This window comes from Delphinus delphis, chromosome 2 (assembly GCF_949987515.2).
Source record: "Delphinus delphis chromosome 2, mDelDel1.2, whole genome shotgun sequence".
NCBI lineage: Eukaryota > Metazoa > Chordata > Mammalia > Artiodactyla > Delphinidae > Delphinus > Delphinus delphis.
Window position 1 is genome coordinate 44057567 of NC_082684.1, and position 144179 is coordinate 44201745.

Here is a 144179-nt window from a genome sequence, read left to right on the forward strand (position 1 = left end):
TCTTTATTACAGGCTCTTAACTAGTCTTCTGGCCACCAGTTTTAACAAACCCCTGTCTATTCTGTCCTATTCCCACCCCTACTCTCACCCTGGCTAGAAGGTGCTTTGTCCTTCAGCAGCTCACTCCTGCTCTCTCTGCAGCCCCTTCTCTGGCCACACCCCTGCTCTGCAGCCACACTGAACAGCTTGCAGTTCCCTGAACCTGCCACTTTCTCTCCCTGCTCCAGGATTTAGCTCAAAGGCTGCTCACTTTGCCAAAAATGTCCCTTTTTCCTTCTTTCTTCGTGGCTAACTCCTGTTCATGATTTAAGGGGGGACTTGGGTGTTGCTGCTCCAGGCATCCTTTGGTGACAGTTTTCAACCTTGGCTCCTTGGTTGAGATCTTCCAGACATGCTCTTACGCCACTGTGGCATATGCGAGCAGAGGATTCGCTGCCCTGTGTTGTGAAAACAAATTTGTCTTTCTTCCCCATTAAGCTGCAAGTTCTCTGAGGGAAGAGATTGAGTCTTAGGCAAACTTGTATTCCATTTATCCTTAATAAACAGGATAATTTATCCTTAATAAACACCTATTGAAGAATAGATAAATGAGTGAATGCAGGGAAGATGCTCACTAATTCTAGTTCTTTGATTCTGTGGACCCATTCTCTTCTTGAACAATGATGGTTTTATGAAACATTGCTAGATCGTGTCACGTCTGAACCCTATATCCTCATTAAAATTTCTTTTGCCATCAAAGCTGGAAAAATAGTCAAATGTCTTTGTCTTTACAGATGAGGAAACTAAGGCACAGAGAGGTTGAATGACACTCAAGGGCACACAGCTAGGGTAGGATCCTGGGCTCCTCTGTCCTGACTCAGTGTTTTTTTTCCCAGCTACTAAGCTGCCTCCCTCAAGCACTTGTAATTTCAAATACTTTTGATCTTGTTTCTTTGAGGAATGTGTTGAGTGCTTCTAGCCTCAGGAAATAAACGCTCCTACCTGCAGACAGCTCCCGGGAGATATCTGACTCCTTTCTGAAATGATGTTACTCTGTATTTCAGGTAGGAGGGTTAAACAAAGTGTTTCCAATTCAGCTGCCCCTGGCCTCCTCCAAGCACTTCAAAAATTCTAAGGAAAGTCTGCTTCTTCTCTCTGACTGGAAACGTGAACATGGTCTCTGAGACAGGATCCACTTGGTTGTGTAATGCGCCCCCTGGTAGGTTTCTATAAAAACCATTTACAAGTTAGTCATGAAACTAAAGTATGTGGTGCTGGAGGTGGTGGGATGGGTGTTCAGAAAGTAAAGCAAAGCTGTGAGTTGTTTCTATGATTGCTTCCCACAGTAATTTAGGCTTCTATTCCAGCCAAGCCTAGTTTGAGTCCTTGCTTCTGTTTCCTTCTTTCTTCCATTCTATGACTCTGCCCCCATCTGTTAAAATGATCACTCCTGATTTTTCTTCAGCTTATTTCTCTGATCACTATACTTATTGCTTGTGACATTTAAACATGTTTTAGCTAGTCAGCTTGACGGAGGTTTCCTTTAGTTATGTAACATAAGCCAGTTTAAATATTTGATGTATTTGAATTGCTGAATTCAAAATACTGTTGGGCATTTCACATTAATTTTAAGAAGATGCTTTATAGATGACTAGTCTGTTTGTCAAATTATTGCCTTTTACCGTTTCTTAAAAGTTTTCATATTTCTTCTTGTAAGTGTTTATTAAGGATGGTTACTCACCCAAAGAATAATGGAAAAAAAAAAAGCCATAAACCTGAACAGGAAGGGCCAAGCGGATGGTGAAGACCTTCCATCTTACCCAGGCTTCTCTCGGTTCCACTTTGAACCTTAGATAACACGCTGTTTGTATATATGGGTGTGTGTATGTATGTTTATGTATACAGATGTATAAATTTAGCCACCATGCATACTTGTTGGGGTGTCAGATCAAAGCACCCTCCAAAACATTCTCTACTAAGGACAGGAACAATTTTGAGCACTGTGGGGGAAATTCCAAGGAAGCCTAATTAAAATCCTTGACAGAGCAGATACTGCTTTTTCATGTCAGGTATTTATCACAGAATTTTAGCTTTCTTTTAAAAAAGGGCACTCTAAATATTTACTAATAAAACATTCTGAATCAATTTCTTCCTCTTTAAAAATTCTAGGTGATGAACATGAGGACTGTGATTACGCAGTACTGGAGAAGAAATGATTTGGGGATTGATGCACATGAATTCCATGGCGGCTCCACCTGCCAGGTGGAGGTCTGAGCATCTTCACAAATCCATTCTCCCTACCCATCCTTCCTTGCAGCCTCCAAGAATGCCTGCCCAGGCAGCCTCAAGCTTCCGGTAGGGGTTGCTGTTGTCTAATACAAGGCCTATTGTTCTCAATAGAATTTGGTTATCGCTTCAAATCATTGCTAACCTTTGCCCTTTCCCAGGATTTAATCTGTTTAAATTAATATTGGTTATTTGCTCTTGAGTTTACTGTGAATTTAATCTTATATTACTGTTTAGTACATTAAAGTGCTACTTTGGTTGCTACCACTACACTGATTAGCATTAATTTTCCCCAGAATGTGTTCTGAATATCAGTGAACTTGTTCAGAAGGAATGATAATTTTATTATTTTTAAAACAGTGAAATATTTGATTACTTTATAAAATGCATGAAGTAAATTTTGATGAGATCGGTTCTAGAATCAAACTAAGACTTTCAGAAGAATTGAAACACTCGTCTTCACATACAAGTTTTGCCTTTAAAATTTTATTTTCCTGCTGGTAGAGATGCATTATATTTGCATTTTTGAGCCTGAATAATTTTAATTCCATTTTTATTATACAAACCCAAGAGGAACATTTACTTTGTTTTCACTGATTAGTTATACAATTATTCTTTTCAGATACTACATGAACCATGAACCATAATATTATATTCCCTGCTAATACACTTTGGCAAAAGTATTTACATGAAAACACAATACGTAAATGTAATGACTTTCTCAAATGAGCACACTGTTGCCATGAAGCAATCACCTTTAGTTTAATACAAGTAAAATTCATTAATTTTTCTCAGTTAGCAAGCCGACTTTTCTAAATGAACTAGTGAAGGAAAAACATTGCCTGTTTTATCCTAACCCAGCTGATTTGCCTTTTATTACCAGATGCCTATTTGGGGAGGAGAAAAAAAAAAAAGAAGTCTTTAATTTTAATAAACTTGATGCAATGCTGACTCCTACGGGATTAGGTATGGTTCTGATATACTTAGTTTCTTTTTGGTTAGTTTCAAAGTAAAAGTTAGATTCAAAGCAAAAGGCTTTGAAGCCAAGATACTACCTTCAAGACTCTCAAACGTTGAAAAGAACTTGGAGACCCAAATGAACAAATCCTTTGAATTGCAAAACTTAACTTACACAAAAGAATATTTTATTTTTTCCCTTTCATTAAAATGTTTAAATCCCATCATAAGTCTAATAACCAGATTATGTCATTTGACACAGACAGTTGAGTTGAGCCTTGTATCTGTAAATACAAATGTAGGTTTTTGGAAAAAAATACAGTTAACTTTGCATTCACATTTATATAGTATAGATTTCAGACTAAGTTAACTGCCCCTTTCTGAAGTAATTTTTTACTTGTAGTGTTGGTTATTCACTTTATGTGTAGAGTAAAAACATATTTTTTTCCACGTTAAGATAAGTTTAAAAAAATGACACTAGCTATGCACATACTGAATAACTCAGGGTATGGGATTTATAAAATCTGTTAGCTATTCCTAATAAAAATGCAAAGACTAAGAATGCTAACGATCTTATATATTTGTGAGGCTCCTGCTCTTAAAATACTTAATATCACTTAATCTAATTCTTGGAATACCTGTTTAGCATTCTTCAGATGGATTGTAAAATGTTAGTTAAATAATATTTCTAAGGGTACAAGGTGAAGACTGAAAATTCCAATTTCTAGTACTGTTTTTCCAAGATAAGGGACAACTAATACAGTCTTTGTCTTGTAGGAAGCTGGAGTCAGATGTTAAAATAAAGTTTACATTAATCCTGAGGAAAATTCACAGTATCTTTCTCTTTCCCTGATATTTCAAATAGCTCTTAAGTTGACAGGGGGGTGGAGTCATTAAAAAAAACAGAAGAATCACAGCAGTAAACTAGGGGTATGTGACATTCTCTAATAAAAGGAACCAGGCTCCTTGGAAAAATGGCTGATTATAGGACTGAGGCAGAGAATATGCAGCATGAATCTGGAGCATCCTGTAGTGCCAGAGAGTGAGGAAGTGCTCAAAACACAAAAAGAAACAAACAAACAAACAAAATGAGGCATGTCAAAGGGAAATAAAAAGCAACCTGAAAAAACTACGAACAGACAAACCTGGAACAATGTGGGCAACAAAATAAATAAGGTAGTATTGGATGTATGACCCATAGTATAAAATAAATAGCCATGAATCCATAATTGAACAAAAAATGAAATATAAAAAATGAAATACTAAAATATTAATATGAAATGGCCCAATTTAAAAGTTTTAAACATTAGCAAGTAGTTAAAACTCTTTTTAAAATACTGTTCAAAGAAAACATATTTGTGAACCAAACTGAGTTGCAGGTCTCCAATTTACAATCTAAGCCACAGTCTTCTATTTGCCCTGGGTTTATTTTTCAAGATTATATAGGGTCATTCATAATTTTCACAGCAAATGTAACCCTAAAGTTTGATGTTGATCTTTGGGGAATAGTAAGCTTGTTAAGATATGAAAAAGGAAATGTGAAAAAATGGGTCTAGAAATCCTTGCCAAGGAGCTACACAGTTTTCTCATATAGAGTTGACCCAACTCCTCAAAACCAACCTGCTTTTCCAAGGTCCTTCTGATCAAAATGGATCCTGTAATATTATCTAGCCTCATAAAGGAGTGGAGAAGCTCCCTCACCATTGATAGGAAAAGATTGATAAGATACATCGTTAGGTGAAAAGCCAAGGTGGAGAACAATATGTCTAATATAACACTTTTTGTGGTAAAGTAGAGGAAAATAGAGATATATTTTTATAGTTGCTTGTATAAACATGAAATAAATCCATAGGTTATGTAAAAATTTCATAACCACTGTGAACCTACGGGGTGGGAACTGGGCAGATGGGACAATCTGAAGAGGCGGCTTTTGTTATATACCTTTTCTTTAGTTATGTTATCACCTTTCTGAAAATTTAAATTTAAAAATATATTCCATTTTAATCACAAATCCATATTCAACTAACTTAAGTTTGAAAAATGTGTTTTGTTGGTTTATGTACTGGAAGAGTCCAGGGGCAGAGTAAGAGATGGCTGGATAAATCAGAACTTTCTTGTTTTTGTTCTCTAACTCTCAACTCTCAGCTCCTGGGTGTTGGCTGTATTCTCTCTTGCAGCAGATGGCTGACCCTCAAAGTTCAGGAAAAATGGCCACAAGATGCATGAGTCATAGGCTTATATTATCCTGAGACCTTGCCAAAGAGGAAGAGAAAACATCTTTCCTTCTCTGACAGTTAAGTCTAGACTATCTTGGGTCACATATCCTTCTTGACCCCTGAACCAATCATTGTGGTCAGGAGGTAGAATACTCTGATTGGCCAGACCTAGGGCATACGGGAATGGTGAGGATGCCCTCACTTGTACCACACAGAAAGGGGAGGAATATTCCCCCAAGGCTGGCATGATGGGCAGTGAACACATATCTACTATAGAGCCAAATGTACTTAAAACCAGAACAAATCCAAATCCCTAGGCATTTATATCTAGACTTACTGCAGAACTCAGGGATCCACAAGATGCTAGGGACCTGGAAAATGACCATTCATCATATAAAAGTTTGCTCTCCATTTATGTGGGCGTGAAGTTGACATCCTTCTCTAAGACCCTACCTGACTAACGTTGCTATAACAAACTGGAAAACACATCAAGCCCCTTCCCCTCACACACTGTTTATTCACTCCTGATATAAATAGTTTTAGAGTCTAAACTTAAATGATGAGACAAAGGAAGATGTTTGCCAAAAGAAAGAGTAATGCAAGAAGCTCTGATTTCAGAAATGCTGAATTAATCTTCATAACGCTGCCAAATTTTTAGAAAGTAAAAAACTCAGCTAAGCTCATTAAGAAATCGTCTAACATGATGATTGAAGACAAAAGGGTGGATATTCAGTTAGTGAGTTACCCAGCTCATGCATCTTGCAGCTTTTTCAGAACCTTGGGAGAACCCACCTGCTTCAAGAGAGAAAGCTGCTACACTCAAAAATATCTACACATTAAAAAAAAAAAAAAAAAAAATCTACACACTATGCGTTGTGAGAGGAAGCAGGGTGAACTAAGCCTCTCAAATCCCTTTAAACGCCAGTTTCCTCATCTGCAAAATGGAGATAAATTTGTTTTGCAAAGCTGTTGGGAGTTGTATTTGTGCCCTATTGCTGCTATAACAAATACTACAAACTTAGTGGCTTCAAACAACACAAACTTATCTATAGTTCTGGCAGTCAGAGTCCGAAATGGGTCAGCAGGGTTGTATTCTTTCTGGATTCTCTAGAGGGATAATCCTTTTTTTTTTTTTTTTTGCCTTTTCTAGGTTCTAGAGGCTACCCACATTCCTTAGCTCATGGCCACATCACTCCAACTTCTGCTTCTGTGGTCACATCTTCCTTTCCAATGCTGACCCTCCTGCCTCCCTCTTACAACGATCCTTGTGATTACACTGGCCCACCCAGATAATCCAGGGTAATCTTCCCATATCATGATCCTTAGCTCAGTCACATCTGTAAGGTCCTTTTTGCCATACAGGATAACATACTTATAGGATTCAGGGATTAGAACACAGACATCTTTGGAGGTCATTATTCTGCCTGCTACAGGAGTATAAAATGAAACAATATCTGTGACTATTCTTAGCAATGTGCTTGCCACATAGCAGACATTTGACCAATACCTCTTTGCAGTTTGTAAATGTTAGCAATTCAGATATTTGACTGTGCATCCTGTCCAGCATTAAATTCTTAGATGTTCAGTATCTTTGTGGGGGCAGAATACACAATGCTATGTTCTCATGGATGCCAACCTAATTTTATACATTTATGAGCTCTGTGTACTGACCTTAGAAGATACTTTCTGTCCAAAAGTAAAGGGCAGTCCTTGAATAGAACTATTTTAAATAGCAAATGGTAAACATGCAAGTTCTCTTCAGTTACTCTTTAACCGAAGACCAAATGCCGCACACAAACTGTGGAGAATTTTCAGAGAATACTCAATGTCCTGAAGAATGTTACATCTTGTAAAAGATAGTAAAAGGGTTATTTCATCAAAGTATGTTGTAAGAGGTCAAGATGTAACAATACAGATATTGGTGCCTCAGCAGATCTCCTAATTTGTATTTGGGTTAACAGGTTCCCGGGGCATCTCAGCCTCTCTTTTTTGGGGAGGGTCCTGCTGGCTGCAAACTGTACTCAGTGCAGCCCAGTGGCCCTGAATCAGGTTGGTGGATGCTAAATTGTGAGTTTTTCTCTAGGCCCATTATACTCCAAAGACTTCAGTGGCCAAACAAAACTCCCCATCACTTTGAAGAAGGTATGCAATGGCCTTCGAGAGGCTCCCCAAAAGACTCATGAAGCTTAGTTCACATATCTAAAGAAAGGTAAGATGAAGTCTCCACTAATTTTAGTGAAAAAACACCCATGATACCCAGAGGGGCCAATCTTTGCAGTAATGATGCAAGTATTTGGTATGCAAGTATCTGCAGTATTTGGTATGATGGGCCATCCCTAGTATGTGTTCTTTCTGGTTAACAATAGTCTTTGTTTAGTAGTCACTCTCCTATGAGGAAATGCTAATGTAATCCTCACAGTCTTCTGCTGCTGGCTGGGACCTATTATCAATAGGTCATAAATAAACGACTACCACATAGGAAAGACAGTATGATTATATATACTCCTACTACTTCCAATTACAGTTAGAGCAACTATTATAAGGTTGTACTCCTACAGCCACCCTACGGAGAAAATGAGAGGAAAATGTTCCATTAGCTTAATGAAGAGAGCACAGCAGGGGCACAAATTTTCTCACTATTAGCACCTATGGCGCTACATGAGGGAAGCTGGAGATGCAGGGTAACAATTAAACTTTCTGACAATTAGCCCCTACAAAGTGTGTTCCCTGAACCCAAAGGAGACATTTAAAGAATCACATTTACATTTTTCTCACCTCTTATCTATGAAATTTGAGTGAGTCATTTGCTTGTGGAAACAGAGGGAGTCAGGATGAAAGTTTATTTCAGAGTTGACTACAAAGTATTGTTGGCAGGCTTGCTGGAGAACACACATCAGCTGAATGGCGTGGTGTGTAAAAGGGAAGGTTAAGAGAGCTTAAAGCCAAGAAATGTTTACACCAACCTAATTAGAGAAAATATGGATTTGTTCAATGTGAGTAATGTAGCTTCCTTGTTACCTCTGCTAAGAAGATGACCACAGGAGGGGAAAAAACTGCTCCACTCAACGAAGCAGAACACTGACCTCGATCACACCGGTCCACTACTGCTATTGCTTCTTATTGCCCCACAGGGTCGCTGCTGAAGAATGTCCAACAGCCCCCATCCATGTTGCAAGGAGGCCTCTCTCAGCAGGACAAAACTGATCTTAGATGAAGGCTAACTCCTCTTCCTAGGAGCTAGCTTTGACCAGAGTATGCCTTTTTCTGTTTTATACCCCACGTCCTGGTCAGCCTCAGTAACTCTGGATCAGGACTGATTCAACCTAGAGCCCTCTCTCCCCACCCTTCCCTGAATTTGACACCTCCAGGAATTGGGCAACTTCTCAGTTTAAACCCTCGAAATACCCTCAGAGGGGTTTCCTGGATTACAAATTTCCAACCTCTGACTTCCAATAATAGTGACTGAGAGAAAGCTGAAAAGAAAAATGTTAAGTTGAATAGCAGACTATATCTTATTGAGAAATAGTATTGCCTAGGAGACAGTCTTTCAAGCATGATTATCCTTCATGTCTGTGGGGTTTGCCCGTGTTTCAGGAGATAGTCTGCGACTACAGTTAGTCTTTAGGTGTTTGGTGAAATAACCAGTTGTTTTAAAGTCATTAATTCGTAACAAGATACTGAGTTGGAGAAGTAGAGCACTTCCCAATTACACCGTCACCAGTCCTTGTGACAAGCGCGGTCACCTCCCTTTCCTGAATCGTGTGGTAGCTACTTTTCACAGCACTTGCTGCTCTCTCCCTGATTACCAGAAGGCTCACTCTTGCCCCCTGCCACCTCCACCCTCAGGTTCTGTGGCCATTGTGCATTATGTTGTAGAAATTACACCACCCTCTGGACCTCTGCATCTTTCTTCCTCCCCCCGCCCTCCTTTTTTAACTCCAGAGAATTTGTCACTACTGACATACTCCATATTTTACTTATTGTTGTGACTTTGTTAACATTTATTAAGTAGAGCCCTGGGGTGTTGGATGGTGAGCCACGAGGTGTTCAACGAAAACCACCAGGGAAAGTGAAATAGAGAAACTTATTACTCATAGGTCCTGGAGGAGGTACATGATACACTAAGAGGGGCCATGAGGAGAGGTCGAGTCAGGGTGCAGGCAGAGAGAGTGTGGCAGGACCCAGGGCACATGCCTTAATAGGGTCCTCGGGTGGAATGCTTTGGGATTCCCAGGTGAAGGCTGAATTGGTCAATTCAAACCCAAAAGAGTACAGTTTTGGTGTAATCTAAGGGGTGCACAAGGAGAGGCCCTGGGAGATGGGGGAGAGTGCTTATCACAATTGGGGGAGTCATATCAGGATCTTGTGATTCTGCGGGTATGGTGTCAGTTCAAGGCCCCTGCGGGCAGTGTGGCCACATAAAATGAATGCCAAGGCAGGAATATGTGTTATAGGGTCGTCTAAACTCTCAACACTTATTTATGTCTTTATTTCCTATCTCTCCTTAATATAGTATAAGCTCAATGAGGGCAGGGGTTTGTTTTATTCATTGCTGAATTCCCAGTGCCTAATATGCCTGAACATAGTAGATGCTCAATAAATAGTTGTTGAATTAAAGAAAAAACTGTAGGCAGAAATTTACCGAAGTCTTTGTATATGTGTGTGTGTTTGCGACCCAACCAAGAAAATTCTGCAAGGGAAAGATCTTTATAACTCCACAACTTGCCTTCCTAACTATGAGCCCTACCATCATTTTCATCACCATCACTCTTTCCTATTGCTAATAATTTGTGTCATCCAAATTATTTTCCCCAAATTACATGGCTACAAACGATAATATTTGGTTTACATAAAATGTGTCTTATATGCATAATAGAAGCATAGCAGGTGACAGAGACTTAGAGATCACCCAGTCATCTTGCCTTGCTCCCACATTTTTCAGATGAGGAAACAGATAGTAAATGATGTAGTCATGATTGCATAGCTACCAGCACTGCCTGGATCTGGGGGCTTTTGTTTTAGTTTTAGGATAGAAAAGTCATGTGACTTTACAAAGGGATTTGAAAACCTGTCCTCATCAGAATAGAAGATCCCCCGTTAAACTCGCAAGCCCTAATTCCCCGTTTGGGATCTGGAGGTAATGATTTATCAGGGTGGACCATGTGAACAGGATGAGTAGGGAATGGTTGACGTGGTGTAATTTGAGAGGTAGGATGGAGGCCCTATAACTCCAAATACAGAACACCCCCAAGGTCAGAAATTGCACCATTGGCCTTTGTGCCAAGCTTTACTCACTCTGCAGTCCTATTTGAAAAGCAAATCTTCTGAATGGTGGAACACACAGGTTCCTAATACTTCAGTGGGTACCGTACATCTCTGGATGTTTTCTGCAGTTGGTGTACGTGGCACAAAACAAAGCATGTTTTGCGGGTAGAGAGGAGTAGGCAGTGATGTATCGAGGGCAGGGTGGTCCTCTTCGCATGTACGCAAGAAGGGGATGCATTGTCTGTAGAGAAGCTAAACACAATAACAAAACTGATCAAAAGTTGGTCTGCTTTTTATTGCCATGTGCCAACAATTCTAAATAATGTTAGTGATGAAATAATCCTCCCCCAAACTCTTTTAGTCTAAATTCTAAACAATTGCTGTCGTTATTGTTGAGTTAAAATATATAAAATGAGCACATTTTGATAACTTATCCTTTAACAAACACTGTATCCTACATGTAGATTGATTTGGAGAATTCCCAATTATACTGTTTGCCCCACACGTGGACCCGGCTACACTCATTCCTTTCCAGAGTAATAACAATTGAAGATTGTTAAAGCTTGCTTTGAAAGCAGTTTCTCTCTCTAAACTTTGGGGCACTACATAGTCCTGTGTTTAAACAGCTTTTTTTTTTTCTTTTGAAATTAACAATTTAGCACAGTGATTGGAAAGATGAAGAAATAGAACTTGGGTTGCTTCAATTCGGTCTTTCTGGGCAGTTTTTATTATAATAGTGAAACAGTATACTAACTCTGAGGTATAATGTTTCTGTTTGGGAAGTGTAAATTTTGTTTCAAACAACAAATCTTTTACTCAATTAGAATAATACCTTCATCGTTAATCATTTGTTTTAAACTAAAAAATAACAAGAAAATAGAATGTTACATCAGTGGTATGTTTTAGTTGTCTAAATTGTACCTTTTGCATATGTTTTGGTTTTATTAAAACTCACTTATCAGTTACTGCAATGTTATTTTTTGTTACTGTAACAAACTGTTATGTAGGTATAAATTCATCCCCCTTTAAAAATACATCAATGTAATTTAAAAGTAAGTACATTTTAGTTTGCTCTGTGATATTTTATTTTGTATTTTTTACTGGCATGATTATTATATATATGGCATATATATACATATATGAGATACACACATATGTACATACATATTCAATAAAAGACAATTTTTATTATCTGCACCCCTTTTCTGGCCATCATTCTTGTTCCTTTCGTATGCTGAAAATAATTTTGTCATATGGAGGTGATAGGTGTTAAAAAATAATCCACTCCATATGTCAAATACCGCAGGTATGCCACCAATATCCACACTGACACTACACTGAGATCTTCTACCAGCATCTCTAGTAGCTAGTTGTAACTTTGCAAATAATACTTTGCATGTTGGTTGTTTTTTCTAGTGATTACTAAGCCAATGGTTTGTATAACAATTTGAGTTCCATTTTTAACTCCATCAAAAGATAAGGATTCTTACTATTGTAATTACTTTGTCTTTACCGGTTAAATTAACATTCAGCTCTTGGGGTTGCTGTGCAACATACGATATGATTTTACCTACTGTTTGTTCAAAGTAGTCTTGTCACAGTAACAGCATGCTAGCTTGAAAAGCCTTGTAACAAATAGGTAAATACACATCTTTCGTGAATTAAAGGGGGTAATTATGTCAGCCTTACTGCATTTGTGGGTGAATAACTAAAAATAATTGAAGTAAAAATGTCAGGAAATATTTAACATTAAATACAAGGAATCACAAGATTGTCATAAAAATGAGAATGACCTATAAAACACAATTTTTAGTTTCTCTTGAGAGAGTACCCACATTAGAATATGAAAACACATGCACAAATACTCTTTTATTTCCCCTTCATTTTAAGCAGTCCCACTCCTATATACTACAGGTACAATTGCTATAATTTTCCTGTCAAAATAGATCTTTGCTATAAAAGACCCCCAAATGATTATTTTAAAAATTTATCTTTATGCTTTATACAAACAGAACCCAAATAAATCTTGATATTGAAAATATTTTGGCTTGCTAGAAACATGTAGGATTATGCTATACGGGGTGTGCTTATTATTGAGATTCATTTAAAAACAAACACATCAGAATTTGCAACTGAGCTTCAAAGTAGTCTTTGGTTAACTACACACTTATTCCATGATTCTGTCTTTGTACCAAATCTTTCTGGGAATTCCTTTTTCTTTGTGAATAGCCTTTAAACCATGTGGCATATTCTTCCAAATATTTGATTTCTTAAATTTAAGCCCCATGACTATAAGATGGTTGATTAAGCTAGATAAAATGGTTTTTTATTTAATACAATGAGGCAATCATAAGATTCATTTTCCTTCTGCAGCTTCTAAATTAGCTTTGAAGGCTTTTGCAAAGAGAAGTCCCCGAAATATCTTTCTTGCTATGATAGCTTCACTAGAATCACCTCTAGAGGAGATTAATCTGAAAGACAACATGTATTTGAATACCTGGTGAATAACTGGTGGGGTTGTTGATGATGTGAGTCCCATTTCTAAAAGAGAGGCAAATGGATTCTAATGGTTTTTGATGTAAAGCAGTGATGGTGGCATAACTAAGTTAGCTGTGTTTGAACAAGAGTGAAATACTTCAAGTTAGAAGTCACCAGGAAACTGACATAATCAGTTTCACAATCATATTAAATCTTCTCTGATCTTTTTCTCTTAAATTTTGCCTAGAACATTATCAGTGGTGGATCAATGACACCCTTTTGCATATGTAATTATTCTCAACCTCATTCCAAAAATGATTTGAGGAAATTAAAAATAAAGGATATAATAGTATAATATTAATAAAGTTCAATATAATAGGATAGAGTAGTACAATAGGATACAGTAAGATAAAAAGATAGAGAAATTGAGGCAAAGGAAAGTAAAGTTAGAATAGTAAAATGATTCAATACAAAGACGACAAAAAATATATATGAAAAACTCTGCACATCTTTAATAAAGGTCAAAATTTCAGCTCTCAGCTTCCTTGTGACCAGAGAGGAAAATGATCTGTTACAAGAATATATATGTGTGTGAATGAGTTCATTCTCTTTCTCTTCTCTCTCCCCACCCTGTCCCCACCCCCCGTGTGGTGTGTGTGCGTGTTTAAGGAAAAGCAGTGGGGCTGGTTAGCTTAACTAGATGGAAATCTAAACCTAACTTTGCCATTAACACAAACTTTAAATTTGTCTGTCCTGCAGTAAATGTGGGGATTTAATATTTTGCTTTTCCCTATTTTGCTAGCACATTACAAAAAAGAAAATACTTGGGATGTAAATAATAGTGACCTACTTCCAGTTCGTAAGTCATTAATAGAAACAGCTATCATTATTTGAGGGCGAGTCAAGGGGAATGTGTGCCATCACCCGTGTACCATTCACTTTATATGTGCTGTGTCATTTCATTCATACACCAATCTTATGAAGATTCCTATTTTACAAATGAGGACGCTGGGTCCAAGGTTTCCTTAAACAGAGATGGCATTTGAACTGTGTCTGCCTAACCTGAAAGTCACACTATATTCTCCACTGACCACACTGCTTACTAACCCCTCCAAGGGCTTTACTGGAAAACTATGTTAAGTAGCACAATGAAGACTCATCCTGATTTCAGATTCCCTGAGCGTCAATCTTTCATTTTCAAAAAGGCTCAAGGTAACTTTTGTGTACCCATTTGAGCTTCAACTTTTCTGTTGCCAAATACTACCTGAACTATTATTTACTCTATATTTTGCCTTATATGTATTCATTTAAAATTTATCAATAGAGGAAAATTTATACTATTAAAAATGTACAACCAGCATGTTTGCTAGAAGTAGAAACATAAAGAGAAATAACTATTAATAGCTGTGAGTTTATGTGGCCTCTAGGAAGCTCTCAGGCACCATCAACTGGGCATCCCAAGGGAAGCCTCTGGTGCAGGACTGGGAAGTTAGGAAGCTCCTCCCTCCCTGGGTGTGGGGAGTGGTCCTCAACACGAGTTTCCTGAGGGTCACACACAGGCCTCGATGGTTTTATCATGCCATTCACTTTTCCACTTTCAGATATCAGACAGTCTTCGCGTTGTGGTAGGGACTCAGGCCTAGAGAAGATGAAGGAATATGTCCACTGCTATTAGAAATCTGTAGCTGCAGCCCAGAGTACTTTATTCAATAGAGCTAATTTGGGCAAAAGTGCTGGTAGAATAAAAAAACAAAATGTTCCTATTCTGTTAAAAGAGAACAAATTATTTTCAACTCTTTTTAGCATTACTAAGATTTAAGTGCCCTGATCCAAAACTTCAGATTTCTAGGAAGCTAAATTTGACGATTCAAATGTTTCATTAAATCAATAAATCAAGCAATCTGCGTTTTTTTTTTTTGCAGGGGGCGGGGATCGCGGGGTTCGCGGGCCTCTCACTGTTGTGGCCTCTCCCTTTGCGGAGCACAGGCTCCGGACGCGCAGGCTCAGCGGCCATGGCTCACGGGCCCAACCGCTCCACGGCATGTGGGATCTTCCCAGACCGGGGCACGAACCCATGTCCCCTGCATTGGCAGGCGGACTCTCAACCACTGCGCCACCAGGGAAGCCCAAGCAATCTGCCATTTAAAAAAATTATGTTGTCAATTAAATCACTTTTTTCTATTATTTTTAAGAAAAAAATTTCAAGAAAATTCAAGAGATAAGAGTTGGTACTTAAAGCATTTCTTTCTTTCAGATTGTAAATTCTGGGAAAGCAAGCACTTTGTTTAATCTTTACCTTTAATCTTTACCTTTTTTTCCCTAGAGTCTAGTACCATATATTACATAATAAATAATGTGTCAGAATATTCTGAATGTATTTATTTCCTTACCAGGTTTAATCAGTTGTTCATCTTATGAAGAAATGATTCCCACACGTAGCAATTAGTTATGAATGGTACAGACTTAATCTTGGACATTATAAAGAAAAGCCTTCCAGAAGTTAATTGAGCTCTGTTAATAGTTTGTGGGTTATTACTGCATTTGTTCAATGTTCCTGTGGATGAATTTTATTTTCGCTCAATCCCACTTTTGGCAGAATATGACTGTTAGGTCACCTTATAATATGTGAGTTTTGCGTAAATGTCTTTCCATGAATAATGATGAATTGTTAAACTTTAGCAAACTTTATATAAACACTTAAACCCACTCAGTTCTACGGCCATTTTATTAACTCCCAAAGACCCATTCAAGCAATGGAGTAGGCATTCCTGCAATACAATATACAGCTGAACATTCAAAACCAAGGCCAAATGGACAATTCATATAATTTTGATAGTCTGAAGGCATAACTGTCTAATAACTAGTTGCATGAAAAGGCCATTTTTAATCTTTGATGTAGAAGGGAATGAACACTAATCAAATACCTATGTACTTAGAACTTTGTTTCATTCAATGCTCACAATACCCTATGAAGCTTTGAGGAAAGAGAAGACCACAGACGTTAAGTAATTTATCCAAGACCACCCAGCTTGTAAATGGCAGAGCTGGGATTTGAAATCAGGCCTGTATGACTTCAAAGATTATATATTTCCTCTACATCATTCTGCCTTTATGATAAATGGAAATTTTCAAAATAATCACTTGGAATTCTTGGATACTGGCAACTCTACTTCATCAGTATATGGGACTCACCGAAAGCTGTGACTTTATGAGGTGAGGGGAGTCATAGCATACCAGGTCATATTATATTGAACAAAATGAGGATTGACTCTGGTGAATAGTGGGGAGCTCACAAAGCCATTGTAGAGTAAGTTCCAGAAGGGAATTTCTAAGATGAGAGTGACAAATGCTTTAGGGTTTACGGAAGCATAATTGCAAAGAATGTGTCCTATGATGGGTAACAACTGCAGGCCTCCACTGTTGCTAGTCTAACAGGTTGAGCCAAAACGCTGCACACTGTGTCTGAAGAGCAGTATCACAGACGGTGACAAACCCTCCAAATAGTGTTAGAGATGGCAATCACAGGGTAGAAACCACCTGTGCTGAATGTGAATGGAACTACTGTTTGCCCAATGGACTTTTTATACACACATGCAAAACCATAATCACTCGACATCATTGATTTGTCTCAGGTGGGAGGACAATCTGCTTTATTTCATATTTAACATTTCATTGTGTTAGTGAAGCAAGGCTAAGCTTCTGTTTCTAGTGGCACTGGGAATACAAAGATGCAAAGATGAATGTCATTGTCCTCAAGGAGTTCAAAATATTGGTGAGGAAGGTGGGGTAAAGTTTGCAAACTAATACATAAGAGCAGTGCTCTAGAGCTTGCATTTTTGTTTTACTTACACACATATGCACAGTCTTGTATATATGTATGTATATATATACTCAAATGAAACAAGGTTAAGAATGTATTCCACAGTTCTACTGGATGTGAACTAAAAAATTTAGTTTTTTAATTTATCTGTCCATTGACAGATGAATGGATAAAGAAGATGTGGCACATGGGCTTCCCTGGTGGCGCAGTGGTTGAGAGTCTGCCTGCCGATGCGGGGTACACGGATTCGTGCCCCGGTCCGGGAAGATTCCACATGCCGCAGAGCGGCTGGGCCCGTGGGCCATGGCCGCTGAGCCTGCGCGTCCAGAGCCTGTGCTCCGCAATGGGAGGCCACAGCCACAGCAGTGAGAGCCCCGCGTACCGCAAAAAAAAAAAAAAAAAAAAGAAGATGTGGCACATATATACAATGGAATATTACTCAGCCATAAAAAGAAATAGAATTGAGTTATTTGTAGTGAGGTGGATGGACCTAGAGTCTGTCATACAGGGTGAAGTAAGTCAGAAAGAAAAAACAAATTCTGTATGCTAACACATACACATGGAATCTAAAACAAAAAACAAAAAAACAACAGTACTGATGAACCTAGTGGCAGGGCAGGAATAAAGACGAAGACACAGATGGACTTGAGGACACGGCGGGAGGGGGAAGCTGGGGCGAAGTGACAGTAGCATCAAAATATATACACTACCAAATGTAAAACAGATAGCTAGTGGGAAGCAGCTGCATAGCACAGGGAGCTCAGCTCGGTGCTTTGCCAAGGACCTAGAGGGGTGGAATAAGGAGGGTGAAGGGAGGCTCAAGAGGGAGGGGATATGGGGATAATTGTATGCATATAGCTGATTCACTTTGTTGTACAACAGAAACTAACACAGTATTGTGAAGCAAGTATACTCCAATAAAGATCTATTAAAAAAATAAAAATGCTAAAAAGCTATGACTTTTTAGACCATGGCATTTTAGATTGGCATTAACTCTGCTTCATGACTTCTTGCATTATCCACTTGCAGTGGGTAATGACAAAAATACAGAAGTTATATTATAAATAAATATCTGGGTGTACCAAAAAAAAATTTAGTTTATCAACTGAGTACAACGTATATTAGCATATCAACAAATTATATAACAGCTCTTCACTTATATATTTTCTGTATAATCCTATTTATACATCATTACATTTTCTTCATTGATAATGCAGAGGTAAGTCTCATACGAGCACATGTGAACATTCATTCAAAATTAGCAAGGAAGGGAGGCAGAGAGGGGAGACAGAGTGTGTGAGTGTATATTTGAGTCTTTAGGAATGCGTTAGTATGTCTGTATATTAAGGTGGAAATTAAATATAGTAATTCCTTTAGAAGTTTATATTTATCTAAATATCAAACATCTGGAAGCAAAAAATATTCCCTTGCAATGTATATACTTACTATATTAGATGTTTCTGGGTTTCTGGGATTCTCTTTTTGGAGAGACAGACCTCCAGGGATATGACATTGTCCCTGGGATGCCCTTCTTTCCTTTGTCTGCCTGGTGAACTTCAACCATCACACCTCTTTGGACAATTTCTGTACAAACAATATATAGAAGTAGTCTTCCATATTACAGTGCTAACACATTGCAGGAGTTATTATGTACCATTCAAAATCAGGTACTATTTTTTGTCTAGTTCTGGAATGGTATATAATAGGAGCACAGTAAAAGTTTAATATTAATTATGAGTTTTTATTGACTAAACTAAGTTCTCAATTTCAACTGGATTACTCAGCAGTTTTTAAATCCAAATCATATGTTATGTTCAACTTTGTTTAGGCCTTTAACATTAAATTAAATGACTTACTATTTTAGTATGAGGGAAATACTTTAATTATGGGCCTGAAGCCACTTATATTCTCCTTAGTTAAAAAGTCCTCTTGCTGCTACCAGTTAACAAGCTGTAGGCATTATTAACCACTTCTCCCGGTGATTTCCTTAGCAAAAGTGGAGTTAGAAGCTTGGCATTTGCTTTATTTTAGATTCAAAAAAACTTTTTTAAGATTATGAACAAAGACTGAAGTTCCTTAGAAAAATGTTAAATAAGATATTCATTTTAAATATAAAATATCCAGGTTAATGCAAATGAAATATTTTTTATCAATTATTTCTATACTTTATATGATGCTCTGTAAATACTACAGAAATGGTAAATAATAAAATATGTGGCAAAGAGGTTCTCAAGAGCCTGTAGCATAGGCTAATAATCTTTGCTAAGTGTGATAGAAAGATTTTTAGGCTGAAATACAGAAGACTGACAACTGGTCATCTTGGTGAATCTAAGAAGACAATTCTTCAAAAATTACTTAATCCATAAGAGATTACAGAATACTGAATTGTATTCAGTAACACCTGCAAGGGACCAAGTAAAATATGGTATTTAAACCCCTATTAAACACTACACTTCTAAAATATAAAAGTGATTTAGATTGTTCATTTTCCACAGATGAAAGCTAAAATTCTGAATTTTTAATTATTGACTTTCCCCCAATTTTAGCAGTACATATAATACTTATTAAATTTTTAAATGTCAGATTGGTATGCCTGCTTCCAATTGCTGTCTTGTTTAATTCTCAACTTTTTCTTATGAAGTAGCTCAAGATAAATGTAGCTCAAAAAAGCTCTCATAATTATCAAGCTATTTTTCCAATGCACATATTATATATTCAATTACACACTCAAGTAATTTCACAATTGTTTTCATTTAAAAAATTATTTTCAGTTGATTATTTCTTATGCATTGTAGATTCTGGGAGGAAAGTTACATAAAGCATTTGAAAATAATTCAAAGGTGTATTCAAGTGAATGAGGTTTTTATTTTAATAGGATACTTTTCCTAGTGACAATAATCTTTAAAAGAGAAAGTATTAATACCTCAATATTTTGAAGTAAGATAGCTCAGAAACACAAGTTAAATGCTATTTATTTACTTTTCTAAAATGTACAAATGACTCATTTTTATTATCACTCATGCACTGTAATAGCTGGGAGAACAGCAGGTTGCTTGAAGATGTAACAAATATTCTTTGAACACTTCAATAAACAGAATGTAAACATTCACTTTAATAATGTTTCCTTTGTTAATGCAAAACTGAGTGCATTTTTTCCTTGTCTCTGGTTGAGTCATGACTAGCTGAGTAGCAACAGCAGAGCGCTGAAAGAATTTTTCAACAGCAATTTGCTTGTTCTAATTTACTTTTCAAGGTTGATGATCAGGATCATTATGTGGCTTGCAGAACTATTTCTATTAACTTGATCCAGTCATTCCTCTTGTTCTCATCATATTTAGTTTCCCTGGCAGCTTTAAGTGAATCAGAAGTGCCACTGGTGCTCCAGTTCTATAGTTTCATATACAAAATGAATTCCTATATCCTTTAGAAACAAATTTGTCATACTCATTGAGAAAGTATGGGTTCTTTGAAATGAGTGACTCAGATACGAAACCTTTGCCTTTTGTTCTTCAAATAGAAATACTCTTTCTGGTTAGTGGACCTATGCAACAATAATACCAAAGCATTATCTGTTCAACCTTAACTTTGTTTAAAGAAATTCTAAGTAGCCTCGTGTTTTGAGCTTGAACACAATCATCACTCATCAACAAGATTAAGAAATAAAACTCAGGTAATTTTTAAAATTTACATGATGCATACTGGAAAAGGCTTATTTTATTTCAATGTATAATATTCTAATAATGTAATGGGAAATAATCAAGTTATTCTCCACATTTTCAATAAATTTCAAAATCGCTGAATGTTTTCCCAATCTGCTTTCTGTGAGGGAATGTGTATTACTATAGTTCTAACATTTAAAGAGTGCCAGCTAAGTGATTTGGAAAATTCAATGGTATTACATTCTTCACACTAAACAAAACTATAAAACTGGCAAAGAAAAGAAACTCTTACTTCAATCACTGGCAAATTAACAAAGTTAACAATATAAGTAAAATGGATCACACTTACCAGGCTTTGCTTCTAAAAGGGAAAAATCACAGGGTTTAAAAATATAGTCATTAGTTATCTCTTTATATAACCTGCAGAGGGCACTAAAGTCCCTTGAAAGAAAAAGTAAAAAATTTAAGAGGGATAACAATAATTTTTCATTTTTATTTATTAGTAGTATGTTAACTAAATAACCTTTTTTTTTCACAGAAACTATCATTTAAAGAGAAGACATTTAAAGGAAACATAGTTTGATTTTAAATGTTTAATGGAGTATTAAGATATACAAATTTTCACGTCCTACTGGAAAAACAATTCAGCAGGTGGTTTCCACCCCAGGGCATCCGTCAATATGTAAATGCTGTGCATCATATATTAACACCACACTACCATCAATTACACAGATTGGCCAGGGCCTGAGAAAAGTCAACCTGGACCTCAAAGTAATCTGCTTACAAAGCAGTAAATTAGTAATACAGATAAGGCATTGCATTGCTCCAGGTTATATACAGACGATAATGTTATCATATCCATAAAACTGTTGTTGAAAAAAAACCTAGAAGCTAGCTGAAAAGCTTTCAACTCATAAGAGTTTTAACCATTTTATAAGAGTAACCTCAAGAGTTCTTTGGTAATATTCATTTTAGGCACCTCCTCATTACTACTGACTAACATTGTGTTTGCAGGGAGGACATTTGAATATTTAACTTTAAATATTCTTCTTCCTCTGACATAATGAAATATTTCATAGGGAAACCCACCAAGTTGTACACACTAACATAAAACATTATATAAATACCCACACACATACATCTATGCTTTACATAAATATATTTTCTCTGATAGCATATTTCAAGATATATTGCAACATTTTATTAACTAAAAATTTACTGCACAGAGTAAGTTAATTATTAAAAATACTAGTTTCTTAGCAACATGGCCAGGGGATCCTGCCTTCCATCTTATATTTTTTCTGATCCTCAATTTTACCATGGTTAAGTAACTTGCTATCAAAAGATATTTAGAAACATTTTGGTTACTAAATTCAAACTAGAGATGTTCATTTGGCATAAACATAAGTTAGATATGCATTTATTTGAGTCACTGTTTCAATTTAGAAATTGGATCACAAAAAGTTTGAGCCAAAAAAAAGGTATAAGAAAATTATCCAAATACATAACTTGCAAACTGATACTAGAATAATGAACAATTACAAAGCATTAAAAAATGCTGTCTATAATAATAAAACTAGTCAAGAAACACATCTTACAATTTTATTCTTCAAATATTGTGCAAAATTTCATAGAATGTTTCAAACTTTAAAGTTATGGAGGAAGGGTACCCAGTTAAATGAGAAAAAGGCAGAAAAAAATAGTAAACAGTACTGTCGAAATGGTTATTTTGATAACTTAAAATAATCAGTTTGAAGTATTTTTGTAATGGTACTTTCATGAAAAAAATCTTGATTCATCATGGGAACAAAACAAGCTCTTTTTCAAGAAAGGACAAAGTTAAATAAAGCTTTGAAATCACAAGTCTTATGAATAATTGTGTACTGCGACATGTTTTCCCAAATTGGATTTCTTTACCACATACCATGACATTTTTTAATGGAGGCGGATGGGGAGAAACTGTGCAGTTGAATAAAATAGAAGCATTTTCTCAGCGTAAGTTGTAGCTTTGATTTTTGGGTTATCTCAGGGCCAATAAATATACACTCTAGTATATGAAACAAAACTAGAAGATATACTTAAACTGTAGTCTTTGTTTCTTCAAAGCCTATGTTTTCTAAAATCATTGTTAGGCAAAGTAAAAAGAAATGTTTGTTCTATTACATAAGAACTAAACTTCATTTGGTATTCAATTGACTTTCTAACTTAGCAGACAGGACTTTTACATCTTCAAATACTGAAAATAAATTGCATTCTTGGCCCTTGCTTTAAAAGGTTATAGAGAATAAACGCACACCCTGGTAGTGTTCTAGTGATCTCCCTAATCTCAGTTGCACTTTGTCAGAACGAGGTAACTGGTAGTTAAGTGAAATACCCTAGATCAAAGGGGGATTAATCACCAACTGAATCCTTGCTGAATAAACCTGTCATTCAAGAAAATTATTTCCACTGAACTTAGCAGAGGATTGAAGGTATTTGCATAACAGGGACCTACGTACTTCAGCCAGGTTAAAAGGTTCAGAATTCATCCCATGTTTAGCTTTTTGCCTCCTTTTCCTTTCAGCAGCCTGGTACAATGGTTTCTAATCTGATAATACAGCTAACTATCTAAATGATGTCAGAACAGGAAAGTATTGCAAAGTTTGGATGAGGGATGGATCAATTTCACTTTCAGTAACTCCTAAATCTGATTTGTTGGAATTTAAGATGTAATCCTAAAAAAGTCCCTTAAACCTGAGAACTGTTTATTAACATCCCTTTTCTGACCTTTGTCTTAGAAACAACCATTCTGCTGTGGCAGCGGTCCCTGCAGAGACTCTGGATGATAACTCGACCTACCTTCCTCCCAGGGGTGGTGCAGGAGTCCATGAATATCTATAAAGGATTCTGAAATACTATAATAAAAACTAGAAGAAAAATACTAGTAGTTGTTCTATGTATTAAATTGTGCTTTGAAATATCTTAAATCATACAATGTATATATAAAACCACAATTTTAACTCACTGAAAATATTGAGTTGGTGTGAAAAAATTAATTTTGTAAGACTAATGCTTAATTAAAAATTTTTAAAAAAATTTAAGAATTCCTGATAAGGCTATTTACTTCAAACCTGACATTTGAATCAATTATTTAAAAAGTAAAAGGTAAAAAATGCCCACCACTGTAAGGGGATTGTCTTACACTGTTAAGGGTACAGCTGACTTTAAAAAGTTTGAGTACATTTTCAGAAATGTAACACTTTTTGTACATTTTGGATCTACTGAAGAATAATTACCCATATGATAGACATCAGATTTCATAATCATATTTTGGCACTAAAGGGAATTTAGCAATTTTGCATCCAGCGGTCTGACACCATCCAAACCTTTAACTGGAAGTAGGTGCTCATATTCAGTGCAAACACACAGCATCTTTCAAGTTAAAAAATGCAAAGAATAGTTATCAAAGAAAATGAATAAAATCCATAGCGAGATAATATTTTAGAAAATGATTGAAGTTTTAACCCAAGAAAGGACTCTTAGAGTGTCTTATAGCTTAGAATAAGAACATGTCAATCACGATTAAGCTTCTGGAATCGGAATCCCTTTGAAATGCAGCTGTTTCTTCTTTAATTGTGGCAGCGGACTCTGAAGAAAAGAAAGGTCCAGCCTTAAAGATGAGTAAGGAATACAAAATAGCTCAGGATTAGTTGTGGAGTTCAAAGGTCGCTAATTACACTAAGGAGTTCCCAGACACAGAGAAAACATTAAACAGGTCACCTACCAAACGGGAAACAGACTTTGTCTTCAGAAATTATCCTGAAGTGACAGGTTTCTAGACAAAATCAAAGCATCACAGTGTGCCCAGCTGATCTCAACAGGATGAAAACATGAGTTAGTTTTAGTTCTGTAGCGTTATGTTAGAATGCAATGGCAACAGATGGCATCAGGTTCCCCATTGTCCCTACACTTTTCCAGTACTCCTTAGATTTTCCTCAGGTTTCTATAAATGTCAGATCAAAGATTCATTGGTTTTTACGACTGCTTATAAAGTTTTGCCTAGGGGATTATTATACTGAATCTCAGCCTACTCACTAGATAAATGCCTCTTCCCTATTTTAGTATACTTTGCTAAACACTTATACAATCAAGATGTACAAATGGCTCCGTTAATATAAGTGAAATGTTAAGCTTTCCTTGAGTTTAAGAGAGATCAAAAAACTTAAAGGGAATGATTTTTTTCTTTTTTCAAAAGGAACGTTTTTACTACTGATTATCTATGATTAACCTAGAATAACAAGCTGAAGTCCTGGTCTGGAAGTTACTCTGTTTTCTTCATTACTTGGGATAATTTTGAACATAGAACATTATGCCATGATAATGTCTTGCAGAAAATGAGTTTATGAGTAGGATTGACCTTAATTTTAAAAACTTACATTTCAAATCCTAAATTTCTATGCAATCTCCTTTCAAACTACCATAGCTCTCTTTCAAGAAGTTAGCAGCTTTTTCTAAGCTTTTCCTTAAGAGACTCATAAAAAAAAGAAACCAAGATATAATTTAATTGAATATTAATCTGTAATGCGTATTTTTTTTATATAACTCTTCTAATTCTGTTCTGTAAAAAGAAACTTGACATGGAATAGGTTTTGAGGTTCTTGAGATTTCATCTTTTCTTGAATGGTCATTTAAAGTCCAACTTGACAATGAACTACTTTGAAAACAGAATGTGACAAATAATTGTAAAGACAGGTAGACTGTATGACTGGATGGTTCCTGAAGAAACCCAGAGCATGCCAATAAGGAAGCAAGGGTGACAAATTTAAAGAAAATGTGCTACATGAAACTGAAATAAGATTTAAGTGATACTCTCTACCCATAAAATAGCTTTTGATTTTTACCTGAATTCATTCATTAATGAATTATAATAAAACAGGAAAAGACCGATATTATATCTAAATTTATATTTAAAAATTTGGCTGCAGATATTCAGTAATCACAAAACACTATGCTCATCTTCTGAAGGTATCCCACTCCTCTTAATATGCTTACTAAACAAAATGTTATTGTGGCAGATTAATAAGCTTGCCTGAAAAGTAACTCCAGAACAGAGATAAACAAAATAGAATTATGCAGATTCTTTATTAGTCAGTAGGATAGTTCTGATTAAAAACAGGTTACTATTTAAAAAAAAAAAAAAAAACAGGTTACTATTTAAACAATTTTCTTTCATTTTCATCAGCTGTTTTCTCAAGAGATTTACAAAGTTGTTTCTAATGTGGTCTCTGGTATTCTGTAACAACACATCGTACTAGCACTTAGCACTTAGGTTTGGAAGAGCAAATAGTTTTTTATCTTGCACGTCATCTACAATCTATTGGGAGTAGCTGCCTGCAGCTCTGCACTGAGGAGCCTAAGCCCATATCCAGGAAGGCTCAGTGGAGAAAGAGGACTGTGACTGATTAGCCAGGTCTGCCACAGGGGCAGGAAGAAACATGTATGGCAGGGAAACCCAAGACTAGTCTACAATAAGCTGAAAGTGAATCACTACATTTTATGCTCTGAAATCATACTTGAGTAAAATCAAAGGGTAATGAAATTGGATACATTAGTCTTTAAAATGTTCTTTCAAACTAGATCAGACTAAAAACATTGAACAAGAGCATTTTGTAATTAAATCAATGATTTTCACTCATAGGTTATATGCATACACCTTAAAAATAAAAGACTGTGATTTAATTTATGTTACTATTGTATAAATCCCATTTAAACATGAGACAATTACAGTAATAATGATCCATATGTTACTGGAGCAGGAGCTTTAGAATTCCAGATGTAATAGTCAGAAGAAATTAGTTTCCGGTCTAAAAAAAAAAAATGATAAGATTATATTATCTTAAAAATTCAATGAGAAAGCAAAGTCATGATATTTAAAATTGTGGAACACAATTATTTCAAGGAAGGCAATACTTTGAGATATCCATTTCAATTCCATTTTTATCAAGGCATTATTATAACTTTCACCACTTTAAAAATATGGCTTCATTAAATACATGAATAATCCACCTTTTAGCTTATACATGCCAAAATCCCTCATGCCAAATCTGCTAATTTTTTTCTCACATCTTCCCTAAATTCTTTTTATTATAGACCATTACTTCAGCTACAAAAACATTAAAAATAGTTTTATTGTTACCCTTCTGTAACCTCTTCACTACAGTTCTGATTCTGATCTTGCTATTCTTTATGCATTCAAAGTTTCAGAGATGGAAATACACACCCAACTTTCTAGTAACGTTTTAAAAAGGTTGCTTCAGTGGTTTCTTATTGTTCTGATCAAATTTAAGGTTTCTGTTTTAAGAGCTTTGGACAAATGAAAACCTCTTTAAAGTTTTCTGATATGTAAAACTGAGATGATAATGCTCATTTGGAGCTAGACATGTGTAAGTTCTTATTCCATACATCTCTATGTATCCAATTCTGCCTTTTATACCTTCTTCATAATGAAAAGGATAGAGGTAGGATGTATTACTGCATTGCCTTTTTTTTGTTGTTTGTTCAGTTTGAGAACCTAGTAACATTGAGAGGCAACATAGCATATTGGTTAAGACATTGAGAGGCAACATAGCATACTGGTTAAGTGGTCAGGGTCTAGAGACAGACTGCTTGGCTTTGAGTCCAGTTCTGCCATTTACTAGCTATGTGACCCTATTCTCTCTGTTCCGTCAACATCCTCATCTGTAAAATGGAGATAACAACACTTACATAGGGTGCTGTAAGGATTAATGAGTTAGCACACATTACATACTCAGAACTGTGCCTGGCACATAGTAAGCAATAAACATCAGCTATTATTATTTAAATTAAGATTATTAGCATTATTAAACTATTTTCAGAACTAAGTTGTATATTATGAATATAGATTTTATTGTCAAGATGATGGCAAAATAAAGGTTTTTACATAGTTGCACGAAGTGATAGTTATGCTCTGAAACTAATAGAAGAAGGAAATAAAAGATTGGTCATAATTATGCATTTAAAGTGACCTCTTTCATTCATATATTAAGAAGCAGGTGAATTACTGAAACATCCCATTCTGTATTATAATCCCTGAAAATTACTACAATATGTTTAGTTAATATTAATAAGATACAATATTTTAAACATTATCTAAAGAGACAACATATTTCCCATAGACAACCTAAAATACTGGTCTGTTTGCATTTAGACAAAACTGCTGGTTTGTCCAAACTAACAACTGTATTGTGCCTTCATTTAAAAAAAAAAAAAAAAAAAAAAAAGCATTATGAAGACTCTTCCATATACATGAATTTCTCTAAAAAGCAATGAAAAAATGATGTAGGAGAAAGCACAGGGGTGTATGGAGGTAAAGAATGTGGCTTATTCTGGTTATATTACATAGAATATATTATTGCCATTCACAGGTAATTCCTTAGAATTCAGTAGTTCTGAGTTCTGTAATTCTTTAGAAACTTTCAAGTACAAAGTCTTGTCTTATCCTTCCTAGGGACCCTAACCCTTAGTTTAAGAAATACTTACCTAAATAGCTTTATTCCCCTTAATATATGAGGCAAAAATGTTGCTGCTTACGTTTATCTAACTCTACCTCATTCTAGCTACTTTTTTGTTCTATGCCACATATCTATATTTGATCTGAATTAAATAATTTTGAATTCATCTACAAATTGCTCTGTTTCCCCTCCCTATATTTCCATTTGTATACACACACACACACATTTCTCTTACCCTCCTTTTGGTAAAACAGAGTACTAAATAATGCTCATTGACTACAACATTTGCTAAAAATATTTAAAATTTTAAGTAATAATCATACTTAACATTTATTGAATCCATCCCACATGCTAAGCATTAATGCTAAGTGCATGGTTGATATGATTTTATTTAAACCTCCTAACAACCCTGAGGTAAATACTACTACTAATTCCGTTTTATATATGAGGAAACTAAATAAGAAGTTCACTAACTTGCCCAGAAGTAAATTATAAGCAGAGCAAAGCAAATCCAACTTTAGACTAGAGCCCACCTCTATGTCAATCCTTGCTCATCCAGACCACTTTACAAATAGGAGAAGGCAGAGGGCAATGTACATAAACTGTTACACAGGATGGATTAGGCCAGAATTTTTATAAATCGGTATTATTCTCTGATCTTTTTCTGTCATATTTTAATTTTATCTTAGTTAATAATAACATAACACCACTTTAGTTACCTTAAGTTAGTTTGAATCTGTACAACTTACATGTACTTATTTTTGGTTTTCCTGATGCAAAAACTTGAACTGAATGCTGATCCGCATAACACCCAGTGAGTGTGTAATCTAAGATCCTAAAATGAAGCTAGAACAAGAAGAGAAATGTACCAAATTAAGGTGATTATTTGGTAAAAATGATGGTCACATTTTTTTCCCTTGACACAAGTTTAGGAATTTATTTCACAGAGTTCACAAAATAAAAATCACAAATAATACTGTGTGTGTTTGCGTGCGAGTGCACATGTTCACACATATATACTCACCTTTCCCTTCTGCATTAGGGTCGTTTCTTTGTAAGGCTGCCATTATGAAGTGCTTAACACATACCAGGCCCTTCACTAATATAAACTCTAATCTGCACTGCAAGGTATCCCTATTTTACACATGAGGGAACTGAGGTTCAGAGATGGAGACACTTAGCGTCCCAGTAGGTAAGTAGTAGAGCTGGCATTTGAACTCAGACCTGCCTGACTACAAAAGCTGGTGCTCCTCCCCCTATGGTGTTTGGTGTTCTGTATGTTCTCTCCTATCTCTAAGGCTATGTGGCTGTGATAGATTTCAGATCATAATTCTTTTATACACCTTTTAGCAGAACACAATAAAATAATTACTAAAACAGAAACACCAGTTTATCTGGTGTTTGGAGGGAATGAAACGCTCTGCTTAATTTTTCAGAAAACTAAAATTTAACTTTTACATAACTAACCTTTCTAAAATGTAATGAATGTAATGAATGAATGTAAGTTCCTGGATTTAATTGATAATGTGGTGATATCAGTATAAATGCCAATTAATATATTGGGCTATAATAGAGAGGGCCATTAGTACCTTCTCTGAAGGCATAGTGTTGGGCTGTCTCTGAGCCACAATGATATTCACATGAACCATGAAAGGTCTATTCTTACAGAACTCCTGCCTCCTTTTGCTGTGATTCTCATCTTTGCTGCTAAAAGCTTTTGATTTGGCAATATCCTGATAGCTTTTCTATACTTTTTTTCTTCCTTCTCCCTTCCCTGCAAATTTCTCTCTTTTCCTATCTTTCTCCTTTTGATTGCCAAACTAACTGATCACAGGCATAGATGTAATTTTCAGATCTTCTCAGCAATTTCTTCCCTATTGCAACTCAAATTATCTAATAGTAAAGGGCTTTTGCTTGCTTGTTTGGTATAATTCTGGATGCTGGAAGTTATGACAAGGTTGATTTCCACACAACTAGATATTATAAAAATAAATCTATTCATTGAACACAAATACGTACACGCTTTTGATGCGGCTATAACTGGTTAGGTGATGAAAATGAATAAAAGAGTCATAATCCCTACCTTTGAAAAACATATAGTATAGTAACATCTCACTTTTTTTTCTGAAAAACATCTGGAAGAGGGAATTTCTATAATAATCATTGAAACAAAGCTCATGGACATAGTTGAAGCCAATACAGAAGAAATGAATATCACTAGTGTACTTCTGACTTCACTACCATTTCCCCTAGTTGCTTTTACATATAGATTTCAATCTCTCTTTGATTTCTTTGATACTACTCTATTTAGGTTTTCCTGCTACCTTTCTGATCGCATTTTCACTTTCCCTCACTGATTCTTTTGAACCTTCCTCCTATTTTCTCTTATCTTTTTCTGACCTTATTCATTTCTACTGCCTCAACTATTTCTTCTCCATGGATAACTCCTAGATCCTAAGAACAGTTGAGCTTTCTCTTGAGAATCAAGCTTTGGGTTTTAAGCCACCTACTGGACACCTATACTGGGGTAAATTGCTATTACCAGCAACATATGTGATATGAAGCCCACTCCCTCCCAAATTTCTCCACATTTCTTCTAAGATACAGAACTTTCTTCTAAGTATGTACACCCATTCATCAAATATTTATGCGCTAGGTACTGAACTAGATGTTGGGAATAAAACAATGAATGAATGAGATTCACACAGTCTTTGCCCTCCTGGAGCTTCAAGTCTGGTCTAAGTCACAATTTTTTAATGACATCATCTTTGACTTAAAACTATTTCTTATCTTTCTACTTAATTACTGAGATTAAAGGCTATACCTTTATCACAGCTCTATTCCTTTTTCTCCCTTCCTTTCTCTTTCTGTGACACTACACTAGTTCAGCATTATTAACTTACTACCTTTCAGATGGAATACTAATATAGCTAAAAAATAGTTTCTTTGTCTCTAGTTTTTTTCTTCACTCACCTTCCTCACATCCATTTCAGATTGATCCTCATAAAGTATCGCTTTCTGGAGCACCACTCCCGTACTCAAAGAAAGTATAACATTTTCTAACAAAGCAATGAAAGCCAGATTCAAATTCTCTACAATCCAGACCTAAATCACTTATTCAGACTTCTGTGTGACTACTGTTTCTAGCATTGGTTCCTAAACATGCCTTGTTATCCTTCATTCCTGTGATTAAGTCATTTCTTCACCTATACAAATGAGAGTTAATATTCAAGGCTTCATATCGATGCTTACCTGAGCCTCAGAGTTTTGCCTAAACTCCATCTCTACTACAAAGCTTTCCTTGATCACTTTGGTTGGAAGTGCTCAGTCTTTTTTTTGAAAGACCAAAAGCAGTCAGTCCTGATCAGTTACTGACATGCATCATTGAAAAATCCCTAGAGGGCAAAGACTACATCTTACATTCTTTTTATACAAATCTCAAATGTGATATCTAAGAGCTGTGTAGAACTAGGTTAAGTTGAGGTATTTAGGTTTTACATAATTCTTTCACCTTAAAAATTTTAAAGTATTAAGTGAAATAGAAAGTGATTACTAAACAAAAAGAATCTTACTAAAATCTAACAGAGGACTTAGACAAAAAGAACAGAACTCCAAAAACAAAAAAATGTTAGGAAACATTAAAAATCAATTATATGCAATTTGGAACAAAAGGAAAGGTTTCTAATGTAGTGAGCCATATAAATACATTTACCTTTAAATACGCTGTGCCTCCAATGCAAATCTGGTCAAATGGCTGCTTTTCATGGCTCTTGGCTCCAAAAGTTACAGTTCCAGAAAGACTAATTTCCATTGATTTTGGGAACTTCTGTCCTAAAAACAGAAATACATCAATCAACTATTATAAATTAAATAGATTCTACAGCAAATGAATGAAAAAAAAAATAAACAAAACCTAGTTTACCAATATTCCAGATCAATAAGCTTTTCTCTCGAAATACTTCAAGCTGGCCAAAACTAACTTTGTATTCCACATGTGTGACTGGACCTCTTTAAAAAAGAAATGGACAAAATGGAAAGAAAAAAATAATCATAGATATAACAGTTTAAAGAGATTTAAGTCAAATCTTGCTACTGTTACTTAATACAAGGACAACATAAAAGCAGATCTGTATTCAAGTTTGCAGAATAGAGTAGAATAAATAATGAATATTATATCTCAGAAAACACAGAAACACTATAAACATTTTTTTGGTGATGCTATACATTTCATTATTAATTCTAAAGATAACTACAAAGTCATGCAGAATGTATTAATACAGGCACATAGATTGACGTAACATTAAAACTGTGATTTTACTATATATTTATGTATCCTTTGAAAAGAACTATTCTGTAGGACAAACTTAAAAGTAGAACTGATAAGGAAGTAATCTTATGATATTAATTCACCAGGTTTTCTAGTTGGGCTTGATCTGTATGTTGAGTACAGAAAATTGTTAGAAATAAAGCCAGTAGTAAAATAAACCCTGAAGAAGCTACACTGGCTGAAGTTTATAATTTACTAGCAAGTAGTTTAACGAGAAAAATGACGATATTTAAAAATAAAGAGATTATTTTTATGACAATGTTTTGGTTAAGAATCAGCATACATTTGAATAACATAAAATTTTTAGATCTTAAAAATAAGGTAAAAACCAAGACAATTTATTATAGGGCAGTGGGAATGTACTAAAGAAGGCAGAGATCATGGCATTATGTTACTTTATTCCTACCTGTTGTAAAAAGGTATACGAGCTTCACAGAATTCAAAACTATTTTTCACACTTTCATGAAGTTTTAAATTAACTGTTATTTTTAGTTGTACTTCTTCCTCTTTTACTTGATAAAAACCCAAAATTGGTGGCACAGGGACCTGGAAACAAACATAAACACATTTTTATATAATTCTCAGGTTAATGGGTCTAAAATATCAGTGGTGATGGAGAAAAAAGGCTTGCAGTAATATAGTCATTATATACAGATATGACTTTAATGACTAATGGGTTACTCCAAGTTATTTTGATAATAGATGATGAAGCTACATTCCTTCTAAGGTCAGGGATTCTTGCATCTCTTTCTATTTCCAGAGGTGAGAAAGGTGCCTTACAGAGGTATGTGATACATTCTTTTTCCTACTCCTGCTTGTTCAGATTCCCTTCCTCCAGGGTCTCTATAACCTGCAACACAGAACGTGCACTAGACATACTGATCACTGACACTCACCCACAGTTTCTGCTGCCCTGCTTGTAGCTTGACTCCCCAACCCTCCCAAATCAGCAGTAGTTTAATGGGTCATCAATAACTGATTGAAGTGAAACAATCTGAATCTTCTGGTAAATAACTCATGAAAAGTTCTTGTTTGGACCAAAAGTATGGATGATTTGCTTACAACAGAATTCATAAATATGAAGATTAGCAAAGTCCCAACTTCTCCAAGGTTGTTTACCTGAGAAGTGTAGTAGCATAAGTTGAATGACTCTAAAGGTGGAGTGAGTGGAAATTTGTAAGGCCCACTAAATGCAGAATCATCTGCTGCATCAATGCTACTAGAAGTCAGAATGGCAGAGTCGAGAGATGTCACACAAGGATGAACCAGAATATCCTGAAGTGGAGATCCATTGGTGGGGAGACTCAAGCTGATGGTAACATTTGGCATACTTCCTTCTAAATCACACTGCAACACAAACAAACAGATATTACCAAGATCTTTGAAGCATACAGCTTTTGAATGAGGCCTTTCTTAATTTATCTGAGTCACTTTCCACAACTTAATTCACTTTTCTCTCAAGGTATTATTCTCATTGCTTTCTGTGTTCTGGTTAAAGATTCTATCATGCTCTCAGACACCCAAGCCAGAGACCAGGAGAGCCTTCCTAGAGCCCTCTGCTTACATTTAAAACCCTTAAAAAGCAACTTTTCTTCATTCCTGTTACACTGGTACAGGCCCTTACAATTTCTGTCATAGCCCTCTAAGTGTATCTAGACTCACTTTCCCCTAATCAATCCATCCTTCATCAATGCTAGAGCTATCTTGAGCTATCTTAATAAAACATAATTCTAATTATATTGTATCCATGTCAAAACCTCTCAATAGTTCCCCCTCAGTTTTGTATTACTTTTAAAGCCTTTTGCTGTTTGGTTCCCATCTACCTCTTTAATCATTTTCTACCCTGCAAGTAATGCTGGAGACACATTGGGGACTGTCAGAGGATCAGAGACTTATTCTCCCAGCTCCTCTTATCCGTGAGTAAGCCCTCATTCCTATACTAAACACCTTTACTCCCATAAATCTGTAGTGGCTCTTTTTCTCACCCAGCCAGATTGATATACCTTACTTGGGTGTGTGCTGGGGGCCGGGGGCGGGGGGCGGTGGGCGGTCAGGCTCTTCCTTTATAACTCAAACTTGACACTTACCTCTATTAAAGCACCCAATTACAACTGTCCAATTGAGGCATATAAGGCTTACTGATAACTTTTGTTCGGCTAGACTTGTACAATATTTTAAGAGTTGGTGGAACTCAGTAGGTATAATGCTTAGCTCCAAGTGCAAGCAGCTAGTTCCACTATCATATACATAGTCTGCATTATGCATTAACTGCCCGCTCTCTAGAGGTGAGATCAAATGTCTGTGCCCCTGTTTGTTTCCTTCTTTAAGCTTTAAGTTTTTGAAAGCAAGAATTATTATATTTTTCTTTGTATCTCTAGTGCCCAGTACATTGCTAAGTATAAGAGATACTCCAGGGACTTCCCTTGTGGTGAAGTGGTTAAGAATCCGCCTGCCAATGCAGGGGACATGAGTTCGAGCCCTGGTCTGGGAAGGTCCCACATGCCGCGGAGCAACTAAGCCCGTGTGGCACAACTACTGAGCCTGCACTCTAGAGCTCGTGAGACACAACTACTGAAGCCCACAAGCCATGACTACTGAAGCCCGCGTGCTACAACTACTGAAGCCTGCACGCCTAGAGCTCGTGCTCCACAACAACAGAAGCCACCGTGAGGAGAAGCCCACGCACCGCAACGAAGAGTAGGTCCCGCCCTCTGCAACAAGAGAAAGCCCATGTGCAGCAACAAAGACCCAACGCAGCCAGAGATACTCCAATAATGTTTGCTGAATGGATATCTTTTTATAATTATGAACCGTACCTTTGGTTCCCAATTTTAATAGGAAATGTTTTATATTTTTATCTACCACTTGACATATGTGTGAATTCATGAATATATCTGCTGTATAATGCAAGCATTTAGAGAGCAGGCAGGCATTATGAACAGTACCATGTATAATTAGTGACTTATAAAGGTCTTTCAGTGATAGTTAGAATAACGTCAATCCCATTTGATAATAAAAATGCCAAATAACTACTATGAAACTTAAGAACATTTTAGTATTTTCAACTTTAAATCATCTGCTACTTCACTCTCTATATGTGGATAGCAAGAATTAAAGAAAAAAGTTTTATTTTTTGGCAGATATTTATGGAGATAATATATGAACAAATATTAGTAGCAAATAGTATCAACATTTTAAAATATTCGGTTTATACTTATTATCCTCTAACACTCTAACATAATTAAAGGAATCAGAGAAACAGCAACCATTATGGAAATAACCAAGAAATTATCTGCTGTCTAGGCATCTGAAATACCAGAGCACTAGCCATTCACTACGGGATGAGGACATCCATTCTAGAAGAAATCTGTATACTACCTTTTAAACCAATCTGGCATATGTAGATCTGGACTTTTAATTAGGAATTATACAAACAGAAGCAACCTAGGTCCTTATCTAATTTTAAAAATGAGAAAAGAGGGCTTCCCTGGTGGCGCAGTGGTTGAGAGTCCGCCTGCTGATGCAGGGGACAGGGGTTCGTGCCCCGGTCTGGGAAGATCCCACATGCCGTGGAGTGGCTAGGCCCATGAGCCATGGCCGCTGAGCCTGCGCGTCCGGAGCCTGTGCTCCGCAAAGGGAGAGGCCACAACAGTGAGAGGCCCGCGTACTGCAAAAAAAAAAAAAAAAAAAAAAAAAAAAGAGAGAAAAGATTGAAAAATTTGTGTAAGTCTTCCAAAGAGACAGAGAAATTAGTGGTGGAATGAGGATTAGAACTTCAGTCCACTGGCTTTTGGTTCACCAGGTTTCCTACTAGGATTGAGATAAAATGAAGATAATTATTTCCATTTACAATAGGCTTCATAATAAAACTCCTTTAAATACTTTAAAAATGGTTTGGCTAACAGTTATACTATTTACATACAACCCTAAAGAAACATTTAGTTCATGAGTTTCAGTATACCCTCACTATTTTTATTTTTAGAAAAAAGTTTTTTAAAGATGAAAGTTTCCCATAATGATCATTTGTATTAGACCAAGAATAGGAGCCAATCTAAAATTCCCAGAAGCAATAAACTAGGGTCAGCCTATCAATGAGCTGAGATATTTAAATAGCATAATATTAATTAGTATTAAATTATATATAACATATTCCCTGTTCATTACTACAGAATGAAAAACAGAGACAGTGAATTTTCCTACTTGTATTTTACAGAACTTACAAGAAACGTAGATTCAACTGCTTTAAGAGGTATGAATGACATAATCTGTAAACACCTTAATTTTGGAGACATTTATGATAATTATTTCTATTAAAATTAATAACTGGAATGTATTTTTTTCTTTTTTCGGTACGCAGGCCTCTCACTGTTGTGGCCTCTCCCGTTGCGGAGCACAGGCTCTGGATGCGCAGGCTAGCGGCCATGGCTCACGGGCCCAGCCGCTCCGCGGCATGTGGGATCTTCCCGGACCGGGGCACGAACCCGTGTCCCCTGCATCGGCAGGCGGACTCTCAACCACTGTGTCACCAAGGAAGCCCTGGAATGTATTTTTGATCGTAATAGAAGTGAGTTTAAAACAGGCACATAAATTTTTAGGTCACTTTAAGGTTAAAAAGGAAAAAAAAAGACCCAATTTGTCTGCCAGGACTCTTCTCATTCTCTGTTCTTGAAATCTACTTTTATCTATTGGATTTGCACTTAACTACTCAACATTGATATGATATATAAAAAGTTTATATTAATAAGTGCAGAAAATAAAGGAAGATAACAGAAAAACAGACACCTGAGAATATTAATATGTACTTGTAGACATTCTCTTGGAGGGGCTCTATTTTTGATCATTATTGAATGTGGCACTGATCACTGCTAACTGTATTGTTATTTTCATTGCTTTTTCCTATTACCTAACCTTAAACCACAGAACCCTATATTAACCTAGTGACTTGTTTAAATAAAACGTGAGCCCTTGAAAATGGCTTCAGATATTAAGTCAGAGATTTGTCAATTTCACCCCCTCTAGGAAAAATGGAAAGTAGGTATGGTGACTTTAAAATATTTTCACAAATTCTCTGACCCTACTCTTTTCAAAAGATGGAGCCTCATCCCACTCCCCTTGAACGTGGACCAGACAAAGTGACCTGCTTCTGATGAACAGAAAGTGGCAGAAGTGATACTATGTGACCTTTCAGCCTAGGTAATAAAAAGAATAGCTTTCACTTGTGCCTCATGTGGCTGGCTGTCTGTATGATCATTTGATCAAAGGGAAGGCAGTCACCAAGTTGTGAGAATATTCTTAAGCAGCCTGTTGAGAAGTCCACATGGAAAGAAACTGAGGTCTCCTACCAATAATCAGCACCAACTTGCCAGCCATGTGACTGAGTCACCTTGCAAGTAGAACTTCCAGCTGCAGTCATACCTTCAGGTGACTATAGCCCCAGCTGAACTCTTGACTGTGACAGACTTCCACACTAGAAGTTCCCAGCTAAGTTGCTCTTGAAGTCCTGACCTACAGAAACTACGAGTATAATAAATGTTTATTGGTTGTGGTAACAGGTCAATTCATTACACAGCAATGCAGTCGACCCTTGAACAATGCGAGGGTTAGGGGCACTGACCCTCTGTTCAGTCAAAATCCATGTATAAACTTTACAGTCAGCACTCTGTGTCCGAGGTTCCGCATCTGTGGATTTAGCCAACTGTAGATTCAGCCAACTGCAGATACTATAGTACCGAATGCAGTATGTATTTAGTGAAAAAAAGCCACGTAGAAGTAGACCCACGCAGTTCAAATCTGTATTGTTCAAGGGTCAAATGCATATAGCCAGTATAATTAGTAAGAAATGCAAAAAGATAACATTATAAAATTTCACGTGAACATAACATTTAATGACTGCTGTTTATAAGAATCAAGAATGTCACATTATGATGTAAAATAAGGTCGGCAAATTTTACTTTTCTCCATAAATGTTAAGTGCTATGATAAAACAAGTACCAGAGAAAATCTCACCTTGCAAGTGACAACTCCAATGACTTGCCATGTATCTGCTATATCCTGTTTATCATATTGCATGGATTTTACCTTTTCAGTGATAGAAATAGAAACCTGTGGTTTTCCTTTGTATGTTCCAGCTTTCCAGGTCGGCTGTTTTTGTGGATGAGTAACAGAAGCAAAATTAATACTATCCAATGAATTCTGTAAGTTGGCATCTAACAAAGTGCCAAAGGGACAAGCCTGTAGAAGCAAGTCAGGCAACTGGCTCAATTTTGTATTTAGCTCACTGTCATTTTTTTGACCTGAGTAAAGAAAACCCTGTACCCCAAAAAGAAGTTCAAAGCCTTGTGAAATTCCACTAATGCTAATTAATGGTGGACGAGGGGATAAAGTTTGTTCAACCAGTGGAACACAAGCGTATATCATGCCATTCTTCATGAAAGCAACAACTGGCCAGAGTTCTTCACCTCCTATCGGGAGTGCATAAATGGATGTTTTATTGATGTGTGAACAGCTATCACGACTCTCCGAAAAGTCCTTATCATCACGCAATAATCTCAGTTCGAAAAGCAGTGCTTTAAGGAAGGGACCATCTTCAGGAACAGGCACATAACTTGCTCCATTGAAGACTTTGGCTCTTTTTTCAACAGTTGGATACCGTCTGTATTAATGGAAACAAAACCATAATTAATTCCTGCAAGTAAAATAAAACTGCAAGTTCAAAACCTAAAAACAAACACAAAACATAAGGCAAACACTAATAACAACAAAACACACAATAACAAATACACACACCAACAAACAAAAACCACAACCAAAAAAATATTATATTACATGTTAAATTCTTACTAAAACAATTACCTGTTGTGTACTTGATATATCTCAAATGATAAAGTATCATTATCTATTATCTAAAAAAATTCAATTTAGTTAATTTTTTCAATAGGTAGAATAGAGTACCTGGTTCTAATTCAAAATCCTAGTCTTTGGCCGCTCAGATTTGCACTTAAGCAAGGTGTGTATACCTGTATACATTTTAGGCATCTATAAGGACTTTTTTTTCTTTCTTATCTTTTTTAAAAAAATTTATTTTATTTCCTCCTTTCCTTTGTTTTTTAATCACAAGGAACATCTTTCTCCCCACTCAATCCTACCTCCAGGAGTAACCACTGCCAAGGGTTTACTGTTTCATCCTTCTAGAGGGTTTTCAATGCTTTTAAAGCATAAACATAAACACACTGTCATTTTAAAAAAACAGAATGATACATTTTGCAGTGAAACTTACTTTTTACACTTTCCAAGTTAGGTCACGTAAAGCTACAGCTGCACAGTATTCCATTGGGTTAAGGACCTGCAATCTATCTGCACCCCCATTGGTAGAAACATCACTTCTTTTGTTGTTACAGATAAGGCTGCAAAGAAGATTTTCTTGTCTTGTCTTTCCTTTCCCCTTCCTCCCTCTCCTCCCACCCCCACTTTCTAATTGAGGTATAATTTAGATATAACATTATATCATTAGGTTGGTCAAAAAGTTCATTTGTTTTTTTCCATAAGGTGGCTCTAGTAGTGCTTAGTTGTCTTTAACTTCAGTGTTCATTTAAAAAAAAAATCAAAATTGGAGAATTTCTGTGTGGCCATTTTAATATTGAAAAAGAAAGAAAAAGCAACATTTTTAGCATATTATGCTTTATTATTTCAAGAAAGGTAAAAACACAATTAAAACGCAAAAAACAAGATTTGTGCAGTGTATGGAGAAGGTGCTGTGACTGATAGAACGTGTCAAAAATGGTTTGCAAAGTTTCATGCTAGAGATTTCCTGCTGGACGATGCTCCACCATTGGGTAGACCAGTTGAAGTGGATAGCAATCAAATCGAGACATTAACGGAGAACAGTCAATGTTATAGCACACTGGAGACAGCCGACATACTCAAAATATCCAAATCAAGTCTTGAACATCATTTGTACCAGCTTGGTAATGTTAATCGCTTTGGTATTTGGGTTCCACGTAATTTAAGTGAAACAAACCTTCTTGACCGTATTTCCGCATGCGATTCTCTACTGAAACATATCAAAAACGTTCTGTATTTGAAACAAATTGTGATGGGTGATGAAAAGTTGATACTGTACAATAGTGTGGAATGGAAGAGATCGTGGGGCAACTGAAATGAACCACCACCAACCACACCAAAGGCCGGTCTTCATGCAAAGAAGGTGATGTTATATATAGTGGGACTGGAAGGGAGTCCTCTATTATGAGCTCCTTCTGGAAAACCAAACAATTAATTCCAACAAGTACTGTTCCCAATTAGACCAACTGAAAGCAGCACTCCACAAAAAGCATCCAGAATTAGTCAACAGAAAACGCATAATCTTCCATCAGGATAACGCAAGACCGCGTGTTTCTTTGATGACCAGGAAAAAACTGTTATAGCTTGGCTGGGAAGTTCCGATTCATCCGCCGTATTCACCAGACATTTCCAGGATTTCCATTTATTTCTGTCTTTACAAAATTCTCTTAATGGAAAAAATTTAAATTCCCTGGAAGACTGTAAAAGGCTCCTGGAACAGTTCTTTGCTCAAAAAGATAAAAAGTTTTGGGAAGATGGAATTATGAAGCTGCTTGAAAAATGGCAGAAGGTAGTGGAACAAAACAGTGAATACCTTGTTCAATAAAGTTCTTGGTGAAAATGAAAAATGTGTCTTTTATTTTTACTTAAAAACCTAAGGAACTTTTTGGCCAACCCAATAGTTTCAGGTATGTAACATAATGATTTGATATTTGTATACCTTGCAAAATGATCACCACAGTAAGTCTAGTTAATATCTATCACCTTACATAGTTACAAAATTTTTTTTTTTTTGTGATGAAAACTTTTAAGACTTCCTGTTGGGGCTTCCTTGGTGGTGCAGTGGTTAAGAACCTGCCTGCTAATACAGGGGACACAGATTTGAACCCGGTCTGGGAAGATCCCACATGCCGCAGAGCAACTAAGCCCGTGTGCCAGAACTACTGAGCCTGCGCTCTAGAGCCCGGGAGCCAGAACTACTGAGCCTACGCACCACAACTACTGAAGCCCGCGCGCTTACAGCCCGTGCTCCACAACAAGGGAAGCCACCACAACGAGAAGCCCGTGCACCGCAATGAAGAGTAGCCGCAATGAAGTGCGCGCAGCAACGAAGACCCAACACAGCCAAAAATAAATAAATTAAATAAATTAAAAAAAAAAGACTTCCTGTCTTAGCAACTTCCAAATATGCAATACAGTATAATTCATCTATAGTCACCATGCTGTATATTACATCCCTATGACTTATTTATTTTATAACTGAAAGAGTATACCTTTTGACCCTCTTCATAAATTTCTCCCACCCCACCACAGGACTTTTTTTTCTGATTCCATCTTAGTAGAGTATGATGGAAAAAAGTGGTTCAATTTAATCCTCCACATTGTGGATTCACTAGTATCCTGAGTACACTTGGTACCCTGAGTCTTCTTGCCAACCCCTACAAAAACATGTAAGAGCATCTTAGTAATAGTGGTTTATCCCTATGGCCCTGGAAGATACTATGAGGTAACAAAAAGAATAAAATGAATAATCTTTTATGGTTTGCATGCTCTATCCTGAACAGTAAGTTACTAATTCATCCTTTTTTTGGGGAAACAGAAATTTACAAAAATGTTAGATCACATCTTCTTAATTAAAAAAGTACTTTCCCAATTCCTTATCTCTCCACTCCAAAGTCCACAACAAAGTCATTTATTTGCTATTAACTTCTGTGTAAATTGCCTAACTTCCCTAAGTCTGTCTTCTTATTTGTAAAATAAGGGAGTGGCTAAAGAACATATAAGCAATTCTCATCAAGAATCAAGAACAGACCTAGCCAAATAATGTTTTTCTACTAATTCACTAATACTACTAATAATTCTAAAAAAGAAAAATAAGAATGTATTCAAAGTTATCCATGTATTAGTGAACCTCACTCATTTACATTCTGATGCATTTTCTTGATTGAGGAAAGGGAAGAATTAGCTAGCCCTCCAGTAATGGCCTAGCAGGTGAATGCCACTTCTTCCTCTTAGTCTTTGGATAAGGATAGTTAAAAACTCTGGACTGAACTCTAGCCCAGACTATTATCCTCTAGAGGATAATTCAAGTTCTCTTAAGTGTAAGAATTTCATGATTGAAATTGCAAAAATAAGTTTGTCTGGGATCTTATTACAGAATGTCTCAATATATGTTCAATAAATACTTTGCCGGATGACTCAACCTGTCATTTCAGAGTTATTCTAGGCCTTTTCTAAAACAGGACTTGAACTTTAAATGGCCCTGCAACTATAGGGAACAATACCAACCTAAGCTAGACTTAAGCTGGTACTGTTACTATCTATCCAGACAGCAAATCTCTAAACCAGAATCTAAATCAAGTTCTGTTGTGGGGAAAAAGTAGCTAGATAGAGGAAAGATCATTTGCATTCTTAAATCTTAAGTGATGGCCATCACCCTTTGGCAAATATGTGGATAAAAGGCCAGTGCATATCTGTTTAGCTCTAACTCTGGCCCCAGGAGGTCAGAAAACAGAAAAAAAAAATAAAACCTAACTAATTCGTTCAATGATACAGGATTAAATAAGTGGCAGATGAATTATCTGAACCCAAGTTGCTGCCTTCATAGAGATGTTGAAAAGTCCACCCAAACAAAAAGAATTTTTCTTTTGAAATATTCTGAGCACAGTGGGAAAGAACTCTGAAAACAAGCACAACTTCTTCAAGAAACTTATTATTGTACACAATACAAAAATCTTACCTCTACGAAATATTAAAATAAGCTACAAAGCCACAGATATAAATACACTATGGTACTGGCAAAGAACAAAGTAATAGAACTGAGACAGACCAATGTTTATATGGGAGACATAATAAACTACTATCAACAGGCCCAGAAATCAATGAAAAAAATACAAACTGTTTGGAAGATGATGTCAGGAAAACTGCCCCACAGCATAGAGAAAAACAAAATGAGAATACTACTTAACACCACATCCAGAGATGGACTACAGACGGATTAAAGGCCTAAATATAATAGAGAAAATGATAAAGTCAAGAGGAAATAATGTAGTAAGATATCTTCGGGAAATAAAGGTAGGAAAAGACTTCAACAAATTCCCCCAAAGGGCTAACTACTTTGACTGCAACAAAACTAGGGATTTCTGTTTAACCGAGGGTAATGAAAAGTTAATTGACAATGACAATAAGTTAAGATAAAATATCTATAATAGCTAAAAATGACATAGGACTAATATCAAGATTACGCAATGAACTCCTACAAGTTAATAGGAAAAAACCAGCAACTCTTGCAGAAAAAAACAGACAACTGATATATACAGGCAATTCACATAAGAGGAAAACCAAAGGCCATTGCTACACAGAGAAATGCAAATGAAAGTAAGGTATTCTTTACACCAGTACTGGCAAATAGTGGAGTAAGTGTTAGGAAAGAATAGATACTGCTGATGAGAGTCTAGACTGGTCAAAGAATTCTGAGGAGCTAATTATTGGTAATATTTAGTCAAAATCAGTATAGATATGCCCCCATGTAACTGTCTGAGGTTATCTACTGCAGCACCGTTTTGATAGCTGAGTCGGGGGCAATCTGGGAGATCATCACCAGGGGAAGGGGAGATGTAAAATGTGACAGATGTAAACCATGGAGTACTACAGAGCAAGTAGATTCAATGGCCTAGATCTGCACTATCCAGTATAGTAGCTGCTAGCCATACATGGCTATTTAAACTTAAAATGAAACACAATTAAAAACTGAGTTCCTCAGTTACAATAACCACATTTCAAAAACTCAACAGCTACATGTGGCCAGTAGCTGCAATATTAGACAGTATAGATTTAGAACATCTCCCATTTCCATCACTGAAGAAAATTCTACTGGACAGTGCTGCCCTAGATGAACACAAAGTAAACTGGATGTTTCCTAAAAATAGTGCTGAGAAATCTGACAAGCGTAAGAAAAGGGAATGACATCTATAGCACACTTAATTGTATAATTTGAAAAATACATACACAAACACACAAACAAAAGGATAAAGATACCAAAGGGAATATATAAGTAAAGCAGGAGTACCTAGGATGGATGGACCAATAAGGCTGATGAACCATATTGAAGATTATTAACCTCCTGAGGTACAACAAGAAGAACAACAAATGTAAGTCAGGTATCCCAGAGAAAATGGTAAACTCCAAGGCTGGATGCCTTCAGTAACAAAAATTGTTAAGGTAGGAAAGAGGGAATTTTTCATATCCACATTGCCTACCACTTTTCCTTAAAATTACACTCATCTTTGTCAGCCTCAATCTGGATTCAGAACTAGCTACTTCACTATAGAGCTTTTCTCAGGGAAGAATGAATGTTTGCAAGAAAGAGCTGTCCACCACTGAGAACAAAAGGTGAAACAGATCACTCAATTGCCACCCATATTTTACAGTGAGTTACTGTATATTCTCTTCACAGAGCTAGTTTGATAAAACGCGGCAAATTCTAAAAGTGGAACCAGATCAGCTCACACCATTTTAAAAAAGTGAATTCAGTTTAATTTTTTGTACTTTTTCAATTTTCTTCAACAATTAGGAACTTTAAAGTAAACTATCTGAGAATTTCTGGGAATGAAAAATAATTATAAGCTGAAAGTAACAGCCTGATACTGCTCAGCAAGAACTTTCCATAAATATGAGTTAAAATGTCCTTGAATGATTTTTATTAAAGTAGAAAAATGTGAAACATGTTTATTGCTCAGGAAGTTTCCTTTCCTTTCGTCATCTCTACATCAATCTTACGTAGGTGGAGTTACGATACAGTAACATTAATATGAGAAAATACATAATACTTAAAATGTGCCAGGCATCAACTCATTTAATTCTCACAACACTATGAGGCAGTATTATTACAATCTCCACTTAACAGATGAAACAAATGTTAAGTAACTTGTCCAGGTGTCGGACCAGGGATACACAGCATCACAAAACTACGCTACACCATCCATCTGTCCGATCCATCACGCCTGAGGATTTAGATTTGCGTTTACCTGGAGAATCTGACGGTGCCACAAAGTGGACTTCCCGGTTCGTGGCTTATGAGCCACACTGCCCGCTGGGCCATGATAAGCCACTAAGGCATCAGCTCTTCGCTAAGGTGGCCACCGAAGAAGAGCGCAGACCAGCTTTCTCAGGCGTTTTCTTTTACCAGAAGCCCCGAGGCTCACGCAACTAGAGCCACATTCTGCCCCACCACAGACAGGTCGGGCTCAGCAGAGAAGCTAACTCCTTCAGGTGAAGTCACTAAAACCTCTGAGTCCGCGCTGGACAACACACGCCACAAAAAGTTCTGTGAATCCGCCCTTAAAACCTCCGGAAATCTATTTATCCCCACCAACCCTGCTACTTTCTTCCTTTCGAGTCCACTTCCGGGACGGTAGCCCGCAAGGATCATGATGCCTCACTCGCCCGCGCGGGGAGGCTCTTCGCGGTTCGCCTGCTGCTCTCCCCCTTGCCGGCCCCTCCCAACAGCCACCCGGGCGCGCGCAGCTCCACTTCCGGCGTACGAGGCGGTGACAATGGGAGCGGCGCGGGCGGCGCCGGGAGGCAGCTGACAGGCGTCTGCGGCTTCGCTTCATGGCCGCTTTCCCGCCCCGCCTGGGCTCTGCGGGGAGCGGGGCGGCCCGCGGCGGCCGGGAGCCGGAGCTGGCGAGCCGAGCAGAGACCTGTGCGCGGCGCCGCTGAGGCGCAGCATGTGAAGAAGAGACGGCATCCAGTACGAAGCGAGCCTCTCAGCCGGCCGGGATGGCCACGACGGCCGAGCTGTTCGAGGTGGGTCTCCGCAGCTCTTCAGGGAGTGGCGGGCCCGGGGTGCGAGCAGCGAGGTGGGCGGGCAGAGGAGCGGGCGTTCGCGGCTGCGGGAGCAGCCCTGGGGAAGGAAGGTGAGAAGGGGAAGGGGTGGGGTGGTGGCTCCCGTGTCGGCGCGGGCGGAGCGTGAAAGGGGGGAGGGGTGGCTTGGGGACCGGGGTGGGGAGGTGGGCAGGGGAGCAATCCCGGAGTCCCAGCGGAGGAGCATTGGTTTTGTCCGCACGGCTGGAAGGGAGCCTCGGGGTTTGGGCGTTGGAAGATGAACTCGGGATGAGAGTGGGAAGGGCTGACTTGGGGCGCGGAAAGAGGAGCCTGATCCAGGTCTGGCGAGCCCCGTCTTGTCGCGTGGATCCCCGCGTGATATTCTAGGGCCCCCCCCCCCCCACCTTGAGATTGGGACGACTAGGCGCTTTTGGTGGTTGAGTAATGACTACGTTAGCCAGTGTTGGAAGCGGCGCTCACTTGCCTACGAGTTTACCCTTCCATTTGAAAAGGCTGTAGTATTTTTTACGACGATAAAGGCCTACTAAGCCCTTTCCGACTGAAGGAAGTCAAAACTAAAATTAACATTTGTGTTCGGGTCTTGAGGAATTGAAGTGTATTATAACCCCCCTCAGCTCGGTGCTTTGTGACGACCTAGAGGGGTGGGATAGGGAGGGTGGGAGGGAGACGCAAGAGGGAGGGGATATGGGGATGTATGTATATGTATAGCTGATTCACTTTATTATACAACAGCAACTAACACACTGTTGTAAAGCAATTACACTCCAATAAAGATGTAAAAAAAAAAAAGAATCCTTAACGCGTGAGACAGTGAGATTCTAATGTGTTTCTTGGACCGTTTTCAGTCTCTAAAACTTAAAATTCAGTTTAGGGGAATCCTGTGTGAGAAGCTGTGATGCTTGAGATAATAGAATAGGAAAATTTTAATTAGACCACCTAACAACGTGTAGGGGATCTTCTTTTGTGACAGAAATGAAAACTGAGATGTGAAGGAAGGGGAAGGAAGAACCTTTTTGATGTGTGCTTGTGTTTCATATTGAATAATAAAAGTGTAAGAAATAATTAAGAAGACTGCAGTTGACAATAGATAATTTCTCCATAAGTGAAAATTGGATCCTTTTTTCTGCGTGAGATTCAGCAGGTTTTGTTTGGGTTTTTTTGGCTTAAAATTTGAATGCCACAGTTTCTATAACAACTGGGAACTTTTCATTTGTTAGCTAACTATATTTTGGGTTTCTGTCAGCTTTTGGATAGATAATGCATTTATTGAGGAATAGTATATGCCATTTTTATAATAAGTTGTAATAAGATAGTAATTTATGAGTGAAGAAATATAATTGTAAGAAAGAATTGGGAAATATTAATTACATTTCCTCGGATTTAAGTGTAGGGATATACTTTACATTAATTTCTCTAACTCCAAAATTGTGCCATCTGTTTATTGATTGACACAGGAGCAGGGAGACATTCTTTTTGCTACAAGCTTTTACTGTGTGTTCCTGAGCAAGATACTAAGTAATTCTGTAGTTCCTTGTTTTATTTTCACATTTTTGTAAAGGTAGAAAACAGTTTATGAACTTGAAGCCTTTAATATAATGAAATATGGGACGAGCCAGCTACTAATAGAAAACTGTTATTTTGTCATACAGTTCAGAAGGCATTAACCTTTGGGCTTATGGATCCTGCTTGACATTCCCAGTTGTCTTTTTTTTCTTTGAATGTTTGATCCCATGAGTCCACATATACTTCCTTGAAAATATATTTGATTTCTGTTCCCCCTGCCCCCACCATGGGGGAAGGAGAGGAGGTAGAGAAATATCTGTAGTATATTTAGCTTTCTAGGGTCTTGCCATTTAGTAAAGTAGTTAAACTAAATTAGGGTTTAAGTTAACTCAGTGACTCCAGTTATGATAGCAGGTAATATTCCCTTACCAGTGATGATAGAGACAGACTAGTCCTGTGTCCACAGCGTTCATAGAACGACCTTGAACATGCTTATGGATCTTAACTCATGTGACTTTCTCTTTCCTGACCGTATGTAGTATGTTGTTTCATCAAAATTAAAAGTGTACTATCTTAGGGACTTCCCTGGTGGTGCAGTGGTTGAGAATCTGCCTGCCAATGCAGGGGACACGGGTTCAAGCCCTGGTCCGGGAAGATCCCACATGCTGTGGAGCAACTAAGCCCGTGCGCCGCAACTACTGAGCCTGCGCATCTGGAGCCGGTCCTCCGCAACAAGAGAAGCCACCGCAGTGAGAAGCCCTTGCACTGCAACGAAGAGTAGCCCCCGCTCGCCGCAGCTAGAGAAAGCCCGCGTGCAGCAACGAAGACCCAAGGCAGCCAAAAATAAATAAATAAATAAATAGAATTTTTTAAAAAGCATATTACTTTAATAGTTACAATTAAAGGTAAATAGTCATGATTAAGAAGTGTATTTATCTTTTCATCCCTACAGTGGATTCTACTCTTGAATAAGTTTTCATCCCTAAGTGAAAAGTTGGTCTCTTGCTTTAGAGGGAGAAGGAAAAAAAGAAAACAAAAACCAAACTTCGTTTGTCACCTCCATTTCCTGTTGCTTTTGCCTTAGGACCTAGGTTGTAGGAAAGTCAGGAGTTCTTTTTCTCTTGCTTCCCTTTCTTAGTCACAGCTGGAGAACTGTGGAAAACAGAGGTCAGGATGTAGTCAAGGATATTTAGTTTTTGCATCCTGGCTTTAATGCACCAATAAACTGAGTTGTGTTTTAATTTTTTCACATTGAAAAACAAGTTAAATCAATACAAAATTATGTTTTGAATCCATGAAATTTCATAAGTGTTAATCCTATTTCTTTTAAAATCTTCTTATTGGTCCTGTGAGACTTCCTTTTTAACATAAACACCTTCATACAACAAAATCAAACTACCGGATATTTCCTCAATTGACAGAAATAGTTTAAAAGTTTTGTCTGCAGTGTTTCTAAATGATCACCTCAGGTTGGACATTCTAAACAGGAATTCCTATGTGGTTTGGATTATGTCCTCTTTATAAAAAGTGGCAGGGATAGTAAATTTTTTCTTTGTTGTCATAAGTATTCCTCTCTTTTCACTGCACTACTGAGAACATTGTACTCCCTTCTCACTTGCTATTTTTCTCTCCTGTCATTCTTCTGGAGACAATGACTATTCTTCTGCTTGGGCAAGCTACCTTTATGGGAAAGTTCTTTGTTAAGTAGGGTCCGTTACCCATTCATTCAACAAATATTTGTTGAGTACCTACTAAGTTAATGAGGCTGCATGTCTCAAAGGGTGTGCTGTATACATATTAATCCTATGAGATGTGCTGCAAAAAACCCAAATGGTTCAGAGCCCAAGGAAGTTTGGGGTATGGGCATGCTTTGTTTCATTAGAGATTTACAATATACCTTAGTATGTTAAATATTCTAAGAAGTTCATTTCCCAAACTTCTTTGACCATGAGCCTGTTTTACTTTCTACAGTTAGTTTTGTGAATTCTATGGAACATACTTTGGAAAATGTTGAATTATATATAGAACTCACCCTTACTGTTAAATAAGGGAAGAGAAGATAGATATATAACTATATATATATGTATAAAGCAGACAAGACGATAAAAGTCCAGATATAAAGGGAGGTAACTGTAGACCCCAGAGACAAGGGAAGAGTTCATTTTAGCTGAAATATATAGCATGCATGAAGAAGAAGAGTGCTATGTAAGGTAATCGGGGTTTAATTGTAGAGGTCCTAAATGCCAGGATTAGGAATTTGATTTTTTTTTTCTTTCTTGTAAACGTAGATGCCTTGATAATAGTGTTTGAGGTCATGTAATTTGACTGTGGTGACAATGGCTATTTGACTTCCAGATTAGAATTTGAATAGCTAACAACACGTTTGTGTAAAAACATATTTATGTCTCTTAGATTTACAAACTAAGTAACAAAAGCTATTTAAACAGACTTATTGAAAAAGACTTATTCTCTTGTTCAATTAACTATTTAAATATGTTTAATGAACATGAGATATACAAGTAAGGACCACTCCTTTACCTTCAGGGTGCTGAAATGCTACTTGTTTTAGACATATTAGCTATTAAACAAGTGTTTGTGGAACCTTGCCACCAATTACAGTATCATGTATATGAGAAAATGTATTCATTCAGTAAACATTTAGCTTACCTTACCTTACCTACCCTAGGCCAGAAATCCTTCCAGGTACTGGAGTTAAAGATGGTTTGAGTTAAAAATCTAGTTGGGGGAATCAAAGAAAAAAAAAAGAACTCTTTCTTCTCTCAACATTCTACCACTACTCTCAGTATTACTTCATTTCTGATACCAGATGTGTGGGGATTTTCTTCCACAACAATTCAGTTCAGTCTTCCAATAGACACTGACTGGGTGTCCTACAATTCACTCTAATTCTGATACTGTTTACCTGGAGTTAGCATCAGATCCCACAAGTTAAGGGCTCAGTCCCACAAAAATGCCCCCAGTTCAGATACCAATTGCAGTCCAGGTTGTCACCTGTGTTTCTGACTGACAGCTATAAATTGGAGGGTCTCATGACCCCCTCTTAGAGATTCAGTAATTTGCTAGAACGGCTCACAGAACTCAGGAAAACAGTTTGCTAACTAGATTACTGGTTTATTATAAAAAGCTAAAACGCAGGAACAACCAGATGGAAGAGGTACATAAGACAAGATATGGGGAAGGAGTGCAGCACTTCCCTTCTCTTGGGTGCTGCCACCCTTCCAGCACCTTGATGTGTTCAGCAACCTGGAAGCTCTCTGAACCCCACACTTTAGGGATTTTTATGGAGGTCTCATCATGTAGGGATAATCATTAACTCAATCTCTAGCCCTTCTCCCCTTCCCAGAGTATAAGGGGTGAGGCTGAAAGTTCCAGGCTTCTAATCATGCTTATCTTTCTGGTGACCAGTCCCCATACAGGAGCCCACCAAGAGTTGCTTTGGTAGGACAAAAGATGCTCCTATTACCCAGGAGATTCCAAGGGATTTAGGAGTTCTGTGTAAACCACTCCTATCACCTTTGTCACTCCGGAAATTACAAGAGTTTTAGGAGGTCTGTGTGAGGAGCCAGGGTTGAAGACCACTGGAACAAAAGATGCTCCTAGTACGCTTATCACTTAGTCCCTTAGTTGTCTTGTGTGTGCTTTCTTTCTACCTTTCCATGGGTAGGATGAATCCCATTTTGCTAGTCTGAAACGAAACGAAACGTTTGTAGTGCTTTTCAAAAGAATCAATGTTCAATAAATGTAATTCATTTAAATCCACCATGAAACACATAGTCTCATGAAAATCAAATCAAATGTGGTTAAAAGGAGAGCGAAATGTGATAAAATTCATTTAGTTCCAGTGCCAGAATTGCATAAAGTTCATATTTGGTTTCTGGTAGAATCTTGGATTTATAACACCATAGAATGCCTATTTTTTTATTTCTGGAGTGGAGGGTGGTGGTCCTGCCTTTTTGGTTTTGGATCTATGAAGCAAGTTTTGATTTTCAAGATCCTGTGCAGGGGATTTGGCCATGGCCCCGATAACAAGTGGTTTGATTTATTGTGCATCTATGGTGTGTTCAACATTGTTCTATTGACCACAACTGGAAAGCAAGAGAAGTGTATGACAAATCCTGACTTTGCTTTCAATTTAATTGTGGAGAAGAGAAAAACTTACAAATGTTACTATAAAACAATAAATGACAAAATGGCAGTAATATATTGTTTTGTGTTGGCATTTGAATTTTTAAGCCTCATAGGGGTTAAGAGTAAAGAAATCAGTGGAGATCATCTAGGGAAAGAACCCTTTCCCCATAAGTATCCTTGTAGGTTGAGTTACCTGGTCACAGGTAAGGAAGCAGAAGTAGCATGGGTTTGAAAAGAAGACTAGAGGAGGCTGCTGGTAGTGTACCTGTTCATTTTGGGGTGCAAAGAAATTTGGTTAGGTAGTGTAATATAAGAACTTCAAGGGCAGACTTAAGAGTGTAAACGTCATAGTTTAGGAATTGCATAGGGAAGTTTCTGACTAAAAGGGAATATAGTGTTTTAAAGATTAGTTTGGCAGTGGTCTGCACAATGAATTTAAGAAAAGCACCTTATATAGGAAGTACTTGAACCCACCTGTTAGTTGGTTTAATAGGACACAGAAATACTTCTCTCTGAAATCCTCTGAGCCTTATTTTTATTTTTATGCGGTACGCAGGCCTCTCACTGTTGTGGCCTCTCCCGTTGCGGAGAACAGGCTCCTGACGCGCAGGCTCAGCGGCTATGGCTCACGGACCCAGCCGCTCTGCGGCATGTGGGATCCTCCCGGACCGGGGCACGAACCCATGTCCCCTGCATCAGCAGGCGGACTGTCAACCACTGCGCCACCAGGGAAGCCCTGAGCCTTATTTTTTAATCCAAGCAAGCGAAAATATTATATGTTCTTTGAGTTTGTGGGTGGCTGTAACATATTTTATTGGATCTATTTTTGGGAAAGCTACTATAAGAAAATATAAACAGTTGGATTTTCTCAAGGAAACAATGTTAAATTAGGGATTTATGTTCCTGTCCAAGGGCTTGAGGTCTTACTTTTTAATAGAAATGACCACAAACTCCAAGTTTTTATTACAATTGGTAGTATTTGTAAAGAATAGGAAATCAGCTTAATAGATCAACACAGTAATCAATTATGTAAAGTTGAATTTAATATGATAGTATCTTTGTAGTACACACTTAGATTTTTGTTTTTGTTTTGGCTGTTTGCTTTTAATTACTACAGAAAAATAGAGATTAAGATATACCTTTGTCAGGTTCACGAAATTCTAAAAGATTTTTGGGGTAATAGTTTACAGGTATCTTTGAGAATCCTCTTAGGAGGACTTGGTCATTTGGAGGTCTTGGAGAATTTGTTAATTTGACTATCTTTTTCTCATTGTAAATGCCTTTGCAGCAATGCTAAGTATTGGAAAGTAAATTATTGGGATTTATTTGGCTTTATAAGCAGCAAAGGTTTTGTTTTGTTTTTTGCTTTTTTGGAACTTCCATTCCATTGGAATCAGTAGTTGATTTATCTTAAACCCTTGTTGATAATTTGATCGCTTCTGCAGATGAAACCTGAACTTTGCTTCCAGGATGCTGTTGTCTCCTAAGTTTTCCTCCTGCTTTACTGGTCCCCCTTACTTTGTCTTTTGTTGGATCCCTTTCCTCCTCCTATCTCCACATGTTGGCATGCCCTTCTTCTTCCTAGATGATCTCATCCTGTTCTGAGGTTTTAAGTAACTCTAAGATTATGTCTAATGCCAGTTTCTTCCCTGTAATACAAACTTATTTTTCTGACTCTGTCTTCTGCATATTCACTTGTATATCTAATTGGCATCTTCAACATATCATATGCAGAATAGAACTCTTACATCCCTACTCCCTTTTCCATCTCTTTCCCCAGTCTCACTAAATGGCACCATTTACCATTCATACAGTTGTTCAGGCTGCAGACGTCTATGAGTAATCATGATTCCTTTTTAAAATTTCTCCCACATCCAATTCATCAGCACTTTGTATGAGTACAGTCTTCAAAATGTCGTGAACCGGGCCACATCACAGTACCCCCTCTACTGCCACTTTCATCTGAGTCATTAGCATCTCTTGACTAGACTAGTACAGTGTTGCAGGTTTTCCCAGAGAAGCAGACTTTGAGACAGAGTTTAGTGTGCAGAATATTTATTAGAAAGTACGCTTGGGGTAAACACATGTGAAGGGACAGGGTAAAGAAGCAAGATTGGGCCTTAGGAGAAGTAGCAGTACAATGCTGGCCCAGTGATAATGGTGATGATCCCTGTGGGAAGATCTGGAACTAAAATTACGTATCAGAGTTGTCCTGCTTTTTACCAAAGTGGTCAGGCCTTTATATCCCCATCTTATTTAGTCATTGGATATAGACCACATTGAGAAAAATATGACATTGAGTGAAGTGGCTCTCTGCAGCTGAGTGGATCCCTGAAAATACTGCCAGGTGAAGGTTCTGTGCTGACAGCACTGCTAGCAGTTAGAGCAAGACTCTTCTTGAAGGGAGATCTGGATGACACGTGTCCACTGCAGACCACCCCTGTGCCACTAGACTCTATGTCTTCACATACATTTGGGGGGTACCTCCTCTAGACTCCAGTTGGGGTTCTTATCCTGGAGGAAAATTAGAAGGTGGTTAGTGAGATGAACTATGGCCCCTACTGTTGCATGTGGTCTCAGGTTGCAACTTGATATCACTTTCCATTTTTTACTCTCCATTCTAACTCCCTCTCACCTTCAGCTAGTATGTCTGCTGCTTTAGGTGGCTTAACTGGTTACCATACTCTTCTTAGGCCGGGGCTGCGCACATGTCCATGTACTTTCAGAATTGGTCAAGGGAGTATCACAAGATCCTTACAAGGAGATCTGTGTGTCAAACATATTGTTCCCTGCCCCCTCTGTATAGTAGCCACCCTGCCTCCCTCTGATGATGTCAGTTGCCCTGCCAAAGATGGTCACTCCTCTTCTTGTTTTTTATTCGCTGGATAAAAGCAGCCAAATGCCCGGGCAGCACTTGCAGTTATAGTTTATTGGGACTCTTAATTATGTTCCCATACAAAAGTATTCCCCCTTTGGAGATTAAGACCTCTAACCCTGTAGACCTTAGAATTGCAGGAATAGCAAGAACAAATTGGGAGTCATGATGAGCAGGGCCACTTCTGATTTTATTCCTTGTTCCCAGGCTCATGTGTTTTTTCTGTTGGGGACACAGCATCATATAAAGGTTTTCAATTCAGAATGTATACTGCATTTTGGCGGATAGTGCTCCATCTTTATAGAGTATTGTCTCTGAACTGGTAGTTCAGTTATACCTTCAGCAGGCTCTTTCAGTGCTCTATCAGACTGGCAGCTTCTGGGTGGTATGGTTTATGATATGACCAGTTGATTCCATGGTCACCTCCTTTGCTGTTAAATGGGTCCCATGGTCTGATATGTGAGATCCTATGCCAGGAGAACAAACACTTCCTCTGAGGATAGGCAAACTCAATTTGGAATGTTTCTATTCCTGTTAGAATGAATGACTCTTCCAGCATGGAAAAAGCCCAGTGTAGTCAACTTGCTACCACATGGCTGATTAGCCTACTTGAAGGATGGGGCTGTTTTAGGAGCTCAGAGTTGGTCTCTGTCACTCTTAAGCTAGATCTTTGGCTTTGACACTAGATGGATCAGCCTTGCTTGTGGCACACAGGCTTCAGTAGTTGTGGCTCGCGGGCTCTAGATGCGGGCTTCAGTAGTTGTGGCTCACGGGCTCTAGAGCACAGGCTCAGTAGTTGTGGCGCACGGGCTTAGTTGTTCTGTGGCATATGGGATCTTCCCCGACCAGGGCTCAAACCTGTGTGCCCTGCATTGGCAGCCGGACTCTTAACCACGGCGCCACCAGGGAAGTCCTATCCTGCTTTTTTAATATCAGATATTATACATGAGCATTTTTTTCTCATTTCATTAAATTTTTTTACAACATGATTTTAATAGGAAAATAATTGTTTTATCCTGTAAGTTTACTATAATTTTTCAGTAATGATTTTGTTGAATATTTGTGTAATAATTTTTCAGAGTTATATATGATACAAAAATTTTGTGTTCATATCTGCTTTTTCCCTTAGAATTTTAAAAGTAGAATTACTGGGGTTAAAGGGTATGAGCATTTGTAGTACTTTGATGTTACCAAAATGTTACCTACTGTCCTCCAAAAATACTGTACCTTTTAACATTTCTAACAATAATGAGAGTGAATTTTAGCTTACCTGCTCTTTTATGCATATGATAATTAAGGAAAAAGAAAAACTTTGTCAGTTTGTGAGGCAAAAAGAAGAAAAAAAAAGTGATAACTTGACCTTATTTGATTACTAGTGAAGCTGTATATATTTCATGTTTCTTGGCCATTTGTATTTCTTCTATAAATTGTTTGTGTCCCTTGCTCATTTTTCCTTTGGTATGTTCCTGCTCATAATACTCTTTAATATTTTAATATACTAATTTTCATTAAGTAATTTGTTTATTGAAGATTTTTTAAATTGAAAAAGCCTGTACATTTTAATAATACAGATATATTTAATTAGTAATTTAATTTTAAGTTCTCACATGGTACACACTGTTTCATTTTTGTAAGTAGTATTAAGTCATGGCCTGTGAAACTTTTTAAAGGAACATTTATTTTGTAAACTAGGAGCCTTTTGTGGCAGATGAGTATATTGAACGTCTTGTATGGAGAACCCCAGGAGGAGGCTCTAGAGGGGGACCTGAAGCTTTTGATCCTAAAAGGTGAAGTAAAAAATTTTTTTTCATAGACCCAATCTAGTACAAATTTGTATCTGGAATAGAGGTGACTGTTGGAATTCCTTTCAACATTCATGTAAAGGGAGTTAACAACTGGCCAATAAAAGGAAGAAGCATTAGAAGTTCGAGATTTATTTTTTTCCTTTTATGTTTCTTTTATTTTAGAGAAGGACTTTAAGTGATAGGAGGGAAGGGATTTTATTGCATTATGAGAATTTAATATTCTCTCCAATTAGTAATAAATTAGAAATGGCTGGCTATACCTCTAAAATAAAACATGTTGAATATGTTGTTTTAAGTGTCGTAAATTGAGGGAACAAAAATTCACCATACCCTGGAATGCACAGTATTATTTTTATATAGTACGATTTACCTTTTTAACTATTTCTATAAAATTGGTTTCAATTCTGGGGGTTAATGGAGATTCCATATGAGGTTTTCATTTATGTCAGAGATAATCCCTAACAGGATGCTGAAGAGAAAATTAACATGTTCATCCTTACCTCAAGGAATGCTCACTAATACTTTATTTACAATTTTAAGTGAACTGGTCACTTCCTAGTGATCAGTTATAGATGGATTGATACATATTCTAATTTTCCTTTGTTAGATTATTAGAAGAATTTGTAAATCATATTCAAGAACTCCAGATAATGGATGAAAGGATTCAAAGGAAAGTAGAGAAACTAGAGCAACAGTGTCAGAAAGAAGCTAAGGAATTTGCCAGGAAGGTACAAGATCTCCAGAAAAGCAATCAGGTAAACAGTTAGTTAAATAATGAGTAGTTTATGCAGGCTTTAATATCTTTATTTCCTTTCAGTTTTCAGTTTTTTAAAAAAATCTAATGCAACAGAATTGTTGAGGTTTCTTTATACTGCTCCCATCTCATGGGATAAAATGTTAATGAATTGTTATCAGGCACTCTTGGTGCACTTGCTTGCCTACTGAGTGTTGGTTTGGGATCACAGTACTCCCTTAGGATGGGGTGGTATCCATTACAGTGTGGTCCTTGCTTTCTCTTTAACAGTGCAAACTTTTAAGAATGATAATTCAGTAGACCTGTATTTTTAGGGGATCATGATTAGCTTGGATATTTAGGTATTTATTTGCATTCTCATTTAATCATAAAGCAAAATAATAATACCAGACCAACTATTGCCTGGATGAAGTTTTTCCCTAGAGGAAACCTGGTCTGGGAAGCTTCACAAAAGTCATGAGGTATATACCCTAATGAGAATGCTGGTGTAACTGGGAAAAGCATGTGCAGAACTCTTCCTCAGACCATTTGGGAGTAAAACTAGATCTCTAGACTGACTCTGGGGTAAGTAGGCCAAGCTTCTTAGCCATTCTTAGGCCCTAAACTTAATCTGGAACCTCTGAACCTCTTTCACAGCCTGGACCTGATGTGGAACTTGATTGCCCTTTGTAAATGTAGTTAGAAGAGCATGTTTAGCATTGCTGCCTCCCAGGGGCTCTTTGTTCTTTAGTGTTAGGGGTTAGAAAGCTGATTTCTGCTCAGATTTCATATATTTAGATTCCTTCACTTAAGCATGTATAACTGTTAGAAAATAATAAAGTCAGTAATTTACATAAGATAATGTGTTTTTAAGTAGTTAAGGTGATAGATTCCAAATACTTCTAATGCAGATTCCCCTTGGTAATAATGATAGTATTTGTAGTTAATCTGGGTTCTCTGATTGTATTTTATGCTTGTTCACATTTTTCCTAGGTTGCCTTCCAACATTTCCAGGAACTAGATGAGCACATCAGCTATGTAGCAACCAAGGTCTGTCACCTTGGAGACCAGTTGGAGGGGGTAAACACACCCAGACAACGGGCAGTAGAGGCTCAGAAATTGATGAAATACTTTAATGAGTTTCTAGATGGAGAATTGAAATCTGATGTTTTTACAAATTCTGAAAAGGTGAGCACTGTCAGAAGGATAAAAGCAAATTATAGCATTAATAACAATGCCCTAATTATGAACTGCAGTTATTACTTTCCAGAGTCAGACTTCAAATCACTGAGTAGGTGACTTATTAAAAGTCTTTATTCTGAAATGTACACTTATCTACAGATTACTGATCAACTATATATATTCAGATTTTTAGTTGGATTGCCTGGCATTTTTGTTTATGAAATTTGTATCGTTTAGAAATGTTGAGGTAACTATTTTAATAAATATTTCTTTCTCATAATTTACTTTTAATATTAACAGAATTTGATAGGCACATTCCATTGGGTGAGGGGATGGGCTGACCTAAATCATTGACAAGCTGAAGTATCTTTCTGTGCAAGGAATTCAGAGCTTCTAGTTTTTGTTACTTGAATAAAGATCTTTTACAAAGAATTAAAGCATACTTTGGATCAAAGAGAATAGAAAAATCTGAATTAATTGTTCATGTTAATCTTTTTTATAGCACTAGTCACTTAATCCTGGTCTAAGGTTGCATGGTGTTGGCTGCTGTACAATCTTGGAAGAGGTTATTTAGCTCACTTTCTTCCCCTCGGGGGAAAAAATCAAAATGCATGAAAAAATAGACATTCTTATGGATGGTATATGCACATAGTGACATTGTCCACTAATACGTTGAATACAGTCTTCCAGAATTTTTCTGAGTGTACTCCATGGGATAGCTCAGATAGTGAAATTTTAAAAACTAAGTAGTACTGAAGTTCACTTTGAATTAAGCAACACATTTTTTTGTGAGTAGGAACTATAGGGGTATAGAATTTATAAGTTTTAGAGATCTTTAAAAGGAATGGTTACATATGTAGAGGTAACTCCTCTAAAGAAAAGGCAGTATTTTAAATAATGAGTTTCAGGAATTACATTTGTAATATAAAGTAGAACTGATAAGATTAACATCAAGAACATTATCATACTTAAACACTTGTAAAATACTGGCAATATCTAGCTTTTATATATTCACGTGATTTTTATGTATAATAGTGTATACACACACACACACACACACACACGACTTGAACACTGAACTGTTTTTCAGGATACCTTATGGAATGCTTTTATTTTATGTTTCCTAAATATAAACATACATATTTCTAATGTATTATAAAAGTACATATTTATACATATAAAAATTTATATATATATAAAATGGTATATAATTCAAGTCTTATACCTTGGGTTACCTTGGATTATACCTGTTGGACTGTAGCGTATATTTATGTTTTGTTATAAAGAAAATGCCGATATTTTACCCAGTGTGAGTTGGTCTGTTTATTTGATGCAGCTCAAGGCAACCATTTAGAATCTAGAGAAAATAAATATTTTAAAATTGAATGATTACACATATTTTTATCCTGATTTGTATTGCTTGTAATGTTTTGCATAATGAAATTATGTTTTTTACACTTTTCTTTAAACATTTTAATTATCAAGTAATTGTGTAGTTCATGGTATTACTATTGTCTCTTAATTTTTAAGATTTTGATTGAAAGAAGAAGAAGAAATCTTCATATTCTTGCTACTTCATTCACTTGGTCATTAGCTGTCTGTAATTTTTGAAGAGCAAGTAGAGCTAACAGTGCTTAAGCTACTTCCTCTTATTTTCTCTCCTTTGCTTCACTCTCTACCATATCCCATTTTCTTTCATCTTGTTCCTTTTTTCTTATACTCTAGTCCTCTTTTCCCAATTGTCTTGTTTTTCTCTCATATCTCCCATAAGTTTTGGGTTACTGTTGAATCATTATTTTTGGCCTGGTACTATCACAGTTAACTACACTTAGGAACATCATATATGGTATTAGATTGCTAATTATTAGATAAACTTCTAAGTATCTCAATTTCTGCACTGTGTGCCAGCCACCTTCCCAATGGAAAGAAAAGGAAAATCACCCATGTAGTTAGGGAGGTGTGTGATTTTGGAAGGAATTAGAATGCCAAAAGATAACAACCATCTTTTTCCTTTTTCTTCCTGCTCCAAAGTCATTTTTGCTTTTTTTAAATCTTTGCTTCTCAGAATCTTCTAATTTTCTTCTCTGGGAAAAAAAACCCATTTTATGACCATAGTATATATTCCCTCTTACCTCTGTCATTACAGAGTATGTTAGTTGTTTCTCTTCCTAGCATCACAACTTAATGTTCTTCATGTAGATAATGCCTTATGGCCCTGATTATCTTTAACCTGTTAGCATGGGTGGTCTCTCACCTTACCCTAACATCAGTAGCAGATATAAGCAAGTTATTAGATTGTGGTTTTGAAAGCTTCTGTACTTTTATAGTATATTTCAACTGATGGATGACCTTAAGAGCTACTTGTGCTTGAAACAATTTTTATAAAATAATTACCTATGGGAATTCCATAAAATCAAGTGTTATTTACTCTGCTGTACTTCTTACTATATTAAGTGAAGTTTGCAAACACTTCCATCTCTTGAAACAACAAGAACAAACTCCTGATAGGAACATAAAACATGTATGTAGGTCCTTTCTGAAGGGAGTATCGGTGAGGAGAAAAGGGTGGACATTGCTAGTACAACCAAATGGCATGGTGAAAAGAGATAATGCAGTGGTATCTGTGCCCATGTTCAGTAGAATAGAGTGAACATCTGGTAACTGAAAATGACAGTGACATGCTGACTAGGAGAGAAGAGATAACTGAAGCAGAAATGCTATCTGTATTCACTATTGTTGGGCAAAACAACAATATCGTTTGGTCCTGCTTTTGTTTTCCTTAGTTGCTTGCCAGACTTCACATGAGTACTCGGTTAGAAAGATCTTTGTTAATGTTCTCAGCTCTTCCTTCACGTTTGTATGAGTCTCTCTCTTCTTTTTTTTTTTAGTGTAAAAGAAAGTGAATGATCATAAAATCACTTACTTAAAGGTGTGCCAAAATAAAACTCAATACTTATGTGAAATTTGTTTTTAAAAGTAAACATTATATAACTCCCCTATACATTTAGTGTGAATAAGCACAAATGTCTGCATTTTAAGAATTTTGGACCCCTTGCCTAAATCCTTCAGTTCCACAACTTGAATAAGTACAAACATTTCTTTACCATATTCCATTCTAGAAACTTCATATTAAACGTAATCTTTGCTTTTATAACAAGTTTTATAACTTGATATGTTCATTAAATGACAGGCATTTTGTTGTTATTTTCTTCACTTAAATGGGATTTATACAGCAGTATGATCTGAATTTTTATAAATCTTGTTTATCATTTCACAAACTCAAAAGATACTTAAACTTGCTTTCAGCAGTCAATGATTTGAATTTATTCGGAGTAAACTTGAACTGCAGGTTTCATTGGGAAGGGATTGTTGCATTATAAAATCACAAGATTTCAGTACAATAATGACAAATATTTATGTTTTATTGATTCATTATTGGTGATACCCCAGATGTATTCCTGTTGCTCATAAGATTTTATTTGTTGTGTTTTTTAAAGAAAATTGTTTGGGTGAGGGTCTGTGGGCATACATAGAAGAATATTACTGTTTTTAAATATAAAATTATTTTTTGATATGTATAAAGGTTTTGTAAAATTATTGCTTTTGTTTTTTAATAGATAAAGGAGGCAGCAGACATCATTCAGAAGTTGCACCTAATTGCCCAAGAGTTACCTTTTGATAGGCAAGTTTATTTCTCAAGAGCTAATTTGGGTATATGGTGTAGTGTATAGAATAAAATTGTACTTTTTCCTGTATGATTTTGCTCATTAATTCAACAAGAACTTATTGAGGACTGCCTTTGTACAGGTACAGTATGTAATAGCTGATTGAAAAAAATGTGGTATCTTAACAACTAAATTTAATGATATATCTTGAAATAATTTCAATCTTATGTTTTTCTTTTGAAAAAAATTGATGGAGAATTTTGAAATTAGAGTAAGATTTTGAATTTTCTTTTTTTTTTGGACTTTGATCAACAGACTAGAAGGGGACAGAGAAAGCTTAAACATGGGGCTCTTGAGCTCCTTTTTCTTCTGTCTACATGAGAATTCTTAAGCTTTTAGGGGTCTTGGACACCTTTGAAAAGCTGGTGAAAGCTATGAAATTTCCTTAAAAAAATCAGATACACAGGCCGTTGTATACAATTTCATGGAGTTTTAGACCCTTTAGCCTATCTGTAGGCTCCTTCCTAGGGACTTCAGGTTAAGAAGTCCTGTTTTAGATGCAAGGCCCTGGGGCCATTGCTAAGTTAGGTATTAATGGTTTCATCCTAAAAGAACTTCACTGAGAAGGAAATTCTTTCATGATTTCCTTTAGTTCATGGAATGTCAGACTCTGTAATAAAATCTTGTTAGCGGTGGTTCTCCCATTTAAATATCTGGAAAAAATGTCTTCCCTTTTAACAGATAATATACGTATTTTATTCTTTTGGTAATACTTGAAAATCCTGAGGTACAGGTAGAATGTAAATGTATTGCTATACTTAAAGCTTGTCCATTATGTCCCAAACATAGAGTGAAAGTGAATTCCCTACCCCCAAATATATCTTATTTTACTCTGAACTTTGTATCATCATAAAGGATTAGCAGTAATCATCATCTATCATTTAGCTATTATTAATAATTTCATACTTGTCCAGCATTATGAGCAATGATTTTTAAATGCTCACAAAAAACCTCTCTTTAACTTTATTTCAGAGTTAAACCATTTTCTTAAATGGGTAAAATATGTGGCTCACAATAACTGCATCATAATTGTTGGCTTCATCTGTCTCCCACCCCTACAAACACAGAGGCATATACTCATCTTCTCCTGCTTCTCAATTACATGCTTCTCTTACAGTTTTGTTTTAGCCTATCAGGCCTTAGAATTGAATATATAGCCTAATCAAGTTTAATTATTTCACAAAGATCAGTATGGCCTATCATACTTTGTGATCCACTGTGACTTTGATATCAATTTTATATAAATCTTTAAATTATTAGCTTCTTCATCTGTCTTTGGCATCTCTTTTGCCAGCCACTGTCCTGTCTCTTCAAACTAATCGCATAAGATCTCTCAACATTAATTTTCCATGTTGTGCATTCCCCCTGGATACTTATGATTTGAAAAAAGTTCTAGTGTATGGTAGTGTATGATATTTTAGTTTTTGAATTTGCAGAGGTTGAATGCTAGGCACATTGCTGGGTCCTTTTTATGGCTTCTATTTTATTTTTCTAGTTTTAAAATAACTCATTTGTATATGCTTATTTTATAGTTGTTTTTCTTTAAGTAACAATAGTGGAACGTCATATGAGGAAATCCCAGCTGAGGGGAAAATAGACAAATATCAAGTGAATTTAAAATGCCAGTGAATATGAGTAGGGACAGTAACCCAGTTGTTGGGGCTTTCTGGGTTGTTAATGCCTCATACAGAATTCCTCCCTTTAAAAGGGAATTGGTGGGACTTCCCTGGTAGTCCAGTGGTTAAGACTTCGCCTTCTAATGCAGGGGGTGCAGGTTTGATCCCTGGTTGGAGCTAAAGATCCCACATGGCTCTGGGCCAAAAAACCAAAACATAAAAGCAATATTATAGCAAGTTCAATAAAGACTTTAAAAACAAATGGTCCACATCAAAAAATAAATTAAAAAATTTAAAAAACGGGGTGGGGGAATTGGTTGTTCAATGTGAATTTCCTCAGTGAGAACCAGAGACCCCATCTGGATTGCCCAAATTCAGTTTTGTTACATGGCATGCTTCCTACTATCAGTACTCTCTCACCTCTGGCTTTGTCTTTCCCTCCCCTCCCTCCCTCCCCCTGCTTCCTTCCTTTTTTTTCTGACAATATTTAGTATAGAGGGTTCCTATGTACCCCCCAAACCAGTTTCCCCTTTTATTAACATCTTAAATTACTATGGTACATTTGTCACAAATAATGAACCTCATCATTGGTTTTTATCTTTCAGATTTTCAGAAGTTAAATCCAAAATTGCAAGTAAGTGGGGTTCTATTTATTTAACTGTTTTGGATAGGTAATCAAACTACTTGTATAAAAAAACAGAAAATAGTAAAAGAAGAGAGTGGGAACAATGTCATCCTCCTACCCCATCCCTGAGTTTGATTCCTCTTCCTTGAAACAATTGTTATCAATTTCTTGAGTATTCTTCCAGAATATTCTATGGATATACAAGCATAAGACATAGATCATGTATATAATGTGTAGAATTTAGTTCTGCTGTCCGCATTTATTTTAAAATAATTGGTGGCATGCTATACAAATAGCTTCCATACCTTGTGTTCTTGGCATACTATACAAATAGCTTCCATACCTTGTGTTTTTAATTTAACAATGTATCTTGGGGATTGTTTTTGTATTCATACATACAGACCTAATGTAGGTCCTCTTTTTTTAAAGCTAGCTCGTAATGACCATTTCGGTACCTATTTAACTTCTTACATGATAGCTTGATTCTTGATCTTTGGATTGTATTTTAAGCAGATCATTCTGAATTTCTTTAAAAGCTGCTATATTTACAGGCTCCCATGGTAGTCTAAGTCACTGTTTTGGGAAGTCATTGAAGTTCAGAGACCACCTGTTTTCCCAAAAGTGTACCGTAATAGCCTCAAGAATGTAGTGAATCAAATACCACATGTTGTCTTAAGGTGTACCTTGGTATTGAATCTGCCATTGTTTGTAATAAAGGCATCTGAACTCTCGTAAAGTGTTTTATAATTCTGCTCACCCTTTCCATAAATTCAGGTTTAAGATTTTTCCTGTCTCTTGCTATCACAAATGACATCCAGAAGGCTTTTCCCAGGGAGCTGCTTTTTTTTTTTTTAACATCTTTATTGGAGTATAATTGCTTTACAATGGTGTGTTAAGTTTCTGCTTTATAACAAAGTGAATCAGCTCTACATATACACATATCCCCATATCTCTTGCCTATTGCGTCTCCTTCCCACCCTCCCTATCCCACCCCTCTAGGTGGTCACAGAGGACTGAACTTATCTCCCTGTGCTATGCAGCTGCTTCCCACTAGCTATCTGTTTTACATTTGGTACTGTATATATGTCAGTGTTACTCTCTCACTTCATCCCAGCTTAACCTTGCCCCTCCCCATGTCCTCAAGTCCATTCTCTATGCCTGTGTCTTTATTCCTGTCCTGCCCCTAGGTTCATCAGAACCATTTTTTTTTTTTTTTAGATTCCACAGATACGTGTTACTATACAGTATTTGTTTTTCTCTTTCAGACTTAATTCACTCTGTATGACTGACTCTAGGTCCATCCACCTCACTACAAATAACTCAATTTTGTTTCTTTTTATGGCTGAGTAATATTCCATTGTATATATGTGCCACATCTTTATCCACTCATCTCTTGATGGACACTTAGGTTGCTTCCATGTCCTGGCTATTGTAAACAGAGCTGCAATGAACACTGTGGTACATGACTCTTTGAATTATGGTTTTCTCAGGGTATATGCCCAGTAGTAGGATTGCTGGGTAGTATGGTAGTTCTATTTTTAGTTTTTTAAGGAACCTCCATATTGTTCTCCATAGTGGCTGTACCAATTCACATTCCCACCAGCAGTGCAAGAGGGTTCCCTTTTTTCCACACCCTCTCCAGCATTTATTGTTCGTAGATTTTTTGATGATGGCCATTCTGACTGGTGTGAGGTGATACCTCATTGTAGTTTTGATTTGCATTTCTCTAATGATTAGTGATGTTGAGCATCCTTTCATGTGTTTGTTGGCAATCTGTATATCCTCTTTGGAGAAATGTCTATTTAGGTCTTCTACCCATTTTGGGATTGGGTTGTTTGTTTTTTTGATATTGAGCTGCTTGTAAATTTTGGAGATGAATCCTTTGTCAGTTGCTTCATTTGCAAATATTTTCTCCCATTCTGAGGGTTGTCTTTTTGTCTTGTTTATGGTTTCCTTTGTTGTGCAAAAGCTTTTAAGTTTCATTAGGTCCCATTTGTTTATTTTTGTTTTTATTTCCATTTCTCTAGGAGGTGGGTCAAAAAGGATCTTGCTGTGATTTATGTCATAGAGTGTTCTGCCTATGTTTTCCTGTAAGAGTTTTATAGTGTCTGGCCTTACATTTAGGTGTTTAGTCCAGTTTGAGTTTATTTTTGTGTATGGTGTTAGGGAGTGTTCTAATTTCATTCTTTTACATGTAGCTGTCCAGTTTTCCCAGCACCACTTATTGAAGAGGCTGTCTTTTCTCCACTGTATATTCTTGTCTTCTTTATCAAAAATATGGTGACCATATGTGCGTGGGTTTATCTCTGGGCTGTCTATCCTGTTCCATTGATCTATATTTCTGTTTTTGTGCCAGTACCATACCGCCTTGATTACTGTAGCTTTGTAGCATAGTCTGAAGCCTGGGAGCCTGATTCCTCCAGCTCTGTTTTTCTTTCTCAAGATTGCTTTTGCTATTCGGGGTCTTTTGTGTTTCCATACAAATTGTGAAATTTTTTGTTCTAGTTCTGTGAAAAATGCCATTGGTAGTTTGATAGGGATTGCATTGAATCTGTAGATTGCTTTGGGTAGTAGAGTCATTTTCACATTGTTGATTCTTCCAATCCAAGAACATGGTATATCTCTCCAGTTGTTTGTATCATCTTTAATTTCTTTCATCAGTGTCTTATAGTTCTCTGCATACAGGTCTTTTGTCTCCCTAGGTAGGTTTATTCCTAGGTATTTTATTCTTTTTGTTGCATTGGTAAATGGATATGTTTCCTTAATTTCTCTTTTAGATTTTTCATCATTAGTGTATAGGAATGCGAGAGATTTCTGTGCATTAATTTTGTATCCTGCTACTTTACCAAATTCATTGATTAGCTCTAGTAGTTTTCTGGTAACATCTTTAGGATTCTCTATGTATAGTATCATGTCATCTGCAAACAGTGACAGCTTTACTTCTTCTTTTCTGATTTGGAATCCTTTTATTTCTTTTTCTTCTCTGATTGCTCTGGCTAAAACTTCCAAAACTATGTTGAATAATAGTGGTGGGTGTGGACAACCTTGTCTTGTTCCTGATCTTAGAGGAAATGGTTTCAGTTTTTCACCATTGAGAACGATATTGCCAGCCAGCTGCTTTTTTACATAGCAGTGATAAATGGCAGTCACACTGTAGGAGCTCACCTGTTTTACCAGTGGGAAGATTTTTTGGTTTAAAATACATATTTATATACCACAGTATATTGTCGGGTTTTGATCCACTACCTATAATCTCATATAGTTTTTGCAATTCTTTTAAAAGAAAGCTAGATTCCTAGTCATTATCTTTATAAAGAAACCATATACTCATAAATAACTTGGATACTTTGTCTCATTGTAGCTGAATGACTTTCTATTTTTAGGTAAATACCATGACTTAGAATGCCAACTGATACAGGAGTTTACTGGTGCTCAAAGAAGAGGTGAAATCTCCAGAATGAGAGAAGTAGCAGCTGTTTTACTCCATTTTAAGGTAAATAGTAAAAGTTTAAAATGCAGATTAGTCTTAAAGAGTACAGAGGTTATATGAATTCTATATATTATAGTCTCTGTTTTTCCCCAGTTGTATGAGTCACTGATAATTTTCATTATTTGGAATAATTTGAATGTACATTTGTATCTTTCTCCAGAAATGATATTAAATTTTAGGTAATATTATTTAAATAAGGATCTTATATTCAATAAGATTAATATTTTATCACTGAATTTTTGTGTAGTTTGACATAGAAAATCATATTGTCTGCCTTCTGGGTATTTAATGTATTTTTTTTTTTCAGTCAAACATTTGATGAAATAATTCAAAAGCAAGAAGGATTGACCTTAAGTTTGGAATATAGGAACCAGAGAGTAGCTATTACCGTTGGCCATTTATTGAGGCATAGACATAGCTTTATTACATATAATACCTCTTTTATTGACATTGTTGTTATTATTGTTATAATTGAACCAAAAGAGTGATATGTATTTCTTTCTTTTTCCTAGGGTTATTCCCATTGTGTTGATGTTTATATAAAGCAGTGCCAGGAGGTAACAGTATACTTTATTGTATTTTATTTTATGCTAATTTGTATTTTTAAAAAGCATTTTAAAATTATATATTCAATGTAAATTTCCTCTGCTGTTTAGGGTGCTTACTTGAGAAATGATATATTTGAAGACGCAGCAATACTCTGTCAACGGGTGAACAAACAAGTTGGAGATATCTTTAGTAATCCAGAAACAGTACTGGCTAAACTTATTCAGAATGTATTTGAAATCAAACTACAGGTAATTTTAAACAATGACTAAGTACTTAAGGCAATATGTGATTTTTTTCCTCTATGTTTTAAAAGTTTTTAAAATTTAGTTTGTATAATATCCTTAGGCATAGTAATCCACTTATTAAGTGTAGGAGAAAGGAATGACAGTGTCATGCTTTAAAAAAAAAATGTTTACTAAGAAAAAAGGTGGTAATCACTCAGTGTCAGCAGAGGATGTGTTTGAAATTACATATGTATCAGGTTGTGTGGTAGGTTAGCCAAAGTTTTAATTTTTATTGGTTTCTTACCTTAACCAATAGATGGCATTTTGAAATTGAACAGGAATTACAAGCTCAATCTGTAGAATTTTTTATAATATGGTACTAAGATGAAAAGAAAACAGGAATTTCATTTACAACCTTGACTTCCATAGCTCTGTACTTTAAGGCAACATTTCCTAAACTATGTTTACCAATGGATTGAGCAACATTAAATAAGTGTTGTCTTTACAACACAATTCAGGACTTTTAATAGCCTTTAAAGATACTAATATGTATTGTGATTCTCTAGAAGTGGAGATGTAATGTACAGCATTTCCCAATTTTACAGTAGTGTCTCAAAGGACACTAGTGTTACTTAGACTACAGTTTGGGAAAAGCTGCTTTAAGGAATTGACCATATTGATATAGCTTCAGGTTTTGTTTTTTGGGATTTTTTTTTTTTTTCCCCAATGTACCCATGAGGCAGGATAGGCAGATTTCAAAAGACAAGGTATTTGAGATTCTTAATGCTTATTCCCAACACTGATAAGATGTATGAGTAAATATGAGAAGCAGTAAAAATTAAAAACCTATTTTTTTTATATTGGTCTCTTTTCTATGCACTGCCTTTTCCACTGGATTTTAAGTTAGAACAGTTGAAGAATGTGGAGTAATTCTAGAGAAAAAAATATTGACTATATAATTTAATATTTACTTAATTGACAGAATGTTGACTTTTTGTTTTAGAGCTTTGTGAAAGACCAGTTAGAAGAATGTAGGAAGTCCGATGCAGAGCAGTATCTCAAAAGTCTCTACGATTTATATACAAGGTATATTTTTAATTATTAGAAAATAGTAATATCTCACATTTTCTTTTTTTCAAATAGAAAATGGGGAAGTATTCAGGTATTTTTGAGTAACAGTTTGTCAGATAGCAATATACCTTTTAGCATTAAATACTCGGCTGTATAGACTAGTATTGTACAAGAGCAGCATTCTTAGCATGTTAACTTAAGGAATTGGATATTATGCTTTATATTAATGTACTTTAATGAAATATAAAAACCTTGTTTAAGACTTGAGAATTTTGTTTCTGATTTTAATTGTAAGCTAGTTCATTATTCTTTAATTCTTTTCTTTAAGAACTAGTATTATTACATTTATCTGCAGTTAAAACTTTAAAAGTTGAGAAAGGGAGTGACAAACTCTCTTTTAAATTTTTTTATTTTATTTTTATTTCTTTTTGGCTGTGTTGGGTCTTTGTTGCTGCGTGCAGGCTTTCTCTAGTTGCGGCGAACGGCGGCTGTTCTTTGTTGTGGTGCCCGGGCTTCTTATTGCAGTGGCTTCTCTTGTTGTGGAGCACGGGCTCTAGAGCGCAGGCTCAGTAGTTGTGGTGCATGGGCTTATTTGCTTTGCGGCATGTGGGATCTTTCTGGACCAGGGCTCAAACGCGTGTCCCCTGCATTGGCAGGCGGATTCTTAACCACTGCGCCACCAGGGAAGCCCCCAGAGTGACAAACTCTTATATGACAATTTCAGACTTAAGTCTGATGTGAAAATTTGTCTTGTGCTTTTGTAAATGGCAGTGTTATACTTTGTAGAAGCTTCATGTGGAGTTTTTTTTCCAACTCTATTGCTTTTCTTTATTGTCATCGCTTTGAGAAGAGGGTTTTCAAAAGTAACTATAATCAGGAAGTCCATCTCAGCAACAGCACTATTGTGAGCCTATCTTCAACGGTGAGAAACAGAAAATTAGAGGAAAGTCCAGGGACAAAGACTAAAGAGAATGAACAGCGCATAGACTTCTCAATATTTTGACTTGGGTACCATGTCATGAATGTGGCATACTTGAAGCCATTCTGCCACTGTTGCCATTTCTAGTCTGGTTGGTTGCCTTAGTTTCCTCTCCTGAGTCATCTCTAGGAGTTTATGGTAGTTTTCAAAACCATGATGTTGTTTGTAATATTCATTCTACTTAATATATATAACCCTGTACAGTCGCCGTCTGCATCCTGAGTAACTTCCCAGGGTTTAAGAAATGATGGTGTAACATAAGTTATTAAAAAGTCACGTTATAAAAATATGTATTTCTTAAATATTGTTACTATACCTACAATATACATTAATCTTTTTTCTCCCTTTTGCATGAAAAGAACCACAAATCTTTCCAGCAAGTTGATGGAGTTTAACTTAGGTACTGATAAACAGACTTTCTTGTCTAAGCTTATCAAGTCCATTTTCATTTCCTATTTGGAGAACTATATTGAAGTGGAGACTGGATATTTGAAAAGCAGAAGTGCTATGATCCTACAGCGCTATTATGATTCAAAAAACCATCAAAAGAGATCGATTGGCACAGGAGGGTAAGTGTTTTTGTTAAATGTTATAGTTAAAACTAAAGATATTAAAAGCTATTATATTTGGACAAACTTGTGAAATATTGATAGTCATTAGAATTTTCTGTGAAGAATTTTTTTAATTCAGTTTGTTTACACCATTCATCAAATCCTGTCCTTCAAGCCACATGTTGAAATGTTCCTACATAACATTATTAAAATGTAAAGCAGAATACTAGTACCGTAAAGAGTTCCTCCCTCGCGCCCTTCCTGCCTGCCTTCCTTCCTTCCTTTTTTTAGACTGAGTAAATTATTCCAGGTTATTGACTAGGAAGCACATTGTTTTATTGCTGCTATTGCAGGTGTGGTTAAAAAAAAAATGCAGATCACAATTTTGTACCCTGAGCTTTTTCATGACTTGGGCATAAAATTATTTAAGTAATACATTAAAGCGTGAATGTACTTACCTACTAGAATAAAATTAAATGATTTGCTGTAAGAATTGGTGGCAACTCAGTTATCTAGATCTCAACTATCTGGAATTGAGTTGATTTTTGGATGAATCAGAATGACTTCTGTGGAGCCATATAATCAGAGTTGACAGTTCACATAATGCACACCCAAATCATTTTCTTGTTTCCCAGTCTGTCATATATTAAATAATGATCATGGAGAGATTATAATTAGGAATAAGAAGTGACATCTCAAAGGCAGTAGCAAGTAAAAGAGAAAACCTAAAAAACAATCATGAGAATTTTTTGAAAAATTAGTTCACAGTCTGGAGCTATGTATTCTAGGACCAAAAAATAAAGTAATTTTCTAAAGATACTATCATGTAATAAAAGTTCTTAATGACCCTCAGTCATTGAGAAAAGCTAAATTATGTTTAATAATAATGAAATGTACAATATGTTTAAAGGATTAATATGTTTAAAAATCTTTAAAATTTTAAAGTTTGTTTTAAGCAGGACCATTTAGTTATTTGGAATATTAACTTATTTGGAAAAGCCCACTTCCCAAGGAAACCAGACAAGGAGTTTTGGGCTACTGAGTCAGAATTGTAGAGTTGAAAGAGACTTTAGAGATAATAACTCCAAATCTACTCATTTTTCAGACGAACATCTTCTGTTTAGAGATTAATGCTTGCTTCACTTTACAGAACTACTTACTGAAATTAGAAGTTTTAGGTTTCCTGGCTGTTGGTCTATTTTTCTTTCTTCTTTCTTTTTCTTAGTTCATGTATACTAAGTTTGAGAGTATTTGAAATTGAAATCTATGTATAGTAGTGTTCTTTTTTCATTTGTTGGTATTATGCACTAGTATTCAAGATTTGAAAGAGAGAATTAGACAGCGTACCAACTTACCACTGGGACCAAGTATCGATACTCATGGAGAGACTTTCCTATCCCAAGAAGTGGTGGTTAATCTTTTACAAGAAACCAAGCAAGCCTTTGAAAGATGTCATAGGGTAAGAGTAATTGTAAATTTATTTTATTTGTATATAGTTGTGTATTTTAATTTTTCTCTGGTTAGGAACAATTGTTTATTGTAATAAAAAAATAGGATTTTTGCTTGGGGAACAAAATTATTTTTAAGTTATTTAGAAGTATATTTTAACATAATTTTAAAGTTGAGCGTGTCAGATTTTCTTTAGTGAGATATTAAATCAAGATATGAAAGGGAAAGTTAGACCTATCTTATAAAGAAATAGAGCATTAGGGAGAGAAGGACGTTTAAGAACACAGATATCAAAGGAAAGGAAAAGTTGACTCCATTAAAATTTAGAATTTCTGGGCTTCCCTGGTGGCGCAGTGGTTGAGAGTCCGCCTGCTGATGCAGGGGACACGGGTTCGTGTCCCAGTCCGGGAAGATCCCACATGCCGCGGAGCGGCTGGGCCTGTGAGCCATGGCCGCTGAGCCTGCGCGTCCGGAGCCTGTGCTCCGCAATGGGAGAGGCCACAACAGCGAGAGGCCCACTTACCGCAAAAAAAAAAAAAAATAGAATTTTTTCCACAAACATACTTTAACAAAGTAACAAATAAGTCACAGCCTCTGAGAAGGTATTTGCAACCAATATGACTAGCAGAAGATTTTTTTTTTTTTAAATGTTGAGCCTTCTTTTAATTTTTATTTTTGGCTGTGTTGGGTCTTCGTTTCTGTGCGAGGGCTTACTCTAGTTGTGGCAAGCGGGGGCCACTCTTCATCGCTGTACACAGGCCTCTCACTGTCGTGGCCTCTCTTGTTGCAGAGCACAGGCTCCAGACGTGCAGGCTAAGTAGTTGTGGCTCACGGGCCTAGTTGCTCCGCGGCATGTGGGATTCTCCCAGACCAGGGCAGGAACCCGTGTACCCTGCATTAGCAGGCAGATTCTCAACCACTGCACCACCAGGGAAGCCCACTAGCAGAAGATTTATAAAACAAATATTAGTGGTTAATAATTGTATACCACATACTATGTTCCAGGCACTATTCCAAGCAGTTTAGGTATGTTATTAACTCATTTAATCATTGTAACATTTCTGTGAGGTTATTATTCCTGTTTTACAGAGGAAGAAACTGAGGTACTTACTTCTTAAGTATGAAGTTGAGAGTTGAGACAGTCTTAATTTTTTATTTGTACTGATGTATATTGTCTATATACTTATATTGATAGGTAGTAAATCAATATAAATTATACATGTAAATATAAATCAATAGAAAACAAGTCAAAGGCTACACATAAATACAGAAAATATAAATTATCAATAAGATATTCAGTCTCACTAGTGGGGAAATGAAACTTAAAACAGGGAAAATACTGTCATTCTCAATAGGTTGGCAAAAATTAAGAAGTCTGTTGATACTAAGTATTGGTAAGGGTGTGGAGCAATAGAAGTTCTCATACACTGCCAATGGAAGTAAAAATTGGTATACTTTGGAGAGTAATTTGTTAATTCCTTAGAGAAATTTGTAGGTGCACATGACATGTCTGACATCATAAGCTATGTTGTTTGTTGTGAAAAATTAGAAACAAAGTGTGCTGTAAAGAGGATTGATAAACTAACATTGTTCATATACTAGAAAACTATATACCAATTTAAATGACTAAACTAGAGTTACATGTATCATCAGCATGAATAAATCTCAAAAATGCAATGTTTAGTGAAAAGAGCAAAATGGGGAAAAGATATATTCAGTATACCACAACATAAAATTTTAAAAAGTAAAACAATACATTATTCAGGAGCATACATAAGCATGGGTGTGATAAACAACTTCAGAGTAGTGGTTGCCTTGGGAGGAATACCCAAGGGACGTTATCTATATGTATAATGTTGGACAACTCCTGCCCCCCAAAAGGAAGAAAATCTGAAGTACATTTGGAGAAATGTTAAGATATGACATATCTGGGTAGGCGATGGGTATATTTGGTACAGTAATATCTGTACTTTTCTGAATACTGGAAATATATTAAAATGTTTCTAAAGCATCGGATCATCAAACATGAAGCCTTTAACATATTTATTTGAATCACAGCAACTAGGTCTAAATCATGACCTTCTGTCTGGAAAGCCATGAGATTGAAAATCAGTTTAATTCATTGCAGTCTGATCCAACAAACATTATTTTGTGTTTACTTTGTACCATCTGCCATGTTAGGCATTGAGGTTATAAATACAAGACATTTACATTACTTTTGAATAGTGTGGAGAAAAGAGGTAGACATATAAAGAATTAGTGCAAGGTAGGTAAACACTGCTGGGACCAAAGAGGAAACAACCAGCTCTGCCTGGTTAAGGAATTGAGAAAGAGTATCAGGAAAGATTTTAAAACGGAGGAGACATTTGAGGTCTGGATCTTGAAAGCTAAATAGGATATCTTCAAGAGGATGATTCTGGCAGGCTGTTTCAGGAATAGAGAAAATTACGTACACAGAGACATACAGATATCAATCACGCAGTATGAAATGCTTGAACTAAAAAAGGATATGGGGAGAGTAATAAGTCAGGAGGTTGAAAATGTAGACAAAAACTCTTTGTATGCCATACTTAGAAATTTGGACTTGACCTTGTTAGGTGATGATGGAAACTTTAAAGGATATTAAAAAGAGCAGTGTAATGAGCAGATTGGTGTTTTTTTCCTTTCTTTTTAAAAAACTTAGTAACTTTGAGATATAATTGACATTCAATAAGCTGCATGTATTTGAACTGTACAATTTGATAACTTTGGTAAATTATGTGTACTTTTGTGAAACTGTGACGCAGTCAAGATAATGAACAGATCCATCACCTCCAAAAGTTTCCTTCTGCCCTTTTTAAAATCTCCCTTTCGCCTCTATTTCTGTCCTTGGGCAACTGCTGATCTGATTCACTGTAGATTAGTTTTCAAAAAGAAGGGGATGCTTCAGTACTGAGTCTTGAAAGCTAAATAGGATTTTTCAAGAAATTGATTAATTTTCTAGAATTTTTAATAAATGGGGTTATAGTATATTATAGTGTATACATGTGTTTCTGGATTCTTTAACTCAGCATAAATATTTTGAAATTCATTCGTGTGTATTAATTAGTATGTTCTTCTATTGCTGAGTAGTATTTTATTTAATGAATATGCCACAATTTGTTTATCCATTTACCTATTGATGGCAGTTTAGATTGGCTCCAGTGTTTGACTATTACAAATGAAGTTGCTGTGAATATTCATGCATATGTCTTTATGCAGACATATGCTTTCATTTCTCCTGAGTAGCTATATGATGTGATACGGTAATTCTTTTTACGAAACTGCCAAACTGTTTTTCAAAGTTGTTTCGTTTGACGTTCTTACCAGCAGTATATGAGAGAGTTGCATTTGTTCCACATGATTTCCAACATTTGGTATGATCAGTCTTTATTTTAGAGTCTAATAAGGTATGTAATGATACCTTATTATGGTTTTAGTTGGCATTTTCCTAATGACTAAAGATGAGCATCTTTTCTTGCATTTATTTACCATTCATGTATATTATTTGGTGTATTTTGCATGCGTTTTTTAAAATTGGGTTGTCTGTTTTCTTATTTTTTGACAGTTGTATATCTGGTTAAAATTCATTTATTCGATATATGATTTACAAATGTTTTCTTTCAGTCTGTGGCTTGTCTTTTTCATATCTAAAGAGTATTTCAAAGAATGGAAGTTATTAATTTTGATGATACCCAATTTAACACTTTTCTGTTATGGGAGGTATTTTTGGTATCATATTTAAGGAATCTTTGCCTAACCTAAGGTCACAAAGATTTCCTTTTATATTTTCTTTCTTTTGTTTATTTCCTTAAGTTTTCTTTCTTTTTTAAAAAAATACATATTTTTAAAAGTTTTCAACATTTTGAAAGGTTACTTTCCATTTACAGTTATTAGAAAATATTGGCTATATTCCCCACATTGTCAATACCTTGAGCCTATCTTACCCCAGTGGTTTCTGCCTGCCACTCCCCAACCCTTACATTGCCCCCTGCGCCCCTGCTCTGTAACCACTAGTTTGTTCTCTGCATCTGTGAGTCTGCTTCTTTTTTGTTGTATCATTAGTCCGTTGCATTTTTTTAGATTCCACATATAAGTGATATCATACAGTATTTGTCTTTTTCTGTATGACTTATTTCACTTAGCATAATGCCCTCTGAGTCCATCCATGTTGCTGCAAATGGCAAAATTTCATTTTTTTTAATGGCTGAGTAGTATTCCCTTGTATATATATATACCACATCTTCTTTATTCATTCATCTGCTGATGGACACGTAGGTTGCTTCTGTATCTTGGCAGTTGTAAATAATGCTGCTCTGACTATTGGGGTGCATGTATCTTTTGGAATTAGTGTTTTTGTTTTTTTCGGATATATACCCAGGTATGGAATTGCTGGGTCATATGGTAGTTCTATTTTCAGTTTTTTGAGGAACCTCCATACTGTTTTTCATAGTGGCTGTGCCAGTAGGAATGTTTACATTCCTACTAACATTGTACAGGGTTCTTTTTCTTCACATCCTTGCCAACATTTGTTGTTTGTAGACTTGATAGCCATTCTGTATGAGGTGTGACATGGTATCTCATTGTGATTTTGATTTGCATTTCTCTGATGATCAGTGATGTTGAGCATCTTTTCATCTGCCTGTTGGCCATCTGTTTGTCTCCTTTGGAAAAATGTCTGTTCAGATTCTCTGCCCATTTTTTAATCAGGTTTTTTTTTGGATATTGAGTTGTATGAGTTTTTTTATATACTTTGGATATTAACCCCTTATCTTGCATATCATTTGCAAATATCTTTTCCCATTCAATATGTTGCCTTTTTGTTTTGTTGATGGTTTCCTTCGTTGTGCAAAAGCTTTTAAGTTTGATTGTGTCCCGTTTGTTTATTTTTGCTTTTGTTTCCCTTTCCTGAGGAGACAGATCCAAAAAAATATCGCTAAGACCTATGTACTGCCTATGTTTTCTTCTGGAAGTTTAATACTACACTGTTTTGATCACTGTAACTATAAATCTTGAATAAGGTAGTGTGAGTCCTCTAAAGTGTTTTCATATAAGTCTGATAATCAATTTTTCATTTTCTGGGGGAAAAAAAGTTTGGGATTTTGACTGGAATTGCTTTGAATCTATAGTTCTGTTTGTGGAGAATTGACGTCTTAGCAATATTGAGTTCTCAAATACAGTTGATTTTTATATGTTGATTTTGTACCTGCAACCTGACTAAACTCGCTTATTCTAATAGCATTTTTTGTAGATTCCACAGGATTTTCTGTATAGAATATCATGTTTTCTGCCAATAAAGTCAGTTTTACTTATTCCTTTCAATATAGATGCCTGTTGTTTTGTCTCTTGCCTTATTGCCCTGGTGAGAACCTCCAATACAATGCTGACTATAAGTGGCGAGAACATACACCTTGCATTATTCTTTTTGTTTGTTTGTTTTTTAATCTTTTTTTTAAACATCTTTATTGGAGTATAATTGCTTTACACTGGTGTGTTAGTTTCTGCCGTATAACAAAGTGAATCAGCTATACGTATACATATATCCACATAGCCCCTCCCTCTTGCTTCTCCCTCCCACCCTCCCTATACCCTGCATTATTCTTGTCTTTATCATTAATATGATGCTAACTGTAGGTTTTTCTTTTTTAAAATTTTTTTTATTGACGTATAGGTTTTTTAAATTAATTAATTTATTTATTTATTTATTTTTGGTTGTGTTGGGTCTTCGTTGCTGTGCACGGGCTTTCTCTAGTTGTGGCGAGCAGGGGCTACTCTTCGTTGAGGTGCACAGCCTTCTCATTGTGGTGGCTTCTCTTGTTGCGGAGCGTGGGCTCTAGGCGCGCGGGCTTCAGTAGTTGTGGCTCGAGGGCTCTAGAGCCCAGGCTCAGTAGTTGTGGTGCGTGGGCTTAGTTGCTCCGTGGCATGTGGGATCTTCCCAGACCAGGGCTTGAACCCTGTCCCTTGCACTGGCAGGCAGATTCTTGACCACTGCACCACCATGGAAGCCCCTATTGACATATAGTTGATTTACAATATCGTGTAACTTTCAGGTGTACAGCACAGCGATATGTATACATATAAATATGTAACCTTATAGGTTATTACTTAATATTGAATATAGTTCCCTGTGCTATACAGTAGGTCCTTGTTGGTTATCTGTTGTTTTTTTGTGTGTGTGGTACGCGGACCTCTCACTGTTGTGGCCTCTTCCGTTGCGGAGCACAGGCTCCGGACGCACAGGCTCAGCAGCCATGGCTCACAGGCCTAGCTGCTCCACAGCATGTGGGATCTTCCCGAACCGGGGCACGAACCCATGTCCCATGCATCGGCAGGCAGACTCTCAACCACTGCGCCACCAGGGAAGCCCAGGTTATCTGTTTTATACATAGTAGTGTGTATATGTTAATCCCAGCCTCCTAATTTATCCCTCTCGCATCCCGCTTTCCCCTTCGGTAACCATAAGCTTGTTTTCTGTGTCTGTGAGTCTCTTTCTGTTTTGGAAATAAGTTCGTTTGTGTCGTTTCTTTTTCTTTTAGATTCCACATATAAGGTATATCATATGAGATTTGTCTTTCTCTGTCTGGCTTACTTCACTTACTATGATAGTCTCTAGATCCATACATGTTGCAAATGGCATTATTTCCTTCTTTTTTATGGCTAAGTAGTATTCCATTGTGTATATATATATATATATATATATATATATATATATATATATATATATAAATTTATACACACACCACATCTTTATCCATTTATCTGTCAATAGACATTTAGGTTGTTTCCATGTCTTGCTATTGTAAATAGTGCTGCTATGTACATAGGGGTGCATGTAACTTTTTGAATTATAGTTTTATCTGGATATATGCCCAATAGTGGGATTGCTGGATCATATGGTAATTCTATTTTTAGTTTTTTAAGGAACCTCCATACTGTTCTCCATAGTGGCTGCAATTTACATTTACCAATTTACATTCCCACCAACAGTGTAGGAGGGTTTCCTTTTCTCCATACCCTCTCCAGCATTTATTATGTATAGACTTTTTGATGATGGCCATTCTGACTGGTATGAGGTGATACCTCATGGTAGTTTTGATTTGCCTTTCTCTAATAATTAACGATGTCGAGCATCTTTTCATGTGCCTCTTGGCCATCTGTATGTCTTCTTTGGAGAAATGTCTATTTAGGTCATCTGCCCATGTTTTGATTAGGTTGTTGGTTTTTTTGTTATTGAGCTTTATGAGCTGTTTGTATATTTTGGAAATTAATCCCTTGTTAGTCGCATCATTTGTAAATGTTTTCTCCCATTCTGTAGGTTGTCTTTTAGTTTTGTTTATGGTTTCCTTTGCTGTGCAAAATCTTTTAAGTTTAATTAGATCCCATTTGTTTTTCATAGATGCTGTTTATCAAATTGATGAAGTTCTTTTATTCCTAGTTTTCTGGGTGTTTTTATAAGGATTAGATGTTAGACTTTGTCAAATGCTTTTTTTGTTGTTGTTCTGTTAATGTGGTTGGATTACATTGATTTCCAAATGTTAACCTTGCATTCCTTTGATAAACCCCATTGGTCATCACGTATTATCCTATTTATGTATGGTTGGATGAGGTTTGCTAAACTTTTGTTAAGAATTTTTGTGTTTGCCTTCAAGAGGGATAGTGATGTGTACATATTTTTTTCTCGCAATGTCTTTGTGTAGTTTTGGTATCAGGGTAATGTTTGCCTCATAGAATAAGTTGGAAAGTGTTCCTTCCTCATCAATATTCTGGAAGAGTTTATGTAAAATTGGTGTTATATTTTCCTTAAATATTTGGTAGAACTCACCAGTGAAGTCATTTGGGCCTGCAGTTTTTAACTTTGTGAGGGTTTTAAACTACAAATTAACTTCTCTAGTAGATATGGAGCTATTTTAGTTACCTGTTTCTTTTTAAGTGAGTTTTGGTAGTTTGTGTCTTTTAAGATTTGTGTATTTCACACAAATTGTTGAATTTATTGGGATTAAGATGTTCATGGTATTGCCTTATTATCTTTTTTTTATGGTCAATTGATTTTGTGTGTGTGTGTGTGATTTTTAATTGAAGTATAATTTGTTTACAGTGTTAAGTTTCTGGTGTATAGCAAAGTGATTCAGTTATATATACATAATATATATAATATATATATTCTTTTTCAATATAGGTTATTACAAGATATTGAATATAGTTCCCTCTGCTTTACAGTAGGACCTTGTTGTTTATTTTATGTATAGTAGCTTATTATCTTTTTAACGTTTGTAGAATCTTTAGCGATGTCTCTTATTCATTTTTGATGATTGGTATTTTTGTGTGTGTGATCATTCTGGCTGGAGGTTTATCAGTTTTATTGGTTTCCCCAGAGAATCAGCTTTTGGTATCATTGACTTTTCTGTTTTCTGTTTTGTATTTCATTGATTTCCACTCTTTATTACGTCTTTTCTTTCTGCTTACTTGGGTTTCATTTCCCCTTCTTTTTCTAGTTTTTTAAGGTGGAGGTGAGACATTGATTAGAGACCTTTCTTATTTTCTAATATAGGCATTTAGTCTTATAAATTTCCCTTTAAGGTACTGCTTTAGCTGCATACCACAAATTTTAATTTGTTGTATTTATTTTCATTCAGTTCAAAATACTTTTAAATTTCCCTTTTGATTTCTTTTGGCCCAAGAGTGGCTTAGAAGTGTGTTATTTCATTTCCACATATTAGGGGATTTTTTAGATGTCTTTCTGTTATTGATTTAAATTTGATTCCGTTGTGGTTAGAGGACATACTTTGTGTGATATGAATCCATTTTAAATTTATCAAGACTTGTTTTTTAGCCCAGAATATGATCCATCTTGGTAAGTGTTTTATGAATACTTAAAGAAAATGTATATCCTGATGTTGTTGGATAGCGTATTCTATGAATGTCAGTTAGGTCCAGTTGATTAACAGTGTTGTTTATGTCTTTTATATCCTTACACATATTCAGTCTACCTCTTCAATGAGTTATGCATGAATGTACGGATGTAGAGAGGAGGAATGTGAAAAATTAAATTTATTCTTTGTGGCTTGCTAAGGGCATTTGTTAAGCATCAGTGAGCAAAGAAGGAAGGTGAGGGTTGTGGTAGAGAGACTGATGAAGGGTAAAGGTTAGGATTGTATTAAGAAGACCAGGAAGGGAATTGAGTAATACCAAATTAGTATTTATAATCAGTAGAGATTTAGGGAATTTAAAGTGGGTTATGCACTTCAGTGCCCATTACTCTGAGAGTGGATCACAAATGGAGACTACAAGTAGGCAACAATCAATTGATAAATAATATAGGAAGCAGTTATAAGAAGTTGAGAGGTAATTTTCTAACTTTTAAAGAGGGATTTAATTTTCTCAGCATAATTACTAATAATTCCTTTACTAAGTAGTTAATCAGCAGCAGCAACATCAACATCAAAATGAAAATTTATTATTGTGAACCTATTATATGCCAAACACTGAGCGAAAAATACCTTACATGCATTTTCATACTTTATTTTCACCTCAAGGCTAGGATATAAATACTATTAATATTATTCCTACCTTACAGATGAAGAAATTGAGGCTTGGTGGGGTTAAATAACATCTCAAGGGTTCACTCAACCAGGAAGTGATGAAAGTGGGATTTGAGCCTATCGTATTTTATAGTGTGTCTGTTATTGATTTCCCATCCCCACCCTCCAATAAAATAAAGAATCCTTTTTGTTCTGAGTTTTACTAGAATAGCATTTGTTCATTTGGTGTCTCTCAAAATTCTTTTACTGTGACTCACAATAAAAAAGGCACTTTACCTGGCAGTTGAGTGTACATTTATTATATGTATTTATGTGTGTGTGTGTTATGTTTATATGTGTTTATTTCATTAAAACATATTTGGTTTTAATGTGTACTTTAGACATTATTTTCTATTGGTTCTCTCTTCTTTTCTCTCTTTCTTTCTTGTCACAGTCCACTAATGGGTTACAATCCAGGTCAGAAAAACATTGATCTAGTCTAAGCCAGGAGAGTTGTAGACAGACACGGAGCATTGTAACTGTATGTATATGAGAAAGGCATTTTGGGTGGGCAGGAAGAGTTTTAAGTTATCATTTTGATACCTGAATACTGACTATGTCTTATACAAAGTTGATTGCTAAAAAAAAAAAAGAAGTATTGCCTTTTTTTAAAGGTAAACTTGAGGAATGATCTATTTGGTTTTTGTTTTTAAAGCTCTCTGATCCTTCTGATTTACCAAGGAATGCCTTTAGAATTTTTACCATTCTTGTGGAATTTTTATGTATTGAACATATAGATTATGCCTTGGAAACAGGACTTGCTGGTAAGTATATTTATTTGTGTTATACTTCGTGTTAAATTCCTTTGATCCTATTTGGTTAAACTATGCATAATGTTGTTTTATATATATTCAACTCTATCTGTCAAAAGCAGTTCAGTGCAACAAAATGCTTTTTGAGCTTCTGTAACAAGGATTTGTCATATGCTAGAAGCTATAGAAAGACACAGTTCTCATATTGCTTACATTGACCAGGGCTACATGAGTCACTACAGTGAATGGAAGAATGTAATACAATGCTGTAAGCTATGAAATGCCAAAGGAGCAGAAATGGAAGTGACAGCAATTCTGGTTGAGACAGTTGAGTAAAGTAAGATTTAGAAAGGAAAGTAAGCCTTTTCAAAATAAACCTGGAGAGGAATAGATTCATATAAAATTTTTTCTTTTATTTTTGGTCTCCTGGGTTTACTGGTATTAATAGGATAATAATGACTTCTTCCCTAAATTCCAGTCCCATTAATTCAGTTGCCTCCTTGACCTCTCTCACCTGTTCTGTGTGCATCTCAAATTTAATATATCCCAAATGAAACTCTTTATCTTCCACCTAAACTTCCTTTCCCCTTCTTTTCCATGTCTTTAAAAGGCATTACTATTTACTGTTTGCTCAAGGCCCAAACCCCGGAGTTATCATAATTCTTCTTTTCATCAAACCTGATAGCCAGTCTATCAGCAAATCCTGTCTGTATACTGCGAAACATAACTCAAATTCGTCTACTTTTCTCCATTTTTGCTGATGCCACCCTGATTTAAAGATCATCATCTCTATCCATTCCTAACTGGTCTCTTTGTGTACATTCTTACCTTTCCAAATAACTGACTCCATGTAACAGTTATGTTATAAATTCAAGGGTCTTAAAATTTCTTGCTTAAGACCCTTTAGTGGTTTCCTGTTACTGTTGGGGAAAAACAACAAAAAACTCTTTATGAAAGTATAGCTTTTTATCTGGCCTCCTCTTATATATTCATCTTCATCTCATATTGCATTTCCCCTCACTACCCCAGCCCCTTTGGCCTTCATTCATTTTCCTCACTCAGGTTCTTTGCACTTGGTATCTCCCTACCCCCCAATCCTTTTCCTTCAGCTCTTCTCATGTCTGGCTTTTCACCCTTCTGATCTTAGCTAAGGGGCTACCTTCTTAGAGAGGCCTTTGCTGATCGACCTAGCTAAAGTGACACCCCTTTCCCAGCCTAGTTAGTTACGCGTTATTTCATCATTGAATTAACTTTTTTCATAGCACTTGTTACAATGAAATTTTCACTTGTTAATATCTGCCTCACTCACCAGAATTCATTCATTGAACACATGCTTATTAAGTCCTTAACCTTGTACTCATGCAGCTTACATTCTTGTGGAAAAGATAGACAAATGACTAGTAAGTGCAATGAATAAAAATAAAATTGAGTAAGGAATAGAGAATAGTAATGGGAGGTAGGATGGAGAATTCAGGGGCAGAGAGAGGGCTTTTTTAGAAAGGCTGGTCAGAAAAGGCCTCTCTGAGGAGACATGAACTGGAGAGCTGAATGAAGTGAAGGAGTAAATTGAATATTTGGAGAAAGAGTATTTTAAGTAGAGAGACCAGCATGTAAGTTCTCTTGAATAGTGAACTTCACGGGAATCTTACCTGTCTTAAGAATCTTATCTGTCTTAATTGCCATTATAGGCTAGCACCTAGAAAGCACATAGCACATGCTCAAAAATGTTTGTATATAACTTCATTCCATAAAGTTTCTAAGGTTGAAGCAGAATTACCCATAATTCAGTAACCTTGTGGTTTATTCTTACCCTTTTTTTTTTTTTTTAACCTGCAGGACATAGATAAGCATTTGTAGCCTGCTTCCCCCCTACTCCACCCAATACAGCAGAAACTTGACATCAAGTATTTAACATTTGCCATTTACAAATAAGCTAATGTGGTTATTTGTATTGGGATAATAATATCCACCTCAAAGATGTGAAGATTAAAGAAGATAATAAAAAAGTAACATGAATTTGATTCTATATGGTATGAAGGAGTTGTTCTTTACCTAGTATGGAAGCCTAGCTTATTCATTTTAATAGCAGTATTCATAATTTGGAAGGGCTTAAAAAATTTCCTGGTAGGATGAGAATGTCCCTTATACTCATAAACATTTTCCATGCAGCTATTTAGTTAGTACATACTGCTGTTATTTCTAATGATTTTATAAAATTCTGCCGTGCATATATATTATAAAGTTAACCACCCCCTATTATTAGACATCTTGGATCTTTTCAGCAATTTAGTAGTATAAATAATGCTACAGTGAACAATTGTAGAGCTTAAAGTGTTTTCCTTATTTTGAATTATTTTCTTTGGATAAAATTCTGGAAGTGAAATTACCAGATCAAAGTGTATTGCAAATTAAAAAAATTTTTATACGTATAAACGATTTTCCTAAGGGGTTTTTCCCCACTAATCTATACTGCTGCTGGCATGTATGATTATTCCAGCTTTTCTGCACACCACTGAATATTCTTTAAAAACTTTAATAATTTAGTGGTTAAAAATGTACATCACTATTGCCTTTTCATGTCTTTCATTAATAGCAAGGATTAGTATTTTCTACATGTGTATTGACTTTATTTTTTTCTCTTGTAAATTTGTGTTGGAGCCTTTAATTTTCTTATCAGTTGGTGATTTTGTCGTTTATGGGAAAATAAAACACCTTTATTTTCCATTTTTAAAACTTTGAAAAAAAATCCTCCTCCTGTAAAGAACTCTAGGTATTAAACTTTTGTTTTCTCATTTTCTGTGAGTATTTTTCCTAGCCCCTTATGTCTTTGAACTTTAGCTAGAAACATAAATGTCTGTGGTTAGTAGGGACCTTAGAGTTTAACTATTACTCTCTTACAAGAGAGGAAACAAATCTGGAGAGACCAGCTGTCTGTTTTGGGGTCAGAATGTGAAGTGGCTTGAATACAGTGCTGAAAATCTGGAATTTATTATTTTGACAGTGAGGAGACTTTGACTTATTTTTGAGGAAATAGTAGAGAACATGGTGAGTGAAATATGTTAAATACATTATTATGGCAACAATATATAGCATAAAAGATGAGATTTGAACCAGGATACTAATAAGAAAATTATTTTAACTGTTATCAGAGGTAAAGAGGCCTGGTTATAAGAAAAATGGTTATAAGAAAAATGATAGAAGTGTATTCATGGCTCATGAATCATTGCGCATAAGAGGGCAGAAAAGGGAAGGAGAAGGTATAGTCCAAGATGATTCATTTATTGATTGATTTATTTTTTATTTATCTCCACAAATAATGAAGACGAGTAGATAGTGAAAATTTGGATGTAAAAACTTTGGATGAATTTTATTAAATTATTAACAAGCTTAATTTTACTCTTCTGTCCACAAAAATTATTGCTGATTTAATGAAACAGCAGTTACTTTTATGCATGTTGTATATATAAAACCACATTCTTTTTTCTGTTGCTTACATGAATTTCTTTAATATGATTCTAACATATACATGCCTTCCAACTTTAGGAATTCCTTCTTCAGATTCTAGGAATGCAAATCTCTATTTTTTGGATGTTGTGCACCAGGCCAATACTATTTTTCATCTTTTTGACAAGCAGTTTAATGATCACCTTATGCCACTAATAAGGTTAGTCAAATTGTCTGATTTTCATTGGTGTTTCAATGAATATTATAGTATTCTACTTCTTGTTAAAATTTAAAAATAATAGATGTTTGTTAAAACATAAACAGGAACAGGAGGGTGTGAAATAAGTAAAAGCCCTTTTCCTCTTCCTTGCCTTCCTGTTTTCCTTCTGTGGTATTAATTTTGGTTTACTGAATGTGTCATAAACCTAAATCTGATATGAAAGACAACTTCTAGCTTGTTCCCACTTATTATAATAAAAAGATGTACAATAACAATTTTATGAGATTAATAGGACAGGTTTTGATGAGGCATTAAATGGGGTTTGGTTTATATCTTCCTATCAATTTATGTGAACTTTTAAAGCATGTGAGGATTAAATAAGGTAGTATATATGTGAACGTGATTTTTAAAATTGTATGTGTAGTACTATAATTAAAGAGGAAGAATATTCATATAGAAGATAAAATTCTAGACATTTTGTATAAGCGTTGATATGCCAAGAAATAATTAGTCTAGAAATGATCTCAAAGATAAAGATTACTTGTGATCCCTGAATCACATTTTGAAAGGAAATTTACTTTTTAAAGAGCTCTAATGTCACATAACAAAGAATTCACGTAATTATTAGGGTTGCATATTCTTTAATATTTTGGGTGTTTTTTGACATTTAGGTAATATTATTCAGAAGGTAAATATGGCTACCAAGTTGGTTTTGTTTTTCGTTTTTTTTAATATAGGAAAGCTAAATACAATTGAATTGGGTGTTAGTCTGCAAATTTTAATTAGTATAATTTGCTATATTCTCAAGACTTTGTGATTTTTCTTACTGAAATACCAGAAATTTAATTAAAAAGGAAACCAAATAATTTCAGAATATCAAAATCACATATTTATATTCTAAAGGGATGTCTCCTCACAGATGAAAGTAATAAATCTAAATCCTCCTCTTCCTTCTCTTTTAACGGGTTAATTTTTCCTAGCATGACTATTGTAATGAATTGGGCATAGTGAATACTAAATAATTACTTTACTATTTATATGCTTCTTGGATTGGGGAGCAAATTATAATTGTGTGTGTGTGTGTGTGTGTGTGTGTGTGTGTGTGTGTGTGTGTGTGTGTGTGTGTGTGTGTGTGTGTGTAGGTATATAGCTATACACATATGCCTATGAAAAACTGTTAGAATTGTAAGGCTACTAATGTGATCTTTTTCCCCCTTTAAACATTCAATAGCTCTTCTCCTAAGTTATCTGAATGCCTTCAGAAGAAAAAAGAAATAATTGAACAGATGGAGATGAAATTAGATACTGGCATTGACAGGCAAGTTGTTAGTTTTACTATTTCTCTTGCATTTTTGTTGTTGTGTTTATTTTTTTATTTAAAAAATTTTTTAACCTCTTTATTGGAGTATAATTGCTTTACAATGTTGTGTTAGTTTCTACTGTATAACAGAGTAAATCAGTTATATGTATACGTATATCCCAATATCCTCTCCCTCTTGTACCTCCCTCCCACCCTCCCTATCCCACCCCTCTAGGTGGTCACAAAAAGCACCAAGCTGATCTCCCTGTGCTCTCTCTTGCATTTTTTTTAAATTGTAAAAACACCATGAAAATGATTTTCAGAGAAGAAGAAAGTCTATTTTAATTCCACCATCCTGCTATAACGTTTGATTTTATTTTTACATATTGCTTTCATCTTTATTAGAATGTTGTTTTTATTGCCTTCCAGGTTTATTTATGGAAGTCAGTATGTTTAGACTTACTTTTAAAGCAGATTCTATTTAATATATTTTTTTGTAGATGCCCCCTCCTACACATACACACACACACCCTCTCGCTCTCCCTCTCTCCAAGCTCCTTAAAAATGGTATGTAACATAGAAGATTTTATTTTCAGTTAGAACTGTCAGGCTAATATCTGAAATGCTTTAAATAAATTTACTGATTTTCTAAAAGTAACTTCCATTAAGTGAATGCAGACTCTATATTCAAAAAAATTTTTGTAATGTTTATTGTAGTTAATTACCTGTTCATAATATGGAGCAGTGAATCTCTGTCTTTTGAGATGATAGTGGGCATTTATATATTGATGATGATAATAGCTACTATTTGGTTTGGCCAGAAAGTTTGTTTGGTTTTTGTAACATGAAAAACCCGAACGAACTTTTTGGCCAACTCAATATTTATCAAGAATTTGCGGACTTCCCTGGTGGCACAGTGGTTAAGAATCTGCCTGCCAACTCAGGGGACACAGGTTTGAGCCCTGGTCCGGTAAGATCCCACATGCCGCGGAGCAATGAAGCTTGTGCGCCACAACTACTGAGCCCGCGTGCCACAACTACTGAAGCCCGCGCGCCTAGATCCCGTGCTCCACAACAAGAGAAGCCACCGCAATGAGAAGCCCATGCACCACAATGAAGAGTAGCCCCTGCTCACCGCAACTAAAGAAAGCCCATGCACAGCAATGAAGACCCAATGCAGCCAAAAATAAATAAATGAATAGATAAATAAATAAATTTATTAAAAAAAGAAAAGAATTTGCTATGTGCCGGGCACAGTACAAGGATCTTTACCTGTATAATTTCATTTATTAAGTAGGAAATACTATTCCCATTTTACAGGTGAGGAAATGAAAGCTAAAGAAATGAGGTAGTTTGCTCAAGATCATAATGCTGGATATTTGGGACTCAAATTCTAAAGCCCACGCTACTAGGTTTGGGCATATTTTTATTTATTGTAATTCTCCTCCTTTCTCTTCTATTCAAGAAAACATATTTGAATATAAGTTAGTTACAGGAACTCTAGCCCTTAATATCTTTGTCTTTTGCCTATCTATTATCCTTTCCCAGCTTTATTTTATTCATTGTTGTGCTTAGATAGCTTGGTCCATCTCTTTAATTACTCCCTCGTAATTACCCTAAAATTTATTTCCTTTAACCGTAATTATCTTACAGATCCTAAAATCTGGATTAATGCAGACTCTTTTATTCCCATAACCGGATGGCTGATTGCTGTTGGAGAGTGCCACATAACTCAAACATTATTCGTGCCATTACAAACACATACTCTCATTTCTCAACTGGGTCTTCAGTACCACTTGTTCAGCCTCCTGCTTGTCCTTAGACTGTGAAACTCGGGTTCTTCTCACCTGTTCTTCTAAACTTTGGCCATTCCTCATAAGCCCCTCTATCTTACTGCCTTCCTAAGCATTCTCCAAATATAGTTGTTAAGGAAACAAATTAGTGACAGTCTTCTAAGATCTTTAAGATTTCCTTAAATAGAGTAATGGGCAAATGAATCTTTGCCCTGTGTTTTGAGCAGGAAGCTAATAAAACTAAGAGGTCTTTGATGTCAAGACCTAGAATTTACTTTTTTGAAATCTAAAGTATACCCATAGTAAAATAGTATCATGGTGACATGAAATGAAATAATTTAAATTTAATTTATTATAAATAATATAAATAAAAGTAAATATAAAGTAAATTAAATGGATCAAATACATGGTGTTCTCAATTCTCTAGGACATTAAATTGTATGATTGGACAAATGAAGCATATCTTGGCTGCAGAACAAAAGAAAACAGATTTTAAGCCAGAAGATGAAAACAATGTTTTGATTCAGTATACTAATGTGAGTAAAATGATTCAGTATGCTACTAAGAATATCTGCTTTGTTTGTACTTTTGTTAACATTTCATTGATGTATCTTATTATGCTCCACGTTTTTTTATTTTATACTTAAAGATTAATGAGAAACTATATGTATTTTCTCCTTAGCTAAGCTGATACACATTTCTATGTAATAAGTATAGAAAAAATTTTTACAGGCCTGTGTTAAAGTCTGTGCTTATGTAAGAAAACAAGTGGAGAAGATTAAAAATTCCATGGATGGGAAGAATGTGGATACAGTTTTGATGGAACTTGGAGTACGTTTTCATCGACTTATTTATGAGCATCTTCAACAATATTCCTATAGTTGTATGGGTGGCATGTTAGCAATTTGTGATGTTGCTGAATATAGGAAGTGTGCCAAAGACTTCAAGGTATGTATTCACAAATATCAAACTTGTAAATAGGTTCAAGAACATAAGTCAGATCATAAAAAATGTGCACTGACTTATAATCATCAGTGAAAAATTTATAACTTTTGTTGACATTGTAGTGAAACAGATCTAACATTTCCTAACTGAAAAACTATTGTTGCAGTCATATTTTCAATATTAACACATTTTTGCTTTGAGCTTTATTTTAGACAAGGCCATATTTCAGTTCCATAGTCCAAATGACCTTATTAAATAACGCCCATGACTAATGCTGCATATATCAGATATCAGGAAGATATGTTCTTTCTTCATGTACATCTCTCTGAAATCAGTTTCCCTTAATGTTTAAATTATTTAAGAAACCTGCTAAATCAATGATAACTAATTCTAGTTTACAAAAGTATAAATGATTATTACTATTTAAGAAAATTGGCATAATATGAATCTTTTCAAAAAGATTATAGTGAGTTTTATAATGTCTGAAATATTTGAGTTTTAACGCTTCAGGAACTTTAAAAAATTCTAACATTGAACTCTCCATCATTAGTTAAGTCCTGAATAACAGTACGTAAGTGAGAAGAATTTACAAACTGATTGTAAAACTAAACATTATCTTGTTTCAATGTTATTTTTTTCCTTCCCTTATCTCAATTCAGATTCCTCTGGTATTACAGCTTTTTGATACTCTGCATGCACTTTGCAATCTTCTGGTAGTAAACCCAGATAATTTAAAGCAAGTCTGCTCAGGAGAACAACTTGCTAATCTGGACAAGAACATTCTTCACTCCTTCGTACAACTTCGTGCTGACTATAGATCTGCCCGCCTTGCTCGACATTTCAGCTGAGGTTGAATTTACAAGGGCAGTGTGTTGTACTTCAGCAGGCCTTGGTTGATAGAAAGCACAGGCGGTTTCTTATGACACAGCCAACATTTTATTGATAAATGACTGTTTAGAAAAACAGCAGCCATACTTACCCTTGAGATTTTATTTGAAATTTGGACACTACTAAGCATATTTTGCTCTTTTCCCTTAAGTTGGATTTTAATTCCGTTTTTGAACTTATAAATTTCAAACTCTGTAAAGCTATATGTCATTGTTTTCATCCTGGAAAATGTTAGTGTCAGAAGGCAAATGAGATGTTACCAGTGTTCTGGTTCATGTTCTTTAACATAGTCCATTGGGAAATTTCACCATCCTGTTTTGCACTAAAGATGGGTAAACTCCAGCAAAACTACATTTATTATTTATCAATTTTCAATGACCTTTTCAGCACTGGTAATTGTGAATCAGGTTATTTTAGGTTTTCCTAGAGAACTTTTTTGCTTCTTTCAGAAGGTTAATTAACAATTGGGCATAATTTTTGTAGTTGGTTGATTGGATTTTTCTGAGGTACAACAATAATACTATTCCAAGAAAAATGTTATAAACAAAACTAAAATGATGAAATGTTTTATGTAGGTATTAGCAGTGGATCAGAATACATCTGCTTTCTGGGAAAAAAAAAAACTTAAATGTTTACAATTTCTTATTTGGTAAACAGATTTTTAAGCCAATGCCAGCAAGAAATTAATAAAATTACCTTATTTTATATTTTGCTTAAGATAAGGTGGAGGATCTTAATTAAAGGACCATATTTATTCATTATTTTAATATTACAAGGGAAGTAAAAAAATGAGGTGTGGTCTAAATGGTGCGTATGAGAAGTATTGACAGTGTTTAGCAACAATGCAGTCCTTTAAGATTTCTACCTTTATGCAAAACTGGAATAAGATGGAATGGCTAAACATGCAGGTAGTCTTCTATTTTAAGAGGAATTGGGAATTGATAGTTAGCATTATATTCTAAGTCTTGAGATAAACTTTGCAAGGACTAGTTGCTTTTTAAATCTATAGTTTCTGTCATTACCTTTTTCAGGGCATTTCTGAAGCGATTCCTACTGAATGTAGTTAATTGAATTGGCTTAATATGGTGGCATAATAAATCACTTATAAAATTTTAAACATCAAGCAGAAATTTAGAAATATCTTTACTCTAAAAACTATAAACTTGCTCTGTGAGAATGCATTCTTAGCTATATGTAGTGTTTCAGCTTTCATTGTGTTTTTCATAGTCTTCAGGAACAGATAAACTTTAATGTTCAACTCATTCTTGACTTTTCTTTTTCCTTTAATGTAGGCTTTTTGGCCTAATTTTGGAAAACTAATTTTAAGAATATGTTTCTGGGGCTTCCCTGGTGGCGCAGTGGTTGAGAGTCCGCCTGCCGATGCAGGGGACATGGGTTCGTGCCCCGGTCTGGGAAGATCCCACATGCCACGGAAGCGGCTGGGCCCGTGAGCCATGGCTGCTGAGCCTGCGTGTCTGGAGCCTGTGCTCCGCAACGGGAGAGGCCACAACAGTGAGAGGCCCGCGTACCGCAAAAAAAAAAAAAAAAAGAAAAAGAAAAAGAAATATGTTTCTGAATGTTCATCAGCTTTACCCAAACTTCCAGGTCCAAAGCGAGCTAGCTACTGTATAAGTTACTATTGACTGAATTTTCTTCATTTTCTATTTAGCCCAGTGTTATCAGGGTAAGCAAGAGAAATGAAGTATGCCAACTTTTGTCAAAGCATTTTAGGAAATTGTGGCAGCTTTAGAAGGCTGTCTAATTTTCTATTCCTTAGCCAAAGGAAAGCCAGAACAGGTTTTGGATACTAGAGAAAGTCATATGCTTGTACTATTGCCATTTTAGAAAGCTCTGATGTGAATTCAAATTATACCTCTGTTACTTAAAGCCAACAATTTTAAAGCAGTAGTTTTACTGGCCACTTGAACTCTTTGTACACAGTGTCAATTTGTAAAAAAATAAAAAAGGGAAAAAAATATCAAATAAAACATGAGAGAACACTTTAAGACTTCCAAATCAGAAAAGTGCTTCAAATTATTTTGTTTGGATTAATTTTTTAAATGTAAAACATATATTTGTTGCTTAGATATTTTGTTAATTATTATTTCCATGTTTGAGTTCTGTGCAATATTTTCCATTATGTCCATTGACAGGACAGTAACAAAGAAAACTCATAAGTGACTACTTAATTTAGAAGTGTTAACATTAATGCTCAATAAACAAATTCCCTGCAATTGTTTTTTTTTTATTTCACTCCATTTTTACATTTTGAGGACATCCATACTGAATTTTATAAATTATTTTTTATTTAAATTTTTAAGATGTTTCTTATTTTTCATAGCATAGGTCTTCCTTTTTAAGCAGAAAAATACTTGACTATATAATCAAAATTAGAAACAGATTGTCTTTCTCTAAGAAAAAAAAATTTGTTATATAAAGCAGTATGCATTCTTTGCGTTCATTGTATTTCATTTTGAAAGTATTTTTCATATTAATGGATACTACAAAATTCTCAAAATATATGGCTCAATAGAGATGGTCAATAAGTAAAATGTTTTTCATATGCACATGGTAAAATTTTAGGTAGCGATAATGGAACTTTGTATATCAGTAACTTTAGTCAACATTTGAATAAGGAAAATCTTTATAATTTTCCGTAGTTTCACATGAGCTAACATGCAATGTTTAGATAATGTTTTGAAATTGAAAATAGACTCTTAAACACTGTGTTTTTAGAAAATGCAGAAACACTCGATAAAAAGCTTGAGTGTATTATGTTTTCATAACACAGAAAGTGAAATACAGAACACAGGTTTAAGAAGGAAGTCTAACTTCTATAAGTTATGATATTGAAAATGACAGCTAACCAAAGTAGCTGAATACTTCTTATGAGGAATTGTTAAATAATGGCTGGTTGCATCTTTAGACAGTTGGTTATCTGACTATTTCAAGATAGTTATTAGTAGCCTCATTTTGAATATCCCCATGTTTGCAAGTCCCTAGCACCTTTCTTGTTTTAAAAAGAGCTTCTAAGTAAGTTAATTCATGGTATATTTTAGACCATCCCTTTCCTTTCACTTTAAATATATCACTCTGAATATCAGCCTTCTCACTCACCATAAAATAATTTAATTAGCCAGTAGATCGACTCAAAGTGGAGAATTTACTGCTTCCTTAAAATGCCTTTTTCTCATCTATGATGGTGAAATATTTACATCTATCTAGATAAAGAGATTTTTGTTCTTGAAATGCCACAAAACCCATTAAGGTGGTCATGTTTGTGAAGTAGTGCTTAAGGCATGCTTGAACTGCACGTGAGAGTAAGTAAGGTTCCCTGGGTGCATAATTTGTTAGTGACTTTAAAAGCTCAGATCTGGGAGTTTAATTTTTTTTTAATACAAAAATATTCTATGTATTACCGTTTATTGCCCATTGACTCAGAAGTATGACATATTTTCTAGAAGCATAGTGATTTCTAGTGGAGAATTTGACATATGAAGCATTCTGAGCTTTCATCCAATTAGTTTAACTATATTCAGTCCCTGTAGTACTTCTCTCTGCTTGAAGAAGTCTGTCCTGAAATACGTTGTATACTTTGGAGGAAAAGACCAGTCCATATTGTTACTGTAAATAATTCTACATAAAGTAAAAATAGCATTTAAAAATTTTTGACGCATAATAAAGTATAGCTATATTTATTGACTTTAGTCCCATGCACTGTGCTAAGCCCTTTACATATATTATCTCATTTGGTTTCAAAGGAGCCCTAGGAGTAGGGTACTGTTATCTCCATTTGACAGACTCCGTGCACAGAAAGTTTTAAGTAGATCTGCTCAAGGTCTACAGCTAAGTAAAAGACTCAGATAGAAACCTGAATGTTTCTCACACTTTATCTTCTATACACTGTTCTCCTTATGCAACATAAAATATTGTTTGATAGGCTCATTAGTTTTGCTTAGTCTAATTTTCTTTTCATCCAATGTTTGGTTCTCGTTGTAGTGTTTAGATTATGAAGTTGAGATACAGGGCTAATATCTGATTTACTGTTAGACTTTTTCGTAATGTGTCCGGTGTGTGGTCATACTTTTATAAAGTTTGGTTTTTAAAATTTTATAAGTGGTCATGAAATTTTAATTGAACATTAAGTGTGTACCTACTAGAAGTCTTTTCATCAAAAAGTTCTTTAGTGAGTTATTTTGCATAATCATAATACTGTTTGAGTAATTTTTGCAACAGAAAGACTTCAGGTATTTTGTACCATATTTTGTAACATGGGAGTGAATGACAGCTCTACCTTGAAACATATGAAGAAATCAGTATTTCTACCTTCAAAAACAGACTATTTTAATGTCACAAGTTTGCCAATTCTGTTGTTTATTTAGTGCATTGGTAGTTTTAAATGGCTAATGCTGGAGTGAAAACATGGAGAAAAATGTACTCAATGTATTAGCAATAGGGGTCATTTTTATGTAATCAAATATTGCATATTTAATCTTTTTAAAATTGCCTTAACTCTTAACTTTTATTCTTACCACTGATCAATCTTTCTCTTTCCAAATTTAGGGGAGAAACAATCCTCAAGTGTATATAGGAGAGAAACCTGACACATTAGAGAGTAAGAATTTCAATTGGTGATTTGAAGCAGCTGGGTGATAACCCTGGGCTTAACAAGACTGATATTTTTAAACTAGGCCCTGTATACTTTAACATTGTTATCTGGGAGGTAACACTAAACTTCAGTTCTTGTGATTAATAACACTTTTGTGGGGGAGAGACAGGTAATTAACTATACTTGCTCATTTTCTAAGTGGTTTAGAAGGTTGCAGTCTGCCTCACCATACAAAGCTAATTTAAATATGAATATATAACAGTCATACTCCAAACAGCAAACAAGCTCAGAGGAAAGTCATTTATTCAGAAGGCATAGATTTGCACTAGACAGCAGTGATGCATTACAAATATATAATTATTTTTACTAATATTTGAGCAGGTGGAATGGATTAGAACATGGTCAACATTATGCTGCTGCTAACATGTATTTTCCTATATTAATATGTACTGTGCAACATGTATTAAAATTGTCAATAATTCATTTTAGCCAAGACACTATATTACTGTGTTGAAGAGACAGTATCCAACTGAGCCACTTTTAATTTAAAAGTCTGAAACTGGAATTACGTTTACTTTCAAAAACCACTTAAATTACTTTATAATCACTGGAAGGTCAATAAAACATAGAATTATCAGTGACTGGTCACTTAATAGGAAGAAGTATGGAGGGGTAAGAATAGGGATAAGAATCTGGAATGAGTTAATTTATACTCAGATGAGTGACTTCTTTTGTTTTCACCATTGGCAATCTTAAATGAAGGAAAATGTCTTTCTTCCAGAGTATCTTCATATTAATAAACTAAGTTTGAAGATTGGATGGAACCAACTACAAGGAATTAATCTCCAATGGTGGACTTTCAGATTTTTTAGATTAAACTTTGAGAGGTAGGAATCCTTCTTGATGCCCCTGTAATCTTAAATAGGCAGGTGCCTTGGAATGGGGCCATCCCTTTTTACCTGCCTGTCATTTTAATCTTTATACTGTGGGTAAATTTGGTTTCTTTGAACTCTGGCATTTTGTTGTGGCAGTCTATCAAACCTGCAGCTTTTTGCTATAGAGAATATTATCCAAATAGAATCTGGACAATGCTGAACTAAAGCAAACTGTGAAACTACCTCTTAAATATATTGTTTGCAAATGCTGTGTGCTAGAGGATTCACATAAAATTATATGAAAATACTTTATAACGAATAATACTAAGTGCCTCTATATTAGGATTCTTCAGAATGTATTTTCAATTTTTGCCACAAGGGGGAGAAGTTATTTTTATAGTAATACTTACAAACATTTTTGTTTGATAAAAATAGAACTCACATAGCTTCCCTCTACTGAACAGCACCTATGAACATGTCATTATCCTAACTAACAGGAAGAGTGTGTGAGTATGTGTGTGTGTTTTAAGATTCTGAAAGTCATGTGTGAGAAGAATTTCTGGGTGAATTAATGACACAAAACTAAAACAGTTTTGAAGAACATATATGTGCACAGTGGACCCAGGAACTGGACAGACTTCGTCATTAAAATTGTTTTTTTAATCATTGAATTCCTTTATCAGCTCTTTAAGAATAATAAGAATCTATTGATTCATTTTTTTGCTTTCTGCTTTTTAAAGAAAAATTTTCGAAACAATCTCTAACTTACAGAAAGGTTGTAAATATGGTACAAATAAAATTTTTCCACTTTGAGAGTAAGTTGCTGTCATGATGCCCCATCACCCTGCAATACTTTTGTATTTCCAAAGAGAAGAAATTCTCCTATATAGCCACAATACAACCATCAAAATCAGGAAATTAACATTGATATATTACTCCCATCTAATCCTAAGACCCCATTCAGGTTTCACCAGTTGTCCCAATAATGTTTTATAAGGATCCACTTCAAAATCATGTGTTGTCTTAGGTTGTAGTGTCTCTAGTTTCTTTCACTCTGGAATGGTTCCTCAGTCTTTCCTTGACTTTTACTACCCTTGGCACTTTTGTAGATTATAAGCCAGTTATTATGTAAAATGTCCCTAAATTTGGTTTATCTGTTTCCTCGTGAATAGATTCCAGTTGCTTTTTTGGCAGGGGTATTACAAAAGCAATTCTGTGTTCTCATTGCATCCTATGAGGTAGTGCACAATTTCAGTGCACTATTTCTGATGATACTCATTTTGATCACTTGCTTAAGGTACTACCTATCAGGCTTCTTCACTGTAAAGTTACTTCCTCCCTTTGTAAGTATTTTGTGAGGAGGTAGTTTGAAGCTATGTATATATCCTGCTCCTAATCAAAATTTCAGGTTATTAATATCTATGAATTCACAGTTTTCTAGTCAATGGATTATAATCTGTTATTTATTTTGAATCTCAAATCATCCCCCATTTGGTCAATGGGAGCCCTTTCAAGTTGGCTCCTCTGTCCTTTGACAAGTTGCCATCATTTTTTAAGTACTTTCTTACATTTGGGCACACAGGTTTCTCCAAACTTACCTTGTACTTGCCTGCCCCATCTTTGGAATCAGCTGTTTCTCTGCCTTTTAGTGGAAATTGGTATTTAGAAACTACAATTTGTGCATGAGATGTGCTTATAATTGAGATATCGGTGCCACACTCCTTCTCGGTGGATGGTGCTCTAGGGCTTTATGTGTGTATATACGTGTATATGTTTTAAATTTACATACACATACACTTCACTGTGTGACACCCTTTTCACCTCATTTGAGCTCCAGTACCCCATATTGTATTTCTCTCTTACCCCATGCAGGAGGGGGACTTCCTCACTCCACTCAGCGTCTGAGGCTTTGGCTTTAGGACAGGTTGGGGGAATGAAAACAGTCATTACAGAAAACATGTAAAGATTTAAAAAATCTAAATAAAAATTACTCATAATTTCATCATTCAGAAACAACTTTTTTTTTTGGTGTATTTTCTTTTATTGTAGTGATCAAATTAATAAAGCTGAATTGAGAAGGGTAAAGTGTTTATGCCAAAAACACGAGGCTTATATTTTAAGGAATTAAATTTGAAATCATATGTTTTTCTATAATACGTGGCCTTGCTACTATGAGTAGTTGTTAATTAATGATAAAGTACATCAGAGAAACTGATTCTGAGAAAGGAAATCTGACCATTAAGGACTAAATACCAATAGGATATTGGTACTCTATTGCTAATAAAATTCAAAGAAAAAATGATCATAAAATTGTTTTGTAGGCCAGCAAATAAAAATATATTTAAGTAAGATCAGCTTTATATGAGAAAGGAGTCTGTATCTAGACTGGATTTAATACATCTTAAACTTCGTTTGAAATAGGAGTCTATATATGGGCAAAGTACTTAATCCTCAGTTTCCTTGTTAGTGCTCTGTGATCACTGCTAAGGCTAAAATTCTGTAATTCCAAATGCAGGCATTTTGTTGAGAATGTATAGTGATGTCAGAAATGGATTAGCTTAAGAAGTCATGTCTGAGCCCACTGAGAGTATCTGAGAGCTAGATCCTCCTCCAGTGCTGCCAGCTTTCAGTGACCGTATACCACTTTGATTAAGAGCTAAGGCTCTTGAATCAGACAAATGGCAGATGTGCATCTTGGCTTTGTCACTTGCTAATTATGTGACCTTGTGCGAGTGTCGTAAAGTGGGGAGAAAAGACATTTGTGGTTTTCATCCTCACCACTCCTATCAGCTTTTTGAAGGTATTTCCAGTCCTATATGGGATCACCTCATTGGCTCATTTTTCATCTGACCAACATTTATTGAAATGTCCTTTGTCCGGTACTGTATTAGAAGTTAGGGATATTAAGATTAAGTAATAAGATCCTGCCCTCAAGAGTGTAGCCTAGTGAGAAAGTTAATGTATGCAACCAATGATAGTATTCTATAAGTGCTATAACACTAGCATGGAACCAAGTACTGTGAGAATCCACAGGGAGCTGTTACTAAATTGTGGGCTGGTGGGGAGGGTAGATAATTAAAACTATTAAAGTTACCTTTTATTAAACACCTATTATGTGTCAGACACCTTGCTAATAATACATTTGTTATTGTGCTTAATACAGTGGGAGGTAGGTACTGTTTTTATCCCCATTTTACATATGAGGGAACTGAGGCACAGAGAAGTTAGATAACTTGACAGAGGTTAAATATCTAAGAAATAATAGAGTCAGAATTCACACTATAACCACAGGCTTCCAGAGCCAGTGATTTAACCACTTTGTTCTGTTATCTCCAAGATTTCACACTAGACTTTTAAAAGTCAAGGAGCATTTCAGGAAATAGAACAGGTAGAGGGGCATTCCAGGTAGATGTGACTCACACTTGCAAAGGTGTGGTGCATGAGTCACTGGTGTATTCACTGAATGTGAGTAGAGCTTAGGGTATGTGGTCTGTCAGAAAGGCAAGTAAAGCCTGGAATATTTGGGTCAGGGTTAGTTTATTAAGAGTTTTAAATGCTATGCTAATTGTTTAGGCTTTATCATAAAAATAATAGAGAACCAACCATTAATGATTAAGTAGGTGAATGACATGAACAACTCTTTAAAAAGGTGGCTGATAGGAATGTGTGCCGTGGGTGAGAGGGCAGAAGAGAGCAGAAGCTAGGCTACTGCATTAATCTGGATGCTGAGGGCCTGAACTGGGGGAGTAGCACAGGAATGAAGAGGAAGTGATGGACTCAGGAAACACTTGGAAGATTAAACCAATGGGACTTATCTATTGTTGATTATTGGATGTGGAGGGCAAGGAAGAGAGGGAATCAAATATGATTCCAAGATTCTTAGCTTACATATCTTGTTGAATACCAACATTACTTACTTACATTATATACATTAGCAAAAGTACGTTTAGGGGGAATGTCAGTGAGTGCTGGAAGAACATCTATTTTCTCACCAAGAGAACTTGGTTAAGGTCATGTAAAACTTTTAAACTTTTTAATCATCATCTTTTCAGAAATACTAGAAATGGTGGGAGAAGAAAAACATCCCTTCTTTATGGCTTTGAAACAGAGGAATGATTTTGAAATTTTAATAATACTTTGATAATGTATAGTTGTTGAGTTTTTGTTTTTAAAGCAAAAAAGAAAGCTTTCTAGCATTTTAGTGTATGGATATAATGGGTAGACTCAAATGGAATGACTCCAGTCCTCTAGAAAATTTAAGCTGTGAAGTATGACTTCCTATAGTTGGACTGTTTATATGCTAGGAATGCTTCCCGATTCTGAACCAGAATTTTAACCTTTAACCTTGAGGATGTCAAGTATCTTCTTATGGGAAGACACTGCAGATCTATAACACAGTTCTTAGCCATCATATTTAACTGTAATCCCAAAGAAAGCATGTTTATCTCATTAAGGTTAACAAATGACTCCTTGGCAGTAGTATGTGTAAAGTATAATTGCAAATTATGGATATACCACAAATTAATTGTATTTGATGGATTTCAGACATGTTTTGAAGGCAAATTTTTGGATCTTTTGGAAGTATGACATAACTGAGTTGTCTTAAGCAGGGTAATAGTTAACCAAAGGATTAGCAAAATCCTTTAGAGGTAATTTATTTCTGAATCTGATTTAAAAAAACCCCAAAACTCACACATTGTCATCCTTTTATCAGATGCCTTTTACTCTGCTTTAGCAATTTTTTAACACAATGAAATAAAATTATTTTCATTGTGATTACTAATGGCTTTGATCAAAAGAGATCATTTACAGAATATTGAATATTTTTGTTTAAGAAAATTGTGGATACAAATTTCATTAAAATTTTGTGATTATATTTAGTAAATATTTTAATTTTAATACACATTTAACTTTCATCAGTACAGAGAAATGTGTTTTTAAAATAGATTGTAATATTTTGATTTTTCTGTAAAGGAGATTATAAAAAAGTAAATGATAGTCATACATAACCACAGAATACATATTCATTTCAAGTGCACATGGAAATTTAGAAAATGGGCTATGTGCTAGGTCTATAATGTCCTAACAATTTTCAAAAATTTGGAATTATTCAGAGTATGTTTTATGACTGTAGTGGAATAAAGTTAGAAATAAGAGTTTACTAAATTTTCATACACTTGAAAAATAAACTATTTCTAAATAACTCAGGAGTCAAAAAAATTACACTGGAAATTAGAAAATATTTGAACTGACTGGTAAAAATACAACTTATCAAAACTTGTGAGATGCAGCCAAAGCAGTGCATAGAGAAACACTTAAAGACTTAAATGTGAATGTATTTAAAAGAAGAAAGGCAGAAAACAACTATTTAAATCTATTTCAAAAAGTTAGAATAAAGCATCAAATTAAACACATAGGAAAGTAGGAAGGAAAATAACAGAAAATAAAATATAAAACAGAGGATCAACAAAAACAAAAATTGGCTTTATTGTAAAGACTAATGAAACATAAACCTCTGCAAGACTGATCAAGTAGAAAAAGAGCACGAATATTATCTCAGGAAAGACGAGGGAAACTTCTGTACATATTCTGAAGACATTAAAAAGAAAACTGAAGCGGGACTTCCCCTGTGGTCCTGTGGTAAAGAATCCACCTTCCAATGCAGGGGATGCGGGTTCAATCCCTGGTCAGGGAACTAAGATCCCACATGCCGCGGGGCAACTAAGCCCGCGTGCCACAACTACTGAGCTTGCACGCCACAACTAGAGAGCCCACACGCCCACATGCCACAACTAGAGAGAGAAAATCCTCACACCGCAACTAGAAAGAAGCCCACGCACCGTGACAAAGATCCCGCGTGCAGCAACTAAGACCCAACGCAGCCAAAAAAACTTAACAAAAAAAAGAATAATACCAACTCTTTGCTAATAAACTTTAAAAAATAGATTAAGGTTATTCTTCAAAAAACTTTAAAAACACTGATACAAGATAAAATAGAAAATATTAACAATTCTATATCTATTAAAAATAGCTATTCTTTAATTAAAGTCTTTCCTGTGAAGAAAGCAGGCTTAGATGACTTCCTTGATTAGTAATGGTAAAAGTTTTGAAAGCTATCTTCCTGAGATCTGTAAATGCTTGCTATCACCACTTCTGTTTAACATCATAATGGAGATCCTAGCCAATACAGTAATGCAAAAAACTTATTTTATATATATATATATATATATATGTATGTATGTATAAAGCAGAAGGGAAGAAATAAAACTCATTATTGGCCGATACTGTGATTATGTACATAGAAAGTCAAAGAGTACAGATAAGTTATCATAAGTGAATTTAGCAAGGTTACAAAATCCGTATACTACAGATTAACTATAGAAATTATTCTTTATACCAGTAAACAATTTGAAGATAATTTTGAAATGTTATCTGTTACAAAAACATCAAATACCTAAGAATGAAACTAGTGAAAGACATGTAAGACCTCTATGCATAAGACTCTAAAACATTATAGAGAGAAATTAAAGGGAGTGAAAGGCCATGTTTATTGATCAGAACTCAACATTATAAATCAGTTCTCCACAAAGTGATCTATAGATTTAATGAAATCCTAATCAAAATCCCAGCTCATTTGTTGTGGAAATTGACAGAATGACTCTGAAATTCATATGGAAATGCAAAGGTCCAACAATAGCCAAATATTCTTAGAGAAAAAAAATTTGGAGAACTTTCACCACTAGATACCAACACTTATTAAAAAGTTACAGTAATTAAGACAGTGTGATATTGACAAAAGGATAGAAAAATAGACCAATAGAGCAGAATAAAGGGTTCAGAAATAGACTGACACATACATAGATACTTGATTTATGATAAAATTGGTGCTGAGGAGTAGTATATTTATGAATCTCCATCCCTCCTCCCTGCTTAATACCATACACAAATTCTTGGTGGTTTATGCACCCAAATGTGAAAGATAAAACAATAAAGCTTCTGAAAAATAACAGGCAAATATATTTGTAATAGAATAGGAAAAACTATCTTTGCAAGTGACAGAAGTAACTCTAACTTGAATTACATATAAATTAGGAACTCCCAGTCATGCTAAGGCAGAAAATGAATAGACTTTGCAGTCAGGTGTGAGAGGGTCAGGACAAAGAGCCTCTGAATCTCTGGAGGCTAGAGATTGGGGAACTGGATTTAAAAGCATGAAGATTCTTGAAGAAATTTGTTGGTGGGAGTTAAGAAGTTGAAAAGACCAAAGAGAGTAGGGAAAATATTTGCAATATGCATAATTGACAAAAGATTAGTGTCCAAAACATATGAATAACTTCTATAAATCATTAAGAAAAGGACATTTCAATAGAAAAATTGGCAAAAGATTTGAATCACAGTACACAAAAGAGGATATTCAGCACCCAATAGATATAAAGATTCTCAACCTTATTGGTTATCAGGGAATTGCAAATTAAAACCACAATGAGATACTATTACACATTCCACAGAATGGCAAAAATTAAGAAGCCTTGACAATTCCATGTATTGGCAAATGTGAAGCAAGTGGGATTTGTATGCAATTCTGGTAGGAACAGATATATTGCTCTTTGGGTAACTTTGCTATTTTCTACTGCATATGCATACCCAGCAACTCCACTCCCTTCCTTTGAAGGGAAGGAAAGGTAGTGTCTGAGGAGGTGGCTCAAGAGCTTAGGTCCTGGGGTATTGTTTTATTTCTTGATCAGGGGACAGTTACATGAGTGTGTTCACTTTGTAATAATTCATAGAAAAGTACATTTACAGTTTGTGCACTTTTCTGAATTTAAGTTATATTCTAATTAAGTGGTTATTTAAAGTAATTGAAACAGAACTACTTTGGTTTTGCATTCATAGCCATTAATGGTACTATTAAAAATAATGTAAAATCTAAAGGCACATTTTCTAGAACTTTCTGGATATAATACACCTCCTGGCTTGTGCTGTTTGTTGAATAATTTATATCATATGACCTCAGAGGATAAGACCTACTAGAGTAATGCCTGTGTAGGTGGATTAAAACCCATGTGTGTATATATAATATTTTTTCTCTTTTCTCATTCTAAAGTAATATATACATGCTCTAAATACTCCAGACATTACAGAAATATACAATGCAGCATAACCAGAAATATCTAGGTAGTGTACCCCTGCTTTATTGGCTTGGTCTACAAAAGGTCAGTTTTTTAAAAATACTAAAATTCTAAGAATTCCAATCCAACACCTAGAATTCCCCCAAACCTAAGGTTGTAGAGGTTAATAAAGCTTTACTGCATGCTTGGGGGATAACCAAAGAACAGCAGCAAAAGTGATTTACTCTGCCATTGGCAGTGATTTTTCTCAGGCTCATGTGCCCTGAATTCAATATCAGGGACCCCATGGACTTTCTATCAGGCTCCCAGATGTTGAGGCTAACTTAACGCCCATCAACAAAACTCTCCAAGAACTTTCATGTGCCAAATCCAGACTCAAAGAGGCTCTGTCTGCCCCATGCCCACACTCCTGATTCCAAGGCCCGTTCATTTTTCTGCTTTAAAATGATTTGAGAGAGGGACTAGATGGTAAGTCACAGTAGAGTGGATTTCTCAAAGCCCAAGTTAGTTCATTATAATAACACCACAGAGGAACACTGAGAGTCCTATCTAAATATACATATAAGAAAGCATTTCTCCAGTGCTTCAAGAGCCCAGCACAGCCAACACCACATCTGGTTGCTAAACAGAACTCCTCATGATGATAGCTAACACTCAATGGAACATTTACTTTATGTCAGATGTTATTTTAATGACTTTATATTCAATCTACACAAAAACTCTATGAGGTAGATACTAATATTGTCATTATTTTATGGTTAAAAGAGTGGAGGCGTGGAGAAACCTAAAGCAAGTTCACCCAGGTAGGGGAAGTTAGAACCAGGATTGAACATGGGCAGTCAGCAATTGGTACCTGTACTCCTAACCACCACCATGTTACATTTCTTGGAAAATAAGCTGCTCAGATGATAACATCTGGCTTTGGACTTCTGACGACTTCACATGCTTCTCCAAGATTAACTGATGAACTCTTACTTTCATATAACAAGAGACTATTCTGAATAATTTTCCCCAAACAAAGGGTACATCTCAGAATATAATGGATTTATCAACTACCAGGAACCCAAACTATCCAGCAACTCCCCAAAGCCAGATCCTTTCACAAAACAAACCAGTACATTTAAAAAGTGGAAAATCCCTGTAATCCTGCTCAGTGCTCAACTCTGTTAGTAGACATGTTATGAATTTTGATTTGGGTAGCTTCTCAAACTTGTTCTTAACTCTTAAAGAAATCCATACCTTTCACATTTAAATATGCAGCAAGTTGAACATTGATGTGACCCTTCATAGCACAAGCAGAGGATAAAAATACCTGAACCAACATGAAGAGTTTAGGGAGTAAGCCTTTCCTTTGTTATTTAGAGCCAGTGGGTGAGAATTCATAGGCCAGTTAGTAATAATGTTGCCTAAGTGTTGGGCTAGGCCAGACCCAAAGCCTGATCCACATTCAAAGATGGGCAATAAAAACGACTTGAACTCATTTTAAGATTACTCTGATCCAATTTACAAACCTGCAAAAGAGCAGCAATACAAGTGTGTGAGTGGAGAGGCCTCAGTGTCTCCTTTGCTCTTCATGGAAGGGTGCCCAAAGTTCAGAAGTCAACATGGCATGTTTCCAGTAATGAATCACTGCACAACTCTACCTCAGAGTCTTATTAGCCTAGGATAAAGGCCCTATCAGCACTCAGGGGTTTATCATTCACTCAATTCAATATTTACTGAACACCTATGTGCTGGGCTTTGGTCTAGGCACATGGGATACATCAGTGAACAAAGTCCCAGATGTTGTTGAGCTTACCTTTTAGCAGCAGAAGCAAATCAATACAATTAGTCAGTAAAGTCTGCAGTACATTAGAAAGCGATAAGTGCTTTGGGGGAAAAAAACAGATCAGGGTATAAAGAAAAAGAGTTGGCAGGGAAGAGCTTCTCTTTTCAATATGGTAGGATCAGCTTTATATGTGTGCAGTCTGTGCAGTTACACAAGGCCCATACTCAGAAGGGATTGCACTTGGTTTAGTGCTCTGCTGACATCATCTTGAAATTCTTGATAATTTTGTCTTTGAACTTATGTGTTGGGTTTTTTTTATAAATTTATTTATTTGGTTTTGGCTGCATTGGATCTTCCTTGCTGCTCTTGGGCTTTCTCTATTTGCGGTGAGAGGGGGCTACTCTTTGTTGCGGTATGCGGGCTTCTCGTTGCGGTGACTTCTCTTTGTTGCAGAGCACGGGCTCTAGGTGCATGGGCTTCAGTAGTTGTGGCACGCGGGCTCAGTAGTTGTGGCTCACAGGCTCTAGAGTAGTTCTGGTGCATGGGCTTAGTTTCTTCACAGCATGTGGGATCTTGCCTGTCCAGGGCTCGAACCCGTGTCCCCTGCATTGGCAGGCGGATTCCTAACCACTGTGTCACCAGGAAAGCCCCTAAACTTACGTTTTTTAAGTGAAGTCTGATGGGACAATGGAGTATGTGTATAAGCAGAGGAGGTATGCATAATTTGCATGTCTGCCATGTCTGTTGAGATTCTAATTGAAAACTGCACTACATTGGTGTATTAATTTGGCATTTTTAGATTATTAAGTTCTTTCCATTCAAGAAGATGGTATGCTTTTCTATCTGTTTTTATGTCCTCTGGTGATATTATATAGATATTTTCTATTTAGGGCCAGCACATTTCTTTTTTATTTAAATTCTATTTTAATTTATTCCTGGACCTTTTCTGGAGAGACAGCAGTTTCGATGCAACGCACATATTTTTCATATTAAAAATCAGCATTTTGTCTTTTGACTTAAAATCATAGGAGAAGGGAGAAAGTTCCGGAGAAACACACAACTAGGAACAAAATAGTCTTTTTGTTTCCTGGCATGTTGTATTTCTGGCCATCCTTTGCTTGCAAGTTTATTCTTCTCCTTCAGACCCATTGAAATTGGGTAAATAATCCTTTTGGGGGGAAAATACAGGGATCAGTGAGTCTCAAAGTTAGAGTAGTAGTGGATGAGACAAAGCCTGTACTGGCCATGAGAACAGACTGCTCTGTGTGGTTACTTGTTGGGATAACCATGGCTGTCAGCAAGACCAAAGAGAAGTAGACAGAGAGGTCAGTGACCCCATGGCCTCTTGGGTGGGGTCTACATATGTACCTTTGACACCACTGGCCACTGAGGACTAAATGCAAAGAGCAGCACAAGCAGGGACCACAGGGGCTGATGTGATGTGTGGCCAGGCCTGATTTGTGCAAACCAAGGAAAATGAAGCTCATCCCAGATCAAGAAGGCTGTAAATGTTATTGTAAACCTCAACGGACCCATTTAGTCAGCAGAAATATTTTCACCAGCAGTGTAGGATGTGCAAATGCATAGAGATGGAGCAGCTAGATGAAAAATAAGAGCAAAATCTTAAAAGTAGCAACAGTATCATGGCAGACAGAGGTGAACATTCTAGACTAAAGTGGACACAGAGATGTTTTGGTATGCAGCCAGAACCCAGCAGCATACTGCTGGAGACATTGTGACTCATGGAGGGCAATCAGCCCAGCAAGGACAAGCATGGACCCAAGAGGAAATGAGGCAGAGAGAAGAGGTACCAGACTAGGTCTGAGACAGCTTCTGTTTGCTTTGGGCTATAGGAAAATACCTGGCGTTAGGATAAAGGCCATTTACAGTGGCCAAGAGAGACCTTCATTTAGGTGTTAAAACAGAACAGAAACAAGAGTCTTTTGCACCCAGCTACATTTAGAAACCAATAAGCCATGATATTGGTTTCTACCAGAACAGTTAATTGTCAGGCATCAGTTTCATCTACCACTGCTCTTTTGAGGTTCCTGGAAGGCAGAATGGGAGGCTATTATTAGGATCCAGTATGGCAACACTACTCTTGAACATTCATTTTTCAGCTGAGCATTGTGAGAACCACAGGCAGGGAAAGAGTTAAGTATGTCAAACTGCATACACCAAAAAGAGGGAGAAAGAAATGTTACCAGCATATTTTTAAACAATAGACATGAAAATGCGGGCTCTTCTCGGTATGGAAAAAAATTTCCTTTTCATACATATTGACAGCCAGAGGGGGTTATTATTAACAACATGGGTGAAGTTACTGCCAGTTTCTACTGGTACTCATGTTTAAAAAGAAACTATGGAAACCAGAAGAAGGAATATTAATTAAGTTCAAATTTGGAATGTCTTTGCCAGGAGTAGATGAATGAATTCAATGAAGCAACCTGTTGGGTTGTAATTCAGTGTTTTGTTAGCAATTTAATAGAATGTTGAACTTTTCATAAATTAACACTTTGTTTTAATAATCTTATTAAAAGGTTGTTTCTTGATAAGGTTAGTCCTGGAATGTCATTTTGTTTTAAATTTAAAGAACCAGTATATATTTTTTTCTTTTTCACAATTTTAAATAACCGCATTATTGGTTATTTATAAAAAATATTTAATAAATTTCTATGTTAAAAATAAAAAGCACAAAATAGTATAGACAAGTAAATGTCTTTCCCACTTCAGACTCTGTCTCCCTGCTACCCCTAACTAAAGAAACCTGTTATTAGTTTCTTGTGTATACTTTAGAGATATTATTTGCACATCTCTTTCATACAAATTCACAAAATCTGTTGTTTGTTAGACCTATTATAACTCTTTTTAAAAGTTCCCTATTATATTTATATTCAAGGCCCTTTGATGATCACATCTTTGGGGTATTATTTTCTAAGAACACATGCCTTTTAAAAGAAAATATTTTCTAATAATGAAAGTAATATGTCTGGAGAAGATAATGCTAATGAGAAAATACAAAATGTGAAAACTTATTCACCTGAATAAACCTGGAGAGTTTACAAGTAAGGCTTCACTGGTCACTGTAGGGTTTAAAGGAAGTTTCCACTTTACAATGTGAATATGTTGTGGTCGTCTTAGTCCTTAGACTAATTTGCTTCTTTCTGGTGGGGAGGATAGCAATGTGGAGAAAACACTGACTAAACCGAAAATCAGCTCCATTTAAATGTGAAGCTGCGTTCTAGACACAAGCAGACTCTGCTGAAGGACTCTGAACATTAAGCTGCATGCCTTGCTGAGTTTTATTCCAAATAGACAACAGCAGATGGTAACAATGCACTTCTCATAGATGGTAGGAGGGAGGCAGTCTTGTTTCAAGTAATACTATTTCTGGGCGATAATCCAAAATGCGCAGTAGGCAGAAGTTAAAAGGAAGCGCTTGCTTTTAGGTTTTTAAAATATATCCCTTAATCCTGGGTGATGATTGACAATCATGATTTAGAGTATGAGGGGCCTCTCTTTAATCTGGCAAGTTTGATGTTATTTGCGTATCTAGTAGGGCTTTTATTCAACTAAAAGTAAGTGGAAGCCTATGCAATTGATGCTGCATTTCAGAATTGATTCCTGGCCTGATACTCTATTTACAGATTAGTAAGTACACAGGATCCATCCTCCTCCTCATCTTTTTGAAATTTAAAGGCTCTAAAAGACACATTTACAATTAAAATGTTTCTTGCTATGTAAGACTATGACCAGGAGATGACGTTTTTTCCCTATAATTTAATTTCTTGAGAAAAGAAGTAGTCTATAAGATTATATTATAATCCCGATTTGATTCTTAAAGTATAATATTAGCCATTGGTATTTCCAAATGATTAAAATGTTGTCATTTCTGGCATTGTGTGGTTTGTTATAAGTTCTTGGGAGAAATTTTAGTGAATTACCTCCAAGTCTACTGCGCCTATTACAAGGTTTCTGGGGAAGCTTTCGTAAGAAAAAGATCAGTGTTCAGCCATTGTATTCCTACTGTTTTATCATTTGTGACAATAAATTGATTTAAAAACACACATTACTAAAATATAATTAAGTAATAAATTCCAACACATGATACAGCTAAGAAAAGGAAATGAACAGAAATGAAATTTAACAGATGAATTTGACAACAGTAACAATAAATGTGGTTTTTATTGAGGCACTTAATCACTAATGTTAATGTCTCTGTCACAATTGAATTAAACAAAGCAAAATGGGCTTAAGGGAAGAGAGAGAGCTATATGTGAAGCCCAAGTGATTTAGTGTTTGACCTGTGTTCTCATTATGATGTTTTAAATTATGTAATTTGGGGGAAATTTTTAAGAAGTAAAACACATTCATTACAGAAAATTGGAAAATACAGAAAAGTATAAAAAGAAAATAAAATATTACACTCAACTCCAATTTTCAGAGACAATCACTGTCTTGTAAAGTCAGCTTTTTCCCCTTATCTTGGTTTAATCCAGATTTAAGTATAAAATGTACCTCCCAGGAGACATTCTGGCTGCTGGGAGCGTGCAGAAGTGTTCAGAAAGGGTCCCTTGCAGCTTCTGGATCCGGGGTAAGTGACACAGAGCACTACAGGTTTGGTCTGTGTTTTGTAGCTGCGCTAGCAGTGCTTTCTTCCTATAGAAACCCCAGTGATGAGAACCTTTGTTTTTAGAATATATTCTAACCTAATAAGTGAATGTTGATAATACGTCTTTCTGTTAACATTTCAAAAGCCCATGTTTGCTGCAGAATCATGTGTTTGATATTTAAAGGCTAATAAAATAAATCCAAATAATAGAAAAATAGTATGAAAATCATATTGGCATATCCATTGCAAACAGTTATTAAACCCAAATTTCCTTTTTGCCTTTGGACCTTCAGTTTCTTGCCAGTAAATGATTGAGTGATTGCAAAAATGAAAATACTACTTGCCTACAGCTTTGCTCAATTTATTCATAAGGATTGCATAGGTTAACTCATCAAATCTTAATGAGGATTTTCTGAGAAGTATAATAGGTAGACCTAAGTCTACAGGCTCAAAAATTAAATCCCAAACCCTCAGAATGCCAAATCTGGGGAAAAGTCAAGGACCTTCCTCTCCAGTCAGCGATGGCCATCATCCCAGCAACCTATCCTGTCACATGGTTTTCCCTCTCCCCAGCATGCTATTCCCCTCCCTCCCTCACACCCTCACGTTACTGGCTGCACTCTTCCTTGGAGATGCTGCTCGGATGTCTCCTGTGCCATGAAACCTTTGTCTCCTGCCCCTGGCAAGGTTCCTGGCACCTCCCTCCACACTGACAGGGCCCTTCACACACACACAAACCTCCACTGCAGCTCTCATCACCTCCGGTTTCCACCATTTATTTACTATCTGTCTCCTCCTTACCTGTGAGCTCCCACAGCCTAGCACAGCATTAAAAAATGATTTGTTGATGCATTGACTTACTAAATAGATGAATAAACAAATGGATGGATGAATTTACTCATAAGATAAAGGTGAAAAAAAAAAAAAAGATAAAGGTGTCTAGCACCCAGCCTAGCAGCACAGTTAGTATGCATAGTAGTGATAATAGTTTCTGATGCTATGACTTTTACTGAATAGTTATCAGATTTTGTGTTCAGTCCTTTAATGAATTACTCTTTTATGGTGATATTATTATCCTTATTCTACAGAGGAGGAAACTCTGAGGCTTAGAAGGAATAAATCACTTATCCAAAGGCAGACAGCCAATATCTCATGGGGAGGGGACTCAAATTCATGCTGTCTCATTCCAAAGCCTGTGTACTTACCAATATCCAATACTACCTTTTTCTGCAGCAGGCAGTCAATACATGTCGAATGAATCAATGAATAAATGAACGGGTACTCTCCTTACATGTGAGAAGTTTGGGTGAGAAGCAAGTAAGAAGTTGAAGTGAGACTTAGCATCAGGTGTGTAGTAAGTGCTCAAGAAATGGCAGTGCCATTGGCTTTATTTTGTCATATGTTCTATGTAGCAGCAAACAACCCAAATAGCATCAGTGAAAATCTGACTTGAAATTAGGGCTGGATTGATATATGTGAACACCGTGGATGTCAAATATACTTGTTCAAGATTTGTTTAGTGGGGAGGGGTCAACACTGGCAAGAATGCTTCCTTTTCCCCCCTTTCAATTTCCTCTAAAAGCTTATGTATTTCAGTAGAAATGGGACCATGTTAAATTTTGCCCTTTACGTTAGGAGGCATGTATAGAGACCCCAGTTCACTGTCAACACATTTTGTGGTATTTTTAGCACTTCTAATATATTGGTACCACAGACATTGGTCTGGTTGGTCCACTCCATAATCTGACTCTGTATAAAGAGAGATATTATTATGAAATGTGCCAAAAGATGTCACAAGTTCCAGGTTGATCTCCATGGCTCAGCGATTCTCAACCCTAGTTAGTTTTGAATCAACGCATTCGAAGAGTTTTAAAAGCCTTCCGATTCCTAGCACCCAATCTCAGAGTTTCTGATTAAGGAGACCCAAGGAGTTGTAGTTGACATATGTATTTTTAGGAAGCTCAGCACCGTGGATTGGGATGTGCAGCCCATGTCCAGAGCTGATGAAACAAAGTATGTAAAGACTTTGACTATAAATATAAACGTTCCTTACCCTGAACCCTCCTAAGCAGGATGGCAGACAAAAAGGGAATAAGGATTTATTTCCAGCCAGGTCTGAGGAGGAAGGGGCTCTGACGTGGATGTGCTAATTGGATTAACAGATACAGTTCAGTGGTTCGCAAAGTTGACTTTTCTTTGCACTCACCCCGGGGCAGTTTTAAAAAATAACCGGAGTTCACTGGCAACACATTTCTGTGGTATTTTTAGAACTAATATATTGATGCCATGGGCTCCCACCCCTAGAGGCACTGATCTAGTTTTGACCTAAGTCTCAGGATTTTTTAAAGCTAGCAGGTGATTCTAATGTGCAGAAGTGTTTGAGAACCACTGGTCTAGTTGAGGAAACTACATCAGATGTCAGGTAATTGACTCTTTGCAATATCTCCTCAACGAGGGTATTCTCTTGGATTGATCCTTCTGCCACTCCCCAAATCTAATGCACAGAAAGCAGGTCTCTGTTTCAAAGGAAAGGAGAAGGAGAGACAGTGAGTATGGCTAAAACATAGGAATCTCTGGTTTTCTAGAGTTTCTAGGTAGGGTCTCAGGAAACATATTGTGGAGGCACTTTTTTGTTATGTACCTTTGCTCTACCTTTATTCTCAGTAAGAAAGTTCTTGACTTTAATTAAATTTCCTAAGCTAAGGTATAAGCTAGCCAACAGGAGTAGTCCCATCTGGCAATCAAAGATCTCAGTAAGAATGAATATGTTGGCGTTATGGTTTGTGTATGAGCCGCCTCATGAAGGCCTGATCACTCTCAGGTGCAATGATAAGACTGGTGCAGAGCCCACCAAGCTGAGAACCAGACCCAGCTTTCTTGATGATCCTACCAAACTGCCACCCCATGAGACTTGCGCAGAAAGAGACGTCTTTTTCATTTTAAGTCCGTCTCTTTACAGGAAGACCCAGGAAACATCCCACAGCATTTACCATGTTGAATACACTGGGGCCTCTTACTCCCTTAGCTGAGTGCTGGAAATCACGGGCAGGTATTTGACTTGGGTCTAAGAAGAAAAATAATCCGACAGCTTGGAGACAAAATAGAGATAACTGAAGGGTCTAAGTGCAGGCATGAACACCAAAGGGCAGTGTCTCCGAGAAGTAGACCATGAGACAGAAAAATCCTAAGCCAAATACACATGTTCGAAGGACCCTCCAATGTCCAGTTCCATGAAACTCGCTAGTGGAGATGAGAACCATAGGAGGCTGGGGGCAATTTCAACACAGGGCTCTTCTCTCTTTCCATTTCTCCCTCTACGCTGCATCAGTCTTGTGGCCTGCCTGAAAATCTCACAATTTAGGCTTTGTTATTTGGTATAAAATACAACTATCTCCAGAAAGTGCAATAAGCCTCCCCATTAATGTCTATACAGTGATTCTCAACCCTTGCTACATGTTAGAATCACTTGGAAGGTTTTTTAGTTCTGCTTTTTAAATACTGAAGCCAGGGCTTCATTGTCAGAGATTCTGATTCAGTTGGTCTAGGGTAAGGCCTAGGCATTAGTATATGTTTTTTTAAAAATGAAAGGTAATTTTAATGTGCAGTCAAAGTTGGCAATCACTGGTCTAGAGTGTGAAAAATTTGATCATATCATTTCTGGAGGGCAGATTTTGATTGGGAAGGAAAGAAAACTGAATCCTTGGGCAAAGGGAGGTAGGAAGAAGTACCTGGGGTTTTTACAGGAAGATGGGGACAATGGAGATTAGGAATGAGGAGGTGGCACTGAAAATAAACTTCTATTTGTCAATTTTGCCTAGGGCTGGCTCTGACCCAGGACATAAGAGAGATAAGAAGTGAGGAGGAGAGTGAGTTTATGAGAAAAGTGCATCTTCATGAATACTTATTTAAAAACTGTCTTAACAAGCATTCTCAACATCACTGGGTTTCGGAAATTGACCACCTCTAACAAAGCACTTTTAATTCCTGTAGTACTGATTCTTCCTGGAAAATCCTAAAATAAAAACTAACACAAAATTGAGTATTAAAATATCTATGGGAGTAGTGGTAAGTGAGGTGGTTGCTTAAGGACAAGACAGTTTATATAAGAACCTTGAAGTGTGCCCTCAGAGAAATAAGTCATATTTTGTTATTGTAAAATCACTGTGTAAATGTCCTTTTTTAAAACACCAATCCAATTTTATCTTGCTTTAGTTTGCTTCTCCATCATTTGCCAGCCAAACAGCTTGCCCCTTGACCCATTCACTTGTCACTTTACTTGGCATGAAGAATTTTAATTAGTTTTGTTGGTTGTCCTCCTGACTTTTGTTTAGAACATTTTCCAGGGCTGCTACGTTACCTCTAATCCACAGCCTCTGAGAGGCAGTGTGGCATCATGCACTGAAGTTGTGCATCCTGGGTTTGAATCTCAAGTCTTTGACCTTGGGCAAATCTTGTTGATTTCCTTTTCCTCATCTGTAAAATGGGAACGATGCTAATACACTGGCAGAATTATGAGCATTGAGTGACAATACATGTGAAAATTGCTTTATAAACTATATAACATGCTGTGTAAAGGATTCTTTCCCCTTCCATGGCCCTCTCACAGGGAGGGCCTGTTAAAGCTCTTCAGGATAGGATGAAAGGGGATGGATTATTGGGGGATATTTTTAAGACATCTGCTCTTGGTCTATCGATCATTTCAGAACAAATGGGCTGAGATCATCCTCTGGCTTTCCTGAGGCCACGGCTCAAGAGTCATCATCACCAGCCTCTGGGCACATCACTCATTGGGTGCTCTGCCCCAGAATCTGACATCAGAGAGATCTGTATGGACTGTTGGGTTGGTAGATTTGACCTCGGGTAGGGCTCTTCAGTTTGTGGTAATCAGAGTGAGCCACGTGGCTTTGAAGGTACAGGACCAGAGTTTCCTCTGAAGATTATCATTTTAGCTTTGGGTCCACCAATCTCTAAGCCCTTAAAGGGCCCCTTTGTGGTCTGTAATTCCTTGGGGTTGTGAGAATCTCCTATAACATCAATCCAAGACACTCTCTTAGAACTTTATTGATAGGACTTGTGGTTGTTCATCAGTGTTGTGTGGTGGAATCTGCTATGCAAATACAATTCAGTAGGAAATGTTGGGGCTTGTTTATCCTTTCCTGTTCTAGGCTGTCCTTGTCTTGATCTAGGACAGTGGTTCTCAATGTGTGATCCCCAGACCACCAGCAGCAGCATCACCAGGGGAACTTGTTAAAAATGCAGATCAATCATCAGCTCCACCCCAGATCTTCTGAATTAGAAACTCTGGGGGTAAGACCCAGCAATCTGTGTTATAAGAAGCCCTCCAGGTGATTGTGATTCACTAAAGTTTGAGAACCACTGATGTAGAAGGCAGCTACCTAGGAAGCTGTGACCACCTGTGTTCTCTCCTGGGTTCTACTTCATTGGAAGTAGAAATGAGGATCTTCAGGTGCTTCTCTTAGGTACCTTATTGTAGTCACCCAGTGAAGGAGCCATTATCAGTGCCCCTGTGCTCTGAAAGCAGCCTGACTGGCTGGCATTGGGTTCTCCATCCAGCTAACTGCTCTCTCAGAGCTTTGCTTCATCAACTTCCTGGATTCAGCTGCCTTTACTTTCAGGCCAAACAATTTTGGGAAGAAAAGTGTATGATTTCTCTTCCTGGGTAAATGTGCATTTTGTTATCTGACCTCAAGAAATAGCATGAAATTAACTTATTTCCCCTACCCTTGGTTAAAAGAAATGTAATTTTGTTCTGTGGCTCTTCACACATTTGGTGATATCTGACCATAAATAGTTTTAGGACTAGAGAGGGTCAAGCAAATAAAACAGCCTTGCCCATAGGCTGGGGAAAAAAAATTCTGCCCAACAAATTTAAATTGCCTTTCCTTTGATCATAACACATATTGGTGGCCTGAAGGAGGATAGTACCAGTGAGCTGAAGGCTAAAATTTCCGTTTCTATCGTTTTTTCTTTACCTACCGGAGTGGCTATCTGAGGGACTGTTGGTCATACTCACTCTCTAAGTAGGGTTTTGTGTCAGTTTCTGCTTTCAAAATGTGCTGGAGATCTGAGTAAATTTTTTACCACTAGCCAGTGTCATATATTTTCTTGTTTTGCATATGATCACCACTATGGTTTTAATATCTGAGTAGTAACATTAGGGGGACATGGGAAAAATATTTTCCTTATCTTATTTTTGGTCTTGAGCCCTAAAAGTTTGTTTCTCAGAAGGTTCTAATTGAAAAGGCCCATTCAGGACCTACAAATTTAATGGTGGTTTCTGTTATTCAACTCTATAGGATCCACTGAGATACGTCCATATTAAATAAGATCCCCTCTTCATTTGGTCACAAATTCAAGATTCTACTGTGTAGCAATGAGCCCTTCACCAGAGCTTTACCATTAAAGCCAATACGCTAGATTCTTTCGTTTTCTCACCAAATACTTCAGGGCAGAGCCAGTGATCTTTGACTTTCACTCCCACTTTATTAAGCTAATTTTTGTCATCATTACTCATCATAAGGTGACAAATGAGGGCTGAAAAAATAAACTGGCTGAGATGTGAGTCACAGTGTTCCAAGGAAATGGCCAGGGCAAGCTTGTTCAACTAGCTGCTGGGTTCTGGGTAAAAATGAAACATCCGAATCCATCCCTTTCCCAACTTTGGTTGGCACCACCTGTGGTGATATTTCACTCTGGCTTATATATCAATGGGGATAATTCTGGGTCTTGTAGCTCTCTGGGACTAACAAGACTATGATAACAATTCCAAAAATTTTCCAGATAATTACCTTTCCTTGCATTGACCCAATGGTGGGAGATTGGGCTGGGAGGATATACGGTTATGAGGTCCCACTCTCTGCTTCCCAGCTTCCCAATGTTTTCCCCTGAAGCCTCAGCCTCTCCCCACAAAAGGTTAGAACTTTAACCAGCCCCATTTGAGAACGAGGACTGGGAGAAAACGGGAGTCAATTGCAAATCTTGATACATCCAAACTAATTAGGACTTTCTGTATTAAGATTGTCGGCACACTTGAGGTAAGAAGATGTTCAATTTCTGTTTGATGACTTGAATTGAAAATATACCCCTGGGAGAAAAAGTTAATCTTTATTAAATCTTTAATGTTTTAAGAGTTATTCTTTATCTTCTACCTCATTTTATTCCTGCAGTTTTGCATTCTGGTAGGTTGGGACTTCTTTCATGATCTACGTTTTTCAGATGAGGAACCTGAGGCACAGAGCAGGCAGGTCTAAAATCACACAGCTTTGACAGAAGTGGGGATGAGACTCAAATCAGTTCTTGCGATGTCCAGCCCAAACCCTTTTCTACCTCCCTTGAAGCAATGAGTGTTAGTGTGGCAGTTATATACCTGAGATGCTGCAAACTTTGTTCTCCTTCCCCTCAACAAAAAGAGTAATCCAAACAATAGTCTAGCATCGATAAAACAAACACCTTTTGAAAAGTGACTAAAATGAACAAAATGAGAATCGGACTCAAAAAGGACAACTGTTTTTTGGGGGGTTTTTCCTCAAAAGAGAACAGTTTTAATACATGTGCCCAAGGTTTTGGAGATGGTTTTATATACAGTCATGAATCCAGCACATACTTTATTAACTTCCCATGCTCTGCTTCTTCACCTCTGGTACAGTGTGAACTTGGGAAGCTCCCTTTACGTCCTCCTTAAGTTCACAGGTAAAAATGTGTTTATTTGGTTCATTGTGCATGTTTTACAATTATTTTTTGTGTTTAGAAGAGAGTTTAGAAACCACTAACTTACAGACCTATCTCATTATTACACAGTCAAATGCTATTTAAATAATTATTTAAATTAGTTGGAAGCAATATTTTTTTCCCTCTAACGAGAAATGAAACTTTATCACTGTTTCCTCAACTCTTTTTTCTTTACCTCCAAAGAAATGGAGATCTTATATTAACCCTATGAGTTGCGCTTTTTTCAGTTATTCTTCATTATTTAAGTCAACCAGGCAAATATGTTCTCATTCTAGTCTGAGATTGTGTGAATAAAGAATGATGATTTTATTTTATAACTTGAGTACCCCCTGGAGAAAGTAACTGGCAAAAATGTCTTGGTATTTAAGTTCAAGGTTGGGTTTTTAATGATTTGAGTGTGAAGTGTATGAATTAAAAAATTAGCCATTTGGAACCGTCTGTCCTGAATTCAGACATCAGATATGGTGTTATTGTTAGTCTTAGAGTGGACCTATCAAGAGGCTACATTTTTGTTGTTGCAGAACTATTCATATAAGCTGTCCTGTGTTATTCATCTAGGCCAGGGGGTCATCAAACTCTTTCTGTAAAGGGTCAGAAGGGTCATAAAGCATATATCTCAGGTCTTGCGGGTGTGGTATGATAAGAAATATATTTGGTCTTTGTACCAGTTCCTGGCAGAGAGCTCCTACAACCTTTGTAATTTCCTGAATGATAGGGGTGCTAGGAGCATCCTTTGTTCTAATATTTGGTCTTTGACTCAAGTTCCTGATACAAGAGCTTCTAAGATCCTTGAAATCCCTGGAGTGGTATGAGTGTCTTTTTGTATGCTAATGAGATGGCCGGTGGCTGGGGGCCTCTAGATAGCTTCAGGATGGGGGCTGATCACCAGAAAGACCAAGCCATGATTAGAAGCTTGGAACTTTCAGCCCCACCCTCCATCCTCTGGGGCTGGAAATGGAGTTAATACTCTATCACGCCTAAACGATGAAAACTCCATAAAAATCTCTAAACTACAGGGTTTGGAGAGTTTCCGTGTTGGTGAACACACCCACAAGCTGGGAGGGTGTTACACCTCAACTTCATGAGGACAGAAGCTCCTGTACTTGAGACCTTTCAGACCTCACCATATGTACCTCTTTATCTAGCTGTTCATCTGTATCCTTTATTATATAATAAACTAGTAGATCTAAGTGTTTCTCTGAGTTCTATGAGCCATTATAGCAAGTTGTCAAACCTGAGGAAGGGTTTGCAGGAACCCCCAATTTATAACCTGTTGGTCAGAAGCATAGGTAACAACCTGAGACCTGATTGATATCTGAAGTGATGGATGTCTCCTGAGACCGAGCCCTTAACCCAGGGGTCTGCACTAACTCTGGGTAGTTAGTGATAGAACTGAATTGTGGTACACCCCGTTGGTGTTTGGAGAGTTGGAGAACTGGTTGGTGTGGGGAAGTGGTGTCAGAAGTGTTATGAGTAGAAAAGGGAAACAGTTTTTCCCTTAGCGGGTCGTGTAATTTCTGTCACAAGTACTTAACTCAGCCACTGTAGAGTGAAAGTAGCTGTAGACAGTATGTAAACAAATAAGTGTGTCTGTGTTCCAATAAAACTTTATTTACAAAAACAGGCAGTGGGGTAGAATTTGGCCCGTGGGCTGTGGTTTGCTGACCTCTGATCTAGAGGCTTCTTGGAATAAATTTGTTATTCTGAACTGTATAAGATTATATCAGATAAAAAATAAAAAGGTCAGTTAGTTGTAGACAAGCTTTATGATTCTGACTCCTATGATTTAGGCTCCAGAATTATACCTTTAAATGAGGGACTTCCTGTCCTCACATCAGGAATTAGGCTGAGCAATTAAGAGAATTTAATTTAATTGCTTCATGTTAAAATACAACTTTTAAATGAGGTATATTCCTCATGGAAATATATATGTGTATGTTTGCATATATATCCATATATTGCATCTATGTATCTGATATATCTATACTTATATCTAGCATGCTGTGAAACCCTACAACACCTTTTTCAAACTTTATTTATTTATTTATTTATTTATTTATTTATTTTTTACGCGGGCCTCTCACTGTTGTGGCCTCTCCCCTTGTGGAGCACAGGCTCTGGACGCACAGCCTCAGCAGCCATGGCTCGTGGGCCCAGCCGCTCCGCGGCATGTGGGATCTTCCCGGACCAGGGCACGAACCTGTGTCCCCTGCATCGGCAGGCGGACTCTCAACCACTGCGCCACCAGGGAAGCCCCAAACTTTATTTTTAGTAGCTACTTTCACAAAGAACAAGACTGGGTCCCTCCTTGTCATTCTCTAGACTCCAAGTGAAACAAGCATCCCAATCCACCATATGTCTGTTAGTAATTGCAGGGTTGGTCTGTTCCAGGTGAGAGCTGTCCATGGGGCAGTGTATGGCTCTTGGGCTGCCCTGTGCCAAAGTCGTTGTTTGCCAGGTTGTTTGATCAAGGTAAAGAGAGATGGTAATCAGAGCCCAGGTTGCAAAGACAAAGGTTGGAATTGGCAGGTTAGGTAGATAGGATAGGTTTAGAGCACTGAAAGAGATGGTGTAAAACAGGCAAGAAGGCACTTTGGAGGCAAATTCTGTGAACCCTGGGCATCTGCTGGGATGTCCCTTCTCAAGGGCAGCCTGGCACCTTTTGTTGGCTGGGGACCAATTTTAACAGTGAATGAACTCTGTAGGCTACTTAGTGACCCATTCTAGGGATTTGTAGAGTTCTGAAGGGTCAGTTCATCTTGGATCCCACAGCATAAAGTTGACTAGTCAGAAAGAAGACCAGTAAGACTGTCATCAAACTGGTATTAGACACAGAATCCCCTTTCATTGTTAGTGGCATTTTCAACATGAGTTAGGGCTTTAGATATCCTTGGAGGCAGTCAAGGTTAAAAACAAGGGCTCTGAAGTTCAACTGTCAGGTTTCAACATCAGCTTCACCGCTTATTAGCTGATAATGGTGCTGTGTAAAATAACCTAATCTGTCTAAAATTGTTGACTCTGGAAGATAATCTATTTTTCTTTCTGAAATGGTGGGAGCTCCTGCCTGCTTCCTCAGCTGCCCCCCCCCCCATATTTTTCTGGGCTGCTGCAAATTGTTGGATGGAATCATATGAATTCTAAATTACTTTTTAAAATTGACATTACTTTGCTGCAAGCCAACTACTTCATAAGCTGTGTCAGCTAAAGGTCTCCCTACCAGTTAGTCTGAAGAAGTTTTTGCTGTCATATCTGTCCTGTTAATTTAAGCAGAAACTGTAATTAGATGTAAATGGTCCTGTTCCCACAGAAATGAATGGCAGCATCTGTAGAGAGACAACCGTTCCAAACCCTTTTGGCTACCAGTGCTCTACAAGTTAGCAGTGTGGAGTAAGGCCCAGATCCAGACTTCTGTCGGCCTAATTTTATATCTGTGGATACACAACACTAAATCCAATATTTCTAATGCCTTGCTGTGATGGGTGCAAAGCCAAGCACATTCCAGACTTTTGTGCTGGTGACTCCTTCCGAGAAGGACACTATGTGTTTCTGTGTTTGTGTGTTTTCTATTTTTCTTGATCACTAAGCAAAAATAGGAAAAAATAAATAGCCATTTGATAAGTAGCTATGTGCAAAGCCAGAAAAAGTAGAAAGTTGTGTTTATAACTGAACACTGGAATCCAAAGATATTTTGAATAAAGATACTTCATTCCTTTGTTTACTTCTCTGATAAAGGAATGAGCTGCTTGTATCCTGAAAGTCTGACCAATGATAGAGTCAAGTGCCAGGGCCTCCTATGTATGTAAGGATGTATTTGCAGGAAGAGTATCTATGGTAGACAAGTAAGAAATCTATATTGAGACAGTTCATACTGTACTAAAGCTTCAGCAATGCAATAAAACTGGCAGTTGTTGAATATCTAACCCTCATCTGTACCACACTAGAACTTGTGGCGTATATAAGAGTGATAGAAAACATGATTCCTTTTCTCAGTGAGCTTGCAATTTGGCTGGGGGTTCAAATACACAAACTCAAAGATAACTGGATGATAAAATTGAGTACAATAATAAGTAGAGTAAAACTGTCTTCGTGATAAGAGAAGCGTGTTCCAACAAATTCATTTGCTTAAAACCTGGTGTCATATTGCAAGATTAATGAAATGACCAGAGTGAGGTTGCCCAACTAGCCATCTGGGAGTTACAGGGGTCTTTGCCATCTAAATCCGCCCTGGTCCTGGCCACAGTTTGGTGCCACCTGGTGGCAGTTGTCCGCTCCAGTTTAAATATACCTGGAATGATTCTGGGCCCTGTGGTTGATGGGACTTCCAGGAAAGAGGCAGCAATTCCAGGAATCTCCCAGAAAGTTGGCATCCGTTTCATTAGCTCAATCCAGGGAAATTGGGGACGTGATGACCACCTTGGCTTCCCTGCTTCCTGATGGGGTTACCTGCATAGTTCCTCTTTTCCTTCCAAGCAGCCTGTCTTCCCACCCTCCAGCATCTTTGAGAACAGGGCTGGGCAGGCAACGGCAGCCAATCATTACTTTTGTCATATTCAAATTTCCCTTTTATTGTTCTTTAAAATTTTTTGTTATTTTTTTATTTCACAAACTTGGAGAGTAGTTATTCCAGTGTATGTTGTAGCAGCAAAGGTTTCTTGAAAGAAGTTAGGCTTGCACCTTTTGTGGAAATGTGAAATATAGTTAGTCAGGAAAGACAAACTTTACAAGATCAAGTAAAGAATATTCTCCTAGCTGATTTTGCAGTTTTCTGGAAAACCTGTACCTGATTTAGAATGTATTTGACCAAATAAGGTACATTTTGGGAACTTTGGGATCTTTTGGGTGATAGTAAGGGACAAGAGTCTGTATTGGTACCTGATGGTGCTTGCTGTTTTCAAAATATTTGATGGCCCCTAAGCACTTTTTTTTTGGCCACATGCACAGCCTGTGGGATCTTAGTTCCCCACCAGGGATTGAACCCGTGTCCACTGCAGTGGAAGCACGGAGACCTAACCACTGGACTGCCAGGGAATTCCCGCCCCTAAGCACTTTTGGCACTAGAGAAAAGGGCCTTTTTTACAGGTAGATATTTATCTGTACTAATGCATTACTTAAAACACCATCAACCGTGACATGTTTGAATGTAAAGATCAACACATAAGAGAGAGAGAGAGAGATGGAGAGAAAGAGAAAAAGTGCTCTAATGTTCACCTAAGAATTAAGTTACCCTGCATTTTTCTAATTTAAAAAATGGGCTTGCCCGTTATATAAACACAACAGCCTTGCCTGGAAATTTGATTTTAGTTAAGTCTCAATCAGGCAAACTACAGATACTCCAGGGATCAAGACAGGAAATTTAAGTTTATATCAATTGTGTAGCTCATTCTTAGCAAAGGCTTACCTTCTGGTTGGTTCACTTGCCATTACCTCTTCCCTTGGTAATTTTCCTATTCTGCCCTATGGTTAATGCTTTGCCTTTTTTATGAAGTGCATTTTAATCTTTAAAGTGCTATGCAGGCAAGAATTAATCTCTGGTAGAATTTTTCCATTTTGTAGATGGAGGAGATATAGATAGATTGTCTGGGACTTCAAAGTGGAATGTTTTCAGAGCTGGGATTTGGTGAGCAGTCCAAGCCCTAGAAATCCTGAGGCAGCTTTAAATTATCTGTTTGCCCCTGGACTGTAGATCCTCTTGAACCACATTTGTGAGTATATGTGTTTGTATGTTGATGGGGGAGGGGGTGACGGGCGACCAATGGGAAGAGTTAAATGATACGTTTTCAACTGGTCCAATTAAATAAAAAATACATCCAAACAAGAAAACTGCTGATGGCCTTAGATATAATAGAAAGAGCTCTGGGCAATTACTTTATCCCTTTGGGGTGCAGTGCCCTCCTCTATAAAAACAGAAACAATGACATATGGTACATTACCATATGCCTGAAACTGAGTTAGGTATATTCATAATGGTCACTGAATTTCCCCGAAGTCCAGTTTCTTAGAAAAAGGAAACACAGAGAGATGCAGTGTCTTGTTCAAGATTTGTCTAGTTCATTTAACTATGAACAGAAGGGTCTAGTCCCTGGACCTAGATCCAGTGCTCTTTCTGTCACATCACAGCTGCCTCAAAAGTGGGCAAGACTAGCTGGTCTTGCAGGTCCTGTATGGCTGTAATGTAACATGGTCCCATGATGATGAGAGGGTACAATTCAATGAGTCTGAGTGGAAGATAGAAATGATTCAAGAGTGATCATCATTGTGATGACTCACCGAGTCTAGAAGAGTGATTCTCAATCTTGACTTCACATCAGCATCATCTCGTGAACTTTAAAAAAACTTCTAATACTTAGGTCTATCCCCAGACACATGAAATCATGGGGAAGGGGTCCAGGCATCAGTCTTTTCAAATCTCCCCCAGTGATTACAATGTGCAGCGAAGGTAGAATACAACTGCTTTAGACTTAGGAATTCGTACCAGTGAAACTTCCTTTCTTGAAGTTGTTTGATACACTCCTGTCTCTCCTCTCTCCTGCATCTCATCTCTCTTTGCTCTTGCAAACCAGTGGAAGGAGAGCAACCTTCAGCTTCCTTGTTAGTTTCCATTTACAACAGAGTGTGATTGCTGTAGGGGAGGGGAAGAAAGAAAATTAATAACAACACCCATGAACAACAAACACTGTCAACAGGTCCGTTCCCGACAAAGACTTAGCAGTGCATAACCATGACAAGCCAAACCATTAGCAAGGAAACTACTCACGCCTGACTTGCTCAGGTGGCTTTGCCAGCAGATAACAACGGGCTCTTGGGAGTAGCTTCCACCCAGTGCAGCTCCTCACATAAAGGAGGGTGTTGTGGCTTTCCTGTAGGGGGAGAAACAAAAGTGACATGCAGCGTCAAAGTATTCCCAAGGTCAAAACGACCCAACACCATATGGGATTCTATGAGCTAGAAAATAGTTGATTAAAATTTTAACCCTCTTCACAGACCAAAAGGGATTTTATCCCCAAATCTGGCATACTTAGACTGTGGCTGCTTCTAGAACTGGATTATATCCTTATGGAAAAATGGGTCTTAACAATTTCCATGGGTTCTTGTTCATTTAGGCCTGTTTTGGAATCTGACTTCAAATTCTAACAGATGGAAATCCACACTTCTTGAAATAATAAACATGGGAGAGTTATAAGCAAATATCTAGATCACCTTATTAAGGTAAAAAAATACATGCATTTCAATAGTGAAGTGACAATAATGGGGCTAGGTAGTATTTGGTAAGGATTTCCAGGATTTTCTTCAATTTAATTTTATTATATTTTAATAAAAAAAATTTTTTTGGTCATGCGGCATGCAGGATCTTAATTCCCCGACCAGGGATCAAACCCGTCCCCCCTGCAGTGGAAGCGCAGTCTTAACCACAGACTGCTGGGGAAGTCCTTTTCAATTTTACATGTGTAAAGAGTAGTTTTAAAATGAGTCAGTCTTTTTCTGGTGTTCTCAACTGTGTGAGAGAGGAACAGTGAAAGTGAAAATCTAGGTGTTTCCAAATTTAAGAGTGGTTCCCCCAAGTCTCAGATTATCAAAGAGAATAAAAGTGCCCTTTCATTTTCCCCAGCATTTTGAGTTGTTTCAATTATTAGTGACCAACACAGTGGTAGGAAATGCTTTTAATAATTTTTAGCCTTTTTGTTGTGAAATACACAGACACACACACACACAGAGACACACACACACACACATCAGAAAACTGCAAAAATAAATAATGTTTAGCCCAGTGATCCACCACCAGGCCAAGGAATAGAATGTGGCAAGCCTTCCTATAGTAAATTTTCTCAGGTAGAAAAAGGTCATCATTTTGAAATTCTATCTTTCTTCCTAGAAAAGTAAGAAACATTTGAACCTGGTTTTTGAAAGGTTCCTAATGGGGGAAAAAAAGGAAAGAATGTCAGTGGGAAATGTTGAGTTCATCTTTGTGCCAGCTAGAACTTTCCTTGTTGCCTGAACATATTTCTGTGCCTTTGCCCCTGCTCTTCCTTTTGTGTGGAGAGCCTTCACCCTGTGGACTGTAAAAAGGAGTTGATAATACCTTTCTAACCAGAGGCTTATAATTATGTAACTTAAATATTAACTAAGGCCCAATTAACCTAGTCTCCGTGAGGTGTTATATTCTGGGAAGCCCAGCAACCACAAGAAATTAAAAGAATTCTAATTCTTAACTAAATCACTTAAAGAGCATTTTAGGGGGTATATTTCATATCCCACAGTGACAAAAATCCCTTCTCCCCTTCTCTCTTCTTCCATACCCCACAGCAGTTCTAAAGACTCTCACTTACCAACCCTACCCCAGAAATAATTTCTAGATGCTACATACTGTGGTATTTTCTCTCTCTGTACCTCCTCCTTTCCTCTGTTCTTTATTGTGTAGACCAATTAAACTGTTCATGCTTCTTTTTAAAAAAAAATTCCTTTCTGCTTTTCCCATCCCCTAGATTTTTTACAACAAAGGACAACAATGGAGGTGGCCCTACTAGCAAGATTCTTCCCCATTTTCCTCTTTCTTTTGGGTCCTTTTTCTGTCTACTCATTCCTCAAATTCTGTCTCTCAAAGAGCCCAAACTGGTTTGGCAAATGCCAGAATATGCTTAAAGGATGAGAGAGTGGGGAGAAGTGGACTACATTCTTTCAGCTGGTAGGGGTGATGTGTGTGTGTGTGTGTGTGCATGGGTGGGAGAGTGTGGGTGGAGACTGGGAATACTCATGTTAATAAGGCTTATCTCAGAAATGATTAATTGAGCTGAATTTTTTAAAAAACAACATAAATTGAACATGGGTAAGGGTTAGGGATGCTACATCTTAACATCAAAAAATGAGTAGGACAGCCTATTAAAGGGTTAAAAGTATTGAAAGACTGCCCGATGTGGGTCAGAGTTGCCAAAAGCACTGCTTTGACCCTGGGAGATTCCTGAAGACTTGGGTGGTGGTAGTTAGGGGTGGAATGGGGAGAGATGGATGTGAAAGGAAGGAAAAGGCTAAGTTATATGCTTGGGTGGGGGTAGTCTTTCTCATGGTTCTTTGCTGAGATCTTCTTTTTTCCTCTGCTGAAATCTGCAGGGACCATATCCAGAGCTGCCTCATGTAGGGCAAAGCTGGAGGAGACTGAGATCAATTAGACCAGCAGGACTGAGGCCGTGAAAGTAAAATGGTCAGTGTGCGGCCACCCAGCCATTGGCTGTGACCACCTGGGTGGTGGGCCAATGTGATGAGAAACAAAGAGTGACCAGTCAAGTCCTAGACCTACAGCCAAAGACGGTACTTAGTTCCTTTTTCTAAAGGGTTCGACAACCTTAGAGAAAAATGTATCTTCAATATAAAATGTAGAAACATGAAGATGAGGGCAACAGAGCCCACATAATGTAAGACAATGCACAGATGCATAGGCTACTTAAGAGAAAAAGAAGTGATTTTCAGAGTACAGTAACAAGAAAGATCTAGATGTTTTATGTAGTAAAATTTGCTTCTAAAAAGCCCCTGGTGTGATTCAGAAATTCTGAGATAATGCCCATGTTTCTGAAATTTCTATTAAAGAACTACTCTGGAATTATCCATAGTAGAAATACCTAAATCTAATTCCACCCAACAGAGCATCTGTTCATCCTAGTCATTGGCCATCAGGGACTGCTATACTAGTGGTGTCCTGATGGGGCTGATGCCCGAGGATATCCTTCTGCTATTCCTGACTAATGGTACTGATTCTGATTTTGTAGCTCCTCAGTTTATGACTTCAAGTTGATGACTGATTGCAACTACCCAAACTCACCAGGCTTTATGACAGGACAGATAAGATTCAGGTTATTCTCTTCAACTTCCCTCTTCTTGTCAGTGGGACCACCAGGTTCATAATCTTTTTTTTTTTTTAAGGTCAACATGATTAGTTAATTTTTTTAATATTATTGAACAGTAGCAAGGCATGGCAAATATACTAATCATTTTAAAACATAATTTATTTTATTTTTGGCTGTGTTGGGTCTTTGTTGCTGTGCACGGGCTTTCTTTAATTGTGGCGAGCTGGGGCTACTCTTTGTTGTGGTGCGCGGGCTTCTCATTGCGGTGGCTTCTCTTGTTGTGGAGCATGGGCTCTAGGCACGCGGGCTTCAGTAGTTGTGGCATGCGGGCTCCGTAGCTGTGGCTCACAGGCTCTAGAGCGCAGGCTCAGTAGTTGTGGCACACGGGCTTAGCTGCTCCGCAGCATGTGGGATCTTCCCAGACCAGGGATCAGGGATCCCAGACCCGTGTCCCCTGCATTGGCAGGCAGATTCTTAACCACTGCACCACCAGGGAAGTCCCACTAATCATTTTCTTAACCTACAGATATGGAGAAAGCTACGTGAAATCTACATAATACTATTCAAAGGCACTATGCATATATTCAAAATGCTACTCTCTCTAAAGAAGTTTCCAAAAGAATGAGTTTTGATTTTTTTTTTTTTAGTTGGGGTATAGTTGTTTTACAGTGTTGTGTTAGTTTCTACTGTACAGTGAAGTAGAGTTCCCTGTGCTACACAGCAGGTTGTTATCTATTTTATACATAGTAGTGTATATATGTCAATCCCAATCTCCCAACTCATCCCACCCCCCACCCCACCTCCCTCATAATCGTTTTTATTCTTATTGTCTTTATTTCCTTTGCTCCCCGTACCCTGTAGCCTATAGCTCCCCCATATCTTTCTTTTCAATGTCTCTGGAATCCAGGACTGCCTCTTATCATTTGAGGGACCCAGAGCAAGAGTAAAATAATAGTGGCCCATGTACCCTGTGTCTAAATACTTGAAAGTTATAAAAAAATTGAGCTCACAAACTATTGAACAAAATGTTCTCTTTTGCCTGGACAAATAATACCTTCCTAACAACACAATAGAAAAGTGTGAGTGAAGCTATGGTTTATTTGTGACTGAAAGTTGGCAAAATGTCAAAAGCAACTGACATTGCTTTTGTGCATTAATTATAATTGCACATATCTGGGTGTATTGTTGACGGGCTGACAATGTTTAGGTGAGTAATAAAGATACACATATTTCATAAACTATTATGTATATATTTATTAAAATTTTTGTCTTCTTTCAGCAAAATCACCAATTATGTTGTTATAATGAAGATTTTCACGTAATTTGTTTTCTGTGAACAGGGATGATCTAAAGGACTGAAAAATAAAATGCATTCAAGTGTACAAATTTTGAATATGTTTTCAGCAAAAATATAACTTAAAGTAAAAATAAGCATTGAAACATTTAAGTTAGTTTGAAAAATTGGAATTGTTTTAATAGGTCTTCCAAAAAGTTATTTTCTTCTAAAATATTTAAATTTATGTATTAAAGTTTAAAAGATAAAATACAAATAGTAATGAATTTCCATATTTTAAAGCAAAATTATTTAGATAAAGCTAACGTTTTAAATTTAATTTTAAAAATGAATTCAATTTCATTAACTATGCTTGTCAAAATGAAACTATTAGCAGCAGTGAAAGATCTTTTTTACGAAGGTGTTGTATTTAGATCCTCAAATTTAAGAGTAAGTGAATTGTTGAATATAGCAAAATGCTCGTCAGCTTCCATGTGCAATTGTTTTCAATATACACTAATTTATGAGGACTCTGAAACCACAAACTGGGACACAAAGAGAAGCAAGAAAATGGATGCTCAACTCTACTAGGAAAAGATATTTCTCTATGCAAGAATCTGTGGCATTCATGCTGGGAGGAAGGCTTTGTAAGTTTTTGTCTTCTCTTGAATCTAAGCAGTCCTGCTGCTGAAGCCCTCCTGTGCTCCAAATCAGTGTCTGTCTCTAGGAGGGCGGCCTCAGCTGCACAGCCGACCACCCTCATGGTACTGGACATAGGTGCCTGAACACCACTGCATTCTGTTTTAAGGGTATGGGGCAAGAAAGGTGGAAAAGCATTTTCCTGGGGCCTAAGCGGTGTTAGTTGGCAGTGTGAATGTTTACAGCTATGGGTTGTGCCATGCTGGTGAAGAGCATTGGATCCAGAAAGACGTGTCCATGTGCTTTTCACTAAATTTAATTTTTTTGAATTTTGTGATACGTAGAACCCTCTAAAGCTTGGAATCCCAGCCGTCTTGCCTGGGTCTAAGGATGGAACTGTCCTGATGTGTCTCTTTCCCTCCATTTCTTAGTCCTGGTTCTAGTTATCTTGTATCTTCATATTGAAGTAGCTCTAACCACCTATGAATTTTTCTCCTGCCACGTCATCTACATCATCTGTAAGGTGAATTTTTCTTAAATTCTGTGACCTACCGAGTCATTTCTTGCCTTAGAACTTACAGTAGTTACCTGATGCCTACTGAATCAAATCCTAAATATTAAGACTATCTCACCTCATCAATTAATTTCCTCTGTTTACTGATAAATACCCTTTGCTCTCTTATACCCCCTAAACTTGTAGTTCTCATTCTTTGTTGAGTAACTTTGCTCACAAACATCCCCACTTTTTTTATCCATATAACCTTGACTAGGTAATAGTAAACATCTTTTGGCTTATGTACATCAGCTTCTGTTAGGTGGCCTGTGGATTTTTTCCAGCTGGATTATATTTTGTCTTTCTAAGTATTAGTTGTATAAAAGTAATTTTATTCTTCTTTGTTCTTTTAAGGCTATAGTCATATTTCAATTAGGAGAATAAATATTTATGTTTTAAATAAAAATTTAGAAGTATATTAAGGAAAATGTCACTCTCTTCATCACTTCCACTCTCATTCCCCTGGAGAAAGCCCTATCAATAATTTTGTTTGTTGTTTCAGCCTTTTTCATGTATACAGATGTTTACAAACATTTTTGTATACACCTTTTGTAAAAGCAAAGAAGGTAGTAATGATCTTAAATATTCTTTTTTATGATTTTCTTTATTTGCGTAACACCATATCACAGATGACTTTCCATGTCAGCCCATCAGACTATCTCATTCTTTAAAAGCTGCATATAATGGATATTATATGAATATAAAATCCCAACTGTAAATGAGAATAACAATAGTATGTATTTCAAAGAGTTATGGTGGGGATTAAAAATGTTAAGACAGTTGGGGCTTCCCTGGTGACACAGTGGTTGAGAGTCCGCCTGCCGATGCAGGGGACACGGGTTCGTGCCCCGGTCCGGGAAGATCCCACATGCCGCTGAGTGGCTGGGCCTGTGAGCCATGGCCGCTGAGCCTGCGCGTCTGGAGCCTATGCTCCGCAACGGCAGAGGCCACAACAGTGAGAGGCCCGCGTACCGCAAAAAAAAAAAAAATGTTAAGACATTTGAAGTGCTCAGAACTGTGTCTAGCACATGGTAAGGATAAATACAAGTAACCTGTTTAATAATAAAAACAACCATTTAATACTATTATTATTAATTTATTTTCTTATTTTCTGCTAATAGACTTTTTTTCTTTTTTTAACCCATACTATTTCTTTTAATTTTTTTTTTTTTTTTTTTTTTTTTTGCGGTACCGGGCCTCTCACTGTTGTGGCCTCTCCCGTTGCGGAGCACAGGCTCCGGACGCACAGGCTCAGCGGCCATGGCTCACGGGCCCAGCTGCTCCGCGGCATGTGGGATCTTCCCAGACCGGGGCACGAACCCGCGTTCCCTGCATCGGCAGGCAGACTCTCAACCACTGCGCCACCAGGGAAGCCCTATTTTTTTTAATTTTTAAATTTTTTTAACATCTTTATTGGAGTATAATTGCTTTACAATGGTATGTTAGTTTCTGCTTTATAACAAAGTGAATCAGTTATACATATACATATATCCCCATATCTCCTCCTTCTTGTGTCTCACTCCCACCCTCCCTATCCCACCCTTCCTTGTGGTCACAAAGCACCGAGCTGATCTCCCTGTGCTATGCGACTGCTTCCCACTAGCTATCTATTTTATGTTTCACAGTGTATATATGTCCATGCCACTCTCTCGCTTTGTCACAGCTTACCCTCCCCCTTCCCCATATCCTCAAGTCCATTCTCTAGTAGGTCTGTGTCTTGTATTCCCGTCTTGCCCCTATGTTCTTCATGACCTTTTTGTTTTTTTTCTAAGATTCCATATATATGTGTTAGTATACGGTATTTGTTTTTCTCTTTCTGAATTACTTCACTCTGTATGACAGTCTCTAGGTCCATCCACCTCACTACAAACAACTCAATTCCGTTTCTTTTTATGACTGAGTAATATTCCATTGTATATATGTGCCACATCTTCTTTATCCATTCATCTGTTGATGGACACTTAGGTTGTTTCCATGTCCTGGCTATTGTAAATAGAGCTGCAATGAACATTTTGGTACATGACTCTTTTTGAATTATGGTTTTCAAAGGGTATATGCCCAGTAGTGGGATTACTGAGTCATATGGTAGTTCTATTTGTAGTTTTTTAAGGAAACTTCCATACTGATCTCCATAGTGGCTGTATCATTTTACATTCTCACCAACAGTGCAAGAGGGTTCCCTTTTATCCACACCCTCTCCAGCACTTATTGTTTGTAGATTTTTTGATCATGGCCATTCTGACTGGTGTGAGATGATATCTCATTGTAGTTTTGATTTGCATTTCCTAATGATTAATGATGTTGAGCATTTCATGTGTTTGTTGGCAATCTGTATATCTTCTTTGGAGAAATGTCTATGTAGGTCTTCTGCCCAGTTTTGGATTGGGTAGTTTGTTTTTTTGATATTGAGCTGCATGAGCTGCTTGTAAATTTTGGAGATTAATCCTTTGTCAGCGGCTTCATTTGCAAATATTTTCTCCCATTCTGAGGGTTGTCTTTTCATCTTGTTTATGGTTCCTTTGCTGTGCAAAAGCTTTTAAGTTTCATTAAGTCCCATTTGTTTACTTTTGTTTTTATTTCCATTTCTCTAGGAGGTGGGTCAAAAAGAATCTTGCTGTGATTTATACCATAGAGTGTTCTGCCTATGTTTTCCTCTAAGAGTTTGATAGTGTCTGGCCTTACATTTAGGTCTTAAATCCATTTTGAGTTTATTTTTTTGTATGGTGCTAGGGAGTGTTCTAATTTCATACTTTTACATGTAGCTGTTCAGTTTTCCCAGCACCACTTATTGAAGAGGCTGTCTTTTCTCCACTGTATATTCTTGCCTCCTTTATCAAAGATAAGGAGACCATATGTGTGTGGGCTTATCTCTGGGCTTTCTATCCTGTTCTATTGATCTATGTTTCTGTTTTTGTGCCAGTACCATACTGTCTTGATTACTGTAGCTTTGTAGTATAGGCTGAAGTTAGGGAGCCTGATTCCTCTAGCTCTGTTTTGCTTTCTCAAGATTGCTTTTGCTATTTGGGGTCTTTTGTGTTTCCATACAAATTGTGAAATTTTTTGTTCTAGTTCTGTGAAAAATGCCAGTGGTAGTTTGAAAGGAATTGCATTGAATCTGTAGATTGCTTTGGGTAGTATAGTCATTTTCACAGTGTTGATTCTTCCAATCCAAGAACATGATATATCTCTCCATCTATTTGTATCATCTTTAATTTCTTTCATCAGTGTCTTATAATTTTCTGCATACAGGTCTTTTATCTCCTTAGGTAGGTTTATTCCTAGATATTTTATTCATTTTGCTGCAATGGTAAATGGGAGTGTTTTCTTGATTTCACTTTCAGATTTTTCATCATTAGTGTATAGGAATGCTAGAGATTTCTGTGTATTAATTTTGTATCCTGCTACTATGCCAAATTCATTGATTAGCTCTAGTAGTTTTCTGGTAGCATCTTTAGGATTCTCTATGTATAGTATCATGTCATCTGCAAACAGTGACCGCTTTACTTCTTCTTTTCCGATTTGGATTCCTTTTATTTCTTTTTCGTCTCTGATTGCTGTGGCTAAACTATGATGTATCCAAAACTATGTTGAATAATAGTGGTGAGAGTGGGCAATCTTGTCTTGTTCCTGATCTTAGTGGAAATTGTTTCAGTTTTTCACCATTGAGGACAATGTTGGCTATGGGTTTGTTATATATGGCCTTTATTATGTTGAGGAAAGTTCCCTCTATGCCTACTTTCTGCAGGATTTTTATCATAAATGGGTGTTGAATTTTGTCAAAAGCTTTCTCTGCATCTATTGAGATGATCATATAGTTTTTCTCCTTCAATTTGTTAATATGGTGTATCACATTGATTGATTTGCATATATTGAAGAATCCTTGACTTCCTGGGATAAACCCCACTTGGTCATGGTGTATGATCCTTTTAATGTTCCATTGGATTCTTTTTGCTAGTATGTTGTTGAGGAATTTTGCATCTATGTTCATCAGTGATATTGGCCTATAGTTTTCTTTCTTGGTGACATCTTTGTCTGGTTTTGGTATCAGGGTGATGGTGGCCTCGTAGAATGAGTTTGGGAGTGTTCCTCCCTCTGCTATATTTTGGAAGAGTTTGAGAAGGATAGGTGTTAGCTCTTCTCTAAATGTTTCATAGAATTCGCCTGTGAAGCCATCTGGTCCTGGGCTTTTGTTTATTGGAAGATATTTAATCACAGTTTCAATTTCAGTGCTTGTGATTGGTCTGTTCATATTTTCTATTTCTTCCTGGTTCAGTCTCGGAAGGTTGTGCATTTCTAAGAATGTGTCCATTTCTTCCAGGTTGTCCATTTTATTGGCATAGGGTTGCTTGTAGTAATCTCTCATGATCTTTTGTATTTCTGCAGTGTCAGTTGTTACTTCTCCTTTTTCATTTCTAATTCTATTGATTTGAGTCTTCTCCCTTTTTTTCTTGATGAGTCTGGCTAATGGTTTATCTATTTTGTTTATCTTCTCAAAGAACCAGTTTTTAGTTTTATTGATCTTTGCTATCATTTCCTTCATTTCTTTTTCCTTTATTTCTGGTCTAATCTTTATGATTTCTTTCCTTCTGCTAACTTTGGGGGGTTTTTTGTTCTTCTTTCTCTACTTGCTTTAGGTGTAGGGTTAGGTTGTTTATTTGAGATGGTTCTTGTTTCTTAAGGTAGGATTGTATTGCTATAAACTTCCCTCTTAGAACTGCTTTTGCTACATCCCATAGGTTTTGGGTCGTCGTGTTTTCACTGTCATTTGTTTCTAGGTATTTTTGACTTCCTCTTTGATTTCTTCAGTGATCTCTTGGTTATTAAGTAGTGTATTGTTTAGCCTCCATGTGTTTGTATTTTTTTACAGATCTTTTCCTGTAATTGATATCTAGTCTCATAGTGTGTGGTCAGAAAAGATACTTGATATGATTTCAGTTTTCTTAAATTTACCAAGGCATGATTTGTGACCCAAGATATTATCTATCCTGGAGAATGTTCCATAAGCACTTGAGAAGAAAGTGTATTCTGTTGTTTTTGGATGGAATGTCCTATAAATATCAATTAAGTCCATCTTGTTTAATGTATCATTTAAAGCTTGTGTTTCCTTATTTATTTTCATTTTGGATGATCTGTCCATTGGTGAAAGTGGGGTGTTAAATTCCCCTACTATGATTGTGTTACTGTCAATTTCCCCTTTTATGGCTATTAGTGTTTGCCTTATGTATTGAGGTGCTCCTGTGTTGGTTCCATAAATATTTACAATTGTTATATCTTCTTCTTGGATCGATCCCTTGATCATTATGTAGTGTTCCTCTTTGTCTCTTGTAATACTTTTTATTTTAAAGTCTATTTTGTCTCATATGAGAATTGCTACTCCAGCTTTCTTTTGATTTCCATTTGCATGGAATATCTTTTTCCATCCCCTCACTATCAGTCTGTATGTGTCCCTAGGTTTGAAGTGGGTCTCCTGTAGACAGCAGATATACGGGTCTTGTTTTTGTATCCATTCAGCCAGTCTATGTCGTTTGGTTGAAGCATTTAATCCATTTACATTTAAGGTAATTATCGATATGTATGTTCCTATTACCATTTTCTTAATTGTTTTGGGTTTGTTATTGTAGATCTTTTCCTTCTCTTGTGTTTCCTGCCTAGAGAAGTTCCTTTAGCATTTGTTGTACAGCTGGTTTGGTGGTGCTGAATTCTCTCAGCTTTTGCTTGTCTGTAAAGGTTTTAATTTCTCCATCAAATTTGAATGAGATCCTTGCTGGGTAGAGTAATCTTGGTTGTAGGTTTTTCTCCTTCACCACTTTAAATATGTCCTGCCACTCCCTTCTGGCTCTGCAGAGTTTCTGCTGAAAGATCAGCTGTTAACCTTATGGGGATTACCTTGTGTGTTATTTCTTGTTTTTCCCTTGCTGCTTTTAATATTTTTTCTTTGTATTTAATTTTTGATAGTTTGATTAATATGTGTCTTGGTGTGTTTCTCCTTGGATTTATCCTGTATGGGACTCTCTGTTCTTCCTGGACTTGATTAACTATCTCCTTTCCCATATTAGGGAAGGTTTCAACTATAATCTCTTCAAATATTTTCTCAGTCCCTTTCTTTTTCTCTTCTTCTTCTGGGACCCCTATAATTCGAATGTTGGTGCATTTAATGTTGTCCCAGAGGTCTCTGAGACTGTCCTCAATTCTTTTCATTCTTTTGTCTTTATTCTGCTCTGCAGTAGTTATTTCCACTATTTTATCTTCCAGGTCACATATCCATTCTTCTGCCTCAGTTATTCTGCTACTGATCCCTTCTAGAGAATTTTTGATTTCATTTATTGTGTTGTTCATCACTGTTTGTTTTCTCTTTAGTTCTTCTAGGTCCTTGTTAAACGTTTCTTGTATTTTGTTCATTCTATTTCCAAGATTTTGGATCATCTTTACTATCATTGCTCTGAATTCTTTTTCAGGTAGACTTCCTATTTCCTCTTTATTTGTTAGTTCTGGTGGATTTTTGCCTTGCTCCTTCATCTGCTGTGTGTTTTTCTGTCTTCTAATTTTGCTTAACTTACTGTGTTTGGGGCCTCCTTTTCACAGGCTGCAGGTTCGTAGTTCCCGTTGTTTTTGGTGTCTGTCCCCAGTGGCTAAGGTTGGTTCAGTGGGTTGTATAGGCTTCCTGGTGGAGGGGACTAGTGCCTGTTTTCTGGTGGATGAGGCTGGAACTTGTCTTTCTGGTGGGCAGGTCCACGTCTGGTGGTGTGCTTTGGTGTGTCTGTGGCCTTATTATGATTTTAGGCAGTCTCTCTGCTAATGGGCGGGGTTGTGTTCCTGTCTTGCTAGTTGTTTGGCATAGGGTGTCCAGCACTATAGCTTTCTGGTCATTGAGTGAAGCTGGGTCTTGGCGTTGAGATGAAGATCTCTTGGAGTTTTTCGCCATTTGATATTACGTGGAGCTGGGAGGTCTCTTGTGGACCAGTGTCGTGAACTTGGCTCTCGCACCTCAGAGGCATAGCCCTGATGCCTGGCTGCAGCACCAAGAGCCTTTCATCCACACAGCTTAATGTAGTCCCCAAATCTCCACGAGGCACAGAAAACAAAATAAAATAAAACAAAAACTCTTTTACAATGCATAGGCAATGAAGTCAATCCTTCTCACATAGGTCTTCTTAAAATTAGGTCACCTAGGCTTCATTGTCACAGAAGGTCAGAAAAGCCTACCCCAGGAAAGGAAAGAAGCCATCTGCAGCCTTGCCCCTCCTCAAACTAGAAGATAGCTTGCTAATAGACTTTTGTTTTCTCTAATTTTTTACTTTTACAAATAATTCTTCAATGACCATCCTTACATATACCCTTGCACACTAAACAATACTAATTCATCTTTCCACCAATAGAGTATAAGAATCCAGTGTGGCAATTTTTAAATGTTTCTTGTATTGCTTTTTTTTTTTTTTGAATTTTTTTTGATTGTTGTAAAAGTCACGCAATATAAAAGTTAAATATGGGTAAAATAGTATGTTTTACTTTTGTTGTATTTCTGATTATAAAAGTAATACATGCTCATTGCAGAGAATTTGGAAAATATCAAAAATGTCAAAGCCCTACCATTCAGAGATAAAATCACTTAACATTTTAATGTATTTCTTGGGAATCATTTTATTTTTATCGTATAAGTGTATGTAGTTGTTTTTCACTCAATACACATTATAGAGAAAGCACTTGCCCATGATATATAATATTCTGTCACATGAATACACCATCATTTACTTAACTGTTCTCTATTTGTTGGATATTTAAGTTATTCCTAATTTTTCATCATATGAATACGTCTACAGTTAGCTTTTGAGCATAAGTTTTTGCCCACGTTTCAGTTTTACTTAAAACGTGAAGGATACAGACTTTTGATTGCCAAGGTGCTTTCCAGGAAGGTTCTCAGCAACATAAGGGAGTGCCTGTTCCAGGAATGGCCTTCAGAAGTCAGCCTCCACTTTTCCAATCTGGAAGCATCCACTGGATCACTGCTTCTTCACCTTTCCCAGGGCCAGATGGAGCCTGGCAATCTCAGCCACAGATAACATGCTAGATATTCTATTCTGTCATTAAGACTCTGATGGTCCGTATGCTGGATTCTTGCTCTGTATTCAGGGCTTATCTAATATCATTTCTTGCTCTTCATAATCTTTCTTTCAGATTCTTTATGGCAACACTTCATCCTCTTTTTGGATATCCCTTCTGTGAACCGTAGAAGATTAGAATCTCAGCAAATCTAAATTCTATTTTCTGCTCCTGCAGGGACTAGCTGTGTGACATTAGGAAGTGATTTATCCCCTCTGTGTCTCAGTGTCCTCATCAGTAAACTAGAGGTGTGTGTAATATGGTATTTATGGCATTCTTGTAGTGAATAAAATCAAAGAAAGGTAGAAATTCACATGCACACCTGCCTATAATGACAACATACAGCTCATAATTTTATTGTCCTTCCAAAGGCGAGGTCCAGTGTGTTGATCAAGCTGATTTTAACATTTCTTTGGGCTCTGAAGGAGACATCTGGCACTGCCTTTACTCTATGGGGTAACCAGGTAATGAGGTAGGCAATGATAAGGGTGTGAAAGTAGAGAGGGGACCGGCAGATAATGACAAGGAGCTTGAAGCACAGTCTGCCTGTCAGGTGTGTTGATAGCTTTGGTCAAGAATTCACATACCAGGAAGTCAGGTACAAAATACCACAATTTCTTTAGCCACAGGCATAGAGTTTGTCGGCTCCTTTCTTCCTGCTTTCATCCATATGCAAGCAAGTGATAACATGTACTAAGTTAAATAATGCATGGTACTTCAACTATTCTTACTTCCTATCCTTTGGTTATTGTAATTACATGTAATTTTGTGACGGATTTTCTATTTTTTAAGAAATCGCACTTTTGTAGTTGATCCAGCTAACAGGATTTTCTTACATTACTTCATAAAGAGACCATCTTTTAAACTTCTAATGTTATTTCTTATTCATTAGTACATTTGCCTATGGGGTATGTTCATAAATGGGTTAAAGTTACAAAGTTATGCTTATAAAAGCTCATGGTAATTTGGAGTATCAGGAGGATTTATTAATTTTGAAATCTTAAAAGAGCAAAAGCTAAAATGAGATTGGATTAAGTATATTCTTACATGCAGTTATTCTAAACACCCTTAAGGACCAAAGACTAACTTACAGAGGACATTATGCAAATGTGAATATATCTCTAAGTGCCTCGTAGGCTTGCTGATATAATATTTTACATGGTTAGTTAAGTACATCAAGTAAAAGGTTTGACCTTGATAGAGTAGAAAGGTGCTTACTTCAAAAAAACTCAGTTGTTTTCCAGGCCATTGCGGAGCAATCAACATAAAGTGAATGTAATCTAGAATCTAATCATTAATATCTTAGTCAGCTAAGTATCTACTTCACATGAAACCAAATATATGCTTTCTAGTACACCCATATCTCCTGTATTCATGTCTGTCATCTAAATATATGTGCTTGAATACGTCTTAGGGACTGTATTGTTGCAATTTGAAGAAATTGTTTGTAGACATGGCTGACACCAAGAAAGGAAGTTAAAAAAATTTTACATCCCCAGCTGTCACGATGACTTAATTAGATTTTGGGGGGAAGGTGGCCCCAAGAATCAAGAGCTTTTAAAAAAAGTTTCCCTACATGAATCCCATGATTAGGAACAATCAGAGGCCTCCTGAACTGTAATTTGACAGCCCGATGTGGTATTTTCATATCTTTCCTTTTGCCACATTATATCTCAGTATGATAAGGAATAGATATGGTTTCCTGGGATTTATAGTTTCTATATTAATATGAGAAGAAGAAAGTTTTAATGGGGATACTATGACTTAAGCTCTAGAAACTTGGAACAAAGGGGCCATTCTGGCACACTTTGGCTCATCCATTATTAATTGTCATCTACTGTGGTGCCCATATCTAGGGTTGGTTGAAAGGAAGGAAGGAATTTAGGGAAGAGGAGACAAGAGAATGTTACAAAGAAACCTAAACATTCATTACCTTACCTCTGCCTCAAGTGGAGTTTTTCCCAAAAAGCACTTAAATAAATACATTCATTGATCATTAATCACTAATTGATCACTAATTTATATAGGTACTTTAAAAAATTTAGTCAACAAATATTTACTGAACATTTATAGGATATAGAGTTCTGTGCTTGCCAAAGGGTCAGTGGTTTTAGGAACTTTCCAAATATTCTCTACCCTGTTCATTAGCAATGGGCAAGGGGAAATGAGAATAAAAATCTGATTGACAATCTTATGTTAGAAGAAATTATTCCAAATGTGTGTGGACCATGAGGGATGCAAATTTCTCATTTTGAGCTAATTGCATTCTTCCTCATCTTAATAAGAAATGTTGTTATTTCTTTCTGATCATTTTAAGCATCACTAATGCCCCAGCAGACTGAAATGGGGACAGTTGTCAGGCGGAGAAAACGGATGATGGTAGAAGCAAAATGTAATTCCTTCCACTGTAATTCTCCACAAGTTGTGTAAACTTTCCTCAGTTAAACAAACATTTTTAAAGACAAAGATTTTACATTTTCATCTAAACACTGCTGGTAACAGCTGCTCACTTTCACTCTTTTGGAGCCTTCCCAAACAGCTAGGAGATTTGTGTTTTCTTTAATAGTCTCAGCAGTATGCTTTCTTCTAAAAAAGAGAAAAATGAAAACCTTGCATTTCCCTGAATGCTGACTAAAGTAACATGACTGTGTTCCAGGTGGTCTAGTGAATAAATATGTAATTATTATTATTTAAAAAATTTTTTATTGACTTATGCAGCAAATTTACCAAGCATTTGAACTTCACACACCACCATTTAAAATGTGTCATACGTGCATACCAACAAGACCCTGAGCTGACCATTCACTATAGTCACTGGATCACTGATCACGTTCTCAATTTGGAGTCAGTGGGGCAAATCCTACAGCTAGAGTCAGTGAAAATTTGAAAGAAGTGCACATGCATAGAATATGGATGTTTATTTTTGTGGAGGTCTGTGGATTTCTAAATTTCACACTTTTTAAAAGGGAAATAGAATCTCTAAAGAGAATAAATGTAGATATTTAATTTCTCCTTGGGAAATATCAGTCACATACCTGAAATGAAGGCCCCAAATGAGCAAAGTGCAAAGGAGAGGAATGGATTATGAGTGACAATGTGGATAATTATATCATCCCAACATGTTGGTGAGCATCAGTGTGGTTCAATATGGACTTCAAATCTCAGTTCTATTATCAACTGGCTGTGTGTCTTTGGACAAGTCACTTAACAACTCTGTGCCTCATTTTCCCCATCTAAAAATAGGGATACTATGTGAGGATAAAATAACGTGTGTATAGTGTTTAGAATAGTGCAGAACACATTGTAAATGCTCAATAAGCCCTAGTGATTAATTGCTATCATATAACCTAGCTTTATGACACATTTTCAAGAGACCACTAATATGTAACCATGCCCAATTATATTATTCTGGTTGGCCTGCCCAGTTATTTAATTCCCACCCACGATTCTCACTCCCCAGAGACATTCTCCAGGTAGCGCCCCATATCTCCAGGGTAAGAACTTGCACAGCCTTGGGCTTGCCATATGGTGGTCCTCAAAGTTGATCCCGTGTGGTTCTTTTATTCCATCTGTATGTCATCCTCTTGGGGTGGCATGAAAGCTGCCACTCTGTGGAAGCATCTGTACTCCCACAAATATCACCCTTCCTGCCCATGCCTTTTCTACTTCTATTGTTCCTTATTCCCTTAACTGAGCGTCTACCAGAACATGGATACATAGGAGCTTCCCAGTCCATACTTACTGACTGGTTAGCTGGTAAACTATGATTAAGAAAAATTAAGGCAAAATTAGCATTAGGTGAAATTTTGAGAGTAATTTTAAAGATAAAGAACAGTGAGGAATGCCTAGAAGGAGGCTAAGTGGCTCCAGAATAGTTTTTCGTTAGTATCAGATTGTGTCTGTATGTTCTTTATATATGAGTATGCCTTAGGCTACAGGTGTCCTCAGCATCAAAATTCAGACTAGACGTTGAGGCCACCCTATAAAGATCTGATTATGAGGGGAGTCCTTTGTCTAGTTCACAGCACATCCCAACTCAAAATTCTCTAGTCTTTGGCATATGTTTTTGTTTTGCTGATTGGTTTTATGTCAGTGAACAGTGAATAGTAATGAAACCCTCAATTTGACTCCATAGTAGCCATAATGAGCTTATTGGAACATTCAATGGCATGTTC

General features: G+C 36.6%; 2 protein-coding genes across 2 annotated transcripts; one reads left to right on the forward strand and one right to left on the reverse strand.

The window, feature by feature from the left end:
* Positions 1–19516: 19516 nt before the first annotated feature.
* AP5M1 (adaptor related protein complex 5 subunit mu 1) lies at positions 19517–45923 on the reverse strand. The gene is made up of 8 exons (XM_060004496.1): positions 45584–45923; positions 38505–39150; positions 33618–33845; positions 32905–33044; positions 32094–32179; positions 31884–32002; positions 28921–29017; positions 19517–26503 (listed from the first exon to the last, which is right to left on the reverse strand). Exons 1-8 carry the CDS (start codon positions 45655–45657, stop codon positions 26421–26423), a joined length of 1473 nt encoding a protein of 490 aa, XP_059860479.1. The 5' UTR covers positions 45658–45923; the 3' UTR covers positions 19517–26420.
* Positions 45924–46126: 203 nt separating this feature from the next.
* On the forward strand, positions 46127–93891 carry EXOC5 (exocyst complex component 5). The gene is made up of 18 exons (XM_060004495.1): positions 46127–46364; positions 56623–56717; positions 57343–57490; positions 58462–58656; positions 62268–62332; positions 64597–64625; positions 68000–68109; positions 68619–68663; positions 68763–68903; positions 69883–69965; positions 71289–71498; positions 72792–72939; positions 83181–83289; positions 86821–86941; positions 88173–88259; positions 90462–90570; positions 90767–90982; positions 91639–93891. Exons 1-18 carry the CDS (start codon positions 46338–46340, stop codon positions 91825–91827), a joined length of 2127 nt encoding a protein of 708 aa, XP_059860478.1. The 5' UTR covers positions 46127–46337; the 3' UTR covers positions 91828–93891.
* The last annotated feature ends 50288 nt before the right edge of the window (positions 93892–144179 follow it).

Coding starts and splice junctions, on each gene's coding strand:
- AP5M1 (XM_060004496.1), bottom strand. CDS start 45,657: ATGGCCCAGCGGGCAGTGTGGCTCATAAGCCACGAACCGGGAAGTCCA. Junction 32,180..32,904: donor CGTATACCTTTTTACAACAG/GTAGGAATAAAG, acceptor TCTTTTTTAAAG/AGGTCCAGTCACACATGTGG. Junction 26,504..28,920: donor AAAACCAAAAATAAGTACAT/GTAAGTTGTACA, acceptor TTTTTTTTTTAG/ACCGGAAACTAATTTCTTCT.
- EXOC5 (XM_060004495.1), top strand. CDS start 46,338: ATGGCCACGACGGCCGAGCTGTTCGAG. Junction 46,365..56,622: donor CGACGGCCGAGCTGTTCGAG/GTGGGTCTCCGC, acceptor TTTGTAAACTAG/GAGCCTTTTGTGGCAGATGA. Junction 68,664..68,762: donor ATATAAAGCAGTGCCAGGAG/GTAACAGTATAC, acceptor TCTGCTGTTTAG/GGTGCTTACTTGAGAAATGA.